General features: G+C 38.1%; 2 protein-coding genes across 2 annotated transcripts; both read left to right on the top strand.

Moving 5' to 3' along the window:
* Positions 1 to 4,034: 4,034 nt before the first annotated feature.
* Positions 4,035 to 51,469, top strand: MICU3 (mitochondrial calcium uptake family member 3; the record flags this gene model as incomplete). The annotated part of the gene is made up of 14 exons (XM_080344123.1): positions 4,035 to 4,322; positions 16,494 to 16,647; positions 20,587 to 20,618; positions 21,460 to 21,538; positions 24,403 to 24,450; positions 25,849 to 25,931; positions 29,959 to 30,030; positions 31,367 to 31,405; positions 34,575 to 34,670; positions 39,717 to 39,814; positions 41,614 to 41,785; positions 47,576 to 47,684; positions 48,654 to 48,811; positions 51,401 to 51,469. The coding sequence occupies 14 exons, from the start codon at positions 4,035 to 4,037 to the stop codon at positions 51,467 to 51,469; spliced, it is 1,497 nt and encodes a 498-aa protein (XP_080200249.1).
* Positions 51,470 to 64,981: 13,512 nt separating this feature from the next.
* ZDHHC2 (zDHHC palmitoyltransferase 2) lies at positions 64,982 to 93,899 on the top strand (the record flags this gene model as incomplete). The annotated part of the gene is made up of 12 exons (XM_080343948.1): positions 64,982 to 65,234; positions 75,414 to 75,440; positions 78,506 to 78,600; positions 81,983 to 82,103; positions 83,043 to 83,112; positions 84,692 to 84,724; positions 88,390 to 88,510; positions 89,227 to 89,359; positions 91,787 to 91,913; positions 92,090 to 92,182; positions 93,282 to 93,391; positions 93,859 to 93,899. Exons 1-12 carry the CDS (start codon positions 65,063 to 65,065, stop codon positions 93,897 to 93,899), a joined length of 1,143 nt encoding a protein of 380 aa, XP_080200074.1. The 5' UTR covers positions 64,982 to 65,062.
* Positions 93,900 to 106,917: the final 13,018 nt, after the last annotated feature.

The following is a 106,917-nucleotide window of genomic DNA, read 5'->3' as shown; positions in this document are numbered from 1 at the left end:
GAAAAAAGATTAGCCTAAAGGTGTTATTGAAAGGTCATTAAAACATTAAAACGTGGCTCACCAATTTCAGGGAAACAATGTGAACAGGGAGATAACTCATGTCTACAGTTTAAGGTGACTGATGAGTCATTCAGAATACAGGTTTACTTTGGGGCACTACATTGACCAAATGTCGTTTCTTTTCCAATCTAATGGAAAAAGTAGAGCATTTAAAAAAAAAGGGTAATTGTATTGGCGAGCAATGTCTTCTAATGAAGCAGCTAGAACTGAAAAGCTCAAAGAGCCATATTCTACAAAATTTTCCAAACTGAATGCTTAGTCATGTAACTGCAGAAGAAATACTTGAGTTCCAGTCATGCTAAGCACCTGAGAATATTTTTGTCTTGACACCTAAATATTGTCCTTTTTAGTACAGAGATGTAGCTCAGGTTTGGAGATGAAATGGGAAATTTACATATAATACACTGATAAATAAAGTAGTAGATATTTAAAAAATAGTAGAAAAAATGACAGTTTTTAACAGATGGGAATAATCATAGAATCATAGTATTATTTATGTTGGAAAAGACCCATAAGATCATCAAGTCCAACCGTCAACCTAGCACTGCAAGTCCACCGCTAAACTGTGTCCCTAAGAACCTAATTTATATGTCCTATAAACACCACCAGAGATGGTGACTCCACCACTTCCCTGGGCAGCCCATTCTAGTGCTTGACAACCCTTTCCATGAAGAAATTTTTCCTAATATCCAATCTGAACCTCCCTGGTACAACTTGAGGCCATTTCCTCTCATCCTAGAACTTGCTGCTTGGGAGAAGAGAGGGACATCCAGCTTGCTACAACCTCCTTTCAGGTAGCTGTAGACAGTGATAAGGTCTCCCTCAGCCTCCTTTTCTCCAGGCTAAACAGCCTCAGCTCTCTCAACTGCTCCTCTTCAGACTTGTGCTCCAGATCCCTCACCAGCTTTGTCGCCCTTCTTTGCACACTCTCCAGCACCTCAATGCCGTTCTTATGATGAGGGGCCCAAAACTGAACACAGGATTCAAGGTGGGGCCTCACCAGTGCTGAGTACAGGGGGACAATCACTGACCTTGTCCTGCTGGCTACACCATTATTAATACAAGACAGGATGCTGCTAGCCTTTTGGCCACCTGGCCACACTGCTGGCTCATGTTCAGCTGGCTGTCAAACAACACCTCCAGGTCATTTTCCACTGGGCAGCTTTCCAGCCACTCTTCACCAAGCCTGTAGCGTTGCATGGGGTAATGAAGTCAAGGGAATTACTTGAGGGATTAATTGGCTTATGGTACTCTAAAGTATTGAAAGAAATGCAGTAACTCTGTCATTCACCCCAGATACCTGCCTTTCCAAACATAGCTCTGAGGTAATTCAACCTTGACATGCTTACAGTTGTATGATCTGTCAGACTGTCAGTCAACAAACATAGTGATGGTTCTCCCTTGGTACAATATTGTAACACTGAAATGTTCCTTAGAAATCGAAAATGCATGGGAGTGTCTTAAATCTATTAAAATGAGTAACAGTTTGTGTCTTTTCTGAAATCTTTTTCATAATTATATACAAAGCCAGCAAAGATTTAGGTTTAAAAAAGCAAAACTGACTGAAACTTGGAAAAAACGTGTTTATATAAAGAGAAAAAGACAGGCTGCACCTGACCACTACAAAAAATATGTTGTAAGGCATGCTGTAACTTGAAATGTCTGTCTACAGCTGTCACGGAGGCACCCCAAAAGTCAATTTAGGTGGACAGCAAGTTCCAAAATGGACTTTATTCTACCTGGAAAAGTCTAGCAAATAAACCAACTAGAAACAGGGTTTATATAAGTTACGTAGCACTCCAACAACATACACCACAGATTTGGATACCAGTTGAGGAGATTATTGGGGTATGACCACAGAACAATAATAAGGATCCACAGCGTGCATGCATTCACTCACAAGAAACAAAACTAGAGGCCTTTTTCACCCAAGAGTACCCAGAATAAATAATCACTTGCCTGGGGAGGGCTTCACAGACCCCCAAGGGGGTCTTTGGCAGAGGCGCTGTTTTATAGCCTGCTCAGATCTCACTGTGGTTATTATGACATGGTCCAGAAACTTCTCAGCTACTCTGGGCACCTCCTTTCTTGAGGACTCTGACAATCGACAGAGGGTCCCATCCCTCCTGTCCCTCCAGCCATGTAGAGGTGAAGTCACCCTGCCTCAGGGTAGTGGAGGATGGGATTGTCAGCACCTTGGCACTGCTCTAGGTGTGCGCCTGGGGAAACCCACAGTGGGACACAAAAGGTGGTAAAGAGCCATCAGCTGTCCTACTGAAGGCTCAGGATCTCATCAGGGGATGTGCAACTGCCACAGCAGCTTATGAAATTTCCAGGTAGTGTACGTTGCAACATAGGTTGTACCATGAGTGCTGTAACATGAAATGGCTTGACAAGGCCTGTAGCCCATCACCACTAGGCAGGGACAAAAGAACATGCTCATCTTGAACAACCGTTTTTTAATTCATGCTTGGTTATGCTAAGGAGGCTGCCTTCAACAAAGAATATTTATGAGGACAGGCTGCTGACATGGCAGGTGTGTCTGTGGTTTCCTGATGACAGGGCTTCATAACACAAGGGTATAAGATGGCAGGAGATACTGTAGTCTGAGGTTGCTTTGAAATGAAAGGAACAGCAAACACATTTGAAATTGGGGCTAGGAGAATCACTCTTTTCTGAGAACCTGAGGTACAGAGAGAGGTACTGGAGGGAGAGGTCAGATAGACCTGGGAAGGTTGAAATTTCCAGCCTACTGGTATTTAGAGCATTATACTGTGATACTGTGATTATTTAAATTGGGTCCAAATACAACAATGCAGTAAGCAACCAAACAGAAGGAATGTTATCTACATTAGTCTAAGATGGGTAAAGGACAGCATTACTCTCTAAGTTCTTCAGCTCTATTCCACAATTCATTTGTAAAAACTGTTCCTTGTGGAACTAAGTGCTGCCTATGGACACTTTACAGCACAGTTCAAAAAGAAATATGGAATAGTCTGCCAAACTATTTGTCAGCATTCAGTAAGTTTTAAAATCAAAGATCTGATACACCAAAGATAAGCATCACAGGTAACACTGTTTAATTTCAGTTTATCTGAAACAATCCTCATGCTTTTAGTTTCAGCTGTATATTGGGAAGGCACCAAGAGTTTTCAAGACTTTGGAAGCAGGTTTGGACACTACTAGGTTGTACAGGACTGATGGAGTCGCAGCCACCTTTATTCAAATATGGGTAACTAGGATCACTGGATGCTTCCAATCAAGCCTTGGCAGTAAAACAGTGAACAATCATGACGCTGCAGCCGCTTCCAGCCTTCAGGATTACAAGGCAAAGGAGGCACAGCTGGAAACTCTTCCTTTGACAAAGCTAGTGCTTCCAGGTTTCTGCGAAGACTTACTGCTGGGTCGTGGGACATGCTCCCCTGGGAGCAAGGCTACAGAAGCACAGCGTTAGGCTCTGGAGGGTGTTACTGAGCACACACAGCCTGCACTCCACATGCCGAACTGCAGCAAGGCCCACGCACGAGTGAAGCCTCAAGTCCCGGCAGCTTCCACGCGTCACCCTTCCCAGGCACTCTGGCTTTAACTGCCCGGGTTCGGGCCCGTGCCTGTTCTCCACGTTCGGTCTAACCACTTCGTATGTCCGCTAGCTCGGCTGCAGCCCGCTGCGGGCACAAAACGTCCCGCTGCCTGCCCCGGGAGTCACGCCCGGCCCACGGCCGCCCCTCGGGCACCGCCTGCGGCAACCAGCGCGGGAGCCGGTGCCGCCAGCCCCGCCGCTGGCTCCGAGGGCACGCCGGGTGCGGACCGCCCGACCGCCTACAACGCCGCTCCCGGCGGCGCAGCGGGGCCGCTGGCGTGGGGCGGGGACTGCAGGGCCCTCTCGCTTCTCCACCCCTTCCCCGCTTCTCGCGAGGCTTCTGCCGGCACCCCGGGGGGCTCCGTCCGCCGGTCGCCGGGGCGGAGCGGCGGGTATGGCTGCCCTGCGCAGCCTCCTGCGGTGGCGCCGCCGCTTGGGCCCCTCGCCCGGTCCGCAGCCGGTGCGGCGGCTGTGGTCCGGCGGCGGGGCCGGGGCGGCGGCGGTGAGGCGGTGGCGGCGGGAGCTGGGCTGCGCGGCTGGGGGGGCTCTCGCCGGGTATATGGGGTACCGGCTGTCCGAGCGGCGGCGGGAGCCCCCCCGGGAGCCGGCAGCCGCCGAGCCGGGCGGGTCCCGCGCGCTGCTCCCCATCCCCGTGGCGGCCGCTGCCAGGGAGACGGTAGGTGTGTGCGCGCCGCCCCCGTCCCGCATCACGGCCCGGCGGCCTCTCACCTCCGCACCGCGGCCTCGCTCGGTGCTGCGCTCGGTGGGGCGGCTCGGGGTGCCGGGGACCCCGCCGGACGCTGTCAGCTGCCCGGGGAGCCGGTGGGGATGGAGGAACGTCGCTTCCCGCCCTTTCGCTGTGGAGACGTCTCTGCGAGGCGGCGTCTGGCGGCGGTGGAGCCGCTCCCCGGGCTGTCGCGCAGAGGTGACCCTGCGTGGAGCCGGCCCTGGGCTGTGAGGCGAGGCAGCCTGCTCGGGCAAGTCCTCCGGGAGACGGAGGCAGAGGCAGGAGCTTGTCACTCGGCCTCCTTCGGGGGACAGGAGCTGTCACTGAAGCGCCGTGGTAGGCAGCGGACGCTGGCACACGTTCGCTGCACCTCAGAGTGTGAACCGTGAGCTTCGTACTCTGCTTTTCGTCTCTGGAGCTGTCCTAATCAAATCTTTCTTTAATGGAAAATATTATTTGGAAGATGGAACAGCTGCTGATAGTGCCAGACCTGTGTTCGTCTTCTTTAGGACAGTTATGTGTAGTATAAAATTTTCTGTGGGGTGAAAGGTTTATGCAGAGCTTCGTAACAAGTCGTAGGATAGCCCTTGGTGCAAGCAAGTGATGCCTCAGGTGGACTAATTAAACAAAAACATGGCTTGATTAACCAGTTACCCATGGTAATGAAAAACAGTTGACGTGAACCTGGAAAATGAAGTTTCCTGCACAGTGCCATACATAATGTATGGTAATGATAGGCGGTTTTCCATTAAAAAGAATTAGATATTTCAGAAAATGTCAAGAGCTGTGGTTAGGTGGTTTGTCAGTATGGCATCTGGTAAAGCTGGAAATCAGTGGTGCAAACAGCCTGCTTTCTATAGACTAAGTGTATGTTATGTTTGGGAAGAGGATCTGTGTTTTTGCAATGGAGGCCTTGGGCTTAAGTGAATGTTGTCAGTCCTTTTGCTCTGAGTTGTTAGCCTGAAGGCAGATTCTGTTGGCAGCATCCTTTCTGGAGGGAGGTTGAGGCAGGTAATTTTGATTATTCATGTACTTTTTGTCTTGAGCGTGTTGCTGTGGCTATAAGACCAAAGACAGAGTCTTTCAGCCTTTCGTTCTGTTTTGATTTGACAGAACTTTAAATTGTTTTATTTATCCAGTCTTAATTCTTAGTTGTCTTTCCAGGCAAATAAGGCTACTGCACCCTTGGAAAGTCAATGAATTTAGTGTGATGTGTAACTGGAATTTTCACACATATTGCTGTAAAAGTGTTGAGGTTGCAAAGTCAAAATTAAGGTTTTATTTGAATCAATGTAAAATAATAACATCTATAAAATGTACCTTCTAAGTATACACAGACTATTTTTTGAAGACAAACAAGGGAAAAAAAGGAAAGAAATAATTTTCTTGGCTTAATGGCCTTGTGTGGAAAAGGGCTGTAATTAATTAGGCTTTCCATATGCATAGCAAAAAATTAAAGATTAATTTGAAATATGTCCACTCAGATTTTGTCATCAGACTAAATGCACAGACTGACATCTCAGAATACTAGCTTCATGTTGCAATCTTCTATTTTTTCATGAGTTGTTTCAGTGATTTCAAATTGCAGATCTGAGCACTCAGCATTCCTGGAAAAATATCCTTTCAATTGAACCCTCCCAAAAATGAGGAGGGAGCTGTGGAATTTTGGATCTGAGGTAGTGGGTTCTTGTGCTTTTTTTATTATTGACTGTTATGCTGCAGAAGGGCTTGTATGGCAATGGGGAAACACTGTTGTTTGATACTGGATACTTGAATCAGCAGTGTTATGACCATGAGCTTCAGCTGTATCTGTACTCCGTTTATGATTGCCCACTAGACCTGTGATCAGCATCAACTCTTTCATTACAGGTTTCTAAAACACATCCAGAAGTATGCTCCAGGGGAAAAAAAGGATGCAAATACTGTATTCAGATTGCATTGAATAGTATTCTTGGTATTCTGCATTGATATTGTATTGTCCTTTATTAGACGGATGAATTAATGTTGCCCATGTGACAATAACTTTTTTAATTCTTAATTTTAAGTGCCAAGCTTAACAACCGTAAGAGTGTTTAACAGTTTAAAACCTGTAATAATGTTTAAAGTAGAAAATTCTGTCATGAAAAGTCATACGTCGGTATTACTAGGGTCAAGGCTGAAGCTCTTGGATTTACTGCACAGTGTGTTTAGAGTAATGACTGGAGAATGATAACCTGCAGTTTCTGTATAGATGAGTTTGATGGAAATGCGATGCACATTTTGCTACAAGGCTTTTATGGTTATATCATGTACTCACCAATGAAGAATGATGAGGCTCAAGTATCTTGGGATCCTCTCCAGCTGCTTTTGGAAGGTCAAGGAGGAGTCAAAGACATTTCTCCTTTATTCCTGATGCACAAAGTCTGACACAATTTTCTATGGCTTTCTAGGTCTCTCCTTCTCCCACCTCTTTCCTATTTCCCAAGCTCCCCATTTCATTTCCAATCTCAGTCTGCTTTTCGTTCCACCACGGCAAATCATCCAACAACCTCTTTTTTTATTTTTTTTCCCTCTGCCATCCAACCCCAACTTTTCTACTTCATCCTAATATTTCCATTTGCATCCTTCTGCCCAGACTTCCCTCCAGCAGGATGCTTTTCCCAGGTGATTTTTAGTTGGATCACTGGAAGCAAGCAGCAGGTGGTGTCTATGTTCGCAATGCCTTGCTATAGAGATCTACCGCAGTTTGTAGAAGCAATTACACTGAATATCTCTTGTGTCACCCCTGGGGCTCTGACCTGGAATGACTATATAGCAGGTTTATATTTGGCGGGACTTAGCTAACAAAATGAGTATTTTTGGATGAGGGTTTGCATAGGCTCATAACTTATTTACTCCTTAACAGAACAACCACTAGAAAAGCCCAGTCTGGACACATTGCAAAACCTGAAATGCTTTCCTTTAAAATGTGGAATTGCTGGAGATTCTTTAAAAAAAAAAAAAAAAAAAAAAAAGGTAGTAATGTTGGCAAAACAAACTCTTTCTCCTCCCATTGTTTTTGGTTGCATTAAAAAAATCTATTCTGAAACATTAATTGGCAATGGATAATTTCATTTTCAATGGTTAACATATAGTAAGTTTATAACAGAAACCAGTATTATGGTGTGAAGTACAGATACAAAGAGTTCAAGAGTATTCAAGACATCTGTGGCTGTCTCATCCATAGTGTTGAGTTTAATCCTGACCAGCAGTTACCACACAGCCCCACGCAGCCGCTTTTGCTCATCCCCCCTGGTGGGATGGAGGAGAGAATTGGAAGGGTAAAAGTGAAAAACCTCGTGGGTTGAGATAAAGGCAGTTTAATAGGTAAAGCAAAAGCCACGTGAGCAAGCAAAGCAAAATAAAGGATTCATTCGCTACTTCCCATGGGCAGGTAGGTGTTCAGACACCTTCAGGACAGCTGGGCTCCATCATGCATAAAGGTTACTTGGGAAGACAAATACCGTAAGTCTGAATGCCCCATCTCCCCCTACACCCCATCCCTTCTTCCTCAAATCTTTTATTGCTGAGCATTATATCATATGCTATGGAATATCCCTTTGGTCAGTTGGGATCAGCTGTCCCAAGTGTGTCCCGTCACAACTTCTTGTGCACCTCCAGCCTACTCGCTGGTGGGACAATGTGAGGAGCTGAACAAGCCTTGACACCGTGCAAGCTCAGCAATGGCTGAAACATCCCTGTGTTATCAACATCTGTTTGGTCACAAATCCAAAACTTAGCACCATACCAGCTACTGTGAAGAAAAATAACTATCCCAGCCAAAACCAGCACACATACTTAGTTTTAAATTCCTGCATCTTTCTTATTTCTTGACATGAATTTTTGTAAAAGTGTAATAAATGGAATGGCTGCCTTATTTCCTTTAGGCAGCTCCAGCAGACAGCAGAATAGGTTTCTGAGTCCCCCAAATACTAAAAAGATTTGTGTGGGGGCTAACCTAGTTTATGTCTTGATTTCCGAAGAACATCTTCTTGCAGGTTACCTGCTTCCAGATAATGTTTATATGGCCTGTGAAAGTATCTTGACAGTTGTGCTGGGCCCAGTTATTATCCTTACAGATTACTTTTCTTCAGATCCTGTCACTGATTTCAAATAATGTTTGGCAGTAGTGATGGAATATTTCAGGATATAAGTTTAGCATATATACCTTGATTTTTAGTTGTTTTGTCCTACTGTTGACATCTGATGTTTACTGATGCTCTAGCATTTATTGAACCAATACATTTTAAAAGGGCTTTTAGATTCCAGGACTAACTCTGGTGATTAGACAGATGTTGGTGGGACACTTTCCCGTTGGCCAATTCAGAAATGAGATACATCAGTTGAGGGTAACTGAAAAAAAACTATGTTTGAGTCTCCTAGAGAAAAAGAGCATCAGAATGGTCTGCAGGTCTTTCTCCCTGTTCTATGAAACTCTTACAGTATTAAACCTGCTGAGCAACGGGTTTGTGAATTCATGTACAGGTGACTAAGAAGTTGCTGTCTGCTCAAAGTAAACTAAGCCATGGTTTGTGTTACCAGCATGGAGTCAGCTGTGCAGCAAACTTTTTGAACAGACAAATGCCACGTGGTCAGTACAAAAATACTTGCTTGACCAAGCATATGCTTGAAGGTGTTCTGGTAGATAATATTTGTTACAGAAGCAGCATGAAGCTAAGCTCCCCAGGGGAAAGGATTCCCTTTTCCTAGATGCTTTCTTAGAATAATTCCAGTCCTGCGGACTGAGGGTTTATATGTGATTACCTGGAACAAAATATTGGACAGTACAATAAAGTAACATTTTAATTCCAGGGTTACTGCCATATAATGTTTCAGAACGAAAGTAAAATTCTACTGCTGGTTTTGTGTCTGAAGGTGTTGGTGAAGGCTGGGAGAGCTTTACTAACAGACAGCTCCTTTAAAGTCTAGGAGATGCTTGTGCAGAGCAAGAAACTATGACAGAATTGTTAATTTGATACAGATTCTCTCTGCTGACAACGGAGTATGCTATTGACCCCAGAACAGCCCTGATCCAACACACTGCTATCAAGTATCTACCTTGTCAGAACAGCTGTGTGTCATGTCTTTTTCAGAGAAGTGTAACAATTTTAGAAAAACATAATCTAGTGTCAGAATTCCTCAGAGGAATTAATATTGTCTTCCAGTTCCTTGCTTCCGTGTTCCTTCCTTCCCAAATTCCAGTGTCATTTGTAAAGCTTATTAAAATGGTGTGGGAAATACCAGTGATGCCTCTTTGCACTCCAAAGAGATCTTTTCTATAATCATGTTGTCCTTGTGTAGACATAGTGAACTCCATGTCTCTGTTTATTTTTACAAAATATTCCCGGAGAATCACTTCCTTCAGAAGTGATTTAGGAATTAAAAGAGAGTCAGGGAGAGACGGTCACAGAGTATGTACTTTATCACATTTCTTGAAGGCACGCTTATTTCCAGGAGAAGGAAGCTGCATACTTTGGATGCTTCCAGAGCTTTTTTTCATAGTACCTCAGTAGTTCTGTCAAACTCTCTCTTTGTGAAAATACTTAAAAGGTCAAGTTTATTTGTAGCAGCACATTTCTAAGTGGATTACATAATGTATTTCCATCTCTCTGCAATGAACAATAAGACATTAACTCCAAAAAGTAAGGCAAACTCCCCTAGGGAGGAGACTCTCCTGCTTACTTAAAGAGGATGCTGTTCCAAGAGATGTGTAAAGGATCATTTTTACAAGAACCACTTCTAGGCAACCCTTTTTCTTAAGCATTGTGTGTTTAATGTCATAGATCAATTGCCAGATGTAGGAAGATGGTTTGCTCTTTGGCTGATGACATCTGAAACTCCTCACTGTCATCATCCTGAGGATACTGTTCCCAGCCAGCTGTAGTGAGAGCCATGCTGAAGGAAAATGAAGGTTTACATCTCAGCATTAATTCTGTGTTCCTTAAGATATTGAAAAAAAAAAGAAAAAGATTATACATTTTTGGGACAGACAAATCTAGCTAATAGTATGTTTTAGTCTTGCATGTAGTAAAGCATATGGACATGTATAGCAGGATGTACACACTGACCGAAGCTTCTTAAAGAACTGCTAGAGGTTACGTAACTTCCATGTGAAACTAATGTAAAAAGGACTGGAGAATATTTTAGTGTAATACTTATTTTGGAGGATTTCTGGAAGAGCTGTACTTACAGATAAACATTGCTACCCCAAGGATTTCCTGTAACAGAATTGTATTTGAACAAGGCCCTTTTTACAGCATTTTAAACACATTCCAGCTTCCTATGCTTGTAAATATTTTAATATAATAATGTCCTTATCTCATTGAAATGAGATCAACTAACAGAATTGTTGGCTGTACTACATCTAAGCAGTCTGCTAGAAATATAACTTCAGTGAGCATCAAAACAGCTTTGTCTACTTTGGGATTTTCCCACACTGGGAACTTGACGTTTAACCTTTTGGCCACCCAGCATGAAAACAAAATTGTGCTACTTTTATCTACATGGGAGCGTATTAAATAAGCCTGAAGTCAAATATAAACGAAGGAAGTAAGGAACAGCATTGCTTTGAAAACCTTTTTATTTTAATAATTTGCACAGATTCTCATTGATGGAAGACAGATTACTTTGCAAGCGAAAATTCAAAGAAACTCACTCACTTGAAATAAATTGGTTAAAGATTAAACTGCTGTAACAGAACATATTTTTGACTGCAAGCAAAAGGTACTTTTAGTAGTAAATGTTGGCTTCTTTAGCTAAAATAGTCTCACCTTTATCTTAGTTGGAAGAAGCAAGAGAACACTGATTTGACTTGGAACACAGCACAGTTGTGGTTTCTTATTGATATTGTTGGAGCTTTTTCCCTCATATGCATGCACAGACAACATGTATATTTTTACCTATTTGTTTTGTGAAGTATTTTGCATTATTTGTAGATATTTTCAGAATATGGGAGTTCAAGTATTGTTCTGGGTTTTGATAATGGATTCTTGTAGATTACTTCTGCAGAGTTTTATGAGCTTGTAGGCATCAGTTTTTCTAATTTTCAAGTGAAAAATCCTGTATCTAGCATTTAAGTTTGTCTCTATGGGAAAATGAAATCTTTCACCACAGAATGTAACTTCTGGATTACTAATTTAGTATAATACAAGACTAACACTTGGCAAATAACATTTCTTTTGTATTTTTTTAATAGAAAGGTTAATGATGTCATATTTTATCTTCTGCACCTTACTTCCACTGAACCTGAACCATATCATTACAATTTGATATATTCAGATAGTTTGGGGTCATAACTACTGCAAAATTTTGGTTATTTTAATGTCTCCTCATGTCCTGTGTTAGACCGTCTTATGGCAATGTAAAGTTATTGCATGGGTTTCACTGGAAGGCCATAAAGGTCAATTCATGTTATACCAAATTCAGACAGCCTGTATCTCTGGAATAAGAGAACCAGTAAGACAAACATGGGACCAGTAGTGGAGATCAGCCCACACTTCAAAGAAGTTTGAGTAATACGAGGAAACCTTTGGTGAGAGCACCAGATTTTCAAAGCATTTTGACTTGTCTCCAGTGGCAGACACAATGCATGAAAGATGACCCTAAAATGGGAATCAGTTTTGAACACTAATTGTGCTCGATAGAAAGCCTAGATTTTCTTCACTCAAGTTTTTGCTGTGGGTAGAGGGAGAAGATACAGAGGGGTATCACTCTACAAGAGGTTTGGCAAGGAAAGCTTTCAAAGTTGATTGACTTAAAAAATGTTGAGTTTCCATAACAAAGACCTTTGTCTGAAAGACTGCTACTCTGTGAGACATATGGTGGTGTTGTTATAGCTTTACACAGCCCTCTGTAAATGCAGTACTTCTGGAAAATAGTTTTTAAGGAATTATATTAGCTCCTTGAAGTATGTATTTTAGGCTGTTTGTAATATGTTCGTCGTGTAGATTTACAATGGAGGCACATGTAATGGAAATGCGATACCCTGCATTCAGAGAAATACCCTGCCAAATTAGTATTTGGTCTTCAATTGGATTTTTACTTACCTTGTTTCGATAAGCCGATGTTAAAATGGACTTCATATGGGAAACGTTCCCCTCTGTTTCCTTTGCCTGGTGGTGGTTTGCATATAAGTGCAATAAGGTACCAGAGTTTGACAGGGGAAGGACAGAAGAATGATAACCATGAGTTATTTGATTACAACTATTTATGCTTAGATTTTTTTGAGAATAGGGAAAAGATTATATATTGTTTGTGCATGCTGATGAGCTTCAGTCTTGCCTCTTTTTATTCCCAAGTTATGAAGTTGGGAGAATGGAAATTCTGGCTACCAGCTAGATTTGTGATTTCAGCTGTGAGCCTTTTTTTTTCCCCCTGAAAGTTCTAATAGCAAAGTAGGTCGGTATACATGTGCAGGTAAACCAGAGCTAACCTGCTATGCCTAAAATTAAGATAATACCACTATTGGGAGATTTGTGACATTCTACTTGAAGGAAATGGCTGTGTCCAGTTTTTAAAAGGCAAAGAACCATAACATGATACCAGATCATAGTAATTAGTAGGCAGGATTGCCAAGAGGATTAGTAAACAGAAGCATAAAAAAATCTCCCCTCTTTTGATTGTCAAAGAGATGTACTTTCAGGAAAGTTTTTGAAGATTGTTGATAATTACAGAGAGATTTAGTCAGGATAAGCTCTTGAAACTTCAAATAGAAATTGGAATCTTATTGAATCCTGTTCACTCTTTCACCAACAGTAGCTTGCCTGAGGTATTCAACACCTACTTTCTGTGTCTTGTTCATTTGTCCATTGGATATCACACTATTGCTGCTGAAATAAGATTGCCTAACCTGAGCATAGATATGAAATAAATCAATTGAGAGCAATTGGTGTCACTAAGATTCTCATACTTCTCACTGTATTGTGATGTGCTAAATTTGGGCAAAACAGGAGACGTTTCATATTTGTGTGTTGAGACAAATTTCTTTAATGCCTGAAAAGGTGTGAATTGAGGTCATACTTTGGAATGGTTTGGCTTTTAATTAGAATATTAATTAGTACCTAAAAATACAGCTTTCATGCAAGAGACTTAAAGTTGCTGTATGTTACATAAATTGATAAGCAGTAATAGAAGAAGGAAAGCTCTGAACAAGAAATTCGGTCAAAAAATAATATTATTGCTAAATACAGTTTTATTTATCAGTTTGCTAAGGTGTGTGCCTGGAGTCTTCTGCAAATAAACCTTGCTTTTATTTGGTGATTTAGTGTATGGACCAATGATCTAATACACATTAAGCCATATATACATTTGTTTGAATTAATGTTGCATCAATAGCAGAAACAACTTGTTTTGATTCTTTCACAAAGAACACAAAGTTTTGAACACAAAGTTCAAAGTAAAGTGGTATTTTTTATTCCTTAGAATAAAATTATACTTAATCCTGCAGTTTTCTCATCCCTTTACCTTGAAGTAGATGAAGCTTGTTGCTGTAACAGCTGCTATTTTATTTTCTTTGAGCTGCAAGTACCTGTGGCCTAGGTTTTGAAACAAGTAACCGTTCCTGTGGGGTAGATCCAGGCATTTATCTGGCTATAAAATAACACCACAAACACAAAAGTTCTTAGTCAGACCAGTTCTCTTATGCAGTTTGATGCTTGGAAAAATGAACATAAAGTGCCAGAGCAAGGGCATGCAAGGTATCGAGCCTTTAGGGAGGTACTGCTCTTTTTGGTGGCAGGCTGTATTCATATCACATTACAATGACTTGGAGCCAGAGTGTGAAATATGTAGCAGTCAGAGGCAAATTCTAGGTTGGCTAAACTGAGGCAGGAATTAAGGTTTTGCAGACCTGAGTACTGACATGAGTTAAGTTTAAGCACATCTTGACAATTCCGTGTTTGCAGTATGCTATTTTATACTTACAGTAGCATAGAATTCTTAAGATAATGCTGAAGTACCTGTCTGAGAATGTAGCAAATGCTTTTCTTAGTGTCTCAAGCAAAATATTAAGCAGTAGTACCTGAGATAGTGTCAATTTCTCGAGAGAGCAATGAATCTCAACGTGCTCTCCAAAAGCTAACAGTAATCACACCTAAGATGATATTTCTTGGGTGATACATTATCTACAGCTTCTCCTGATTATGTATGATTGATTATGACTGATTACAATCAATTATATGCACTGTATATGTAATATGGCCTTGAAGCAGTTTCTTTTCTTAAAACTGACTTTGCAGAAATACTGCTTTATTACAACCTGCATGTATTCAAAAGCATGCTTGTAGTAGTGCTAAAATAACATATGCATCAAAAATGAAATAAATTCTTAAACTTAAACAAGGATAATCAATTATGTTGCTACAAGCTCTTCCAAAACAATTGAGTCATATAAAACCCACATGAAGGCACAGCTTGAATGCCACTGGACTGCTGAAGAATCCTAAGACCATAATATTCTAACAGTGAGATAAGACAGAAATATTTTGGCTAGCATGTGAGTATATCAGAAGATAATTCAGTCATGTTAACATTGTGATTATACATGTGACTTTTTGTTCTCTTTTGCTTTTCCAAATAAAAACTGTTCGACCTCTTCTACATGTATTTGGTTTTGATATGTCGATTTTACAAACATAACTGAGGCCATAAAATTTTGTTTCACTGCCTTACTAATGTTTTATTTTTTAAGCACACTGTTTCAAAAGCAGGAGGAAGGTGATCCCAGATATTTTACTGACCGATATAAATGTGCTTTTACTTCTAATTGCTGAAATCTGAAACCTACTCTTAGAAAGGTTTTGGAAAACTGATTTCTGTTTGCTGCTGAGGACTGTTATATCTCGGTGTACGTCAACTGCAGACATTTCCCAACTTCTCTTGGTGTTTAGATGCCTCTCTGAGGGGAAAAAAAAAAAAAAAAAAAAAAAGGAAAAAAAAGGAAAAAAAAAGTTTTTGGCTCTTCTCTTAGTTGTAAAAAGAAAACATAGACATTAGTTAGACCATGCGCTACTTGTTGCCTTTTCTTAGTTTGACACCTGAAGAATTTTAGGGATACTCTAAGAGACAACAATATTGAGGACAATAGCAACTTGGGATATTTCATTTATAAGATGTTGCATTCCTATTTTAACATACTGAGAGAAGTTAGCTATATCTTTGCTCTTCCTTTTATGGAACAGTTAGGGTTTGGTTTCTTAATCTCTGAAAAAAGGTTCAATATACTTACATTTTCTATAAGATACTGATTCAACAGAGGAGCTTTCCTCTTTATAGGCTAAAAAAAGTTTTTGGATAGTGTTAGCATATTTTCTCTTAAAAAGTCTGACAATGTAACACAAAGATGTAATAATTTAGATCAGTTATAGTTTTGTGCTGCTAAGTTTACATGTAAATCAGCTGGATGGCAAATGTACTAGAAACTCTGGACATGTATAATGGACATGAGGTGTGAACTATATAGTACTTCTGTAACTCTGGAGGAATGATTTCTCTCTTCTGTTCACCCAAGTATGGGAGTTTTAATTGGATTGGATACTTGAAATAGCAGTATCTGCAGAAGATTTACACTGGAGTATATTATGGAGGTGTATCGCATATTATTGTCAACAGCTGCATTCTGCACTAAGAAGCAATATAAACATGGTGTTATTCTGTTCTCTTCTGGAAATGTCAGACAACTGAAATAATTTTAGCAGAGTCATTCAAATCTGACTGCTGAAGTTACATGGACTTCCTTGAGTTAACGTTGCCACCCCTTTTTCTGTGATTCAAGACCCTAAGTTATCTTTTTTTCCCTGTTTTATTTGGTTTTGAGTTTTGGTGGTGGTTGGTTGTGTGGGGCTTTCGTTTGTTTTCCATAAGCATGGAAGCTTGGGCAGTGTCAACAATTTCAATGCATTCAGATTTATTGCTAAAATTGTAGAAGACTGAAAATGATAGCAGTGAAATTCTGATTGCAGTGTCAGCTCTTATCATACAAAAATATTTGGATGCATTTGACTTGACAAACTGTCGTCTTTACATTTACAGTTTCTTTATGGTGAATGGCAGTGGCAAATGTAAACCAAAACTCTTTTTGTACATTAAAATTGTTTCCTTCTGTCTTTGAAGGTTGCAGAAAACAGATCAGACCCTGAAGATTTACATCTTTATGCAACTCCTCGGGAGCAACGGTTTCGCAGGTTTGCCAGTTTAGAATTTGAAGGACAGCTCTATATGACTCCATATGACTTCATTCAGGCTGTCACAAATGATGAACCCAAATGTAAGCAGGAGTTTTATATTGATAAAGTTGCTAGGCAAAATACCAGTGGTGTATGTTATTTTTCCGTTTGCTTTTGATTACTACTTCTGTTTCTGATTGTGGTGAAAAGGTACCGCATGCATCTTCTAGAATTTTATTTTTAGTGATATCCAAGTGCATACAATCAGTATCCTGATTGTTAGATTGTAAACCTGTAGCATGTAAACATGCTAGTCATCAGTTGAATATTCTTTTCTTTTCTTAGAGGTGACAGACAGCTCAAAAGGCATGAAAGACATGAAGTCCATCTGTCTCATTTGCGCTGACACAGTTACAGTTACGGTTTCTTTCTGAGCAGGCCGATATTGCTGTGAAACTCTTGCCTCCTCTTCTGTATAGTTGCTGTGGAGATAGGCAGGCGAGATATGAGTTCTCTAAATAATTTAGGATATCACTGTTCTGCAATTTTTGCAACCTTAAATTGTCATTTGCTATCATACTGGGTTTTTTTTTGCCCTACAGAGATTTTATAACCCTATCGTGGTTTTCTAAATAACATGCTTTTGTGTAGGAGTTTTGGTTCCCCAGGGGATCCGCTTTCTGCACTTAACAGTTGCCAGAGTTAGCACTGTGTGTTAATTAAAGTAATGAAAAATAAACCATCAACTTAGTTCACTTATTGTAAAATTTTTGCTTTAAGCATCAGAGAGTGACTACCTAGTAAGGTGATCCATTTCTGATCTAGTTTGGTTTCCTGGCCCTCAGGCTTGCAGTGCATTGGTAGCAGCACACAACTTCTGCAGAAAGCGAATATCTTTGCTCAGGTGTGATGTGTATTAACCCACTTCAGGTCTTTCTTCCTCAAGTCTACATCACAAAGCTAGTATAGAGAACAGTCAAAAGCAGCTAAAACAGTCAGAGGAGAGCTTAAATCTCTGTGCAGATGTTAGACTTTTCCCCTTTGTTCTCATAACAGTAATGAAACAAGAGGAAAGAATTCAGCCGTGGCACATCAGTGATCAAAACTTGTGTAACTTTTGAATAGAGATATAATCTCATTGTAACAGTGAAGACAGAATATAGAGCTGAGATGGTGAAAACTTGAAAAACTTTGAAACTTACCAGGGGAAAAAATCTTCATTCTCTTTTTTTTTTTTTTTCTCTGCAGTTAAAAGAGAGGAAGCAGATTGCTTATCACAGCAGTGAATACAAATACACAGCAGCACTTTATATTTACTTCCTCTGCCCAGATCTCCAAGTTTTCCTTTTTTTCTTACTGTGGAATTGAGTTTCACCGTGTATGGTCATGAAGCATTTGTTCCATATAGTGGACATCAGTTAAACATTTTGTTTTAACTCCATTTTACGACACTTTGGTTTGACCATGCTGTATGTATGGTGTGCCACTAAATTTTTTCCATGCTAGTGAAATTTATGCTTCCTCCTCTCTTACAGCAAGTATTGAGATTTTAAAAAAGAAACCAAAAAGCGTTAAGCTCACAAGGACATTCTGTTAATCTCATGCCAAAAGAGATGAGATCTGGATCTGAACAGTCAGGCACCCTTCTGAGTTCAGTGTGGCAAACCTTGTTTGTATCAAAATCCTTCTGTGCATCCAGTTAATCTCTGAGACTGAAAGCAAAACTAAACCTGCATGTCCTTTAGTTTTATAGACTAGTATCAGAGATTACATGACTGAGATAATCATTTTAAGGGATAATGTAAAAGACTGTAGCTAAGTAGAAATTGATTACTTCATTTGAATGGAAGTTGTATTGTCTGGGACATTTGGACAGAAGGCTGACAAGTAGGAAGTAATAGGTGAAGTAGATGACCTGCAGATTATGACTTCCAGTTTCTGATCTCTGTCTGTGTTAATTTTAACCTTTGTACTGCAGCTTTGTAAAAGTAGAGCTTTGTTTAGGCAAGTCTAAATTTTCTGTCTTACTCTGTTGAAGATAGTAAGTTTAAGGAATGTATTTTTCCAAACAAATCAGTACATGCTAAACATCATATTTGTATTTTTGCATAATTTTGCAAAGAAGTTACAAGTTGTAAATAATTGAGTCCATTCACGCTGACGTACTAGACTATCTGTATTTTGCAGGAAAAAAAAGAATATACATCTGGGTTTTTTATGGGTAAAGACTAGAAAGGTCTTGAGTTTTGTCAAAAAGCAAACCAAAAATGCCCTTTGAAGAGTAGTAATAGTAGCTCTTTATGTCTGCTTTATAGAAAAGCTAATAATGCTAGACCTGAATGAGATTTGTGATGGAGTGAATGCGTCTATTGTAATTGATTTACTTTGGAAATCTTGTAAACCCTACAAAAGTCAAGAGGGTGTTCACTTCCTTTTTTGATAAACCACTAAGTAATATGGTAAGAGTATATTTTCTTTTGTAAAATGTAACTTTCGAATCCAGGCAGTTATAAAAAATATAAAATCCTGTAATTAACTTCCTGCTGCCTTTATGGTGCAGGCTTTTATTTGGAAAAATAAAATATTTTTAACAGTCATGCTTGATACATTTTTTATTATATGAAGATATGTTTATATATTTAGAAAGCCAATTAAGAGAAGAGGATATATATATATATATATATATATATATATATATATATATTCTAAGTATAGTAACTTTAACCTAATACTGAGCTTTAAGAAGTATCTATATACACATAAATCTTGTTTGTCTAGAAAGAAAAGCTATATATAATATATGAGACTGGGAAATGATCTGATTGGAAACTTAGATATGTTTATTCCCCTGTTTTTTTTATGGTAGACATAAACTTATATCAATTTGTATGGCAAAGGAGACTGTTTTGTTGGGTTTTATTTAGTATTTTGAGACAAGACTTTAACTGATATTAAAAAAATTAAACTTAAAAGGACATGAAAATCTGTTAGCTCATGTTATGATGTTGCTTGAACTCCACCATAGCTAGAGTGGGATTTGCAGGCAGTCCTAGTGCTAACCTTTACCCAGATGTAAAACTAAAATTGCGGTGAGTTTCTTACTGTGAGGTTATGAAAGACCATAGTGAGTAGTTTCTGTATCATGACAATTATTCAGTGGAGCATTGAGTTCATCATGAGGAAGGGATTTCTAATACCACAAGGTGTTTTGCTCTATCGTATACCAAACAAAAAGTTACAGATTTGACCACACAATACATTTGTACCTTTGTGAATTCTGATATTCACAGTGCTTTATCTTAATAAAGAATCCAAGCAAATGTTAGTCATGAGAGGGTGACGATGAACCTCAAGTTTTGAATTTTTGGATGGATGTGAACAACTGTTGTCAAATGCCAGTATCTTTTTCTGCTCCTGGAGTCTGCCATGTAAGGCACTAGGAAGAAAACATCTGTTCAGTCTTACTCATCATCAGTTTTCAGTGTTAATGAGCAGTTACACTTCTGAACTGGAGACCCTCTTCACCTTCTCTGTTAAGATGACTTAAATTGAGCCTGACAGACACTGTAAAAGGAAGCATCAGAGTTATTAGGAATGACTGAAAAGAGTATCTAGTGTAGTTTCAAGCTTTATTTACTTTAAAATGTATGGGTAGTTCCTGAAGCAGGGCCCAGAGTCCAGATCTCCCTGCTGCTATATGATTGTTTCTGAATATTGGTACCACAAATGCACATTTGATGTTTCAGTGGTGTACTTTGGAGGTGGAAAGTATTTTCTCTTACTGATGCAGAATAAGATTAGAAACTGGACATCTGAATTGGTTCTTTAAAGTTAGGAGTTTGGGTATGTACTAAGCTAGGGTTTTTTTTTAATAACATAAACAGAATTTTTGGAACTGGGTTGAAGATTAGCCTCATGTATAAAGTAGGGAAAATACTTACTTGTTTAGAAAACACGGAGTGTAGATGTACTTTATTTTTTATGACACCACATCGCCATAACTAAATTCTGTGAATTCTTAACTTTGTCTTTTGTTGCAGGTGCTAAGAAGTGGCGATCCCTTTCAAAGCAGGTGGGCAATAATTCATGTGCTATCTTATAACCATAGATTTTGCTACAGTTACTTCCTTACATGATGGAAACTTGGAGTCACAGAAGAAAGGAGTTTATCCTTATCCAAAAAAAAAAAAAAAAAGATACTTTAATGTCTTAATTTTTGCCACTTCAGACTCAGTTGAATGAAACTCAGAATCTCTAAGATACTTGAGCAGCTGTGCCTGTTTTGTTGGATTTACTGACTTTCTGAAGCCTCAGCCCGTATCTGACTGAGTTTCCGTAGTGCAGAAGTGTAACAGGTGTATCTACAGCTACCTGAAATACTCAGGCCACTCTCTACCTTTTGTGATGTTGAATGTGTGTTTATTTTTCTTACATTCGTACAACTGCAAGAAGACTATGTCTGTATCCCTGTATTTTAAGTAAAGCTCGTCCGTATTTATGGGTGAAGTTTGCTTTAGTTCAGGTTGAGTGTTTTCAAAGAACAATTGCTTGGAGCTTGTATGAAAACCTTACTGAAATCCAGGGGGTCTTATCCTTGGCTTCAGTGAATATGAGCAATGGTGAGTAATTTCAGCAATAAATATATTACATGTCTCTCTCCAACTCTGCAAACACTGAGTATTCATGCAGATTTGCTCAGATGTGTAATTGTTGGATTAATCGTGTTCAGAATTAATATATATGCTCGATTACTTCCAAAGTCATTGTGGTAGACTGAAGTTAAATTAACTGGTAGATTTGCATGCGGTTCCTTGTCTTTTGTCTTGATTTCCTACCATTTGCTCGTAATTTGATAAGTACTTAATTGAATATTTAAATATATACTTTTAGATTTTCCAAATGATATTTTTTAGGAACTGAATCAGATTCTTATGGAGACACCACCAGTTTGGAAAGGATCATCCAAACTTTTCCGAAATCTTAATGACAAAGGTAAGGGATAAGAATTTATTTTCCTGAACCAAATGACGACTCGCAATAATTTATTGTCCCTAAAGTAATGTTGTACTTTAATCTGAGTCACATCTTCAAAAAGATAAAAAGTGTTTGCTTTGCATTTTACAGAATGGAAAAGTTCCCTTTAGTCTCTCCCGTGTTTCGTTCATGCCATCTTACAGCGAGCCTCTTTGAGTGAATTGGTATCTCAGAGTATTTTAAGCTAATGTTTAAATGTTTCAAGTTCAGCTGGTCGTAATGTCAGTCTTGATTCAACAATATGTTACTCCATTTTTCTGCCAGTGAAATTCTACAGAAGTTGATGGAATTAAGGGGACTCAAAACTGGCATAATAAGTTGGTGGAACTAGTAATAAACTTTAGCACTTCCATAGCTTTTCAGCATGCTTTACAAAACAGTGATTCTGTTATCTCGTTTTATACAGATGATGAGTCTTATGACTGATAAGGTTCTTCAGTAAGCCAGTGACAGGAATGGGAATCAAATTCAGGTCTCCTTCATTCTAATTTAGTGCATATTTTGTACATTATATGAATACTCAAAGATTCATTTACTCATTTTCTTTAAAATGTGAACATTTTAATATGGAACAAGTGGCAAAGACCTATGTCTATATGTTTTGCCATAGATTCATTTAAATCGGGTAAGCTACACAGATTTGCACCAGTTTTTCTTAAATCTTATTTCTATGTTTTACCCTTGAGTGACCTCCACCTCTTCTTTCTGATCTTGGTGTAAGCTTTTCTTTCTGTTCAGTCATGATTTTGGAGCCTCTGTCCCATAACACTCAGAGCAATCACCCAGAACGGTCTGTCTACAGCTACAATATACCAGTACAAACAAAAGGAGAGAAAGCTTTCAAGGCCTTTTGTATTGCTGTCTTCATACCTTGTCATAGACTGCTTCACAGTTGCACTTCCTTCCTCTGCTTTACAACAAAGAAGGTGTTATCAAACAAAAATACGTATTTACATTTATTGACTAGCTATTAAAGAACGTTTTACATCACTGAATGAAAACCTTTGAGGTGTCTAGTTTCTTGATAGCTGCTGGTCAGAACTGATTCAAGTAGGTCTTAGAAAACCAATTTCTATAAGCTGCTGTATAAAATCAAGAAAATAAAGCACAGAGCATGTGTTATTTAAATGCCTGCATTTAATATTTGCTAATCTTCAGTGCATAGGTATGTGTAAATTGAGGAAAAGAGTAGGTGGTATTTAAAATACTTAGTGGCAGTAGAAAAATCTTAATTCTAGAGACTTAAATTTTTTCTATGAATGGAAGGGATGTTAGGAGGGCAGCATTTCAGCTGGTAAAGTTTGAGGGATTTAGTGATTCTTTCTAGTATGTGATTTGGTTCCAGAGACAATTCAGTTAATTGTCTTTCTTTTGTATCATCTTTATACTCCAGTCTCTGTAATATCTGAGGTGATCTCTGTCATTGGTTATTTTTTGCTTTTATTTTTGAGGATGTGAGACAGGATTCTCTTGAATGTGCTGCTCTTTCAGGACAGTTGGCTCTTACGGAGGAGTATTGTATGATCAAAGGTTCGAGAAGGCCTTTGGACAGTGGTATCCAAGAGGAATACAGTTGAGATTTTCATATCTCAGCTATTCAAGAGGATGGGAAGTCGTCTTGAGTATTATTTCAGGACAGAATTAATTTGGAACTTCTTGTGCAGTAAATATTAGTAGAAAATGCCAAAGTTTCTTACTTTGGCAGTGTTGGAAGTGTTGATGTTAAATGCATTCAATAATTGTAAAATCCAAATGGATGAAACCATGTTTGAGTTTTTTCAGTGAAAAAAGATCAGATCACTATTTACACAGTTTGTCACGTATTCAGTTAAGTCAGATTTTTAAAGATATGTAAACATCCAAAGATGTAGATGTTGTTAGAAAAACTTTTGCACCTGACTTGGACTGAAATCAAGGAGACAGTCAGGAACTTTTGAAAATCCCAGCTGATAGACATCTTTACTTTTAGGCATCTAAAAGTAAAGGCATCTTTTTTTTTTTTTAATTCCTTTGAAATAATCTAACATTGGGGACTGACTTAACATTTTGGTTTTGCAGGACAGAAAAAATCCATTTTTTAGAAATCAGGAGCCAGTTTTGCATCATTAGAATTAATGGCTTTTAGTGGAGCAGCAAGTCATTGTTTTCTGTTCTTACTGAACTGTAACATGCTTCTCTTCATTTCTGCTATGGGCATTCCTCAAGGTTGTCTCTAACCCAGAGCCAGAAAAACTGAACTACATCTTATGGTACCAGACATACTATTTGAATATTGATTTAAGTCCTAATTTAAATTTTGCGTTAGTCATTTCTGACGAGAAAAGGTAGTGCCATTCCACACTGTTTGCTTTTTGACACCTAACTAAAGAGGAAAAGCTTAGAACGTGTTCCTTACAGATCTTCTGAATGGAGAACAGGTAATACAAATGTCTTTATAACAGGCATTAAAAATATTTAACTAAATTTACACATTCATTTAGTAAGAGTTTTAATATGAATTTCAGGTGATGATTATGAAAATATGCTTACAAAGACAACTTAAAAGCCCAAATCTGTGCTCTCGTAAGTAACATGAGGTTAAGTTTTCAATTGATATAGGATATGCACTTACAAAGCACCTATTAAAGTCAAGAATTGTATTCAAATAAAAAAGCCACCCCATAATCAATATTTTAGACAAATAACTCATTGACCACAGTGAATACAGTCACATGCACATGTTCAAAAATTCTCCTCCTTATACTTAGTTTTAATATTTTCAAGTTTAGGATGTGAAGACAAGGTGAAACTAATATGGCATAACTCTCTTTTTTTGTCTTCAGGCGTGATATCTTACACAGAATATTTATTCCTCTTATGTATTTTAACAAGTAAGTATTTTTTGAGACTAAAGCACCCAAAACTTCTTTACAAATTTCTAAACCCTGAATGCATTGCTGTACATTACAATACATTTTTTCTTCTGCATATACCAATATCGAAAAAAATGTATCATGCATCTCTTAAGTCCATTTGAACCTCTCCTGTCCAAGTGGAATTTTGTGTTATATTTTACTTAAGGGTTTTATTGTCTGGAACAACATTTACTGACTGTTGAGAAAGTTTAGCTTCAACTGAACTCCAGTTAAGAGCTTAAATTTATTTTCTTTGAAATTCTTATAAAATTTCTAGTTGAATTTACTGAGGTTCATAAGTGATATTGAATACAGGGAGAAGATAAACATTACTGCTGGTTTGTTTCACCTGTTAATGCATAATGGGTGACATAAATGAAAAAATTATAAAATATAAAATCTGTCAAACTAAAGTAAATGTTTATTTTGTTAGGAGACACTAACAAATTTTAATAGTTATTCTTCTACCAACCATAAAAACAAAGTAGAAGAACTTACAGCTACAGTGTAAACTAAGCCTCATAGAGACTTTGTTTTGATATTTTATGAGGTGTTTTGTGGGAAGGAGTGAAGAATTTTACATGTCTTTCCTTTGTATGTAATTAAAAAATTTATATTGGATTCATGAGGTTTTTCTTCAGACACAATTTGGATTCTTTTTGTGAATCAGAGTAGGAACTTGACCCTGAACCCTTACAATCCATAACTGCTGTATCGATGGATATTCTTCCATCATTTCTTTGTGATTTGGGTTCTTTTGGCCATGATTCGTCCATATTGCAAATTATTGAGTATCACCAAAATGTCGCCTAAAGGCTTTGCTTAAAGTTATTTCGAAGTCCCCATGTTTCAGAAGTGATTTAAAACTCTAACCGGATTTCAAATTTCAGTGAGTCAAAGTGTGTAAGGAAATTTTGAGTCTTTTCAACACATCATTTGTTTTTACCAGAAGTTGCATCCTGTACGTTTTCCGAAAACTTTCAGAAGTGTCTTTTAGAACACTGTATTTTCATACAAAATTTATTTTCTTGAATTTGTGTTTTGTAATATAACAGGGATTCTAGTTATGAAATAACACTCTTAACTACCTAACTAGCCATTCTTGTGAGATTTTTTTTTCCTGAATATTTCATGTTCCCTTTCTACTGTATATTTACCCTAATCTATGAATTTGAGAGCATGCCCTGTTTTCATAACATGGATAATATTGTTTTATAAATGTTAGGATTTGCATTTATCGTGCGTACAATTGTACTAATTTAAATTAGTTGAGGATATGGCTTTTATAAGCAAATACCAAATAATTTTGTGGAGCTTTATACTTGTTTTCTTTCCAAGCAAATAAATAATTGAATAGAGGTTTTTTTTTGGCAGAGCCACACGCAGGTTTTAGAATCGCTTTCAACATGTTTGATACTGATGGCAATGAGATGGTGGACAAAAAGGAATTCTTAGTGGTATGTATATTTTCAGTCTTTGAATATTTTGATGTAGTCTTGAAATTCATTTTTTGTCTGGATTGAGACTCATGATGATGTCAGTGATCATGATTGCGTTATTTAATGTAAATAGGAAATGTAATGTAACATAAATTGTAAATGGTAGCTCCTTATTACAGTGCATGGGTGTGTTGTGTATAATGTTTTTGGAAGCTTAACTCCAGTTTTTATTCTGGACTCTTTTAATTGCTACTACATTCACAGATAATTAGACTGTTAATGTAATATTGCTGTATCAGTGGTCAGCAGAATTATCTAACTACCATAACGATGGAGGGACTTAGGAAAGAATCTTTTCCTGGGAGACGACTTCACTGTGTCATTCATTCTGCTTATGGTCCAAGGTGACCTGAAAATATTGACTAACGTAATGTAACACTGTCATCTGTTTCGGACAAGGAAGTGTCCTCAACACAGTGCACTTCCCTGAATTCTCCTTTTCGAGGAAGTGAAGTACAACCAAGTGAGGAAGATGTGAGGTCTGGAAGGACCTTCTCGTGACATAACTTAAACAGAACAGGGCTCATTTATTTTGGAAGCTCTCACCACTTCCAAACTATGACATGCTAATACTTTCTTCTATTCTAATATTAAATGGACACATTCTTACATTTGCTAATTCCTACTACCCATCTTGTCTAGTGGAAGGAAAAAGTAAACACTGGATTAATTGGCCAAAGGAAAAACAGAAGAAGAAGAAAGAAAAAAAAAAAACAAACCCAAACAATAGAGTAGAGTAGAGTAGAGTAGAGTAGAATAGAATAGAATAGAATAGAAAAGAATAGAATAGAATAGAATAGACTATTTCAGTTGAAAGGGATTTACAGTGATCATCTAGTCCAACTGCCTGGCCACTTCAGGGCTGACCAAAAGTTAAAACATGTTATTAAGGGCATCATCCAAATGACTCTTAAACACTGACAGGCTTGAAGCATCAACCACCTTTCTAGGAAGCCTGATCCAGTGTTTGACCACCCTTGCTTTGAAGAATGTCCAGTCCTAATGTCCAGTCTAGACCTCCCCTGACACAGTTTTGAACCAAATAAATCTTTAATAATTCCATAAAACAGAATGTGGTGGAATAGACTGACAAGTTGGGTTTGTTTTGTGTTGTTTGGTTGTTTGAAAAGAAGGCTTCCATTAGAACAGCTAAATGAGAGGAGATTGAAGCAGGAGGCTTTGTCTTGCAGAAATTGATGCTGAAAATGAAATCAAATAAGGATATAAAGCAGGAAAGAAAGACAACATTTAACGATGGATATTGCACCTTTAATTCTATTATGCTTTTATAGTCTTCTTCATTTCCTGCTTCTTATTTGCTCTGTTTCATGGTCCCTGATAAAAATTTATCCTCCTTAGTCCCTTCCTGTGACCAAACTTGGTGGACAGAAGGAGAAATTTCAAACATTAGATATATTGTTCTCCAATTTTTGTTGTATTTAACAAATTTGTATAAATTAAGCCAGACCCTTACGCTGCCTGATCAGCGTGTCAGTGACCCCTTCAAAAATTACAGCAAACCCCCTAAGACAGAATGTTAGATCTGAAGTGACATAGACAAAAATAGATAGATAGGTAACACAGATAGATAGTGTCTGTGTAAGTAAAAGTAAATATGAAAATAAAAGTTGATTTGGTGATGCTGCAGGTATGGTAGACCTGGCCCCAGAACACATATTTGGCATCTGTACTGATGTTGCTTGGGTCCGCAGCATCTCCTGTGTGCCTGGAAGCAGAAGACTGTAAATGTGCCATTTGAACTCTTATCCAGTGTTTGCAAAATACTTTTTAATTGATTAAAGTCAGCTATCATGAAATTGGAAGTATAGTGAATACTATTCAGTTTGACAAATAAAGAGACTTTCAAGAGATGTTATGTGATTCTTGAACAGAAGAGTATGTGTAGGGAGTGTTGAAAAATACTCAGTTTTTCTGATAACAGCTTTAGACTTTTTGTAAATTAATTCCATGGTGTTTGTGCTTTTCTCTTTGCTTATGTCATAGGGCTGAGGTCAGAGAACAGAAGGATTGTGTTCCCTTGTTACAGGAGATCTTATTTTTGCTGCTTTCAGCAGTCAGTCTCATTATCCTATTTCAAACAGTGCTCCTATGATCCTTTTCACATTCACTTTTCTGTTCCCTGGTATCCTGTAGCACTCTTTCTGAACAAAAGATCCATTTCCAGAAGTTTAGCAAGTGCTTTAATGATGAATGCAACAGAATCCTACTCCCTTTGCCTCTGTGGCAGGGGAAATACACCCATGGGTGCGTTGCTTTTTACTAATCTTTTTTGATTTTTCAATTACTGCCACTCTTCTCTCCTACTTGATGGCTTGTCACAAGGTATTTTCTTTCTACTTCTCTCTCTTAATTTACCTTTCTTCTTTCTGCAGTTTTGGGTTGCAAACTGTGTAATACTCTAGGCCATCCAGCTAGATGTCCTATCGTGACTCTTTCCGTGTCAGCAATTTGTGCCTGTAGGTTTGCAAAAAATAGAAAAAACATACCAAGGTCTGTGAATTGACCCTGTACTCAAAAAAATATACAGTGACCCACAGAGTATTCTGGTCTGAATCTGCCTTATAGGCAGTTCCAGAACACAGTAGTCAATTTTGGAAGTTCATAAAACATTATTTATAGATGTGTTTGCTATTTAATCACCAGACACTGTATTCATTTATTTCACCCCTACAGTAGTGTTTGATGATCCCTTTGTCTTACTTACTTGCCTTCTCTGAAATACGGTATTCTAGAATTTAATTTGGAAAATTTACTTGCAAAATTTATCACACACACTTTACCTTTCACATTCTGATCTCTGGGGAGCTCTGTGTGTGTGTGTCATTACAGTATCAGGTTTTTATCAAACTTCCGATAGGTAAAATCAGGTCTTTGACATGACTGCTACAGTGCATATTTGTGTTACCACCATCTGTATGCCATGATGTTTGGTTTTGAAAGTACCATATTCTAGATAGGACACATTTGTCAGCCACAGCTCTTTTTCTTTTTCCAGCCCACTTTGAGAACAGCAAATGCTGCAAGTGGCAGTACAATATTTTCACATGCAGTTTTTGAAAAGCTGAAGTTCAGTGGTAGAGATACTGATGCCATCATAGTTAATACCGCTCTCTCTTGCTGTGAAGGGTAGACATTGTGACACTTTCTAATAGTTTGGGAATATTAGTAAATATTACTATAAATAAAACTACGTGAAGAATACAGATACTTAAAAAAAGATAAGTACAGACCAGTTCTTACTCTGGAGACTTTATAATTTCCAAAAATAAATACACACAAGAATCTGTATGTTTTAAATCTTGTATTTGAGGTTTTCTCAGAAGTCATGTTTAAAGCTCTTAATGTAGATAAAGTTGTGAAAGGGGTATTTTACAAGACCTGAAGGTATTCTTTGAACAGACTTGAAAAAAAAGGGTACTTGATAAATTACTCTTGAGTAGTAGTTTGTTGCTGCTGGAGGGAAATGTTTTACCCCCACCAGGTGTTTCCACCCCTCCCTTGTGCCAGCAGGAGTAAGAACTGAATCTGGTTGGAAACCAGCAATAAAAAAAAAAGACTGATCCAGCTGACTACACAGCCACACACGTACTAATTAGTACCTGACAAGAAAGGATGTGCCTGGAGGTGGTGGAAAAGGCTGAAACTCCCTCTTTTTGTATAGTCTGCCTTGGCTAAAATATAAAGCTAAATAGAATGTTGTTCTTATTATGCTCTCAAATAGAATTACTAGCCTTACTTTGTGAAAAAAATACTTCCTTTTTCCTTTCTGTGTGATGGGTAAGGTCACGGAAGGAACATGAAGGCATGAGTATGAGCAATAAAGCATCATTGAAACACTGGTATTTTAGTAAAGAACTACATTTTAAAACTGTTTGCAGTGTTCCTCATGATGAATCATTGTTATGCTTGTGAAGTAACCTGAAAACTAAATAAGGATAAAATGTTTGGGGTTGTTTTCTTTTAGCTACAAGAGATTTTCAGGAAAAAAAATGAGAAGAGAGAAAGAAGAGGAGATGAAGAAAAACGTGCAATGCTGGTAAGTTAAATTTAAATAGTTGCAGCTGGTAGTTGGTTTGTTTTCTTCAATGTCAGATGAAATTGTGGGTGTATATATTCCACTCATCACTTTCAGTTATTTTTAAACAATATATTCATATAATTAAAACAATATATACAACTAAATAAAGAAAAAACCCAATATTTAGCCTAAATTACAGTTATTGAAAAAAAAATCAAGTCATCTATAGAAAGGAAAAAAAAATGTTTAAATATTGTGTTACATACTACGACAGTAGCATTGATTCCATTTTGAATCTATAAATGAAGGAAAAGGGAATAGTAATGCTGCAGTGTTATTGTCTATGTTATACGTCTATATGTGTGAGAGATCTCAGGGGCAAGACCAAACTGTACTCCTGCCCTCATAACTAACTGAAACTGTTCATGTACTGATCCCTATGCTTGTTATTGACACAGTAATTTAAAAATAGCTAATGTTGTAAGTGAACTTTGATTTTTATATTCAAATTATTTTTTTAATTAAATAGTACTTAGGACCAATGCAAAATGTTTTAGTTGCTTATATTATGTGAATAGATTTTTGTGGAATATTGAATACTCATTTAATGTCAAATTTACAATTCTTATGTGCATAAGAAAGGTAAGTCAGAAATAGACAAGTCTGTGGTTGTTTGTCTGGAGGATGGAAGCAGTAGCAGGAACTTATTTTACTGTTGGACAAGTAAAAATCAGGGACAAGTCACTGTCAAGCCCACTGCAGAAAAACCCACCTTGATTTCCATGTTTATTGCAAAAATTCCTTATTATAAAAAACATTTTGATATATATGCAAAGCTTCTTATAGTGCCCATTATCTTGTTGGCACCACAGATGCCTGATCTCAGATCTTTGTCCCTGAAACCACAGGAAGTTTGTATTTCAGGAATTAATACTTTTTAAGCCTTCCCCGAGCACAAGAAGGGATATTTTCTTCTGACGCAGAGAGACCTTCTCAACTTTTCAAAACTATAGGTCAATTGTTGTATCTCTCGCACACTGTTTATTCTGAACAAAGGAAACTTAGAGCCAGAAGAAGAGTTTTTGGAAAAGGTAAAGAGTACAAAATGGAACAATTATCCTGAGAGTAATCTCTGTAACTCTGTACTTCTCTTTTGAAAATTTAAAGAATGAGATTGAAAATAAACCATTTTTTCTTCACTATCATTTTATAAACAAGCAAACAAAAAACTTAAATATATATAAAATAAAGATGTACTTGTCTTAACCTATTCTGTTGTTTTAATTTTTTTTCTTTCTTTTGGCTTCACTCTGACATGTGATACTTGGCTTGGCCCGTTTTTGCTGTATATCAGCGTCTTCAACTTTATGGATATCATACTTCTACTAACAGTGTATGTACTCTAATTATTTTCAATTTATGCAGTCTTCACCAGTCAGGTGAAATAATATGCTGTAAGATAATTTACTATATGTATCTTCTTCATCAAGTAAACAACTTCTGCAAGTCAGTAAGAATGTGATGGATCTTTACTTGCATAAAAGTTTGTGCATGCTTATTGAATACATTCTGAAACAGGCAAGCCTACTAGGAGGAAAGGTTGCTCTCTCCATTTATGTAAAATGAAGGAAACAATATCTTTAAGGGACAGGACAAAGTATATATTAAAAAATTATAGATGTGGTTTTAATTAACATTTGTAAATTAAGTCATCCTGCATGAATCATTTGAGACAGGTCTGTCTTTTCTCCTTATGTATAATCTGAAGTAAGAGCTCATCAAATTGAAAGAAACCAGACGAGAGCTTCTGTATTCTTGTGCTTCAGTTACAGAAAAAATAAGTAAGAAATTTCAGTGCTGAACTAGAATAGGAAATGTGAGGCTGTAAGTTTTGATGGATTGTAGATCAGGCTTTACTGCAGTGTAAGGTGCTGTACAGTGGTTGCCATGTTCCTGTACCGCCTGTTTCAAACTGAAACCCAACTATTTAGTCTTTCCTGCTCACATAATAGTTTCCAGCTTTAGGAAAAAAATCTCTTTCTAGATGTGGTCCACTCCAGCCAAATCCTTACTCTGTATCAAGATGATGCCCCGGTGTCCACCATCTTTTCGTGCCCTCCTGAATGGAGATCTCCATGGAAAGGAGACTCAGATGTATAGGAATTCACAGTATCCAACAATTCCCTCACCCCAGAATACTGATATTTTGGATTTCTATTTCTCCTATGGAAATGAGAACTGTAAGAGCCCTTTCAGCCTCCCTTGATGTCCTGGGTCATTGAAGATACTCAAGGCCAAGGAGATGCAGTGCTGAAATGCCTGGAATAGTCCAAGGTGCTGTGTTGGGCCCTTTTCCTCACTTCATCTTTCAAAACCATTCTAATTTTTTGAAAAATGTCTAGGTCTGTAAGCCACAGGATGCATATAGTGAAGTTTTAAATAGGTTGAATATTTTTGTCTTTTCATTTCCACAGGTTAATTCTTTCAAGTCATGTTCTGGTGCATACTGCAGTTGTGTGTTAAGACTACTTCAGCATGTATTGCATGAGTGCTCTTACTAGCCAAATGCCAACTGGAACATGATAATTGTGATGAGACGCATGTAAGGAAAATAAAGTGTGCATGCCCAAAAATACTAATGCCATTGGCTAAAGTAAACCTCCAGTAAGAGAACAAATTCAGTAAAGGATTGAGGTGGTGTTCATACACATGACCCAGTAAATACCACAGGGAGAAATAAGTGTGAGAAAGAAACTGAAGCCCTAAGGACCTCATCCTGTACCCACTGAAGTTTAGCTATTTAGAACTGAGTGGAGTTATATATCTGAGAATATTGTGGCCACAATGTAGGCACTGTTACTCCAAAATATGAGAAAGATAAAACCAGAAGTTTTCAAAAAGGAAATGAAAGTATAATATACATAAAGCATAGATATAATTCCTGGTAGTTTTCATGTTTCTTTGATGACGACTTACCGAAATAGCTGAGTTGAATTGCTCAGTGGAGAAAATACAGAATAGAACTTGTAGAAGCAGTACACAGGTTGAAAAAAATTGTATATTGTTTAGCATACTTCCAGCAAATATGTTGTGGTGTTCTGAAGCCAGACACTTCATATTCAATATCTTAATGCATTTTTTTATAGTTTTTTCCAAATTAGATATTGACTTACGGCAGAAATACTGTTTCTGTTGGACTAAGGACATTATATGTATACAATGTAAATTTATATAATAATTCATGTACAGAAGCATTTTTATAAATATGTAAAATATAGCTGAAGCAAATTAATACAAGATGGATCCGTAAACACTGAGCCTCATTACATTGGTAAGAGCCCTTACATAATATCTGCACTAGTTTAACTGTGTGTCACTGCTGGATGTACTGCAAGTACATTGAAGACCTGTTACCCAAGGAGATACTGTACTAAAGAACACTGAAGGAAAATGGAAACATAGAAATCATACTATATTTTGCTGTTTGAAGAATTAACTTTCTATTTCCGTGATTGACATAATGTGGAATATATAGAGACAATAAACCTTTATGATAACATTGTGGCTTTACACATCATACAGCAGTCACATCATTGTAAATCTTATAAGAGAACAGTTGACTCAGTAACCAGTGGTTTTCTTTTGTAGTTAGAAGACTAAAATTCTGTCTTTGTCTTGCGTGCCCAGATGGATGTGAGTGGGAAGCCCTGAAAGCATAATTTACATAGACTTAGGGAGAGAAAGGGGAAAATTCATTCGGTTGCAGTAACCTTAGCCGAGTTCAGATGGCCTTCTGCTGTATTTAGGATCACCTGCCCTAGATTCTTTGGGGGAGAAAACAAATAATCAGGTAGATCTTCCAAGACTAATTGCAAGATAAAGAGAAGCCTATTTTAATAAGAGAGGATTTTTCAGGCTTCCAAATATGAAGCATCTCAGAGTAAAAAGGTAAGTATATTTTCCTTGGTGAAATTAAACACTGATTTTTTGTTTAAACAAGGTAAGTTTGATCATCAGATGTGCATAGTGTTCCCTTGATAAGTATGTTGCAGTTGAAGTTGGGCTTATTAGGCTTGGGTTTTGCTTTTCTTTACTGTTGCAAGGATGGCATCCTGATTATTGGATGAAATTGATTTTTCATAATGAATTAGATGGTAGCATTTTATTTTGACCAACAGGGAAACAAATTTCATATCATAAGATTATAAATCAATATTGTATGGCAAAAAAGAGTCGTTGGGAAAAACAACAGCAAAATACTGAGTTCAGAAGACATTTTCACATGTACTTTTAATAAATATTTTCTCTATTTTGTTTGGGAAGGTGGAATCTGGCAAAACTTTTGGCACAGCCAAATATGAGCAATAAGCAAATAGCTATACAATACTAGTGTTCCTTTGATTTACAAAGTATTGTGTAACTGGGTAGAAATTTCTCTGTGTAGAAGGAAAAGAATCAAGCCATGCTTTTGAAGATCAGTTGGAAAATATGTTAAAGTCTGTAAGTAGCTGTTTTATTGCTCTTTGGTTTTCAAACGATTGTGCTTCTTGAAACTTCTGCAGGTTCTTAAAACAGAAGGAGACGACCTTGTCCCCAGAAGCTATTGGGATACTTTGAGACGTAGCACAAGCCAAGCACTCTTTTCGGACCTTGCGGAGGTATAAGACAACCTCTGTCTCTGGTCCATAAACAGACTGCTATTTCTGTTTCTGTTCTGATTGTTTTCCTATTTTATGTACTTTTCTTCTTTTTTCTTCTTTCTTTTTTTTTTTTTTTTTTTTAAGCCTGAAAGTTCTCAGATGAAATGGATTTGGTTCCACACAGTGCAATAATTAAAAGTTGTCGTTTCTGAGTAAAAGCAAAGTTACCTTTTCAAAGAGTTGGAAGATCAAGCCCTCTTCAGTCCTTACAATAAAAGCATTTTCTGACACTAGTAGTGACAATATTTCACAGTTAGAGAAATTATTCAGGAAAACTCTGTCATTTCGACTTGGTCCAGTGATGTGACAACTTTAATGAGAGTTGCAGCCCTTTAAGATTTTAATGTTTATGTCCTTAATGTGCTTTTTCTGTATGTTATCATAGCTGATCTTCACAAAAACTGTGTCATGCAAAGATTGTTTTAATTGTTCAACTGTACCAAAAATGTTTTAAGGTAACCAAAACAGCCTGTGGATATTACATGATCATTATGGAGGACTGGCAGTATCACTGTGCTGTCAAATTAATTTCCATAGTTCCTTGACTTCTGATCAGATTCTTGTTTTGTGATATGTTTTGAGACAATTGAGTAAGACATTTATTTGTACTGATCATTTGAGAGCATTAGAAAACTAGATAATTCAGGCTTTTCTGTGCCACCTACATTGAGGGTGATTGCTCTGCTGGTTGCGGCATTAAAGGACATAGAGCAGCTCCCCATTGACTCTGATCTCAAGTCCCGTGCTTCATAAACAGGATCATAATGAGAAAAGAACATGGAACTGAAACAGACCTCCAGGGTAAAACAATCCTTTTCTTTGCTTCATAAGCAATGTGTGCTCCATATTAAAAGTAATTAGTGTTTTGTCCCTGCTGTTCCTCTGCAGAAGCCATTGAATAACCTGAGGAATTGGATGGACTTTCCAGGCTGAATTTACTTATAGTACCTTTGTACCAGTCTGTTGCCCCTTAATTTTCACAGGGCTTTTTCTCTTTAGTCTTAAACTTCTTACTCATGGTTGTATTTAAAAATGCAATCATAGCCCACAGTTTTAATTAGCATAGGCTAAGCAAAGAAAGGTCTTAGACTTTTCTTTTAGGGTAGAACCTACATTTCCCAGGTATCAGCTAGGTCTCTCTGTACCTCTCTCAGCTTGAGTTGATTTGTCTCTGAACAAAAGAAAATGCAGTGTTACAGACCTGAGTTTTAGACCAATCTTTCTATCAATATTCACAGTAATAATATGTTAACAGTAATCCAGCAATAAAGCAGTATACTGAGCCTTTTTTCTTTGCTTTTAAATTGATGAGGTCCTGAACTGTGAGTCCCGTTGTTTGTCCTTATTTATTCCACCAAATTTGAAGGCCCAGAACATCAGTGTTCCTGTCTAGTCAGCTAAGGGAGACACAAAGGGGAGAGAGGGCTGCTCTTTTCATGGACTATTTAAGGAGCTTGAGGCACTGAGTTTTCTGAATTAACTGTCATCTTAATCCACAGTTAGTAGTCCCAAGTATAGATGGACTTAAGTTTGGTAATCTCTACTCAACATTAATTTGAAGAGGGAGGTTTTTTACATCTGATGCCTCAGGCTAGTATCTGTAACTACAATCTACTTGCAGCTGAACAGCAGTTAAATTAAACATCAATTTAAATTGTCCATAAAATGTATAAAAAGTCTCTCTGCTCACTTTTAATTCATTTTATGAAAAAAAAAGTATGTCCTTCATTTGCTTCACTGAGAATTTCCCACTTCTCACCATAATCATCTTTGTCTTGCTTGGTTCAGGTTTGAGCCAGCTGGCTTTCATCCATATTCTTATCTCCCCCAGGTACTTTAACATCTGAGTGATGTTATAGGCATCTCTACTAAGAAAGTGGCATAAAGCTAGGTGACATTGGAGTCTGTGTTGTTTCACAGCCTTTTGAGAAGGCCTTGTGTAAGTTGAAAAGAAGTGTAAATAAGGTTCGTTGTTACAAGAATCAACCTATAAGGTCTCTTTGCAGGGGGCAAAAGTTATTTGTCACATCCAGTTTCTTTGTAGGACAAGATTGTTTCTGGCATTCCTGATTTAAAGCAACCACACCATCCTGTTGGAATATGCCACTTACCACTGAGTTCAGTTTGTGCGTTTATTTTTAAATTACTAAATGAAACTGGAAATCAGTATGGTTGTTATCACTATTGAAAAATCAAGGACTTGCAGTAAGAAAGCTCTTAGGAACTCAAAACATAATATGCATACTTCATTCTCAGAATAATGTTGCTACAAGTGGACCATTGCTCATGAGTTTGACTTCCTTTTAGTTGACCCTCTTTAATCAAAAGCCTCAAATGAATTTTGCAGAATGTAAAAAAAAAAAAAAAGAAAAATTTCCTACTGTTCACATTGGGAGATAGAGAGGACAAGGTGTTGCCATTATGCAGCAAGCCACTAATGTGACTGAAACATTCATCTCCTGTTTGTCTCTGTACCTATATTTGTATTGCACTTAGTGTAAAGGTAAAGAGAAGTGAGGCAGGTTTTTATTCTCATTTAGAAGAATTCTAAAATATATTATATCAAAATAGAGTCTCGCATTTTTATATATGGAAACAGGTGTGGTCATTGCATTTTCACTGATCAAAAATACAAATTTCATTTTATTATGAACAATAAATAGTAGTTTGAAATTATTAAGACTTGCTTTTACCATTACCTCTTAAGAGAGAAAATTTATATAATGCTCTCAAACCAGAAGGAGCACAGGAATAGTTTTCAGTTGCCTGCAATTCTGTGGAAAAGCATACGGGGTTGAATTTCTGGGGTGCAGGTTTTTTTTCATTTAGTGAGAATGACCAAGTGGGAATTGTGAAGACTTACAGATTGTATTTTTTTGAAATGGTTCTTTAGGTATTGATGAATGCAACCTAGGTCTAAGGCTTTGGAATGTTTTTGCAAGATGAAAGGCTGTAATTTAACATTTGATATCTTTTCAGTGTACTTGAGGGAGATTGTTTGAATGTGCTTAGGGATTTATTGCTTAAAAGACAGAAGAAATCAGGGTATCTGCATTTCAGTATATTGTGTCCTGTAGTGGAGGATAACAATATTCAAAGACAAATAGTGATTACTTTCCTTAAATAGTTTGCTCACTTGAAGCGCTGAGCTGTCTCAATTGAAGGACATGAAATATCTCTCTACCAATATGTACACTATGTCATCTTATTTCTCCCTGGAGAAGATAATGAGAATAAAGAGGAAGCTAGAGTATATGAAATACAATCTTGAGAATCTTAAACTGATTATACTGAAGTACAGAAAAGTCTTTCCCATTTCTTTAGCTCTTGGATGTTGAAAGGAAAGGATTTGTGTTGTCACTGCCTCGCGTTTTTCCTTGTTGATACATAAATATATATGCATTTTACATTTTTACAAATCAGTATGTAAATTTGAAATTAATATAGTATATTTCAGAGAATGTAGATATGAAATGGTTTTTCATGGTACATGATGTCAAACTACTGCATACTGTTCGAAATTTCTTCCTAGTTTCTTGATTGAGACTTTCTCCACCTGTTATAAATTTGTGGCCTCTTCACTTATGAAATAAAGTCAGATTTAAAGGACTCTGAGTACAGCTTGCAGGTTTGTATATGTAGATCTTTATAGACCTGTATAAACAGTTTTCTATACTTACAGTAAATCCCATAGGTTTGAAATCTAACATTATGATGATAAACTTAGTACCGTTACATCTCCCAAATACTTACTAGGTGTCTGTACTGTCCGTTCTGTTTTGTACTTTAACAGTAGAGTTGGCAAACACACTTTCACAACAACACGGTAGTGCTGGTAAGGGGTGGCTTGCCTAGGAATACCAGAGACTACTGGCTCCCAATCTTTGCTTTTCATAAGATCTTGTCTTTGTAAGAAAAATGAGAGCTTGGACACAAGGTTCTTCCTAGGCAGGTGCAGCAAGGAGACTATATGTATTACTTTTTGTATTTCAAATGTTGGCAGGTGCTCATTAATGCCAGAAGGACATTGCCATGGTGGAATACTATGGCTTATTTAAGAGCTTTATGTTACTGAATTATTCTTCTAGCTCTTCAGTATACCAAAAGTTTCTTTGTAAAAGCGGTAAAATCAATGCACATATACGACAGTTAAGGATAATTAATATGTTTGAAAAAAGTGGAATATTGCACAATCACTATACACTGATGATAGTTACTTCTGTTTATATGCATGTCTTCCTATTTGCAACTCTTGCTATTCCAGATGGTCAAAATTCATTGGTTTTACTACTCTAATTCTGTGCCTTCAAAACTGATATTCCTTAAGGAAAAAGTACTCGCACATGTTCAAGGATTTTTGTCTGATGCAGAGACCACATACTCGGTAGATGAGGAACATTCTTAAGAGAATGAGTCAAAATATTATTTATTTCAAAATTTCTTACAGTTCTGTTGTTTTAAATGTCTTTGAGCAGTAAAATTTAGTCACCTTCTACTTACAGAAAAGTATCATATAAAGTACACCTGACTGATCTGAGTGATTTTGGAATACAATCCCATACTTAATTTTGAAATATAAAATAAGAACATTTGAAGTAACGTCCTTTAATTTCTTTGTAGTTGCTTAGTAGAAAGGAAAGGAGATAGTGTACAAAGGGAGTTATTTTTGTGTTTTACCTCAACTGACTAGAACTTTTTTTTTCTCAAGAGTTTCTGGTTTTATTTTTCATGCTTTCCCCCCCTTCATTGCAGCTTCCATTAAATTAAACTGTTGATTTAAGCATTTTCTACTAAATGCAATTAACAGCCTAATGCTATTTTGTGTGAAAATTGCATGCCTAAATTAATTTAATGGATTTTAATGCTAAAATATTTTGTAATGTTATGTGAACATAAAACAAACTCTTTTAATAGAAGGGTCTATTGTGATGACAGGCATTCTCAGATTATACTTCTGTAACTGATCCAATCACGGCCTTTGTTTTTTTTATTCTAATATTTAAGCGGGATGATCTTTCAAGTTCACTGTCAGATACCACACTGCTTGTACACTTTTTCGGCAAAAAAGGAAAAGCTGAATTGAACTTTGAGGATTTTTATAGGTGAGTCGCAACTTCATTGTTTCCTTGTAAAATATAGTTACATGTTTGTTCTAATTAATGTATATTTTATTACTATACACATCATTTATGCAGACACGTGTACAAAATGTATGTTCCCTTTGTGTGTGTTATATATACAACGAGCAAAATAAAACAGTAAGGGGACCAACAATAAAAAGTCCTTTACTGATGCTGCTGCACTTGCAAATTTTGTTAGCACTTGTGTGTAGTTGATTTGGAGAGGTTATGCCCCAATCCTGTCCTTATTGGTATATAGGAATTTTTTCATTGTTTTGAATTATTGCTATTTTTTCCCCCATTTGTCAGTGCTTTAAAGCAAATGTATGTGCGTCTCTGCTCTTAGGGACATATTTAAATGTAAAGATTTTTCTGAAGATACCATGTAGGCACCTAGGAACAAGCTGCTTCTGGGAAAAAGTGAAAACACGGTGGAAGAAGCTATTGGCTTAATTATTAGGCCAGTTAAAACAGAATTTAAAAATACAGGGAGAGTGCCGTAAAAACAGAGCCATAAAACTGTATTGTTTTGTGTGATTGAAAGAGATACAGTGCTTGGTTATTGTTTCCTCAGAAAATACTCCCAGTACCTGTTGTCATTATAATTATCGCTTGTCTGTGCATTCTAATCAATCAGATGTTTGCAAAATACTTTGCCTTAAAATTGTGTATGTCATTAAAAGTATTTCACATAGCATAAAAACCATGTCTTCAAGTGAAATCATGGTGTGAGTTCAGAACAAGAGGCAGAAAAGAAGGTACTTTTTCAGAAGGCTTCTAGTTAAAATGTCCATCAGTTGTCATAAGATGTTGTGTGTACTAAAGAGATCAAAACCTAGTACACATTCATGAAAGAGGGATCCATCATATTTTATTTAGCACTTTGCCAGCTAAAAAACACATTAACCTATGATTGGTGAGGGAAATACTGTTGTATGTTTACCTTGAACTTATACTTTTGTCTATACATCCTTTTGATTTGAGCACTTTATAGTTCTTAGAAGTCAAGTTGTATCTTAGGAAGGAGTGTTACGGGTGGTGTCTAAAGGATGGGAACTCATGGGAACCTGTAACAGGGAAATGCTCCAGGTTGTGTTTGACAATGAGATGAACATGAACTCCCAGTGCAGTACTGTGACCAGAGAGCTAATTTCATCCTTGGTTGTATAACTGAGACATCAAGAAGAATCAGGGAAGTTGTGTTTCCTTTTTATATGTAGCTAGTTGTATACTTTAGCCAGTTTTAGTGTCCAGATTATACTAAATATGTTCTTAAGTTGGGAAACATTTATAGAAATATCATAAGAATAGTGAAGTATTAAAAAAAAAAAAAAAGTTTAGATCAAAAGGCTGCAAGAGTTCATCATATTTAGCTTGTTAAGAAGAGAAAGGGAAGGTTTAATCACAATCTGTAAGCAGCTATATGGGGAATAAATTTGGGGAATTCATTTAGTACCATGATGGAATTTTCAGTCCAGCATATAAAAATAAAGATCAGTGACCCAATGAAGAAGAAAATAAGCAGACACAAACTAGAATTAAATTAGAAATGTATTGTTATTTTAATCACTTCTAAAACACTTCATCTTTGAGTTAAGATTGTTATATAGGTTAGAAAATATGTCTACACAGATAAGGGATTTGCCTGATTTACCATTAGTGCTATGAAAAGATAAATAATTTGCATAATGCTATTTGGCTTTTTATTTTATGAATCTTGTAAGGACATTAATAGAAAAATGAAGTATTATTATTTCTTCATATTTATGTTTGTGCTTTAGATTTATGGATAACCTACAAACTGAGGTTCTAGAGATAGAATTCCTCTCCTACTCTAATGGGATGAACACCATCAGTGAGGAGGACTTTGCCCATATTCTTCTGAGGTATACAAATGTGGAAAATACATCCAGTTACCTGGAAAACATGCGCTGCAGGATTCCTGAGGAAAAGGTAATTGTTTAGCTGGGACAGCACTGGGCCACAGCATCCAATCCTAGTGTCACCAAGATGAAAACATAGCCTTGTTGGGCTGAACAGGATTCTGTTACGGAATTAATTAGCACTAGGATTTTACTCTGATCATAAGATGAGTGTCTCATGTTTTTCAGATTACTTGCTGAATAAAAGGTAGAGGAATAAATAGCATAGGATTATGTTTCATAGGATTTAGCTAGTAATATTTTTGAAGTTTAAATAACAAAGCTTTATATTACATGAAAATTCAGTTTAAACTGCAAGAACCATATGAATTGAAAATATACAATTTTCTAGCAATGAGTCATTAAAAAAATCTTCTTTTTTCTTCTCTTTTGCACTGCCACTGGGATAGCACCTCTTCAGAAAAAACATTGATACCCTTTGTCTTCTTGTTTTATAGTCTTAATAGTGGATCACTTGTATATAGTTATTGATAGCTATGTGGTTCTTATTAATGGCTGAAGAGATAGAAAAGATAAGAAAGACAGTAAATGTGAAAAGGTAGATAGTTCTTCATTTGTTTAACAACAAATGTTTTGCCAGAAGTGAATCAGAGAAATGTAGTGGCAACTATGCATCAGTGGTAATCAATTGGGTAAGGTTAAATGTAGCTCTTCAAATAACGGATGCTTTGGATATACTTCTTTCATTCGTGTTTACATAAGGAGATCAGATTAATCTGTCCTGGAAATGTAACTCTTTCAATAGCTATGTATTTTGATAGCATTGACAGCAGAACTTGTGAAGAAAAGTAATAAACTAGTTCAGAGGGGTTTTTGTTTGGTTGGGTTTTGTTTTATTATGTTGGGGGGAGGGAGGGTTGTTTGGTTGTGGTGGTGGTGGTGGTGTTATTACTATTGTTATTATTATTACTGAAGTTATCTTGTAATTTCAGTCTACAGATTGAGATCAGTCAGCTGACCTGATAGAAACACATACCAACAATCTGTTCAAATATGTGGGTTATCTGATTCTTCCTGTGGTTGTACAGCAGTTAGGTCCACTGAGAGATAAATATAGCTGGGAAGTAGAAAGGGAAAGCAGGGCTGTCTGCTTTGCACCAGATCAGGTGTAAGATGAAGCGACAAGATTGGGATCAGAGTTCCTGCTCACTGACCCTTTCTGAGCTCCTGATCTAGCTGCTGGATGGCTCAGTTCTATCTACTCTGAAAGGTCTGTACAGCTTGCAGTATTCCAAGACAGTGCAACAGAAATGGTAGCAAGCTTTTTTTTGCAGGGTTCCCAGATGTTTTTCTGTAGGGTGAAATCAAGATTTCCACACATATGGAATCTGAAAAAAAAAAAAAATCATATTGTGGCTTGTATAACATCAATGATGTAAGTGTCACTTGGGTAACTGAAAAATAATGACAGTCATAGGTATAGAGAAATACTTCTTTGAATAGCAAAGGTGAAGTTGATTAAGTAAATATAAATACTGACGCTTTCATTTGATAAGAAGTATTCTTTGAAGTTCATCTCTAAGTTGTCCAGTGCTACTGTTCTGATAGCAAGTCTTCCACAGTAGTTTTTTCTTCTTGATCTCTGGTGGGACCATCAGCTAAGGAAAAATTCCATGTTAGGAAGCTGTATCACTCATTAACAGGTTTGCTTCTGCTACGTTCCGGGAATATCCTGGCACTTGACCAGTTCCATTTATCTCATATCCATATCCATTTATGTCATATGCTATACCTCCTTGAGTTAAAACAAGACATTGCCATTTTCCATGGCTCCATATCACTGGTGAGGTAAATGTGCTGTCAGTGCAGTGGAAGAAGTAAATCCTGTGACATCTCCTGTGCTGGCCATGGGCTTTTGAGAATGGGACTTTGCCTCATATTGTTACGGAGGCATTGTTCATATGTTTGCACTTTTTGTACAGTTGTAATAACATACAATTAGAAAACTATAAATTGCACTCTCTATTTTTATCACAGTGATCCACTGCAATACTAATACAAACTAGAAGATTCCATTTAGAAGAAAAGTTAGTCTAGCCTGTAGAGTAATAGACAGCTATTCTCACAGCTGTCAATGTTAATCTTCATGTCACCGTATGTAGGAGCCTCTAAAACAACACGATGATCATTTGGCATATTGTAGTCATGTTAAAATGTTTGGCTGGCACGCTGCCTGCTCACAGGATGTTTTCCCTGTTTTACTGACTAGATGTCAAACATTGATTCATTTAAGCTGGTAAATGGAATTACTACAAATATCAGCTCCTAAAGAAAGTCTATGCATTTTTAACAGCATTGGTGCATTAACATGAGTTTTCTTTGCTGTAGTAAAATATAATCTGTCCAAATAAATTAAAAAGTTTGTTTCCTTTTACATACAAAATAAATAGTGTCCAGTAGGAAACTTCTGGGATAGCTACATGTAAATAACTAACTTCCTATCTCAAAATGCAAAACATGGCAAATACAAAATGTTATTACAGTTGCCAGTTGAACAAAATAGGGTCCTAGGAAGAGAGAGAGACAGTAGAAAGCTGTATGGCCAACTCTCCAAGTGTCATTTTGTCTGCCTTTCTGCCTGTTTTGTGTCCTTTGCTGTTTTTCCTTGAGAGGAAATAAACATGTGTGATTGCAGATTATTTCAGCAGAAATTATGGAATTATGAAGTTAGATACTTTTCTTATTGCTAAAATGTTATGGAGTATGTACAGTTCAGCCGTGAACTACAGATGTGGCTCCTTTATCTCCCAGCCTAATCTCCAGTGTCAATTCTTGGCAGCAGTTTTCATCACTGCTGGAAACATGGAAGCTGCAAAAAGGCTTGTTTGAAGAACCAGCGGTTCTCAGCCTTTCCTACACAAAGGCTATTTTCCATCTAGACTGACCACCTTCTCTCTCATTATTTGGAAAGAGCCAGGATTTTTGCAGTAGCCTAACCTCTTACAGTATCTCCCACATTCGGAATCTTCACAGACAAATTGGTGCAAATTAAGGATTTTTAAAAAACCTTGTGAACCTAAAAATGTTAGCTCAGGATGTTGACAGCCATTCTGTATTATTGCTGCTTTACCATAGTACCTGAGGGTCCTAGTTGGGGACTGAAATTTCACTGATCTAAGTATTTCACAAATAAGTGACAAAATTACTCCAGTCCCAGAGGGTTTTCAGTTTGAACAGGGTGCAAGGAACAGAACTTGGATGTAAACCATTAGATGTCAAATGCAATGAAACAAGAAGACAGTATTGGTTAGTATTAGGAAATTAAGTTTTTAAGATAAAAATTCAAAGGAGAGTAAGGAGGTAGTTCTGCTTGTGTCTATGAGAGTTTTCTCCCAATTGTGAAGGACAGAACAGAGAACAAATATGCTTGTTGAGAAAAGCAATTCATGATGGAGATGGGTCAGGCTCTCCAATCAAACAGTTTATAAATCTTAGCTAGAGCTTAGGTAGGATCACTTGAGCAGTGGTTTACATCTCAAGTGGGTGGAGGCCTATTAAAGTATTTTATTTTAATGATGTTATGTGGCACTCCACATTTACCACAGTACTTGTTGTCTCACCTGTGTTCACACCCAACCTCTGCCATTTTCTCCTCTGCCACAAACCTACTTAGTATTTCTGTGTTCCACCATACCATATGATTATGTATGTCATTGAGGAGAGATGTGGGTCAAGATTTTAGTTTGAACAGAAAGGCTTACAGGTCTTTCTGTTTTATTCAGGTTTATTTTCAGAGAAAAATAGTTAAATAGGATAAAAGGCTAAAACCAGACAGAAGAATAGCCAGGAATGATAGTTACAGGAGACTGGGGAAATCAAGGTTTGAAGAATGCCATCCCATAGTCAGAATGGCTGACAGACTGTGGAGAATGAGACATAGGCAATGGTCCTGGCTTAATTCAAAGTCTCTGTTTAAGGTCTTTTTCAAAATTGATTTAGAGATAGTTTTTTGGGTCTTTGGATTTGTAGCTAAGATGAAAGAAATCAGAACAAATATCACAAGAAAAGGTGAGAAAATAAGTTCTTTTAACAAAAGCGCTTTCAGAGGAACTTTCACAGAAGATATTCTGAAGTCTCGTCAAAATGCAAAAGATGCCGATCCTTGATTCTTGGGAGTATCAGCTGAAAAGACCTAGATGTCTAAATTTGGATATGTAAAACCTTCACCTTAAAGTACAAAGCTTAAGTTACGTCACAACATGTATCTATGAATTAATTTCACAGTATCACAGTATGTTTGGGATTGGAAGGGACCTCAAAAGATCATCTAGTCCAATCCCCCTGCTGGAGCAGGAATGCCTAGGTGAGGTCGCACAGGAACATGTCCAGGCGGGTTTTGAATGTCTCCAGAGAAGGAGACTCCACAACCTCCCTGGGCAGCCTGTTCCGGTGCTCTGTCACCCTCACTGAGAAGAAGTGTTTTCTCAAATTTAAGTGGAACCTCTTGTGTTCCAGCTTGATCCCATTACCCCTTGTCCTATCATTGTTTGCCACTGAGAAGAGCCTGGCTCCGTCCTCGTGGCACTCACCCTTTATATATTTATAAGCATTAATAAGGTCACCCCTCAGTCTCCTCTTCTCCAAACTAGAGACCCAGCTCCCTCAGCCTTTCCTCATAAGGGAGGTGCTCCACTCCCTTAATCATCTTTGTTGCCCTACGCTGGACTCTCTCCAGCAGTTCCCTGTTCTGGAACTGAGGAGCCCAGAACTGGACACAATATTCCAGATGTGGTCTCACCAGGGCAGAGTAGAGGGGAAGGAGAACCTGTCTCGATCTACTAACCACCCCCCTTCTAATACACCCCAGGATACCATTGGCCTTCCTGGCCACAAGGGCACGGTGCTGGCTCATGGTCATCCTGTTGTCCACCAGGACCCCCAGGTCCCTTTCCCCTACACTGCTCTCTAATATGTAATTTCCCAACCTATACTGGAACCTGGGGTTGTTCCTGCCCAGATGCAGGACTCTACACTTTCCCTTGTTAAATTTCATTAGGTTATTCCCTGCCCAACTCTCCAGCCTGTCCAGGTCCCGCTGGATGGCAGCGCAGCCTTCTGGCGTGTCAGCCACTCCTCCCACCTTAGTGTCATCAGCAAACTTGCTGATAGTACACTCTATTCCCTCGTCTAAAATGTTAATGAATATATTGAATAATATTGGCCCCAGTACTGAGCCCTGAGGCACTCCACTAGATACTGGCCTCCAACTAGACTCCGCACCATTGACTACCACTTTCTGGCTTCTCTCCTTAAGCCAGTTTGCGACCCACCTCACTACTCTATTGTCTAGACCACACCTCTTCAACTTAGCTGTGAGGATGCTGTGGGAGACTGTGTCAAAGGCTTTACTGAAGTCAAGGTAGACCACATCCACCGCTCTGCCATTTAATGGCAATTTAATGTATTTATGTGAGCACACATACTCACATACATATGATAGCGGTTTGCAGGTTTTCAGTTGTAAACATATTCCAATATTCATACAAACTTAGACTCTTCTTCTCAATACTAACTGTCATATTGTAATAATTCTGGAATTCTTAAAGATTGCCTTAAACAATGAAACAATATTTTTTTCTTATTTTGGGTCAGAATCTGTTGCAGTGGCAAAGAGGAAAAATATCTTGCATACCTCAGGAAATTCCAATTCTTTATTGACTTTCAGTACGAATCTGTTTTTTTCAATGGGAGTATTATCTGTGCTGAAATGAAGTAGGTATTTGTAACTGCAAGGCTGTTTTATTCATTTGTCATCACAACTGTTAATTCTTATGGTGCATATTGTTCTTTTATTTTTTAGGGTATCACATTTGATGAGTTTAGATCATTTTTCCAATTCTTGAACAACCTGGAAGATTTTACAATTGCAATGCAAATGTATAATTTTGCGAGTCGTTCCATAGGTCAAGGTAAGTATTCGTATTTTTATGAAAATCTGTTGTTAAAGATACAGAACTGTTGACAAAAATACAAAAATGTTTTGTAATTCCTGGTTTGCAGTTTCAATGTCTGAGGTAAAAGGCTAAAAAGGCTGGGACTCCAGCTTTGAGGGGAGAAGGCTCGGTCATAGCATAAGAGATATGATAGAGCTTTACAAGTCATATAAGTGGTGGATAAGCTGAATGCAGAATAGTTGGTCACCAAATCCTACAATACAAGAGTTAAGAGACGCTTGATGACACCAGTAAGAGATCAGTTCCAAGCAAACAAGCATTTCTTTGCACGGTGAAGTGTCTGGAATCTGGCCTTCTGCAAAGGTTGTACAAGGAAACAGCATCAGAAGCTCCAAAGAGGGATTAGACAGATTTTTGAACAAATCAGTAAGTGTGTGATGAAAGAACTAGGCAAGTGTGTACTTATTAAAATCCTTAATATAACAGTTGAGGTGCTTGGGGAGTGCAAAGTGAAGAATATGTGAGGTGATCAGACTTGTGCGCTCTCTTCAAGTAGCATCTTCATGGGTCTGATGCAATAACAGCAGCATAGTCCTACCTCATGTGGCCTTGCCAAAGGAGTACACTATTTTCTCTGTGCTCTGTTTCTTAGGTTCTGCTTTGTGTCAATTAAGTAGATGCCATCGGTATATACGTAACATAGGTTTATATTAGAATATGATTTTCTAATTTTATTACACATAGTATAGCATATGGACTGTTATCTCGTGTGTAAAATAACTGATATCAATTAAGCAGTATCATTTGAGAACTACTTAGTTTAGAACTGTGAAATTCAATCCTAATTTTCACATTTTCCTGGTTTTGAGTGTTTAAATGTGAAACCTCAAGTTAAAAATTTGCTTGTATTTCAAATTACGTTGTCCACAAAGTAGGATTGCATTCATGTATTCTATTTTTTCTTCTGATGTTCTCCTTATGCAGATGAATTCAAACGTGCTGTGTATGTAGCCACAGGTGTGAAGCTTTCTCCACATTTGGTGAACACAGTGTTCAAGATTTTTGATGTCGACAGAGACGACCAGTTGAGTTATAAAGAATTTATCGGTATTATGAAAGACAGACTCAATCGAGGGTTTAGGGTAAGGATTCTAAATTTTATAGTTATCTTAGTTGACTTTGCTACTTACCTTAGCACCTGTAGCACCAGTAGGCTGCAAACCAACAGTGTGTATGTTTAAAGGCAAATGTTTTGTGGAAATCCTGAAGCAGTCTATAAGATAAATTTCTTCTTGATATTTTTTAATTGGAAAGCAATACATAGAGGATGTAATGTACCCTCATAGTACACAAATCAAATTGGAGATGAGAAATCCCGTCCATACTGTCATTTCTTCTGTATTGTGTGATAGATTGGCATTAAGGAGTTTAACAAAGGTATCAATTATATCTGGGTTGTTTGCAGGGAAAAGAGAGCTCATCTCTCTTAAACTCTGGCAGTTTAATTAAAGGTCAACCACTGCTTCTTCTAAAACGCTATTTAAAATACCAAGTATTGATAATGACTGTTGGAAAGAGTTGCAGCAGAAGATAGCTTTTATTTTCAAATAAAGAATTAATGAAGTGGTGCTGAACAATGCTATATTTTAGTTCAAAGTTGCTTTTGAGAATTGAACCCTGTATCTAATATAGTAAATTACAAGAAGCTAGAGGGCAGGAAGTTACTTGCAGAAAATTTTCATAGGGAACAAGCTTTTATATCATGCTTTACCTTTTAGGCCTTGCTGCCCTCTTCAGGTTCTGTGGAGTACAGGGAAACTTCATAGTAGCAGAAAAGTTTTTAATTAGAGCATGATCAGGAAAAGTCACTTTTTTTTTCTTTATATGACAGGTGTTAACATTTTTAACTAAATGTAAAGTGGTGCTCTTACTGATAACCTAACCCCTTAGACATAAATCTTAAACTGTATTATGGTTCCTAAATTCACATTTCAGTATGTTATTTCTGTAATGTAATTTTAGTCATTTTTAGTTAGCTTCCTAAATATAATTTTAGACATTTCTGTGGTGTTGAGTCTAATAGTGTACTTGTCATTTTTGTAATATTATGATTGAGCGTAATATGTGGATAACAACCACTGCATTTGTAACAAACTTATTTCCTCGTTGGTCATCAATTCCTTTTATTATGGTGTGGGAATGATTGTTTCATAACCGTTTCAAGATGTTCAGCTATATGTTTTAATTGTTTATTAATTGTAAGTGTGCAGTGTATGTTAATTGAACCAGAAAAGTCTGCTTACTAAGTAATTCTTGTAAATGTATTACGTTTTTATTTCACAAAATGCATGACAGAAATCACCTGTAATCCTTAAGAATCTCTATCATCCAGCACTATTCTGTCTAATGCTTTCTTTTGCCAAAGCCACTATAAAATATTGCAGTGGGCTATAAAAGAATAGCCAGTGATGTTCAGAAGAACAGCACTGTCTTTCTTAAATGCTATGTCTAATTTTAATTAGATGAATCTCCTGGATTGGATAGGACATGATCACGATTTGGTTCTATAATTCAGTAATATGCAGACATGTTAGATTATTCAGAAGCATGCATTCTCTTCACTAATCAGTAGTATTCTAAGAAATTTACAGTACAGTACCAAACTTAGGAATTACAATTTCCTCTAAGTTTCCATAAAGGCAAAATTTTGCCTTTTCACTTTAGTAAACACCCTCCCCTCGCCCAGCTCAGTCTTGGTTTAGAATGAAAAGAACACATAAGAACCTTTTGCTCGGAACAAATGGGCAGAAAGTGTCATTAATTGCTTCCTATAGTTTGTACATTAAAAGTTAACAGTATTTAGTGTGGCCAGAACAAGTAGAAGTTTGCCCTTTTGCTCCTACAATGTGAAGGGCTCAAATGTTGTCTTGTGCTACATCAAAACTAACAAATCACTAACCTTTTCTTTGTTAATAACTGTCTTTCAAATCCATATTAAGATTTAGTTAGTTCAGTTGTAGAGATAAAAGAACATTATAGCTTTTGTTTATGCAGTATTTTGTGGCAACTTGGAAACCTTTGGCCTGAGAAATTTGCACCTGTTTATGAAATATAAATACCTGACTTTAATGTTAAGTATCCTACAGTTAATGTCTGCCCAAATCAATGTAGTCTCTGATGATCACTCTAAAACATCTAAAAATAATATTTTCAAATATTAAATTTTCAAATATATTTTCAAACATAAAAATATTAATTTTAACATATATTTAAGGTGTGCTTTTGGAAAAGTGTCTTAAAGAGTTTATCAAATGAAATTTCTCTCATTTGAAACCTTTTTTGGTTTAATAGTTTAAAACAAATTAGTATGTTAATCTGCCATCAAGCGGTCAGTTAAAGTATTGCCATAAGCGTATTAAAATGTGCAGACATGAAAAGCTGTATTTTTGCTGGCTAGTTTGGTTTAAAATAGCTATTTCCTCTTCTTTTAATTTAAAAATATATAAGAATATTTCCTTTCCTTTATAAAATCCATTTTAAAACTGAAAGATTTAGAACTTAATGACTAAATGATAAACATCTTACCTAGCACATACTGTACTGTATCTTCTAGCTATTTGTCACCGAAAGCCATTTTTTTGTATTTTCACAATACCGTTGTCTTATGCTTACCTCTGGCTGCCTTCACATGTTGTCTGCATCTGCGCACCTCTCCATCTTCTGCTCCACAGGGCTACAAGCCTGTACAGAGGTACACTACTTTCAAATCCTGCGTGAGGAAGGAGCTCTATAGCAGATAAATGACGGTATGTGTTAGCCGCCCCGTCTGAGTGTGCTGGCATGCTTGCAGGAATGGCTGAATGTTAAACTGTCACTGCTTTGTTCTCTGTTCCAAAATTCAGGAATAGGTTCTCTGACTGTGAGCAGCGTAGTAGCTCAAAATGTCACGTTGTGTTTTCTGACTGAAGCAATGGAATTTTATGCTGGAGCTGGCAATGGCTGACTCGCACTCTCACTGTTTTGTAAGCCAGCTGCAATTTTGTACTATGTTTGAAATAGGGAAAAGTATTCTTTCATAATTCCTGTTGCTGTTTTCTGTCTGTCTTGTGACCACTTTTCAAGTAATTTCCCAGATACATGTAGCTAATAAGTATTTATCAATGAAGATTGTAGAGGCAGATTTTTCTTCCTGAGAGACTGTTAGTAATTTGATTCTCTTTTGATTTATACAGTTACACTTTCAAAAACAATACTGTGTCGTTGGCTCGGTTAATGTTATATCGACAATTTTCAAAAATAGGCACTTTGCCCATATGCGATAACCATGGCTATTTCTGCATATCCACTACATGAATATTCATTCTTACAGTTAGATTGTACTGTGGGTTTCAGTGTAAAAACTGGGGTGTGCATGTTCTGTAGCCATATTGCAGAGTCACAGAATCATTTCAGTTGGAAGAGACCCTCGGGATCATTGAGTCCAACCATAACCTAACTCTAGCACTGTTGTGAAACTGTTTGTCACATGGTGGACACAGCAGAAACAAGTCAGTACACATTTATCTTCTTACATAAAGCAAGAATTTGTTCTTTTGCAATTTAAGGTTTTGGTGCCAGCACTTTTTTCCTGTTTTTATTTGTGGACTTTTCAGCAGTTGCTAGGAAGGCTGTTAGTGGTTAATGTAGGTCCCAGATGTATTGTTGTGCAGAAGGGAGGAACAGAGATGTGCAAACCATGACAAACAAGGCCCCATGAGTGGACCTGGGGGGCAGCCAACACATCTTGTGTGCTCCCAAACCAGGAGGGTTTGACTGTTGTTCCTCCACTTTTTTTAATTCTCAGGCACAATATTAAGCTGAGATTTTTTTGTTGAATAACCATAGATGCCTCTATACATCATCATATTGGCATCTGACCTTCTGGATCCTTCCCTTCCTATCCTGTGCCTCTCTGAGCACTCATATGCCACTGAGTGCGCCAGGCCTCTGTCTCCAGTCTTCCCCAACTCTCACACAGCATGGCATGAAAACAAAGAATCTTGGATCCTGTTTATCTGGGGCAATGGCTGTTTTCCAGCAACAGTGTAAAATCTAATTCTGTAAGGATGAGAGGTGGGGTCCATTTACCCAGCCGAGAGCCCACCAGCTTTCCAGTCCCACTAGTATTTTCCTTTTGTAGACCCCTGTGCAAGACAGGTAAGAGAGGGGGAATATAGCTGAACTGTTGACCTATTCCCATGCCACAACACATCATGTATCACAAACTTTGTTCTTTGAGACTATTCAGACCATTTTTTTTCAGTGAAGTGTCACAACTTTTGAACAGGCTGGTTCTCTGAAATTCAGCAGTAAAGATGGCTTGGGGCATGTCCAGGCTTATGCAGCTGATTTATCCTCCTAGAAAGAAGACAAGAGTTCTGTTTGATCTGCATATGCTTTTCTCCTGCATCTAACATTTAGCATCATAGGATTATTTCTTTATTATTTTGATTAATTATTAACATTTTTTAAAATTATACTTCCTTTTTAGAAGTATAACCCAAATACTGAAGCATTGTACTAATATGTGAGGAACAGAAAAGGAAATTTGATCTTAACAAACAAACCATCTAGTTTCTCCACCTGGTTAATGGGAAGTGTAAATACTAATGAAATAGTTAAAACAACACTTCAGTAAACCAACTCACCAGTCACGCAAGAGGAAATTCATGGCTTTCAGTTAATTTTATGTAACTTCATCTCTTTGAAACATTTGGCTCTCAAAATGTCCTTTCTTCTTTTCCTATATCTTTTTAAAATAATTTTTAGCAGTACTTTGTCTTTTTGCCCCCACTAATTCTGCTACAACCTACATTGTATTCGTATATCAAGTTTTCTGTAAACTGTAAATCTTTCAAGATACAGAACAGCTATTACAGGAAACTGGCAAAATGCTATACAGTCATGATGCTTCCCTAGTAACTTCAGTGGAGAGTATGTGACCAAGTGGAAAAAAATGCAGTGATGCAAAAGAATCCAATATCTCATCATCAAGCCTAATAAAATGAGCTTGGTGACAAAAGGAGAGCCTGTGGTAAAAGCATCAAGTTTACATACATCAACACCTTGACAGAGATCTGAATTCAGGCAATACATTCATTCATTCTTTGTTGAGATGGATTAAACTGGGGAAACAATACACAGTAGAGATTTGTAACATTTAATAATAGTATGTCTACACTATGCAGTGGGAGAACCTTAAAAACATACCTGGATACAGTGGGAGGAAAATGTCCCAGTGACATGTGAAAGCGTTGTAGAGTATGTGGGTAAAACGTTCTTTCTATGGATTTTGTACACTGAAAGGAGATGCAACAACAATGCATCCATTAGAAATAAGTAGATGAACATTTAATGTACTTCAGTGTTTCTTTTACTGATTTTCACAAACATTTTTCTGAACCTGTTTCATAAAGGAAAAAATAAATGTGTACCTTAAAGAACTGATTAATCAACTGACTGTGCTTTTGTTAAATAATACAATGCATTTTGCAAGTAATGCATCTTTTTGTAAGATTGTCTATAAATCTCAACTAAATAATGCATTCATGTAAGTATTTTTTCTAATATTTCATTTAAAGTCTCAATTATATACTGCTGTGGATTAGATTCTTTTCTGAATATATACAACTTCTGCATCATGTTCTATGCTTTTTAGTTATACAAGATGAGTAATAAAAATAAATGGAAAATGAGTTTTACTCTCTAATGGTTGGTTTTAACATAGTGCAATGTCACAATATTTTTAACTTCTTCACTCAATTCAACCAAACCAGACAATCTCTCACCTTGACATGGTAACCATTTACATCTAGATACTGGACTTAATTTCTAAGATGGATGACAATTTAAAATTACTTGTAAATCCTTCTGATGTATCTACAGTTAAAATTCCTGTTCCTTATTTAGCTTTGTTCCCCAGTCGATGTAATACTTAGCTCCTCTCCATCCTTCTGTACTTACTATCAAGACAGGCTTGTGAAGGTAGGAATAGCAGAAGAAATAATGAGATCCAGGGGTAACCACAGACGACACAGAGTCCAGCCGCTCTCCCAGGCCAGCTTTTGGCCAATATTCCTCTCCTTTCACTGAGCAATGAACTACAATGCAGTTTAGGATTAAAGTAACTTCCTATAACGAAGCTTTCGTATCATCCACCTATTTTGTATTTGGCTTTTGCTCCAGTTTCATGAATATCAATAATCTTCTATGCTTTTTACTTGGTGTTAGAGGTGACTTTTTTAGTCCAGAGTCAACATGAAGAAGCAAGAAACAAAACTAGAGAGAGAGCAGAACATACTTGAATAAAGAGGAAATCCTTTCTTGCAGCTTTTACTATACACAGGCTCTTTGTTGAATGCTAACTGTGTGCTGTGAGGTGAGGATGCATTCTGAATACTTAACCTGTCTATGGATTTATAACTCTTATTTTACAGAAGTGCTTCTGAGCCATAGAAGTATTTGATCTTTCGTGGGTTTAATATTAAAACAGATATGTAGTTTGTATGAGTCTGAGTCAATTTTAATGTAATATTAAGGAATTTAGTGAACAATATCTTTTTCCAATTGTATGTTTTTCACTTTTCACAGGAGACTCCAAAGTATGGTTGGAAGGAATATTACTCTTGTGTGATGACTGTAACCAGTGAACATCTCAGAGATCTATGGAAGCAATTTCGGAGACGAGATATGCTGAGATAAAGGAAGGAAGAAAGAAGGAATATCTGCACTGGGTAGAACTATTACTCCCATGAATTCTTAATGAAGAATAAACTAACCCAGGTGAATTGTGAATCTTCCAGCTGCAGCAGAAAACATGGGACTTCTTTTCCACTTAATGTAGTGATCAACAGCTCTTATAGCTCCTTTTCAGTATTTTATTTAAAAAACAAACTATCACCTGATTGGCAGAAGCCTTTTTTTTAAGAACATATTTTGAATATTGTTTTTTCAGGTTATGTTTGTCATTTAAAAGAAAACAAAAATAAGCGTTACACCTGGGTAGGCAGGTGTTTTGGCAACAAACTGCCCACATCAGCTTAGACTGTGAATTTGCTCTCAGTTTGTGCTAAATTGATAATGAGAAAACGTTATATACAAGTTGGATGTACAAATTAAGCTCCTAGAAGCTAACAGAGCTGTTATTTTAAAAAGTATAAAGCTGCCATGGTTATAATGTGAATGATGGGTATTTACCTAGGAATGGTACTGTATGGACTATAATGTTCAGATTTTCCAAGTCTTACTATTGTGTTTATTAATTTATCCTTAAAAAAAAAGTACAGATTTAAAAATGTCTTACAAGCAGTTATGTTGAAGAAAAGTCAAAATGTTCAAATTCACATAAAGTAAACCACTTTGTAGTATTTATTATAGAATTTATTGCCATATGTATAAATTCACTGGTATATTTCTGGTAGAGTAAAACTTCATGTGTTTCTTGTGAATAGTGCACTTTTATACGAAGTAAGATGTGGCACTGAATAGAAATTATAGTTATCTAACTTGCTACTTTGGAATGCAGTATCTGAAAAATAGATAAATAACTTGTGTCAAACAAAAAACCAAAACAAAACATGAATGCATGCAGCAAGACACAGCAACACTCACCAAGTGATATTCTTTGAATATTATACATCAAATAGTAGACATAAATTAGACCTTACAAAAGCAATCAGTAGGCACCATGACCTTTCATGCCTTTCAGGTTTAGATGTTACTGAAACAGTGATAAGGACTCTGTTACATTTGGTTTTCATTCTCTAAACTTTTTCTTTGCTATTCAGCAGTAGTGTTTTTCCTTACTCCCTTTCAAGATTATTGTTAGGTGGTGTGAATTAAACCCAATCAATCACGAACATGTATTTCTTATCTCCTCCTTGAAAAGGTTCACTAGCCATTAAATAAGTCAGTATCTATTTAGGAACAATCTGTGCCTTGAATCTGTGCCTATTCTAGCTGAATACACACACTAAAACTAATGTCAGTAAATTGTTATTGGAAAGGCAGATACTGGGTGGACTACGAAAATTAAAATATAACCAAAAAATAGTTTTAAATCCTCTATTACTCAAAATACATGTAAGCAAACATTTCAAAATTGTATTTAGTGCACACGTTGCTCAGATACCATCTTACATTACATATGAATAGAAAAGATGTGTAGCATCTGTGTAAGTAAACTTACATTCAGAAATGTGTAATTTATAGTAAGATTTATCTCTGCTAAAAAATCAAAACAAAATCCAAAGGAAGATATTTTTTTAAGAAATTCCAATCAGTAATCTTAGAAATAAAAAAATGTGCTAGGTGTGGCTCTTTTTCTGAGAAAAAGCCAGTTCAGAAAGCTTTTGAAGAATGCTACTTTAGTTAATATTTCATTATAAATACTTAACAAATTTCCACCATGGCATCCTTAAACTACTGACAACTAGAAAAATAAAATAAATTGGGATAAAGACACAACAGCACATGGATAAGCTGCAATCCCTGTGCTATCATTTAGGGAATTAATTGTATTCAAGGTGTCGTCTTGGTACGCAGAACTGTCTGAGTGCTTCTTTATTGACAGGGTTCCCCTCCTTCCTTGTCCCTCACCGCTGCCCGTTCACAGAGACCCTCCCCTCTGAGGAAGCAGCGGCACCATCATCATCCAGCTCCTCCACTGCCCAAGGCAATAGTGCACTTTGCTTTTACGGCTGGCTTGAGACAATTTTATCATTTTTCTATATATTTCCTAACTATAGTCACTTAATATAAAATGGAATGTGAAAGTGGCAGATTAGTTTTTAAGAATCTTTTTTCTCATGTTTAATAATAAGTTATTTAATATAAATATGAATATATGCATATGATAGTCTTGTTTATTTCAAAATAAATGCACTTGAAACTAATTTTCTTTGCAGTGTATATCATTAAAATTCTTTTGTCATTAAAAAAAATCTTCTTTTTTGTAACATGAATGTACAAGTGCTTTGAATTAGACCATCTCACCATGACAAAAAAATTAGACTTTTTGGCTTCTTTCAGTCATTTCTTTAGATAGCTTTGGGTTTTTTTGCCACAGAATTCTCTTTAAAAGAGCTGGAAGTACAAGGACAGACAGGTGAGAACAAAGCAGGGTAATGGGACACGCCATCTGCTCTGGAGGCACCCCTTGGACAGGCAGCACTCGGTGTGCTCCAGAAAACCTTGTTCAAAATCCGACAGATCCCTGGCAGCAGAGAAAACGTGTACACTGCAACTGAATCATGTGATAGTTGTGTAGACTAAGGCTTTTAGTAAAACCAGTTCTTGTTCTCTTCAGTAAGCTAAGAAAATAAGAATATAAGAAGATCCTCGGTTGATGCGTATGAACTGCCCAGTGGTGCCCAGAGAAGCTGTAAATTGTGATGAGATGGAAACTGTCACACCGGCAGCTTTGGGTGGCTTTGTGATACCAACTTTGATCTGAGCCCTGATGAATTCCTCATTGCCAGCAGAATATCCCGTTGTGCAAGCTGCTCCCTGCTAATCTTCTGATGCTTAAAGTCACACAGGCAGTTTCCTTCCTTGCGTGTTTTGATGCTAAGTCAATACAAATTACTTGCACTGCAAGAGCATGTATTGTGTGCCACAGAAGAACGTTAACAGCCTGAAAAAACTAAATAACTACTCAATGGTGACTTGAGGCATATTGTTGGTCATACTGCCTGGGGGTTTTTTTAGTTATTTGATCTCTATTCCACCTAAGTATCATCAGGGATAAGGATGCTTTGAAACAAAATGAGGAAAAAACATAGATGAATTTTTCACTTTGCTTTGATTCAACATTGCATAATATTCTTCACCTAATGAGGTGGTTTGCTGTCTTGTCCCTCTGAGGAGACTTTCAAGACAGTTTCTAGCAAAAAACTCCTGACCGGTATTTGCAGAAGGCGAAGAAACAGACCAGCAGCTCACTATTCAAAAAATGAATCTCAAACACGACTAATTTGTAGCAATACCAAGACTGAACTCTCCTTAAAATTGAGCCAAAACTAAAATGTTTTCTAAAATATGTGAGGTCTGAATGTGCAGTATTTTTCCCTGCATCTGAAAATCCATGAAAGCACTTGGCACCCTGAACCTGTCAGCAGATGGTGCCCTTGGATATATTATGTTCTTTTTCTTACACAATTAAATACAGGGGGATGTGCTTTAATCTTGAATGGGTAATGTTAATTCTTACCACAACGTTGACTTACAAATTCCTCCCACAGTGGAAGATGATTATTAGCTAGGAGTGTTCCATAGAAATATTAGTACCCACTTGAAAAATCTTAATATAAAATACCTGATTTTATTTATATAAACATGCATGGAAACAGCAAAATACTAAACATATTTAAGTTTTAGTAATACGTTTGTGTTTATTCAATGTAAGCAAATAACTATTACACCTGGTTTTGTTTTTGTTTTTTAAAGTATGCAGAGCTGAGTTACCTATTTATATGTCCACCATAATTTAAAAATAAGTGAAGTGAAATTGTCATTACACAGGAACTTTCCAGTTTCTGCTTCATAGCTATCCATTGCAAGTAACTTTTCATTTACAGTTTTCTTCTGACAATAAATGTATAATCCTTCTCCTTTCTAAGCAGACATACCTAGACACCACAGTTTTTTATTAAGTGGTTTTACTGTGAAGTGGGTTTAGGTGATTTGCCTGAAGTTGTAAGTTCTGGTTTGAAACAATGAACTTGAACTCACTGTAACCCTGATTCAGAAGCTCCAACCTACATTCAAAAGAGTGTAGTGCTGTAAAAATAAATGAACTTTTAAGTATTCAAATCTCTTCAGTAAAATACTGAGCCTGAAGGCAGTCACCTAGGCTCTCCGAAAAACACATGCAAAGAATTGCACAAGATCCAGAAATACTACAAACTCTTTTAAATCAGCAATCTAGCTAAACAAGTTAGCCACTGACTATAGGGACATCATACGATGTTGCTCCTGGGAGCTGTGCATTCTCCTGTGCTTTCTTTCCTGGCCGGTAGCATGTGTGTGACAGGGATGAGATGGCTCAGTTAGTAACACAGCAAAAAACCCCACACGTGTGTACAGATGTGATTCCACGAAAACAGCGCCCTGTTCCAAAAGTGATCGGGACAGCAATGAGAAGGTGTGGAAATACATTGCCTGGAGCAGAGATGAAGAGCAGGATAATGGCAGGCTGGATTCAGAGATACTTGAGCTGCTGTGGTTGTTGCTATCAAATTATGCTTCTTGTCAGAGGTGACAAAGCTTGTGAAGAGAATATGCCCTTGCACTTGGAAAGGAGCAGGGACTGTAATCCAGAAGAGCCTGTTTGGGGCAGATGCCCCTAAAATGCTGCCGAAGCTTTTACTTCCTCTGGTCCTCCAAATCTTCCATCCTTTTCTATATTATTTCATAATGGCAGTGGACAAATTCCCAAAATTGGCATACAGACTGGCAATTAAAACATTTTCAATGGGAAGTGGAAAGAGATACATTGTGGCTGTTGCTGCGTTTTGTGCAGAGACATATTCTGAGGACTCCCAGCAACAGAAAGTGTGAACATGAGCGGGTATCTCATCCTGGACAATGGCCAAACCTGGATGTGTGACTGAGCGGTTCAGCTCTGTCAAGGCATTTCAGGGCACTACCCAGTAAAACTGCGTTTAAATTGTCTGCAGGAGAATCCTGATCTAAAAAAAACCAAAGACATTGTCAGACTGGTACTTTTACATTTAGATGCCTACTTTTGGAGTCAACTATTAAGCCAAATAACTTCTCCAAAGGGCAGAAACCACTGTTTAGGTGCACACAGCATGGGATGGCACTAGATGGGATAAGGTTTTGTGCATGCTGCTCTTCAGGGGCTTTCCACTCGAGTGGCTGTGATTTCTGCCTAAGCAGAGACATGTACAATAGAACTGGTTTAATTTTTTCCCATGTTCCCCACCCTGAGCAGTAGAAGGGGAAGCAGCAGGAGAATGAAAACTCCAAGATGAATGCATCTGGATTAAAAAAAAAAACAAACCAAACCAAAACAAACAAAAACTAAAAAATTACTGCTGAAAGTGACAGAACGGTGGGTGAGTGATAAGCCCAAATAGGACTTTAAACAACTTCCCTGAAGGCAGGCTGACAAATACAGTAGTATCAATCCAGAGGTAGCAATCAAGAAATTCCAGGAGGGATTTCAATCTTGGAAAATTGCTAAATGAGCCTCTGCTGTGGAGAACCAGGTAAATTTCGACATTGTGGAAAAGCAAGAAAAAAAGAATAATCATATGACAACAGTTAGGCTTGGGTATCTAAACAGTTGCAAATAATTACATATCTAACTAGGATGAAGCGAGAGCAAGAAGATGAATATGTGTAGGCCAGCCCTTCCATTAAAATACATCTGACAGCTGGACTGAGACTGGACAGGCTGCTAAGCTGCTTGTTTTCACGTAGCTGGGAGCCACGAACTATACCCAGATGGTACCTGTCTCCAGCTGGGATGCACCATACGTTTTCAAAGTGATATCTTATGCCAGAGACATTGTGGAGAGATTTCTTTTTCTGTGAGTGCTAAGTGTGGTCCAACACGCAAACGTTCTGCAGAAAGCAAACGGCACGGTCACTGTCATGAAGGTCAGAGAGCATCCCCATAGAGCCACTGGTTTACCTAATCAGTTCTGTGTGTCTGTGTCTCCGTGTATTCCTGCTTCTAGCTGCTGGGATGTGTATTGCATTTGTGTGAGAGCAAATACGTATACTCCTGTCCCGTTGTCCCTCCTTCTGTTGCTGCTTCTTCGCCGAATATGTGGGACCTGGTAGGGGAGAAAGTATTCCCCCCTATCAGATTGTTTACATAGAGATGTTCAGAAGCTATAAGCTGTTAGTTCCCAGTCAGGTTCTCTGAAAAATACTAATAAGTTAAGAACATTTTGCTTGTGTGTTTATCACTCCCTGTATTCTTCACATAATTATTTTGAGATTTTTTAATTGAACAAATAATGAGTTGAGTGTAATTTTATAGCTGAAATATAATGAGCTAGATACACATATGGTATTTCCTGCTACTCATCATAACCTATGAATGGACAGTAAATGTGAACATCTGTGGCTGCCTTTGGATATTAAATCTGCAAGAGGCTAAATGAATGCTGAAGTAATTCTTTGACAAATGCTCTTTTACTGCAGTACTGTTGTATTCAAATAACATATACATTAAGAACACTGTTAATTCACACAATCACTTTTGTGGCCCATTTAACTTTTTTATTGTTATTGTTCTGCAACTTTATGACCTCTCAAACTGGTACAAAACTGAGTTCTGAAGAGACTCGCTATGCTAAACTATTGATAACAGATAATTTTTCTCTGCCATATATTAAACATCTCCCTTGCTTGAGTTTCCCTTTTATTTTGCTGCCATCACTTTATGAGATTGATTATCAAGACCTGTTTATCACATCTTAATAAAATATATTCAAGTCATCTGTGTAACTTCATTAGATGTGTACAAACCTTCTACTGCTGTTCTACGTGGACATCTTACTAACATCAGATTTCCTAGTACAGTTCCTTCCTTCTTAAATGCACCAAAATGCTATTAACAGCTGTCTATATACAGTGAGCATTGTAGGCATGCGGCATGATCTGGTTATAAATTAAATATCAAAGAACTCTTAATGTCAGCAATTAGAACCACAGCGTAGTTCTCTACCTAAAGGTGACTCAACAAAGCAGAGCCCCCTGGACTTGCCCAGGAGTAGTTTTTAATTAGGACTGCATGCTAGGGTACCAAGATGACTTCCTTTAGAATGAGGCACTGTTTGTGCTCTTCACTTCTGTATCTGAACCCGGCTGAATCAACCTGTCACGACATGTGGAAGGAGAGAGCATCTGCTTTGTTAGCATCATCTGATCAAGGACCTTGTCAAGCGGAATGATAAGGAGAAGGGGGGAAGACAAACATAAAGAGGCACAAACCCAACCCCTGAACAAGGCTCACAGAGACAACAGCAGGGAGCAACCTGCCCAGCCAGACTGACCAGTCAGGGTATGTGGAACAGGAGGATGCTTGTTTCAGTAAGATGAGCTGGACAAGGACCTTGTCAAAATGCAGCGAGCACCGAGCCCTGACAGCCAAAGAAGAGAAGAGAACTTGGCTGTCAGTACTTGTGCAAGTCCTGTATGTAGGTGATATTGAAACTGATGCTGGTTGACAGCAGAAAGCAGCGGCCACATCCACCAGCCTGGAATGGAGACACCAGGTCCTTGAGCTGGGCTTCAGTAGGTGGGCAGGAGGACACATGGTCCTGGAGCTGCAGGTGGCAGCCCCTTCTTATAACCGCCCTTCAGACTACCTAGGTTGCACAACCTGATACAGAAAATAGTCAGATATAGTAACGTAAGAAATGTATTCCAGAAAAGACACTTTTAAAAAAGAAAAATCCACCAGCAATACCTTGCATATACTTTGCCTGAGGGGAAAAACTGAGTGGTGCCACTTATGACAAGAACATTTTGTTTCAATTTGCCAGACACTCCAGCCTCCTCCTCAAACCCCAGCTACCTTCAACCCAGCTCCTGACAAGAAGCCTGTAAATTACCTTTGTTTCCACTACTATTTTCTTGTGAATGTTTAATACAAGCATGAAAAAACTCTGACCCAACTAACCTCTCCTGTTGCAGAGAGAGACTGCCCGAGTACAGTCATTTGGGAAATGTGTCCATGAATACCTACGGTTTAGATTATCCCAGGATTTACTTCTGCTGCAATGCAATGCTCCTTTGGATATGCTCATTCTTGAGCTGTTCTGCAAAAAAAAAAAAATAAATAAATAAAATCTGCAGGTTGTACCACAGAGGAAGGAGAAAAGGCATGGAAGGAAGGGTCTCTCATGACCCACCTGGAGAGTGATGGGAGTCATGGAGGGAACAGAAGGCAAATCTAGTTTTTCCATAACATTCACTATACCTCTACTTTTTAAATGTATAATATTTAATTCCCCATCACACAAAAGCTTTTCTTAAGTTATTATATTCCAGCCTTTTGATGGTATCATATTTTGTTCATTTCTTTTCTATAATGACTATACATTGCAGAGATGGTTTCACTGAGCCATTCACAGTGATATATGAGTCTTTTTCTTGAATAGGCAAAGATCATTTACTGCCATGGGATATGTAATATTCCTCTCAACACATCATTCTGTATTGCTCATTCACATGGCTCACCGTGGCTAACTGGAATTCCTTGGCCCCATCTTACGGTAATGAAGGGCACGTAATTTTGCATTATGTGAAAACACTGCAGCCATACAGTCAACTTCTTTTTCTGGGTCTTCAACAAACACGCTAGCAACTCCGTTTTGTACTCTGGAACCTGGCAGTACACCTACTATCGTTGTTGTCATATTTTCTCTATTCAGTTTTTCTCTTTCACAGCCTGTTTCTTAATCTATGGCAGTTTTACACCTTCCAGGTTGTGATTACGTGTAACCTTATACAAGCCTTTTTTCCGAGCCCTAACACATTTTAATCAGCCAGCTCTTTCCTACCTACGGTGCTGCCAATGCTGTGAGAGACTCTGGCAGATTGCAGGAATACTGTGGGCCATGCTCTGCATTTCTAATTCTGGAAGGATAATTCAGCAACAATTTGGGTGCACCTACTGCAGCGCAGTCCGGGTTTACTATGGCATTCCACAAGCGTTTGGTTACGATGGCTGTAACGTGAAGCCTCAGCAGGAAAGTGAGTCAGCACAACCCTCCCATACCTTCCTTCGGCCAAACACCCGCCATGGGCAGGGCCAGTCACCGAGACCTCCCACAGCCTCTTGCACACTTGTTGTTCGTTATGTGTCATTCTGAAACGTTATTTGCAGACAGAGCAGCGCTTTTCTTAACCAAGTGTTTTAAAGTATTCCCAAGGTGTCTCCATCCCCGCTCCAGAGGCGGAAAAGATGCGCTGGGCACCGGGAGTTCAGCGGGGACAGATGGCCACGTAGCGCCGAAAGGCTCCCGCACCTGCCGGGTGCCCGAGGCACGTAACTCCTTCCCTAACGAGCTGAGCTGCCCCGGGGCCCGGCCCCAAGCTTCAAGGGAGTGCCCCCAGGCGCCAGCGGAACGTTTACCCCACCCCGCCAGGCCCGGGGCGTCCGGAGCCAGCCGGTCCCGGAAGGGACGCTGTGGCCCCTCGGCCGGCCCTTCCCCGCTGCCCTGCCCCGGGGGGGAGCGGCGGGCGGTGGGAGGAGCGGCCCGGCCGGCCCTGCCGCGCCGGCGAGCCCTGTCAGCGCGGGAGGGAGGGGCCGGGGCGGGCTCCGGCGGGGAGCACGGCCGGGGCGCGGGCCCCCGGAGCGAGCGGCCGGGATGCGGTGCGGGAAGATGGCGGCACCGCCGCCGCCGCCACCAGCCGGGGCGCCAGGCGCTTGGGGGGGCGTGCGGCGGCGCTGCCAGCGGCTGCTCTACTGGGTGCCGGTGCTCTTCATCTCCAGCATCCTCTGCTGGTCCTACTACGCCTATGTCACCCAGCTCTGCCTGCGTGAGTGCCGCCGCGGCGGGCGGGGGGCGCGGCGGGCTCCCGCGGGACGGGGCCGGGAGCAGCCGGGCTCCCACCGCCCGCTCCTGCCGGGACGGGGCTGGCGGGGCGGGGGGCGGTGGTGGCGGCGTGTGTTGTTTATCAGCGCTGGGGCCACCCCTGGCCGCCGCGCCCGCGGGCCGGGGCTGCGACACCGCATGCGGCCGGCGACCGGCTGGACTGGGCGGGCTGGAGCCTGGGGCAGCGAACCCCACCAGCAGCCCGGCCCCCCACCCGGGACGGCCGGAGTCGCGCTGGGCCTCCGCGCTGCCTTGTTCCTCCCGCCACCTGGTCACGCGTGTTTTCCACTTCCATGCGAGGAGGGAGCCGATCGCACCAAGCTTGTCTGTCACGAGTGTTTTCCTCCGTGGGGTGTGGAGCATGTGACACTCCAACCCTGAACGTGGGAGCTGGAGGTTCTCTGTGCAGGTGGCATGAGCAAAGTTACCTGTCTCTTACCTTCCGCTGCGTGACAGCACACACATATCTACATACACGCATATATACAGGGTCTTCTGTCAGCTAACATGGAAGCAGGAATGAGTAGCAGAAAATCCCAGAGGGTCCCAGCACCACTCCTTAGTCATCTAGAAGATGCCCAACTGTCACAACTTCTTGATCCTTCTTTGGCATCAGCAGCCTGCAAGTCACTGAGAAGTCATCCTGACTGTGTCCCTTGGCTTTTCCTTAGCATTAGGCAAATAATTAATCACGTACTGGAGATCTGGGTGTGATTTGAGTGATTGTGTGAATATGAGTAGTCGACTCAGAAGGATTTCTTGAATGACAAACTTGCTAAGCTCCCTTGAATTATTTTCAGTTTCTGTTGTGGTATATCCTGTAGCAAACAATCTAATCTTTGAATTTTAGAGGCTAATGTATAGCATACTGATGTTTCATAAACAGTTTTATAATAATGTCACAAAGGAATACAAAGTAGCTGTTGTCTTCCCTTTCCCCTCAACTGTGGCTGAGGTTCATAGTGACTGTTGGTCATTTAGTGTCTAAGGAACAGCAGTGAGGGGAAAACACCCAACTCAAGCTAAGTGCATTTATATACCTACTTAACTTTGCCAGACTTCAGCTGTTCATGTTGAAAATCTCAGCAGTCTGGTACCTAATTTTAGATATTTGTTTTTCTTTTAACAGAAGACTGTGATAAAATTGGTGTCCTACAGATGCTTGGCTGAGCAGCTGAGACATTAAGCAGAAAGTGATTGCCAGGCCTAGGCACTTCTGTTTTGGAGGGAGATACTAGCACTTGGTGTGGTTCCTTTATTGGAGGTGGACTTTTTACATCTTTTTTTTCACTAACAGTGTTCAGATCTGCTAATGTTAAATGCTGCTCTTCAACTAGGAAGTGGGACTTGAGTTGCTCTCAAGAGGGGACTGAAGTGTCTGCCTCCAGCACAAGGAAGCGAATTGTCTGGGAGGTTGTGGGAGAAGTTGACCAAGAGAGCTTGGAAAGGGGACCTGTAAGCTGAATTGAGGAGGGCAAGGACATTTCAGGGAACAGTGACCCTCTAGTTAAAATCTGTCCAGTGTACACAGCCTCGTGATGCTGACACAGTACAGTAGCCTTGATTCAGACAATAGTGTTTGAGTGATCTGCTGTATTTTTTCTTCTGTATAATTCAATCTAACAGAGAAGATTGGGTTTTAGCTTACCTGAAAGCAAATTCCTCTTAAGGAAACGCCATGCTTGAAACTTGCTTCAAACTATCAACTATGGTACCATAATTCCTTGATAACCACGTAAAGCGAAAGGCCTGCAATGGGAGGGGAGGAAGAGGGAATGCTGGGGCTCTGCTAAAACATCTTTTACTGAATTCCTTTCTATAGACAAAGGTGATTTTTTTTTTTTGTTCCCTGCCTTTCCTCCCCTTCCCCATTCTGCCTGGTTCACCAGTTTTCGAATTCAGCATAATAGTTGTCTCTGACTTCCGCTAATTCCATGTTTTATCTTTGTCTGGATGTTTTCCCTCGTTTTTTGGCAAACTAAGATAAAATAAACTTATGTCTCGTCTTATTAATGAATATTTAGTGTAAACAACAGAAGGAATAGCTAACAACTCTGAGAACGAAAGCCAACGGCAGGAATAGCCTGTAAGCATTTCAGCGCTTTGAAGCCAGCCTGTCTGCTCAGTGCATCTTTCTTTCCTGCAGCACTGACTGCTAACAAGGACATATATAGCTGCTTATTTTATTGCAGCTTACTGTCATTGATGCTGATGACAACGTACAGGAAACAATGTTAACCATTGTGCAGTAGGACTTAGCAAGGACTTTGCATAGTTGTAATGTAAGTGGTTTCTTTGAGCTTTCAATAATGAGAAAGTGTTGCAAATGTAGTATTTTGAATGTCTTTTGCAATTTCAACTGAATGTTGTAGGAGAGACGTTACGTTTAAAAAAAAAAAAAAAGAAAAAACCTACTGAGGTGACCCCTTTCAGCCCTAAAGCTGAGTAGTTACAGTATGGAGTAGCATTTTAGAAACAACACAAAAAGTTCTAGAAACAAAAAAAGGAATCTGCAACTTTTAACTGTACTATTACCATGTCTAGAATTCTGACTGCTTTTTTAAATTAGTTGATTCAGTTAAGTGCTCATGCTGCTTTAACCTTAAAGGAAAAGGAAAAAGGTATTGAACACTAACAAATTGTTATCTTCTTCCTGCTGGTTATAGAATGCTGGACATAAATATGTAAATGAATTGGTTTTAAAATACCTGACTAAAAATTGCTTCTCTCTAATCCAGTTCCATTTTCTTCATTTTGCCAGTATTGTCATCTCATGGCCCCTGTCTGGCAGTAGCAGTTGTCTTTTTTCTCCAAATAATTTCCTTTATGTTTAAAATTAATGGGCCTTTAAGTATTCTTTCCCTTAAAAATAATCAAGTGTGTTTATGAAAACTTGAGGGTTACAGATTTATTGTTCTTCCTCTAAAAAAGATGAGGAAATACAGGCGATGTACAATGAGTACATTGAACTTTGATACCTGAGGCTACTGAAATGTCAACCTAGGATATATGGAACAACAACAACTTGAAGTGCAATTGGAATTCTTTCCCCTGGCCCCTACATCCTTGCTCCTGTACTCTGAAAATACATACTGGATGCCATAAACTCTGCATGTGAAAGAATTTTTTTTTTTCTTGTATCTTCCTTCTTATGTGTATCTCTAATCCGGGTTAGCAGAAATATTTGGGACTTAGAGTAGTTACCCACTTCATGCTTTGGTAAGGCAGAACCAGTAGTTATTTACACTGTTTGTGACAGTTTTTTGTCAAATATGTTCTTGGCAAACTGGGATGTTGAGATCCTTTTGGTTTTTGTTTTGTTTTGTTTTCCTACTGGTTTGTGATTTGGAGTTGCATGTAAGAAGTAAAATGTGAAAATCTGACAGTGCTGTGGCATGTTTTTAGTGACAATATCAACTATGCTGATGAAAGGACTCTCTGAAAAATACAAATTGGTTGTGTATGTTCAGTTTTGATCTGTTTTTACGTGTCACTGATTTTAATTCTAAGGATAATGTGCTTGGTCAGGGAATCCTGTCTGAAAATGCAGCTTGAATTTGTAATTTTGAAGAAGGGAAATATATTTGCTGTGAAACAGAAATAAGCAATAAGTGTTTCCTCACTATTTGAGTGAGGGGAAAGGGAGGAAATACTCCTACCTGCTGAGTGATTTGACTGGTTTGGGAGAGAGGGACTTCAGCATAGCTGAAAACAGGGGGACAACAAGACATTCCCGATACAGTCAGGAGAGCTCATAAGCTACATCTTTGGTTTTGGAGTAAAATATGTGACTGGGATCTTTCTGCCCCTACCTTCAGTGTGGAACAGAAAAACATGCAGTGACATCCAGCTGCTAAAGGTGTTAATGACTGTGAAAGATTTTTGCTGGAGGACCATATTGGTTAGTGCTGAATTCAGGTTTTTGGCTCTGTGTAACATCAGTGGAATGGAATTATAGCAGGATAAAAGGTGCTTCATTCATCACAGTTTAGAGGGAGAACTAATGAGTGCCCTGGAGGCATGGCACAGCATGATCAAGGGATCAGAAGCAGCAGAAAATATGAAGATGGAAGCTGACAGCCAAAAAAAAAGAAAAGAAAAAAAAATTGTGGGACTCAAGATTTGGTCAACTGGATTTGAGCTCTTTGCTCAGTATGTTCTCCAAGTGGATCAAAGGATTTATGGTACTTACTGCTCATGTCTTGTAATTACAGCTTACATTGGGCTATAGAAATAGAAGTGCATTGTAACGCTGCAGTTGGCTGTTGTCAAATACAGGTTAAACACCATGCCTGTACATTGCGGTGCTAAGGCAGCAAAGGATTTTGTTGAAAGCATATTTGTATTTTTTACCATGTTTTGCAAACACCACCTTTTTTATCTTCTCAAATCCCTGGGTACTTACAGAAAAGTTTCCCAACTGGCAGCTGAAGTAAAATAGGCTTCTGAGTTTTAGCCAGCACAACTCCTTGGTGTTTTTAAAAATGTCATTTGGTTTCTTTCTCAGATTTTCAAAGGCAGCTGCCATTCTCCACTTCTGAAGCGGAACTGAAGTCTTTGTTAATTGTGACTGGTTGTCTCTCCTATAGTGTCTAGTCTGCTAGCTATGGGTTTTATGCCTTGAAATTTAAATCATGGGTTTAAGTTGAAAACCTAAGGTCTATGGTGAAGATAAAATTATTAGATGAGATTATCTCTTCAGTTAAAGATTTAACACTGCTTGATACATAACAGCTTGAATAGATGTACTTGTCAGGGTGTACTCTTTGTTTGCTAAAAAGGATCTGGTCATATAACTTCTCTAGAAGTAGTCTTCACTCTTCAGGTAGTCCCTGTGGCTTGGAAATTAAATGGGAAGTTTATAAAGATGAAAATTAGGTCAAATCTTGGGCATACCCCATTCAAAAGCAATGGTTTTGTGACCTTACTAAAAAGATATTGAATAGCAGCTTCCTGCTGGGTAGGTGTTGATGTAGTTTGATGGACACAGCATTGGAGGTGAAAATGCACTTACTGACACTTTCACAGATACTGTCAAATCCAAATGTCTGGGTTATTGACAACTATTTATGCCAACATCAAATCTCCCAGAAATAATTATTTCTGTTACTTTTGTCATTAAGTGAGGTGGCGGTGTCCAAGTCTGCACCTTGTCACTGTGAATCAATGCAAATCATTGCTCTGTCTAGCCAAGACGTAGTTTTTATTGCAAGTACTGATTTTTTTTTTTCTAAAGGACTACTGCAGACAAGGATAGAACACTTATCACACCTATAAAACACTTTTATATGTGCAGAGAGCTGAGTTAAACTGCATCTATAGATCAGTATTTTACAGTTTCAAGTATGCTATAAAGATAAAATACGTACTTAGTTTTGTGAATCAAATCCAAGATGTTAAATTGTATAAAAGTTTGAGAGGAACTGCTATTTATAGATGTGGCTGCAAAGTCTCTGAATCAGATGTATCTTATTTTCCCATTTCGGAGTTTTAAATATTTTAAAAATGTACATAAAATATGGAAGCAAGATTTTGTATATCCACTTCCATCAAAGCTTTAAAAGTTAATTGCTTTTTCCAGTCTTTTATCTAGTCATTTACTGTTCGGGAACTTTGATTTTGGATTTAGAGGTCATGCAGAATTTAATGTTAGAAAAACAATGCAATTTTTTTACATTAATTTTGTCTTCCAAAATAATTTGGGGTTTTTGGTAGCAATGTGTCTTGCCATGTCCATGGCTACATGGAGATGGATGCTGACTTAATTTTTCCATGGGTGAGTGAGAAGAAAGATTTCTAGAGAAAATAAGATGTAATTCAAGAAATGGGAAATCCGTTTCTATTACTGAATTGAGGTCTGACCCAGTGCAAGGTGCCTGGCTATGTGATTCTCTTCCTAGCAAACTAATTTGGTGGTGGAGTTCTAGCAGGCAATTTTGAGATACTATGGTGCATCTTTGCCTGCCAAGGCAGCATTCCTAATACTACATGACTTTCTCCCCATGAGGAAGACTACCAGCAAGCGTGGGATGAACTCCCCAGGCTTCTCTGGGTGTCCTCTTCATCCTAGACTTTTTCTTGTCTTCTGTAACACAACTTTTTGTCCTCAATCCCAGTTGTTTTTTGCAAGCACAGGCTGTCCAGCAGCATTGACTACTGAATGTGCAGTCCCTGCTTCTGGCTGCTTGTGGATCAAGGAAAGTGGGGAATGATGTTGCTGGCTCAGGAAATGGGCATCTGCATTGGCCGAAGTCCCATATATGTCCCAGCCTGATCCCGAACTCTGATGAGCACTGTCTGCAAGCTGCCTAATGAAACTGAGAGGCTCTAATTATGTGATAGTCTGCTGGAACGGAACTGTAAATGGCATCCTGACACTTCAGCAGTGGAAGGCTGGTTCTTAATGAAATTGGCCCCTGCAGTATCTCAGGCGAGCAGAGCTGTAACTTTTTAATGACTTCTTGAAGACAGGTCATGGTTTTATAATTATCTCTATCTCTAAATATACATAAGCTATCATTCCATTCCTCTCTCAAAGGGTTTTACCCTGTTTCCTCCCAGATTGTAGAAATTGCTTAACGGTTGGGATTGGTGTGTCCTTGGTGGTTATTTTAGTCATTGTAGACAGAAGTACTTTTTACTTTTATTATTTGTGTGCTATTCGACTACTGGTAAGTGAATTTGCAGCATTTAAGCTGATATTTATTAATGACAGGCTGCACAGCCTGACCTACTTTTCTGTGCACTACCAGCAGTGAATATAAACCCTTCGAAGAGAAATGAGAAAATTGCCAGAAAGACTGTTATAGGTGATTCACAGAAGACTGTGATAAAATACTATTGAATAATATAGCAATGCCGTGTCACTGTATCTACTGAAAAATATAAAATTCCGTTTAAATAAATATATCCCATGTGCTGTTCAGAAGGTGGGAAAAAATAGCAAACATTTATTTAATCAAATCCAAAATGAAAGGTTTTTTTCTTGTTAGAAAATTACTTTCCATGCACTTAAACAGTATGATTTTAGACTTACAAGTGGTTACCCTAAGAAGCCATGCTACAAATAGAGTGAGTTTAACCTTTAATAAAAATTTAAGAGAGAGCTTGATTTGCAAGGGCTATTTTTTTTTTCTGTGAGTCAATTCTGCTGCATTTGTGAAAACAAAACAAAGCAAACAAAACCAAACAAAAACCCCAAACCAACAACAAACCAAACCAAACCAAACAAACACCCCAAACCAACAACAAACCAAACCAACCAAACAAAATCCCCTTTATAACCTCTGTGGTCCTGCAGGTGCCTGTCTGTTACTTTCCCACATATTATACCCCCCTTCAGGGAGCCATCATCAAAGGCAATTTAGAAGGGTATATGCAGGAGTCATACTTCACTTTGGGAAAAGCTGCAGGTTATTGGATATCTTGCATATTCCTCTGTGTCACTGTGTGACAGGATGTTTATTAAGCAGCACAGCCAGTCTCCTCCTAAACACCAGTTGCAGTAATTGTGGAGAAAATCATGGTAAGATTGAAGATCTGGCATCCCTCTTCAGCCTGACCTCTTCTGCCTTGGTCTGTTACTGTGGTTGCAGCTTAGGAGGATATGAAATAACTCTGAGTTATGGTCAGGTGGTAAAAGAGGTTAAAATGACGAGATGTATCCAAAAAGCTCATTCTCACCCTAATGGCATTAACTGGATGTCTTTGGGCACTCATGTTGTAGCCTTTGCGGTGTGCAGCTCCTGACTGTCAGGAAGATTTGGCTTCTAAGCTAGATACCACAAGAGTTGAAAAGATTGTCCACCGAGCAGGTGCAGACTCTGATGAGGGCATTTCATCTAGGCAGTGGACAGAAACTTTGAAGAGGTGTAAGCTTGCAGTCAGGTAGAAATTATTAAATTTGAATTTATTAGTTGTGTTGGTCCCTCACAGATATGTGGATTAGTTATTGTTGGGCAGAAAATAAGTCTAAAACACATTAATTAATACATTTTATCCAAGGTTAAGGGGGAAAAAAGATGACAGCTGCTTTCACAGCAGTGCCCTGTGCCATTCCCTTGTTAGGAGAGGAAAATACCACAAATCATTATGAAAGGTTGGTTAAGTAGATAGAATTTTGAAACTGGTGATTCTGCAGTGTATGCTTGGCTATGGCTTTTTAATTAGCAGAGAGCAGTCATTCCAAGAAGACTGGCAAAATTTCTGCATAACTTTCTGACCATACCAAGTGGAGAAAGTAAAACAGAATCTGAGCAATGACTGGTTTGTCCTAATGTGAGAGCTCCAGCGCTTTTACATTGCACGTTGACTCCAAAGATGTCTTTTGCTTTTTTCTGGTGAATGACTGTTTATTTATAATTTTACAATTTTTGTGCATTGTTTTACTGCAACATCTCTGCTCCTCAGAGTGAAATGTGTATGCATGTTCCTGCAGTTGTCTAGGTGGATATTTAGTTTATCAAGCTCTAAAGATTTTTCTTAGGTGAAGTAGAAAACTGAGGACAGAATAGAGTTTGCTTGTGCAACTTCTGTGATGCTTTTCTGATTTTTTGCGAGGAACTTCATGAACGTGCTTATTTACTGTTTTTCCTGTGGTAAAGTAGATGCCCATTTTGGTAGAGCTATAGTCAAATATCCATTTTAATAGGCCTATTTTATAATTATATACTCATGGAATGATTCATGTTTGAGGGGACCCCAGCTCCTCTAGTCCAACCTCCTGATCAAAGCAGGGTTAGCTGTAAGATCAATCCAGCTTGTTTAGGATTTTGTCTGGTTGTCTTGAAAAACTCCAGAGATGGAGACTGTGAAACCTGTGTGGGCACCTTGGTCCACTGGTGAACTGTTCTCATGGTGGAAAAGTTTTTCCTTGTATCAAATCCAATCTTCTCCTTTCAGCTTATTCCTATGACTCTTGTCTTCCCACCCTGCACCATTATGAAGAACCCAGCTGTTCCTCCCTGGAGGTCCTGGTGGGCCTGTTCCTCCAGCCTGTCTGGCTCCCTCTGGACAGCAGTCCTGTACATGAGCATACCAGCTGGTGTCGCCAGCATGTTGTCATCTGTAAACCTGATGAGTGTTCATGCTTCCAGAGCATTAACCAAGGAGTTGAGCAGCACTGGTCCCACAGTAGATCCCTGAATTGTGCAAGATAGATTTAAATAGTCACATTTACTCTTCTCATCAAGCCTAGGTTTAATATGCTGAAGTAGGATGACATGGTTGGTTGGCCTTTCAACAGGCGTTGCCTTGTGCTTGCTCTTTGGAGAGCAGCCTTGTGAAGCCTTTTTTGTTAGGAAAACAAGCAGATGAGACATCTATGTAGCCACTGTCCTCTTGCTTGCAATTGTAGGTGCCAGCGTATTTCAGTTTGTAGCCTGCTTAACTGGGATGGGTAAATGTGTGCTGTAGTGGTTTGGGTGGAAAGGGAAGAGTTATTTTTTTCAATAATATGATCGAGTTTCTGTTCTCTTTCCGTGATATCTGTTGTGGGTTTGTTTTTTGTTTGTTTGTTTTTAATAATATGACTGAGAGTGGAATATGGGTGTAAGAAGATTTATTCTCTTTCATAAATGTGGTGACTGATACCTGTGTGCTCCATTCCGTGCCTGACATACCTGTGCTGTTCTTTCTCACTCTCTCACTATCCCCAAATCCTGTAATCCATGGGCAATTTCTTAAAGGAAATGCAACTTTTATCTGAGATCTGAGGTATCACTGAGTATTGGTGGCAAAACCAGTTTTGGAGTCTGACACCTCCACCTCAAGAACAGAACATATATAAACAGTAAAACCTGTACAACCACAATGAAAGAAATAACTGTTCTTCAGACATGGCTTTTCTTGGGTCAAACTTGGGCAACTTCAAGGTGTGAGTTCTCAGGAGCTGAGCCTGGGAATGGGAGCCAACAAACCTCCCAAGCAATTAGCATTGTCTACCTATTCTTGTGATGAATGTAAACAGCATAAAAACTTGATAGTGTGTGGCCTTAAACTTGTGTTCTTTAATAATTACTCTTCCCTCTTCAGTTGAAAAACAAAAGTTTAAATTATTCAGTTTAATAACTTGCTATTTAAACATAATTTTTACTCTTCTTTTTTTTTTTTTCTCATTTTTCAGTGACAATGACAAATATTGGAGAAAAAGGTAAGATTTTCATTAGCAGTTTATAAGTGGAATTCATATATCAGAGTAATATAGTAGTTTACTAGTAAAATTGAGATACAGATCTAACCTATTTTAAGTAAGTGTATTTTTTGTGTTCTTCAGCTCTTTTTATTATCTTAATGTTTCTGTATATTGCTTTAGCCATTCCAAATAGAAATTAGAAAAATTAGAACTTTTTACTTACTCTTACTGGCTTTCTGAAGTGTCAATTAGAATAATCCTTATATTCTCTTTTGAAAAAAAAAATTATTCATAACAAGGAAAGCTCTTGTAAAACCAGAAACTCTAAAGATGAGCAAGGTATTTATGCAGAGTGCAACATACTTAAATGGGAGATGATTTTTTTTCAGCAGTTTAATTTTAGCCAGTGACTTTGAAGAAACAGAATCCTTCAGATACATAACCTTTTCAGAAGAGAATAAAACTGCCTGATTAGCTGTCATTAGACTTCCTACCCCGAGGCTGTAGCATGTTTAGATTGCTTCTTCAGATGCTATTTTAATACACAGCGCAACATGGAAGTGTAAAGTGTGGGGCTGCAGAGCTTTTGGAGGAAGGGGTGGCAGTTAGGAGCCAAGCTATTTGCTTTTTACATTTGTGTAATTCCAGTAGGTTTTATTAATTCATTTGAGACTTCCTCACTTCAGAAAGTGTGTGCCAGTCAAGAAACATTTCCTTGAAAAACTTTTTTCAGTTCAGTGATCTTTCCTCTTCCCCCCATATGCGTGAATAAGTGTATCTGCAAACTTCAGCACCTAAAAACTTTGAAATAATTCCAGTTTATTGCCACTCCATAGTATGTATGTGGGGAGACCAGTGTGATGTTAGGCTTTGCTCACAAAGCAAATTAGAATTATCAGCAAAATGCACTGGGGAACGTTAAATTTCCTTATTTTTAGCTGCTCAAAGCCCTGGTGAGCATCAGCCAGTCAGAAGGTCTTTACTCTGGCTGTACTTCTGCCCTAAGTGTTTTCAGGGGTGGAAACTGGGCAAATGTGGCTCAGCCCTATTACAGGTTGCTGCATATTTTCAGGCAACTCTAGCTCTGCTAGCTATTTGTAAATGGGTTGCCTTCAAACCATTGGTTTGGGGGTTTTAGGTTTTGGGGTGTTTGGCGTGTGGCTTTTGTGGGTTTTTTTGGTTGATTGTTTTTTGTTTGTGGTTTTGTTTTGTAGTGGGTTTTCTGTTTGTTTGTGTTGGTTGTCTTTTTAAGTGTAAAATAGAAGGATTTCTGCCCAGGGAGCTGCAGACAGCTCTTATTTTTCTGTCTCAAGGGAACTGTGGTTCTTTTGTTGGACCCTCAACACCCACAGATCCAGTGGAGCACATGGGTGGCTCAGGTTCTCCATTGCGGGGCAGGGACACTGCTGGGTTGGTCATCTGGTGGAAGAGACCGGTTGGGACCTGGGCTGGATTGGAGAACTGAGGTGCAAAAGCACAGAAGAGCTTAAGTCTTACGCAGACTTTTTAAAGGAGAAACATGGGATAATGTTGTTAGGCTAAATTTTTGTCTTCCTCCCGTAGTCTTTTTTTAATGCGTGAAACAGGTATTTTCTTACCAATCACAGTTACTGTTATTCTCACAACAATAAAATATAGATGCAGATTAGTAAACAAACAGTGTACAGAACTGATGTAACTTGCCCTACCTTGTGCTCACTTATGCTATGAATATACTGTTTAAAAAAAGAATCATTTTGCTGGAGCAAATAGGGATTTTTTAGGGTTGATAGAAATATTCTGATGAAAGTGCAGAGCACTCCTGCCAGATGCTTGTGCAATAACAAGATAGTAATTTAGAGTAAGCTGGGATATTGTGCTTGATGTCGAGTCCAGTTCTGTCACTATACTAATGAGATTTTTTTTTTTCAGTTTATGAACATGGCATATGGCTCTTTGCTCTTGTCATCCCAAAAGCTTTGTACAGTGCTGCCTTTCAGATTTTGTTAGCTTTTGTTTATTGTTTTTTTTAACTGCCTAGTGAGACTAAACATATGAGGACAATATTTCAGATTGTGTAGTGAAAGTACACAAGTTTCCCTTTATAATTTTTTCGATGATCTTATGAATTTATAGAAATTGTATAAAGACTATTTGACCATATAGCTTCCATATAACCATGAGCTCTCTATGATCTGAGTTCATCTGTACAGCAGGGAAATAATGTTTTTCACTGTTGCTGTCCTAGCTGTCCTTTATTTGCAGCTTCTCTGCCTAAGGAAATAAAATCCATGGAAATACACTTTCTTGTGCATTAGAGCATATTAATCAGGGGATACAAGTTTTGGATTTACTACTTACTGTAGTGAATTGCTTAGTACAGCGAGAGCTTTTAAATGGAAACACTTATCCACCCATGGCAGGCTCTCTGGAAAAGTCAATGTTACCTTCCATATTCTAGAAAAATAATTCAGCTGACTGGTGTCTGTTAAAAAAATCTTAAATCACTGGCTGTGAAGAATACAAAGTAATGAATTAACATGTGGATTTAAAGAACATGCAGGTTTTTAAAAAAACATGCTGCTGTCCTCCCTCCTGAAAATCTAGCAAAAAACAAATGAACTGGTTATGGTTACTGCTCAAGTATCATGTGCTTACCCACTCAGAGACTCTCTGCACTGTAGCTGTTGTTCAGGCAGTTACGCTTCCTTTTCAGGGGGAAACTAGGGGTTTGGAATTTATGTGTGTGTGTGTATGGCTAGCAGTGTCCCTATGTGGTTTTTGAAGCTGAAAACCAGGGACAAAGCAGTTAAATAGGATTTAACAGATGCATGAAGGCAGAGTGCTTGCTTGATAGTTATGGGGCTGCAATAGGCTATTAACCATTTCCCTCAGATTTCTGTAATGTATGTAGCCTGTATCATGACTTTCCCCATTCATTCCATATTTGTCTCATGTAAAGTTGCTGTGCAATATTTTTGTTGCAGAGCCAATGTATTTTACATTTGTTAGACTAACTATTTGTGATACGTACGGCATCTGTTTGTAAGAACTATGATATCACTGGCCTGTTTGTATTAATTCTGTTCCTTTTTTTATTTTAGTTGTGTGCCTGGTTGCGTACCACATATTTTTCGTGCTGTTCGTCTGGTCATATTGGAAAACAATCTTTACGCTACCAATGAACCCTTCAAAAGAAGTAAGATAAATTAACTCTTGTTTCTGAAACAGCCTAGTCAAATTCCTGATTTTGTAGTATTTGAATAACTTAGACATGTAGTTTTACTCTGTGTAGAAAAATACAGATGGCAGTTACAGCTTCTGAATAGGAGTCAGATTGCAAGCAGTATAATGAACAAGACAAAAAAAATTACACCAGCTCTTGAGTTTTAAAATTATTTTAATAGATTTGAAAATTTACCTAATGTCGATGATATTAAAAAGAAAAAGGCTCTGCATTGAAAAATAAAAGTTATTGTAACTAGCAGCTTAAAGCATACTTTTATATGGGGAAAAAAAAAGTATTTTTGTGTGTTTAAGACTTACATTGCCTGTCAGCATCTGTCTGTTGCCCTCTAACTTAAAGCTTCTTTCCCATCTGTTTTGGTATGAAGGAATTTGGTTGTGATGTGAACACATAATCAGGTAAGCTGACAGTAGGAAGCCACGGCTGCCTAAGTGGGAACAGAGCTAGTGTAGAACAGCTGCATGGAAGAGAGGTCTGAGGTAAATATATACGCCAAATCTTAAATCCATCTAGTACATGAATGTTAAAGAAGAAGGATCCAGTTGTCTTGGAGAATATTAAGATACAAAACCATATTCAACATGATGTCGCCTCAAAATAATAGCTTGTAGTTCAGTATTATTTGTAGTTTAATTTCACATTCTTTTTAACATTAAAAAAACCAAAAAAACTGTCATAGTCTTGTTGGAATTCTTCCCCATGCAGCTTGGTACAACCAGAACAAGCTTTTGGCCTCTTCCATCCAGTTTCTGTAGAGAAACCCCAAAGTCCTCAGCAGCTGCTATGTCACACAACCTCTAAAATCACAAGGAATCATGCTATGGCTGCTTTGGAGTTTGAAATATTCACAAAGCCAATACTTCCTTCAGAATGGACTCATAACTGTAGCTCCTATAACTATCATGCCAACACAAAATAAATAGCTTGTGATTTCTACTGTCTGTTGTGCAGAGGTTTTAATTCACTAATAGGATATGTAATTGTGGAAACAAGTAGATCATTCAAAGTATTTGGCATTTTCCTTGAATTTGGGGTGGAGAGGAGGGAAACAAATTAAGAAACTACTTCATTTGATAATTACACAGCAAAATATATGCATTTGTATGGTGACTGTAGTGGTAATTAGAAGGGTTTTCAAATCATTGGGCCGATGCCAATAAAAGACTTTAAAAACATTTGGACAAATCCTTAGTAATTATAGTGACACTCTAAAGCCACCATACAATGCTACTGGAGAACCTCAAATGAGATATTCAGAGTATTAAAGCTGGGTAATAGAAAGCAACGTGTGGTGTTCCTGTGTTCTTTGAATTTACACGGTGTTGCTGGCAGTGACATTTTTTGTTGTTTCGTGTCATTTTCCTGATCTACTAGAGAAGTATTTTTAAAATTTAATTAGGATATTTTGTAATGTTAAGTTACTGCTTGGCTTCCAGTTTCTAGGATGAAGTCTATAAATGTAAAAGGTTGTCTTTCCAACTAAACTGAACTTGATTTATCAACTAACACAAGTACTCATTTGAAGACTGAAAAACAAATACAGCTTTTGTGTTTTGTTCTCATTAATATAGCGGCTGGTGCAGGCCACACTGCCTATATATTTCTTTTTAAGCTTATTTCACCTTTTTACACATATAAAAAGCACTGAAGTTCCATTGCTGTGGCTTGGAATTCAAAATATTGCTAATCTGACATTTTTCTTCTGAAGTTCAAAGTGCTATCCCCAACCCTTCCATATTGGAATTTATATGTCCAGAGAAACACTTCAGGCTCAAGCAGTAGTGTACTACCCCATATGCTTTGTAGAGCTTTTGCATAGAAGGTTTTCTTCTCTCTTGTGAGAGCTTATGAGTTAGGAACTTCTCTCATTGGTAGAAGAGGACTGCTGTAGCTGAGGATATGTGGTGAAGGAGTCTTCTGGCTGCACTTTCTCTTGAACAGAGTTTGAGAGACTTCCCTGTAATGTGTGCTGTTCTGTACCCGTGTGCACCAGCTATATACAAGCATTGCATCAAAGTGGGAGAGATTATGATTTCCCAGGCAGGAAGGTGGTGTAGACTTAGGACTACTCCAAGAACCAATACAAAATGATGGAGCAATAGCTCCATGTATGTCATACAGGAAGCATTGAAAAAAAAAACTATTCTGAAGCAAGTTTCTGCAGTGAGAAATCCTAGGTATCCCCATATAAAGCAGTTCCATTATTAGCAAGACTGCATTCTTGCTTGGGAAAAAATGAGAGGTGACCTGAGAAAGTCATGCTGAACAGTGAACCTCCAGCTTCTGCTAGAAGATGGGGAACCTGTTCAGGGAAGTAGAGTGGTGCCTTCTTTATTGAGGTGAGAATAGGCTCCTAACTGTATGTTTCTGACTGCTGTCTTAGTTTTACATGCATCACTTTCATTTAGGAAAAAATTTAATATTATAATGACTAGTATTTCTGTAGACATAAGTGCTATGCAGAGGGCTTCTATTTCTGGTGCAGGTTAGAGACAGCCACTCCTCCTGCCATGTGTGGACTTCTTTTCAGAGGTGATTTTGTGTCCTGTTTCTCTGATAAAGACACCAAAGACTTTGGCATCTGCCCATTTCTAGAAGCAACAAAGCTGACTATGTTGCTGTGTTACAGAGGACTTTATAAGAAATTTGGAAATAGTGTATACCATGCTTCTCTCTCAGTTACTTTTCCCCTGTCAGCTCCTTCTAGAGCGATGTTTGTCATTGCCATTTGGGCAGGGACAGAAGTTGTCCTTTCATGCAGGAAGATGTTACAACATGGTTTTTATGTCATACAGGACACCCACCTCTTCCTTCCCTCAGCCGGTCTCTGAAGTAAAAATACATCCTAACACCTGTGTGAAGAAAACAGCAGCTCTTCAGTGGCAAATAATAGAAAGGAAAATGCCAGACAGCAGAAGAGAAATAAAGAAATAAAGCTATTTTTTTCTGCTATTACTAGTACTGTATTTCAGTTAAAGACTGACATCCCTAGCTTATATTGACAAGCTAATGTTTAGTATTACAGAAGTAAACTAACTCACTTTTCAAGGGAATAGTAGGCTCTTGATCCTCCTCTTGAAAAGTGTGATTTATTACTTCTGGAAGCGAAGCATTCAGCATTGCATCAATACCAAATCAGAAATATTATTAATTTTGTCTTCAATTGCCATAAACTAAACTAGTAGCCTTAGGAACACTGAGTTATTTGTTGTAATACCTTGCATGTGCTGGTAATCCATCTTTGTGTAATGAATGTTTCTCTTTACATCGCTACAGGTATTTCTTTAACTTGAAATTTGCTAAAACATATCTTTGATTTTAAAAATTATTCCAGTTTCATCTATCATATTCAGACAAGGAATCCCTAGAGAGGGAGCCTAGAGGTGAATCCCAGCAAGAAGTCTTAAGACGAGCAGCCAAGGATCTTCCTATCTACACACGGACAATGTCTGGAGGTAAATAGGTGTTCAGGAGACCACTGAAGGCAGGTGTCTTGATATACTTGGCTACCTAAACTCATTAAAAAAAAAAATCAAGGGTTTGGGTTGCTGGGAAGAATTACTTTTCATACTTCAGAAAATAAAAAAGTGGCACAAGGCCTTAATTTTTGTGTAGCTTTATGCAGCTACTCTTACTCAGTGAAAAGATCATTGGAAAGTGATTGCTGTGTACAATTTATGATTTTAAAGTAGATTGGCAATACCTTGCTAAATGTTTGCGAAGTGAATTTAAGAAGTACCTTGTAATACAAAAAAAAAATGCAGAGGAAGCTGTAGCAGTCGTTAATTGCATAAACTTCACTTCTCCTTTTGTAAGTTAAAAAAATAACGTAATAACAAATTAATCACTTTCTGCATGTCATGTATAGCTAGATAGATCATAGTAAGAAACCGTTACTGTTTTAGTTGTTGGTTGTTCAGTTTCAAGAACAAAAGTTTTTCCAAACTAAGAGTTAATGAAATGATATTGCAAGTTTGTGAATGCTGGCTAGGCAAGCAAATGCAAGAGATAATCTCATATAGTAAATTAAATCTGTTAGAATAATAGCTTAAAATAGCTGTATTGTTGAACAGTCTTTAAAGCTTTTCCAGTCTAGTGAGGGTTTTGTTGGTTTGTTGGTTGGTTTGCAGAGCTGAAGTGTTTGGAAGAAAAAACCCTGATCAGCATGATCAGCAGAGATTGCAAAAACTGGGCTTTTTGGGTTCACTCTGCTAAATTCAGCATTGCAAGTACATAAAGAATGCTTTAGCATTCTGCAGCTGCTTCTGATCATGCTGGAACGCTTTTCTGGGGGTTCTGCTGGACTGAGCTTCCAGTATTTACTTCTGATCAGACTTTAGAATCAAAATGTGTAACTGTACATTGAGATCTAATCTTAGAACTTTTTTCTTTAGCAATCAGATACTGTGACAGATGCCACCTTGTAAAACCAGATCGTTGCCATCACTGCTCTGTATGCGACAAGTAAGAAAATATTTTAAATAAGTGGTTTTCTGAATAAATGTTTTTTTTTTTTCTTATCACAAAAGCTTTTATTTTTTTGATGCTTAGTTTTTTTCAGATTTAATATTTTGGCAGATAGGTTTTTTCCCTTAAATTTTTTTTAGGTTTAGTTTGGTTTTGTTTATGTATTTCTAAGGAATCATAAAATACGAGGTTGAAAGGAAGTCTGTAACTTACTCTAATTCATTTGATGGCTTTCTTGATGCCAACATGGATTATGTGGTCTTACACATCCTATACATAATGGTTAGAATTATTTTTATTATTAATGAACTTTCCATAAGAATGTAACCAAAAGTAGTTGATGAACAAAAAATTGCTGCTTTTGTTAGAATCTGAAAAAGGTCGCTACCCATCTTAAGCTAATTTTTATGTCACTTGCCTCTCATCTGAGGTAATAAACTTAATATCCTGTTTTTCACTGGATAACCTGCAGGTTATTTGTGTTTAAAGAAATAAACAACCAAGCATCCCCCTTTTCTAACTGAAGCTGTAAAATAAGATTTTGTTTGTCTAACACAAAAGGAAGTTCACCTCCATATTCCCTAGAAGTCTAATTGCTTTCTAAGTTAATCTTTCCTTTAGCCATTCCTCTCTCTGACCTTTCTCCAGTTAGCTTGGATGTCTATGTGTTTCTCCACTCTTGCCCCCAGTGGCTTACATTTCGAACTTTAAGACAAGATGCTTCCTCAAACATTGATTCATTCTTAGCTCTAAGGCTGTTCCAGATACTCTTCAGCTGATAATGCATCAAACCTTCCAACATGATTGTGAGGGAGAGAAGACTTTCCATTTTGTTCAGCAAAACAGCAGAGGCACTGAAAGAGTAACCGAGTTGAGGCAGAAAGAAGATCTTGGTTGTGTTGTATGGGAAAGTAGTTGCCATGTAAGATGGGAATAGTCTCATGTCTGAGCAGAGTAGATAAAAAGGGTGACCTGTGATATCCTATGAAATATGAGTGAAATTTGAAGAATGCCCTTAGCTAATGTATTTTGCAGAAAAACTTAATCATCATCTTCTCAAAATTCACTGGCTTCAATTATAACTGATTTTCTTTTGAATGTTTTATTAATGGAGAGCAATTTATTGCAAAAAGTGTTTAGGATTTTTTCATACAAGGTAAGTTCTTAAAAACCTCATGTGTATATACTTTGAAATATATTTAGTTGCCTTATTAAGTATATAATAATTGAATTAGCTTAGTTTCTAAGTCTCTATCAGAGAATAAGCAATAGTTGAAAAACCTGTTCAGATTGAGGACCAAATCCTAAAACTGAAGTTGTACATGACATTTTATTACATCACTAAGTTCCTGAAAGAACAGTTGTTTTGGGATTGGGTAGTCTATGGTTTTACTTGTAGGTAAATTGTCTTATGTGATTTAAATAGGCATCTTTAATAAATAGATTAGGTAACCAATAGTACATATGGGCAATTCTTAATCTGTATGTGAGTGATTTAAATCTGACATGTAACTCTGCTTCTGACTTTTTTTTTTTCTTTTGCCTTTTGTAATGGTTGGAATTCTGTTTTTGTAAGATGCATTTTGAAAATGGATCATCATTGCCCATGGTGAGTGTACTATCTGCTTTCTTTTCTTACTTCTGATTTGGTAAAATAAACTCCTGAGGAGCCTGTTATGAAGGTGGTGCTTCACTATTCTAGAGCTATATGCCTATATGAAGTTACTAGTCTTGGAGGACAGTTGGAGTTACTTATGTATGTCCTCTTTTCCTAGTTGTGAGATATGGGAAGAAGTTCATACATGAGTTTTCTTAGACCTTTTGAGTTAGATAACTCCATATTTTAACAGTTAGGGTGAAGTAGACTTCTGGTCAATAAGAAAACTACTTTTAAGAACTGTATATTTTCTTTATGGACTTTGAGTATTATTGTGGCTTAGTTGCACTGAATGATGAAATATTACCCTAGGTTAAAAAACAAAGGGGAAGGACTGCGCCTTGTTCCCCTTAGTGGAGCTCCCAGGACAGCTTGAGTGGGCTTGCTGGAAACAGCAAGTTAGCTCTTTTATGAGTTCGTTGGTTTGTTCCATTTTTTCTTTCATTTTTTCTCTCCCTCTCCCTCCCACCCTTCCTCCTTTTGCTGCTGTGTGAGCCTGCATAGTGGTTTTGTTTTCCTATCTTTTCTCAGCAGCCGTTGAAACCAATGGGTAGGCAGGACATGTAATTAATTTTATGTCAGTTTGGCATGTACCTCACGGAAGTGATTGAAGATAATTGTTTAGTAAGGTCCAAGTTAAGAGGATTGAGTTATAGATGGCAGTTCTTCACTGAATGAAACTGATCAGCGAAGAATTTCCTGCACGGGATGAACTGAATGGAAGATGGTTCTAAGCAGCTGGTTTGACCTTTCTAAATCAAATTCCTGGGCAGAGGGGACTCTGTCCTGGGGGAGGAAGGGGTGCTGGGCTCCTCCTGTTCGTCTTGGTCCTGACTACAGCCTCTGACATAATGCAGGATGATTTAACAATTCCCCCTTATTTTGTATGGTAGATACAGTTGAAAGAAATACCTAACGATATAGTGTAGAGTTAGTTTCTACGCCTTTTTTTGCTGTAGGGATATCGATCGACATGTGAAACTTGATCATGCTTAGTGTTAGTAGTGCACTTGTTATAAAAAAATGAATACAGATAAAATCATTGAATAATGAAGAAATTTCTTCTAAGAAAAAAAGGCTGTTTCCTTTTTTCAGCCTTCTTAAAGCTGTCTTCTAGAAAGGTATAAGAAAAATAGCTGTCAGGCTATTTCTGACAAAATATCAATGAAAAGTCTCAGTATTACTATTATTATTCAGTATTACATGTCTCTCATAAGCTTTATGGTCTGCTTGGGATTTTTTTGAGTTATCCTGACTTAGGATAGTACATGAAAACGTCCTTAATGTAAACTTCAATTTCAGAATAAAAATCCATTGCATCAAACAACAAATCATAAATGGAACACTTAAGTGTAAAGGAGCAGTGAAGTGGTATTTCACTAGGGAATAGACCATTAGAAAAATAAACTCCATTTTCCTCTCAGTAGCATTTGCTCGTTTTACCTGTTTCCACACTCTTCATATCTAAAAATCATAACATACCCAGTTTGAGAGAGTATTTACACTGCTCATTGTTTTTCATCTAATAAGCAACTGCTGCAAAAAGAAAAAGTGGAGAAGGTACTTGCAAGACACGTAACACTTCTTGTTAGAGGATTGTTCCTGTTGTACTCCAAGTAACAGAAATGCGCTAGAAAAAGAGGTATTGTCTTGCTTTATTTTTCCTAAGCTGAGTGGATGTCCACAGTTACTTGTCCACCCTGAAAATATTATCTATGTGGAAGCAACAAGAAAGTTTTGAAATATTGCACAGATGCTGAACACACATTATGGTTTCCTTTAAAGACCTGTATTCAAGGGTTCTTTGGGAAATATCCCATGTCTATTTTACTTACAAAAGTAAGGGTGCAAATCAGTATAATGGGTGAGTTTTAGCCTCCCTGAAAACATCATTAGGTCCTGCTTTTCCTTTCATCTTGGTGGAAGCAAGTTAGGTAGCAAAGAATGGAGAAAGAACCCATGTGATACTTAAGGAGAGCAGGCAAGCAGTAAAGGGAATTGCTGTTTTAATGTTTTGCAAGGAGAAAGATTTCTGGAGAGAAGGCAGGTAAAAATACCCTGGGAAAAGTAAGAGCATTTGGAAGGCAGAGGTAGTAAGATGGTAGTCACGTCCTAGCCCCAGGTCAGCTGTCTTGTGCTTTTTGAGAGGCTTTATTTTGGCTATCACTCCTGCAATAATGGAAGTGCTCTGATAAATTGAAATATTTAATGTTAATTGCCCGGTAACTACTCTAAAAGGTTTAAGTGATGCGGAAATAAAAGCATTAGTAATTTCTGTGCTAGTGCTCCTGCTACTCACACTGTTGGTAGAGCTGCAGGCAGGAATGTTATGGCTTGACGCATCACTCAAAATATAGCAACTCTAATACTAACAAGGTGCATTAGAAAGACCTTAGGAATTGTTTGAAACATCACTTCTCTGTCTTTTGGATTATCAAAATAATTTAGATTCTCCTTTATTCTGTAATGCTTTTTGTTAGCTGAGTTGCATCACCTTTGTTTTAAATGTTATCTGTAACCACATTGTTTACCTGGGATGTTCTTCTGTATGAATGTTTGACTGCAATAGCACACCATTATTTAGCCAGTTGTTGGTACATTGTTGCCAGTTTTACTTTTCCTCAAAATGTTAGACTTCAAACCCAACCACCATTCTAGGGTGATATGATTTGATATTACGTGTTTAACTTGTACAATTACAAAATGTTGGTGTTTACTTTCTCTTTTAATCATCTTTTGATGAACTATTCTCTTCTAGTTAGAACCCCTCAGTCTGGGGCTTTGTCAAAACTGAGGGGAGCAGGATAATTTATGAAAGTTTGTTTTAATGTGTGTACGGTATGCAGTAGTGCAAAAGAACAATGAGAAGGAAATCTGTCCTTGATTCAAGAAATTTCCTCTCTGATGAATAACATTTCACTTTATATTTCTTTTCTCACAAAATAGTGTCATAAATTAAAAACTGTCATAAAATAAATACTATGAATGTAAAGCAGGGTTTTCATAGAAACCTTGCAGTTTATAATGAAATAGCTAACTTGGAAGTATTGAATGAAGAAGACATTTCACTGGGGAGAATTGTAAATTCACTTTGTAATTAGAATCATGATGATCTTAGAAACATATCTTCTGGGATTTTTGTTAATTAGAACAATCTCCTGTGAGTCCATCTTAATTGTAGTTAATATCAATGCTTAGCTACTGCTACATGTTTAAGTGGCAATGCTAATTTTAATGTTTAGCCAAGGTGGCATGTTTTGTAAAAACAACAAACAAACAAAACTATCCACCCTGAGGATGGATAACAGTAGTATACAGTGAAAGTTTATTTGGAATTTTAAGATTTAGCCCTATTCTGATTACCATCACTGTCTCTCTAAAGAAGAGAATTGTTGCAATAACTTGTCCTGCACTTCCAGATGCTAAAGTTGGAATTTCTACACTGATTTGGGAGTTGAAACTAAATACATTTGAGTAGCTTGAGACATTCACAGATAGGAAGCAAAACTTGTTTACATGCTGATATTAACTTTTTTTAGAGTAAATATGTTTAATTCTAAATTGGATGAAAGCAAATCTTCACATTATATTTTTATTTTTACTTTTTTTTTTGTCAGGGTGAACAACTGTGTAGGATTCTCCAATTACAAATTTTTTCTTCTCTTCTTGGCTTACTCTCTACTGTATTGCCTTTTCATTGCTGCAACGGATTTACAGTATTTTATCAAGTTTTGGACGGTAAGTACATACTGTCTCTAAGCTTATGAATTTACTGCTGTGCAAGAAGTGTAAGATTTGAGGCTTTACATAGTAGTCTAGTATCTCCTAATATGGGGTACAAAAGCTCATCTAATAATCATAGCCCTCTATTTTTTTTCCTTCATCACAGGTTATGAAATTTCACTTATTCACGTTATTTTGAGGCTGTGTAGTACAAGCATGCAATTACTTAGAAAATGTTTTACAAGGAAATTTAAATTATACATAGGTTTTGTTAAATTCCTTTAATGTTATGCTATGAAAAAGCTTCAGAGAAATTTTCCAGTATTTTAATTATAATTATCTGCATTCACAACTTAGGATATTACCTTCTTAGCTGTACATTATTTATGCTATTATATGATAGTTCGGAAAAGGCTCATTAAACTAGGTAATTTCTGTAAAGATTATTCTTCTCTGAAAGACAGTTCAAAGTTCAGATCCAAGTTGCAGGTTCTTGTTGTCTGTATTTATACTTTCTCAAGAAAGAGTCCATTTGTTTAACTTAGATGCTGTCAACAGCGTAATTGCATGGTCATCTGTATATAGAAAGTGTATAATTCATTTATTCAGACCCTTGTTGCGTGGTATGTTTGTGTCTGCACTGAATTCGATTTGGCTGAATAGAGGATTATTAATAATCAAATTAAACAGCTATTTCCCCAATTCTAACGGCATGATTTTTTTTTTCTTAGAATGGCCTTCCTGATACTCAAGCCAAGTTCCACATCATGTTTTTATTCTTTGCTGCAGCTATGTTTTCTGTCAGTCTGTCTTCTCTCTTTGGATATCACTGTTGGCTTGTCAGCAAGAATAAGTCTACATTAGGTAAGTGTATTTAATGCTTCTGTGTTTGACAGCAAGAAATAAACAATAGATGTATATTGTATGTATGAGGTTAATGGAAATAGTGGGCGATCCTCTGCAGGTTCCTGGATCCTGTTTGGAAGTTCCCAGGTCTGGCGGTGTCCAGTACTGACTCCACAGTTCTACTGCTCCCCAGAATTTCCGACACTTTTTCTCATGCCCGAAAGGACCAATCTATTAATGAACTTATCCTCTTCCTCTCGCTTCCTCCGTCTGCAGCTTGTTAACAGAAATAGAATAAATTTAGAAACATAAATTGAGATCACTTTGTGGTAAATATTGGACACACTAATGGACGCTTGCACAAGTGCTTCTTGTTTGGCGTTCCGCAGGTCACAGTCCTGTGCTGTGGTGTCTCAGTCAGGGCAGTGGCTCCAGCGCTTCATTCCCACCCTTGCCCCTTGCAGAACCCGTATTCCTCTGTTCAGTTTGGCTATAATTTTGTTTAAAAGCTCTGAAAGGCAGTTATTAATTCCAAAACTTTGCCTGTATTGGCGGCAAGGAGAGAAAAAAAACAGAGATCTATAAGGTAGGCTGATGGTGGCCTTGCATTTGTTATTTTTGATCAACGTGACTGAGCACAAGAGTCAACGTCACAAAATGATCTGATACAGAAGAACCGATTTTAAGGCAGTCCTTCTATATTTAGTAGTAACTGAACAGAGATCTGAAGGGCAGTTTCACAGTTGTGAGTCCCGTCCACTGCATAATCAAAGATGAATAGAAAGGAGAACATGTTATGAGTTAATTTTAAAAACCCCAGAGAAGGTGGCTTGTACCTCTGCTATGGGAGTGTATATATAACTGCATCAAATATCAGTGTTAAGCCAGGATTTCCCACCACCTGGATGCATGTTTGTCTGGTTATAAATCTTAAAAAACAATGAGTAGAATTTGGTGCAGAAGATTTGAGTGCCTGTTCTATACTATATCCCAGACTGGAATAATACCAATTTGTGATATATTCATTAAAGTACTTTAGATGCTTTTCTGTTGATATAAGCTGAATTAGACTAAGCCAAGGAACTGATCTGCTTTTTTCCCATTCTCTTGGGATTTACTAATATGTAGATGATTAACTTTGTATATATATGTCATTGGAAGAAAGCTTGTTTACTTCAAGATTTCTCTAGGGTTTGTGGGTTTCTTTAGTATTCTGAAAAATCATCTCATCAGAAATTGGTGTTGGAAGAAATTTGTTCACTCCAGTTGTAAGTGGAGAAAAGTTTCATTAATGATGCTTAAATAAATGGAAGTAATTAAGTATTCAGTTTATAAACTGCTCTTATAATTTTAGTGCAAAAAATATTGTTCAAAGGTAACTATAGTGCCTTATAGTTGTAATTCAACATTTCATGTTTTTAAAACTAAATTTATTCCATGCTGGTAATATACCATGTTTTCTGTACACTTGGCTGCTCAAAAAGATTTGAGACATTTGTCTCGTCTTCCCATTTTACTTTGGGAAATTCCTCAATATGTGAAACCCTGAACATGGTGCTGACAGCTTTAAGTATGACTGTGCTTAAATCATCCTGGGAGCTGATTTCCTAGTCTAACATGGACCTCTATAGGAGTATCGCTATTTTCCCTTCCCTCTTCTTTAAAACACTTCGTAACTAATGCACACTACCTCTCAAAGGTGATTTCCAGCAGTTCATAGCTGAGGATTTACTGCAGAAGGACGATCTCTGCACGGTTCTGCCATGGTTTGTGTGAGCTGTACTGTCAGTGCATAGTTTGCCTGCTATATGTAGCCAATTAAGGGAATTAAATGGCTATCAGTCACTTGGTGGAAAGTGAATGAGTTTTGTGCTTCAGGCACTTTTTGCAACACTTGAAGCTATATTTAGCTCTCTTCTCCAGAAATTTAGGTTGAATGTACATGGGGAATAATATGGATCTATGGATAAAGTGATTTATTTATGCAGCTGTAAAACCAGAATATTTTCATACCTCCATGTGTGAAAAGCTAGTCTTAATACTGAAGCAGGTTAAGCTTTTCTTCTTTTCATTACTCTTACTGTAGCAAACGCTTAAGTTTTTTTTCTTTCTTGAACACTCCCTGTGGTATGGTCACATGCTAAAATCTTCTTATAACATGTAAGACTTTCTTAAAAAGTGAGTTGCTCACTCTTCCTTGCCTTGATAAGGGAGGAGGGTGGAAGGGACTTCATCCTTCCTCAGCCATCGGGCTTGCTCTGCACACATAGTGGCTGCCCAGCCCTGCCCTTGGCTTTCAGGGGTGGAGTAGCTTTCCTCAGCCACTTGAGCAGCACAGTCGTTCCTCTTATGTAGTGGCATCACCTGTGTAATTGCCTAAGTACCAACAGGAAACTTAAATGTGCTATCTTGTGAAGAAATCTGATTAATTTTTTTCCTTTTAAGAGGTATTCAGAGCTCCCATATTTCGTCATAGAACAGACAAGAACGGCTTTAGCCTGGGTTTCAGCAAAAACCTAAGGCAGGTGTTCGGTGATGAGAAGAAATACTGGTTGCTGCCAGTGTTTTCAAGGTATGCTCATCTTTTAATGCTTCATTTGTTGAAACTGTTGATTAATCAGGATGCACAGGGTTTGAGGGACTTAGCTTATTGAAATAAGATATGGTAGTATTCACTTTAGAAAAAATACCAAACAGTTCTTGGAAGCATTTTTTTTCTATGTATGACACTAATTCTGGATTTTTCAGTCTAGGGGATGGTTGCTCCTTCCCAACTTGCCTTGTAAATCAGGATCCTGAGCAAGCTTCCACACCTGGTGGTCTTAATTCAACATCCAAAAAGTAATCTGCTTTTTGTTTCTTATTTCAAATAGTTGATAATCTGTTTTTTTTTTTCCAGTGCACATATAAATGGTACCATATATAAGATACTTAAAAGTGGTAAGCAAATGAAGAGTCTCCTATTAAGAAACAAAAGTCAAATTTTAAAAGGCTAAGCTGTAATTCAGCTAGTCCTCAGACTTATATTTAAATTTATGGAAATATGGTGGGGATTTTTTCCCCTGATGTGCTTTGTCTTGGTTCAGTGGCATCCCAGGACCTGAATTTTCCACACCTGCCTAACATTCAGTATCAGCAATATTCTGTTCTGCATATGTAGGAGGTGGTCGGTGGGCCTGCCTGTGATACGGATGGGTTACCTTGCCAGGGGAAGGGCGGCTCCTTCTTCATATCCGGTGAAAGATGCTTCACTTAAGGGAATCCCCAGCCTCAGCACTTGAGCCAGAGCACGAAAGCTGCACATTAAATGCACATATTTTGTTTCTGCTGATAACAGGATATATTTTCTTACTTCTTATACTTCATGGATATGACATCTTTGAAATGTGAAAAGTATGCAGATGCTTCTTAAACTAAATAAATATAATAGCCTATTGTAACTTTTTTGCAACAAGTGTGTAATGAAGAGTGTGAGTAGTATAGTAGACTTGGATATGTGACTAAGAAGTGATAATGGAATTGTATTGACAATCTTTTATTCATGAAGGAAATACATTATGTTTCAGCTAGTTAATTATTGACGTTTTAAATGTTATTGCTTATATTAGGCAAGAGCTTTTGGAGGTTTTCTCTCCACTGTTTATCATGTCAGGTTTGTTGTAGTGGGAGAGAATATGGATAGAGTGTATTTGGAACTGAAGTATATGTATTAATATATAATAGCTGTCAAAGGAAAAATCAGAATGTTTCCCTGTTCTGTGCTAGGGAGTTGCTTTTTAGATTGTGCTTGCATCTGTGACAAATACAATGTAATGATAAAAGTGTGAAAAAGATGAAGCAAGGTCAGGTGGGGAAAATACCGTGTATGACAAACTGTTCGTAATGTGTGGTAAGAGAATGAAAATTACTGCAATTTACTACAATTTTTTTGGCATTACAGTGAGAACCACCTGTTTCCTGCAAAGCCGTTGCGTGATTCCCAGAGCCACCTTCTTACGGATACATCATCTTGGTCAGAAACTAGTGCGAAGGCTGAAAATGGCAAAGTTGGTAAGGAATTGATTTATGCTGCAATGATCCGTTTTGTAATAAACTAGTTTTGGAGGATATAGTGTAAAAATGACCCAGGTCACTTGGTTTGTATTCATGAACCAAAATTAATGAAGCTTATTTTAAATGCATGTTTGTAGGATGTTCCATGTGTCCAGCTGCTGTGCCCTTCCCAGTTAAACCTGACCGAGAGATACTGAGAACACTAACATCAGTAGGTGCTAATTATCTTTTAGGCTGAGCCTGAGAATTCTTTTGGTGACAAATTGCTCATAACAGAATGTAATGACACCTTGTTACAACTAGTGAAAAGTCGTGTAGTGGACACAGGACAGGAACAGACTGGGTAGTAGATTCATAGTAGTAGAAGATTCATTAAGATGAATTATTTAAAGGCTGTATTAATTTGCTGAAGTGAACATGTGACCTTTTGCTGTGGAAATATTTATTTATTTATTTATTTACAGGTATGAGCAATCCTGCACTAACCATGGAAAATGAAACCTAATTTCCCTTAAAATAAACACCTGATTATGTAAGGAAAGGTATGTTAATATTCTCTCTCCTTAATATGTTATTCCATGATTCCTTACCACTTGAAGAATGCACAGAAGCACATTACTAAAGCAATTCCTATGTTTTATTTTCTTCAATTTAATGTTTTTTACCATGACTAGCAGCACATTATTTCAAAGTTTTACACTAAACCTCCTATTTCTTGATGTCTTGTGTCTGCAAAATAGTTTAATCTTTATACCCATTACTTTTAGGTAATATTCCAAAATATTATTATTCCCTGTCTTTAGAAAGATAATGAAATTGTGACTATTCAAGCTGTGCAGCAAATATTTGTCAAGTTAAGTTTGAAAATGGAAGTTAGTTCTAAACACAACACAAAGACCATAGTTTGGTCTGCTATAGCAGATGATGAAGGAAAAAAGATTTATTCTAATTTGTAAACTATTAGCAGCTTGTTCCTCTGTGCCGAGTACTGAGCTTGCATCCTATTTAATAACAAGGTGTTGGCTACTGAAGACAAAAAGTGTCCATATGACTTCCTGATCATTTAGTCATCTATTGTTAAAAACAGCTGAGATTTTTTTGATTTCTTGCATTTATATCTTGCAACATAGACTTCTCAGAAGGCGTGTTTGAGAAGCAGCTGGTAAATTGTGTTATGTACATAAGAGGAGGAAACCTTAATTGACTTGTGGGGAATGTACCCAATCGATCACCATATTCACTTTTGTATTTGAAGATTTCTAACTCCACCAAAGCTTAATGGAAATCAACTATTTCATATGTAAAGCTGGATAAAAAATTTCACTTCAACCCAAAGCATTTCAGCATGCCAAGTAATTTAGAGTTTTTCCAACTACATTGGACGAGTCATTCCAGCAAGGTCATTTCCATCTCTGCTACTGGCAGTTCCCTTTCAGTCAGCCTGAAAAAGTGTCTCAAGGGGATGTCCTTCATTTGTGTGTGACATGACTCCTGGACATGCTGTCACGGCTGTCAGGTTGCTCTCGGTCACTCCTGGAGGAAGTGGAAGGCCTGGAAAGCCATCAGAGAACTGCAGTGATTGTTACTAGGCCCATTAGGCATGGCATTGCACTGTCAAGGCAGACAACAAAAATGGTCGGTGTGCAGATCGCACCAGGTAGCCTGTAGCTTCTACCAAAAGGTCCCAAAAGTTCGGTTGGATTCGTCAGAGAAACAAGAAAATTCTTGACCCTTACATTCTGGCTTTGTGTTTAGTGGTGAATGAAGACAGAGATGGTTCCAGATATAGGTGCATCTACAAACTTGATGATGGTGTGAAGTGTTAAAGTGTTGAAAATGTGGGTGTCAAATGAAGAGAGTTAAGAGATGAGGAAATGAAACTCAGCTGGAGTCTGCAATTTTAGCTGCTCTATGTAGGTTTTTCTTAATAGAACCAAAACTCTCACTTCCAAGATTTAGTTCAAAATGGAAAATGACATGCTGCTGCCCTGTTTAATCCATCAGTTGTTTCAACAAAACAACAGCTTCTGAAAAATAATAAATTTCAGTTAGTTTCATGTCTTTTACATGTGGTCACTGCTCAAGAATAAAGCACTGGAGACAAGCTTTAAAGAAAACAACTTTTTAATTATGTTACGTAAGTATCATTAATTGCAATTAGTTTTGTCAGGTTGGCGTTCTACTTTCAAAGGTCCCAACATTTTATTTAATTAAGTAATAACTTTTAAACTTTAATCATTCTTTGAACCCTGTGTACGTTTTAACAGAACTTTGCCTTTCAGTTTATTCTGAATGTCAAACATGGTCTGCAGTTGTTCTCAAGATGCTGCAAGTGTGTAAGAAAGGGTTTTTTCAAGCTGTTTAACTTGATAAAAATATCTTGCTGTTTTTTAGTTGTTTTTTGTTTGTTTGTTTGTTTGTTGTTTTTTGGTTTTGTTTCTGTTTTTTTCTTAGGTCAGGTGAAGTAACAGTTCTGTGTTTGTAGTCTGATTGCCCCATCCCCAAGGTTTTAGGGGGTGGGGTTTTTTGTTTGGGTTGGGTGTTTTGTGGGGTGTTTCTGTTTGTTTGTTTCTTTTCCTTTTGAGAGCATCTATTTAGAAGTGCAGTTTTTATAAAGACAGCCCAGCTTCAGACAAGGTTATGTTTCAAAGAGTGGACATCATAACTCTTTAAGCCACATAAAGAGGTTCCTGGAAGCCAGTTGTGTCTTGGACTGCATGCACATCTCTAAAGGGCAGTAGCTAAGGACAGATAATTTCTCTGACCTGAGTGTTAAACGCCAGTTTGATTGTACCCTTAGCTCTGTCGGAGGTATTTCTATGTGGCACGTAAAAGACTTTCTAGAGATGTAGCAGGAAAGCTAGTTTAAGATTACTCTGCGTATACATAGATAGCTGACATACAGTTCTTGGAATAAGAGCTCTTTTATAAAAAGTTTCTAACCTTTTTTTTTAGCTATGTTGCATTTAACTTCATTATTTTACTATCAGTATTTGAGTAATAAAAATGCTGAAATCACAAGAACAAAACCAGCTAATTTAATCTTTGACATGAAAAATACAGCCCACAGCTCCTGCCAGTTTGTTAGTAATTTGAAGTTCTGTCCCAATTAAGGTTATGTTCAATATCCTGTATCCTGTAATCCTTTATAGTTAATCAGAGGACTAATTACTGAGAGTGCCGTATGTGCTTTACACTAATGTAATACAGAATTGTTTTTTAATGATGTTGGTACCTGGAAGTACCCTCAAAATAGCTCACTTCATTTTATAAACTGGTGGCCTGCTTGCTACGTAGTCGGTTTTTAATCACTGTCATCCTGAAGCGGATTAATAACAAAACTGTGAACAGTCTTACCATGTTCCTCTTCAGGGTCAGATTTCCATTCAGATGTTGTTCACTTTCCTCTTTGAGTTGATGAGACTTGTTGCAATAATTTTTAAGTATTCTTCCATTCTGTTAATGTATTTTGTGATTAATGTTCTGTTCCAGTTCAAGAAAAAGCTGTTGTTGGAAGGAAGATGCGTTCTTCCAAGTATCAGCCCTGCTGGCCAGCTGCTCCTGTGTGGATGTGCTCAGAAAACAGACTGACAGATGATTAGCTGTCTCCATGTCACTGCTTGAACCATGAAACTAAACATACTATTTCTGGACCATATAAAGAATGTTTCAGCTTAAAATTACTGGTTTTGAATGGCGACGGATGATTCTGAGTATTAGGAAATGAAGGGAAAAAAAAAAGGCATCTGAGTTTACTATTGTAAAAATTCAATGCTTGTTTTACTTGGATATTCAGCACAAGAAAAATGTGACCTCCTTACATATCAGTCCGTGTTCTTGCCTTGATTTTGTAAATTCACCCGTTAATTCAAATTGCTGTAAGTAGTTAACTTTAAAATCAAATCGTTGTGCTACTGGCTTTATGAATTGGGAGAACCGCCAGTGCTGATTACAAATAATTTAGTGGTTTGGTGGACTATATTTTGTTTTGAGCCCTTGATAAGCAATTTTTGAAGTTGAGGAGACCCAAGTGAAGTGTCTATTTTTGGATCATTTTTGGAAAACATTATTGCAAGAGCTCCGTTTTCCCTCAGATCTGTACTATCAGTATTTTGAAAAGTTACAGAGGGAGGAAAACACTCCTTTGTTAACTGAATGCTACAGTGGGTCACTGGTAAATGGAGCGATAAAAAGCCTGCGTTCAGATGGCTCATACTTAACAGAAGCTGGCCAGCTGGGGGTTTTGGTGAGAGCTGTACAGGACAGTGCTAGGAAATGGGGATTTTATTGTCCTATTTGGAGCCATTATCCCCTTTGGGAAATGAATGTTGGCACTTAACTTTGATCCAAAATGCTTTTTACCAACCTGTGTTCCTGAGGGCCACTGTCTTTCAAGATCCTAGTTTCTTATTAATCAATAGTTGTCTCTGATTTCTTTTTTTCACTTATTCTTTAAGCCACTGCCTTTCTTACTGCATAATTTAACAGATGTCATGTACAGTCAAGGAGACTTACTGTTATGACTTGTGATATTTGCATTTACAGAACTATGAACATTTGATTGCAATACCAAAAAGCCAAGCTGCTGCATGTAGGAAACCCCCTTCAGTTAAGTTAGGAACTAGCAGCTTTTTTAGGATCAGAGTGTACCAGACAGATAATAAAAGATGCTTTATCATCTTTCAAAGTCAAGGAAGTTTCAACAACATAAATCTACTTGTCTTGTGCCTTTTGTATACACTACATTTATGGTATCAGTGTTTACATTTAAATGCAAATTGTTATTCTGAGAACAATTGTAGGAAGAATTTAGTCATTTTTTCTAGGTGGCTGGATGAAAAGACTAGTCAAAAAAACCAAAAGTTAAAACCTTTCAGATTAAGCTCAGTTCAGCTGAAGCAGAAAAGTACTTCTGTTGTCAAACCTCAGTCACTTAGCAGGTTTGTTCACAGCATGAGGATGCCAGTTGTCTAGAAAACTGGCAGCAGGACTGACAGATTTCTGAAAGCAAAAAATCTTAGCAGTAACTTTTCTACAGGCAGGTAACTTTAAAATTTGTCTTTCCTGGGTATACAACTTCAGTGCGAGCTGGTGGAGCACAAATGTGGCTTTTTTTTTTTTTCTAATGAGGAAAAATGCATTTATTTTACTCCTTTTTTTTTTTTTCCCCAAAATGTTACCAGCCTGAAAACATCTGTTTCTTGCCAGAAGTGCCAGAGTATGGATCCCTTGATGTAGAACACCTTTTTTTAAAACTAGCATGGAGGTAGCATACAGTTTACATGATGCCTGCAGACATCTAGCAACCAAAAGTTTTTGCAGCTATTTATTCAGTGTTGTTCTGTCAGCTTACCTCATATTAGCATTTGTGTAAAGGGTAACTTGTCAAGGGATAAGGGGGAGAGGGAAAATCTATTTTTTAACGCTTCCAAGTTCTCTATCTGTATAGTCTTGGTTTTTGTTTTTTTGGGGTTTTTTTACACAGTCACAGGGTAGTTTGAAAATACTGAGTAAAAAGTTGAAATTCACCTTCAGTGTAACTTGCTCCGTATTTTTACATAAAGTACAGATTTCTTCCCCAGGAAAGCTCATAATGGAAAGGGGTCTCTCTAATACATGACTCTGTCCAGGGCTCCAAGAGCTCTCAGTGAGTCTGGGGATCAGTGTAGAGAATGGACAGGGTAAGGGCACCGAGAAGTGCCTGGCTTCTCCGTGTCTCAGGAGTCACACTTGGAAAGCACAATAGCCCTAAATAATCTGCAGGTTTGATGTAGCCAGCGGCTGTCCCTCTAGCAGAAAACTGCTGGAGGTGTGGGAGACATGCGCTGTTGAAGGGAGGAAAAGGAGAGAGAAAAATGAGGGTGGCTGGGAGGGAGGTCGATGTTGAGCAGCTCTGGGCCAGAGGGCTGTAGGTTGAGCAGCTCTCAGGAGGGGTTTGAGCGGTGCCTCTGTGAGGAGCACTCTCAGAAGGATTTTGAGGCAGTTCTCACTGTATAGACAATGGGCAAGAGTGAGCTAATCATGCTTCAAAGTATAATTTGTGATAAGACTATATTCTTGGCTTTAAGCTCTGTAGTAATACTCTATATAGCTAAGTGAAAATGGTCTTTCTGACATATTGTCATTGAGCATCGATGCTGTGACAATGCACACAGGAGAATTTGTGAAAGAGGTAGGGGAGCAAGGATGCAGTGTTGTTTGTCCGCTCACACTGATTCTCCTGTTCTTGCTAGGCACTTTACTACAGCCTTTTGTGTAATTTCAGTATTTTTTTTAAAGACTGCTTTTTAACTACTGTACAGTTATTAATCCACTTTTTTGCTAAAAGAATAATAGCCCTGATATTTGCCTGGCAGTATGACTGCATTTCAAGCTTTGGTGGAAGTTGGATGAGTTCTACAGACTTCTCAGGTAGACCTGAGTCCCTAAAGACAACAGAGTTCAATTTATTTTGTATACACGTAAACAATTGTATGTATTGTAGCTCTCCACATGTATTTGTAGGTTAGAACAAATCCAGTACATGTCTGCACTACAGCTGGTCTGCATGTATTCTGTATCAGTTGCTGCACTGGTCTTCACAGAGAACTATTTTTATTAGGTAAATGGAACACCTAGATGGTGGTGAGCCCCTCCCGCTGAGCCCTTAGACACTGCTGTTGCTATGCACTTTATTGCTTTAATTTGAGAGAAAAAAGATTGTCCAGTTTAACTTGCAGATTAAAAGCTCTTTAGTTACGCACACCTGTGGGCAGGTAGTGAAACACTAGTCATTATTTTTAACTGTTTGCCTACTGAAAATCTGGGTGTTCAGGCAAGACTCCAACATGGTTGGTTCCAGGAAGGAAGTTTGGGTTTGTGCATGATATGCTGGAGCTGTTGCTAATCCCACATTTGAACTGATTCTGTTGACTGGTGTGCTGGGTGCAGGGAGGGGAAACTTGTTTCTACAGAAATGTAGTGTATAACTTTGCAACTTGTTCATGTATTGCTCACATAAATAAATGCTTCATGTTCAGCAAGCCATGTACATAGTCATTGACACATCACCTTTGGTTTTACTGACAGCATACCTGAACAGCAGAACAGCCATCATCTATACTGTGGCTTCTTTAACAACATAGTTGTTGTAAATGCCCCCCTTCACCAGGGACCTTTGACTTTTTCAGCTAAGTTTTCCCTCCCCAGTTTAATTTCTAGATCCATAGCAGTTCAAAAAGCACCTACTCTATGAAACAGGTTAAGAGGGAACCAAATAATTTTTCATGGGTGAAACACTCCCTGTCTTCATAGCGGCAGAGCAGACACAGCTGCAGTCCTTTGGATACCATTGAAGGTGGAATTATGTCCTAAAAAAAAAAAAGGGGGGGTGGGGGGGTGGTCTTAAACCCTGCTTACTTTATAGAACCAAGGAGGTGCAAGGACTTGGAGTTGGTTACTCACCAGAGTTGTCACCCACAGCCGCTTTGCTTCATGAGGGCTCTGCGGTCCCTCTCATGCCCTGTTCTGATCTGCCTGACTTGCCACTCTTTGCACTTTGCTAACAGCCTCCTCTGGGAAAGCATCAGATCCACCCCTGGTGCAGAAAGGAATGAGGCTGCTCAGGGACCTCTCAAAATGCAGGAACAGTTGTGTAAAGAGTTCCAGTTCAGACATAAGCACCGATATATGCTCAGAGCATTTCCCATTTTTTATTTAAAACCCTTCCATAAATATTTGTATTGAACCATATGTAAACATTGTCATTCAAAACAAGAAGACTAAAAAAAGAACATGCTGCTAATGCTGTGTGGGTGGTAGGGTGTCTTCATTGCCACTTCGCTTGCAGCTATCGCTTCTTCATCAGCAACCTGGTAAGAGGACAGGAAAAGCAGCAGCCTTCTGGAGTGGAATTTTGAGCAAGTGGCATCTGACGTAACCAAAAGGACACCTTGCCTACTTTCCCTTTGCAGTTTTTCAGTTTTTACATTTTTAAATTTTTTATCATTTTTTATCATCTTTCTCTCTTTCCTCTCCCCTTCCTTAGAAGTCCAGATTGAAGAGTCTTCCATTTTAAACATACTATCACGATCTCTCTATCTCTCTCCCTCCCAAGGTTTATTCTAGATAGATAATTCCTTCATTTCCGCAAGTTTTCCTAATGGCACCCATCACTGAAATATAGAAACTCAGTCATCCTGAAATCTGGCTGTGTAGTTTCCAGTATTTGGGGCAATAATTACATGCTTTATCCCAGATCTCCGAAACATTCTCAAGCAGATGGGCTCAACAGTTTGCCGGCAGCAGTTGGAGGAGCGTGCTGTAAGCCATGTCCCCTTTCCCACCTCCTGCCTGCTCACAGCTTAACTGATGGGCATAACTGGAACAGTCCCAACACTTTCTGACAGTCATCATTTTATGAAGTCATTTTCCTTTTTTTCCTCTGAACGCACAATCATTCTCAATTTACCTCAGAAGGAGCCCCAGTTATAAGGAGAAAATATACAACGTACACAAACTGTTACAGCCTGAACAACAGTAACCTATTTCCAGTTATTTTCTCTATCATATCAGAGACTAAACTAGTTGACGGGTAGTGCAAACAGATACAACAGAAAATCAGTAGCTTAGTGATGATATAAGCACATCAACAGTTAGCCTTCCTACAAAACACTACCACAGATACTACAGGTGCACTCCAGATCATGCAGAGGGATGAGAACAAAGGAAAACAGGGAACTTGCAAAGCTCAGCTATTCTATGATGAAGGGTAAATAAAAAATGCTGCCAACTGCAACCATAGCTCTGATGTACTACCCTATAAAAGATAAAGCATGTTCCCCATAAGGCAGCTCAGAGTTCAGCTGTTGCCAGTTTGTAGCTGGTGCTCAGAGAAGTGAAGCCTTCCCCTCCCTCTTCCCCTGCCCTTACCCACCAGTGTCAGCTGAGGCAAGGATCTCCTGAGCACAGGAACGAGCACACTCTGGCAAGACAATTCTCCCACTTCAGCAGAGGCAGAAACAAATATCTGTGCTGGCAGAAAAAGGAGAAGAGAAGCCTCTGCAGAAATTGGGTCTTCACAGTTGGCATCAATGAACTCATTTTGTTTCCAACCCAAGACTGTTAAAATAATGCAGGAGAATCCTCCTAATTGCTCTGCCATACCCAGTCAGGCAGGAGGGAAGCAAACACCAAAGCTATCTTGCATAAACCAAGCAAGGTACACTAAAGCTTAGATCTACCAGAAAAAGAACTTCATGGTATGAATGGGAAAGTATGTTGAGACAACCCAGGTGTTTCACTGCTATGTAAAAAATTAGTTTTATTATTTGTGAGCTTTTGTTCAAAATCTGCAAATACCAGCAATTCTAATCAAGGCTTTTGGCTTGCTTTGCCATCACTGACTTGTGGTGTTAAATAAAAATATCGAGAAGTCTATTTTATTTAAGAATTCCCTTCTTGTGAAACAATTATTTTAAGTTAATAAACTGCAATGAACCTATGCCATCCTAAATCCATTAATATCATGTGAATATTAACTTTCAGGGAAGTTCTAAAAACTGGTTCACTACAGAAGTAATTCCTTCCTTTCAGTGCACTCAGCTAGTTCAGCTGAGTTACTAGTTAATTCAAGGCTGAGAAAGCAACTGGGAGTTTAAAATGGAAGACACAGAAACACATGCTCTCAAGTAAAAATGACACTTGAGAAAATGGTAAAAAAAAACCCCACAACCAAAAAACACCAGCAAAACAAAAACAGATATACCATTGGGAAGCCTAAGTGAAGATGCAGGGGCTTAAGTTTGTGGGGTTTTTCCTTTCTTTGGTGTATTTGTTAATACATAGCACATTTAAAATAAATAAAATCAGCAATACTTGGCCTTACAAAGCCACAGTTTCATTCTGTGACTAGTCGAAGAACCCCTTTGATGGAGGAGGGACCAGAGAACACAGGCAATGATAATCACATACACAATCACACAATGTCCTGAGTTGGAAGGGACCCACAAGGATCATCGAGTCCAACTCCTGTCCCTGCACAGGACAACCCCACAGTTCACACCATGTGTCTCAGGGTGTTGTCCAGTCTCTTCTTGAACACTGTCAGGCTTGAGGCCGTGACACCTCCCTGGGGAGCCTGTTCCAGTGCTCCAGTACCCTCTGGGTGATGTGCTGACAAAGCTCAGAAAAGCCATCCACATCATTATGGGGACATGTATATGGCTCAGCTCAACATAGAGTATAAAAACTGAATACCCAGCAAGATCACCTTTGAAGAGAGCAATGGGCTTGATCTGGCTTCAAGCCATGTGCTCCTTTCCTGTGACTGGGGTCACCTAGCACTGTGACAGTGAGCACACTGTAGAGATCAGTAAAGGGAATATTCGTATTGTGTTTCAACTGCATATAGGATTGCTATACTGTGTTTGTGTTGTGATTTCAGTATATTGCTGTATCACTTTTCTAAATCAAAAACCCACATAACATCTTCACCTAAGCAAGTTCGACACTAAAGCATTAAGCCTTCCTCATGTGGATTATATCAAAGAACCTGGTCAGAGAGCATTGGACTAAAGCACTAGCTTTGCCAGCTGATTTAGTTAGCTCTTCACCTGTTCTTCTAAGCAACTGCAAAAGGATCACACACAAAAGTTTTGTAGAGCTGAACAAGTACTACCGCTCAGGAACACTCAGCCAACACAGTTGAAGGCAAGATTTCCTAAGCATTAATACTTACAAGCTATGAAATTTTACTTGCAACTATTAAATGAAAATACTATAAAAATTATGCTATCTGTGGTGTGGGTTTGTATGACAAGATTGCCTCAAAAGACAGGTTTGATCCTGTAACTTTCATTCTCAAGTACACACTATTACTTAAGGCGGTGTTTAAGGTTATCCCCCAGCATGAAGCAACACTATTGGTGCTGTGTAATTAATAGAAATGCAACTTGTAACCCAGTGGAAATAACTCTCAACTGGATTTATGTACAGCTAAACATACTTGTTATCAACCAGCTTCTCCCACTGTGACTAATCATCCTCCCAGGACATTACTCAGAGCCACTGTGCTCTGCATTGCTTAGGCTCCCACATCACAAGCAATACTACTGGAGTTATCTTTGGTAGGGTAACTTTAAACTAAAGAAAACCAGATAAACTGTCTCTTCTTGCTTCAAGAGGTTAACATGCCCCATTACCTGAAAGTGCAATCAACCACACTTCAGCAAAACACATTGCAAGAGCAAAAGCCTACCTGAGGCAAAGCGCAGACCTTACACAAAACATGCTCTCTGCACAAGTCATGTCTTCCAGCCCATGCTATACAACATGAAGTAATCACTCTGTCTTCACTGTCTTCTGGGTGACTAATAAGCCAACGTACCTTGTGGGTGCAGACACCCATACTCACGCCTCATCTACTTCAGACACAAGGATCCAGTGCAGTCTGCCTAAGTGTGCTCTAGTATCAGAGGAGTTAGCACTGGAAGGGATGTGTGGTGACCATCTTGTCCAATATACTGTCTCAAATGAGGGTAAAATACAGCAAAGTGGTCAGAAATTATTTCCCCTTCAAAAATCCACACTACTTCCAGTCACCTTATCCATTACGTTTGGAAATGGTTTCTAGGATTATCTGCTCCATCCCCATCCCAGGAATCAAGGCAAGGTTGACTAGCCTGCAGTTCCCTGCCTCCTCCTTGCCCTTCTTCAAGGCAGAAGTGACATCTGTTCTCTTCCACTCTTCAGGAAACTACCCTTAATCACCATGATCTTTCAAAGATAATGAGAATGGCCTCACAATGACATCAGTCAGCTCCCTCATCACTTGTGGGTACATCATATCAGGTCCTCTGAACTTCATGTCCAATTTGTGTATTCCTAATGCAATCCTCCTCCACCAAGGATAAATCTTCCGCATTCCACACCTTCCGAGTTATCTCAGGGACCTGGGATTCCCGAAAGCAAGTCTTACAAGTAAAAAACAGAACAAAGGCAGCATTGAGTATCTTGGCCTTTTCCATGTCCTTTGTCACTAGGTCTCCTGCCTCCTTCCAGCCAGTGGTCTCAAGTTTTTTCTGATCTTTCTTTGCTCCTGATGTAGATGCTTTACTTGTCCCTCACCAGATTCAACCCAAGATAGACTTTGGCTTTCTTAAATCAACCCCTGCACACTTCAGACCTGTCCTTGCTTCCACCTTTCAGACACTTCCTATGTTTGACTTCAGTCAGAAGATCGTTGTTCACCAGTGCAGGCCTCCTGCGACTTTTCATGAGTTCCTGCACGAGGGAATGAACCATTCTTGACCTTGGAGTAACTAGTCAGACATGATTAAAGAAAGTTCTCGGATGTCAAAGGTTATAGGTCATCCTCAAATTCATACAGGAAAAAGCCTCAAATACTCTGAATATGTTCCAGACCTATTTTCTTCCATCTCAAAGATCCTTCTTGCCTAGTTTCCATAACCAAATGGATTGAATGTTTTAAAAAATGTGACAGAGAACATAATGTTCCTGGAGCACTGATCTGACTCCAGAAGCCAAAAATAAAAGTGAATTAAAAAAAGGAAATATCAAATATAGCAGGTTTTGATGTTGCATTTCTTCTGACGAACCTATTCAAACAATATATTTTAAATGGACTGGGAAGAGCAGAGGCCTGGAAAGAGAATTGTCTCTGAGTAAAAAGGTGTATGTCTAGACAGCTGGAACTGTGCCTGCACATTTATTTTTGCAAAAGCAATTAAAGCTGTCCACTTTGGAAACAGATTGAGATTTCAGGCTCTGCAGTATACAAGTAACAGTCCTACACATCAGAAGAAAGTATTTTTTTCATAATCTCTACAATTCACCATTTAAGTCACTCCTAAATGGAAACTTAAATCTAATTTTGCCACGGAAACATGTCTCCCCCATTGTAATCAACTCTCAGGCAGATAACATTGATCAGACCAGGAGTTCTCACACAAAATAGAGCAAAATCTTAGTTCCATGCTGGTCAGTGGCTTTTGAGAAAAGCTTTTCTTCCACAAAGAAAATTAAAGAGTAGAATTGCTCAAAGTCAAATGCCCACAAGAATTTTAGGTTAGGGCTTAAGCAAACTCAGCCTGATCCTGCAGACTGCATGCTCATCAGCAGCTGGGACATGAGATGCACATCCATAGTGTATTTTTGGGTTTAGCTTTTTTCAAAAGGAGTCCAAGCTCTGACAGGTTCATGATGGGAAGCAAAGCACAGCACAGAGCACATGGGATGCTCTGCAGTTGCTTCAAAAATGCATCCCAATCTAAACTAAAACTTTTGTTACTGTAGGCACACATTTAGAAGGCTCTAAAAACTTCCTTTGGTACACAACTAAGAAGTTACTTCAAAACAAAAACCCATCAAAGTTCTTCAAAGAGTCATTTCTTTCAAAAGTTAACCCCAGATAGCTGTATCATATGCTTTAGACAAAGCTACCATGCAAATGCATATTTTCCACATACGCCTACAGTTCAAGTGTGAAAAGACACAGATTGATGCCACAGTAAGAATCCATCCTG

Source organism: Nesoenas mayeri (genome assembly GCF_963082525.1).
Source record: "Nesoenas mayeri genome assembly, chromosome: 4".
NCBI classification, from domain to species: domain Eukaryota; kingdom Metazoa; phylum Chordata; class Aves; order Columbiformes; family Columbidae; genus Nesoenas; species Nesoenas mayeri.
Note: the sequence above shows the minus strand (reverse complement) of the source record. Positions and strands in the feature narration are given on the sequence as shown.